The sequence below is a fragment of the Rhinolophus hipposideros genome (genome assembly GCF_964194185.1).
Source record: "Rhinolophus hipposideros genome assembly, chromosome: 6".
Taxonomy (NCBI): Eukaryota; Metazoa; Chordata; class Mammalia; order Chiroptera; family Rhinolophidae; genus Rhinolophus; species Rhinolophus hipposideros.
Window position 1 is genome coordinate 44,579,091 of NC_138052.1, and position 144,179 is coordinate 44,723,269.

The 144,179-nt window shown below is 35.5% G+C and overlaps 2 protein-coding genes and 1 pseudogene across 7 annotated transcripts in view; all 3 read left to right on the top strand.

Moving 5' to 3' along the window:
• Positions 1-7,897: 7,897 nt before the first annotated feature.
• On the top strand, positions 7,898-88,910 carry XIRP2 (xin actin binding repeat containing 2). 2 transcript variants are annotated; one of them, XM_081050913.1, is made up of 9 exons: positions 7,898-8,101; positions 31,075-31,235; positions 39,032-39,169; positions 63,566-63,676; positions 64,059-64,131; positions 65,032-65,162; positions 65,829-75,228; positions 77,338-77,471; positions 83,280-88,774. In XM_081050913.1, the coding sequence occupies exons 2-8, from the start codon at positions 31,179-31,181 to the stop codon at positions 77,430-77,432; spliced, it is 10,005 nt and encodes a 3,334-aa protein (XP_080907039.1). In that variant the 5' UTR covers positions 7,898-8,101; positions 31,075-31,178; the 3' UTR covers positions 77,433-77,471; positions 83,280-88,774. The 2 variants fall into 2 exon arrangements, with proteins under 2 accessions (XP_080907039.1, XP_080907040.1); XM_081050914.1 differs by lacking the exon at positions 65,829-75,228 and having other exon boundaries at positions 83,280-88,910.
• Positions 88,911-115,331: 26,421 nt separating this feature from the next.
• Positions 115,332-144,179, top strand: part of B3GALT1 (beta-1,3-galactosyltransferase 1) — a 531,946-nt gene continuing 503,098 nt past the window's right edge. For 3 of the 4 annotated variants that reach the window (XM_081052855.1, XM_081052854.1, XM_081052857.1), the window contains exon 1: positions 115,333-115,652. The gene's annotated coding sequence lies outside the window, so the exon portion shown is untranslated. Of the gene's footprint in view, positions 115,653-144,179 lie in introns of all 4 variants that reach the window. The other variant, XM_081052858.1, reaches the window with a different exon arrangement.
• Positions 141,887-143,235, top strand: LOC308498940 (tubulin alpha-1B chain-like; annotated as a pseudogene). Its single transcript has one exon. The product of its transcript is annotated as a tubulin alpha-1B chain-like (transcript).

Consider the following 144,179-nt stretch of genomic DNA (forward strand, 5'->3'; position numbering starts at 1 on the left):
TGCCACCGAGTTTATTTTAATCTGTGATAACAGCCCTGAACTATTACATCATTAAGGTAAGATCATGTCATCAATGCTAAAAATGTATTATTGCCCATATACATTTTCTCAAAGTTTTTTGTTTGTTTGCTTGTGGGTTTTGTTTTGTTTTGGTTTGGTTTTTTTTTGCATTTACATTCAATTTTGTAACTACAACTACAATATTTGTTTAATTTTAACTAAAATAAGAAATCATTTTATACAATAAATTTCTCATTCTTCTATTTTTGATTTTGAATCATCTTTTGCACGCTTGCAGATATATTTTAGTTGCTTCTCCAGTGAGGATATAGTAATCATTTTCTTTACCTGAGAAAATTTTTATATATTGAAAAATATGTCTTTATATCCCTTATACATAAATAATAGAAGCTTTTCTATAAAGAGAACCTTCAATCAAATTTATGTCCATCATACAACAAACGAAAACAAAACACCTTGTATACAATATTCCACTCTATCAGAATATAAAATGTTTTAGTGAGGAACTCTGAAGCCAGCTTGTTTTTTTCTTATTTGTTATTTCTTATCTTCAAAATTCAAAAGTGTTATAAGGACATATCCCGCTGTCTTGATGAGCCTTAGGTTTGTTTTCTCAGATCTTTTTTCAGCTAATTTTTTTTTTCTTTTAAATTTAATTATTTATGTCCTTGCTATTTTTCCCTTTATTCTTATGAAATAGTACTGTTTCTCTGATGATATCTATATCCTTCATATCCATTATTATCCAGGTCATCAATTTTTATCTCTGATTTTCCTCCTGCATTACAGGAAAAATTGTCAAATTTTTCCCCATTTGATTGACTGATTTTATTTAAATTATTTCCTGTGTCCTTTTTCTATATCAAATGCAATTTAAATTTTTTTATTGAATTTCGCATTTTCTTGCAACCTATTGTAGCTTTCACTTTTTCCATTCTTTCACTTCATCCTATTTTTTCATTAATAATACCTATTACAGTTTTGTAGAAGTTTCTCCTGAATCTTTTTGAGCATATCAAGAATATAACTTGTAAATTTTTCAGCTATTTTAGAAATAAACTAATTTTAAAAGCTATGTTATCAATTTACCTCACCATATCAATTCCTCTTAACATCTTCCAGCAATGCCTCTTTATGATGTCTTGACTTATTTACTTTAGTTGCATTTTGTTGAGATTGATTCAGGTTTGGCTTTCCCTTCAGATAAGATGGGTCAATTTTTCTTATTGTACAATTACTGAACGCTTGACTCTTATAATTTCTTCCATATGTTTTCCTTTTTCCCTCTGAAATACATCTGAACTTTTTAATTTTTAGTCCTATCCAAATTTGCTGAATAGAGGTTGAAACTTCCCCCATTCCTTGTAATACTAACTTAGATTGTCAGATACAATGTGTAGACTTTCCTTTGTATGATACAAGGTGTGAAAAATTACACAAAATTCCATATGCACTTTCTAAAGTGTTTCCTTAGGAATATAATAACCCATCCCATCTCCTCCCTTCTGTTCTGGGAGATGCGGTGCATGGATAGGTATATACTGAGCAGGGTAGGGGTATAGACAAGTCAGGACTATAGCTCAGGTTGGTCCCGAAGATATTTCACATGGTATTTGGGGGAAGACCTACAATACCTTGGGTCATAGCAACATGAGATTGTGTAATGAATCAATCTTTCTCAGTTATTTGAGAAACTATGCGTCCACTTCTGATTCAGAGGATGCTCTATGCAATTATTCATATTTGTTGTTCTCCATGATAACCACTATTGAAAATTCTGTATAAACCTCAACCTATTCTCTCCTCCTCTTCCTCTCCCTTTTCTTCCTCCTCTCTTGCTCATTTTTGTCTTTGTGTTCTTCTTTGCCTTCTTCTTGCTCACACAAATACACCAACACACAAATAAATACTCTCTGTAATTATTAGCAACGTGTGCTATTTTGTGCTGCCTTTTCTTTTTTCTCTTTTACTATTTTAATTGAAAGTTGATAAGGAGCCTATCAGGAACATCTTGGCTTCTATTATTTTTTAACCAGGTCGCTCCATAATTATAATTTATGTCTTTTTTTAATGGATCTAATTCCATAGATTCCCTAGAGTTATTTTATTCATTCCAGTCTTTCTTACAAGGGACATGTCTAATCCAAATTATATTTAAAGGATAGGGATGATTCACACACCGATGTACCTCGTGAAGAAATTTTTGTGTCTTTATTTTTCATATTGGGAGCCAGGTAATAGAAATCTCCCTGAGTATGGACCACAATGATTAGTCAAGAGGAATCTTCATTTGGCTTATTAGCAGGTGATTACACATCCCTATTTGCATTGGGCTCTCCCAGATTGTTCTGTTGTGCTAGCATAGTTATTAATAGTGCTCTTCCACTCTCAAAACCACCCTGGCTTGCATGATAAATTACATGATCGCCCAATATAAGACTATGAGTTATGATTTAAGTATGAGTCATATATGCCTAAACACCGTATTCATGCTTCCTTAATATCACGATGTAATTCAAATGAAATTAAACTTGAATAGGTGAAAATTAGAGTTATTTAAATTCAGTTGCAATTCAGTTACTAATACCCTAATACTCACATGACAACTGAATGGATCATGCCACCACAATATTCAAAATACATTGCTAAACCTTAATTGGTGAGCTAGTGTTTCGTGTATGCTAGACAAGTAATGTAGAATATGAGCATATATCTACTCAAGTTCTTTTAAATTTAAAAATTTTACAATTTTTGTTCTTTATTCTTAAAAGTCTTAGATGAGCCCCATTGGTCCAGGGATTATATAGTAGATAACTAAAATATAGTTTTTCTGGCCTTAAAGTCCTTGTTTATCTATTCCTCTTATCTCTGGGATGTCCAGGGATAGTTCGCTCCACTGTCATGAACAAAGAGGGCCTTGCCAGAGCCTATCTATTGCAGGCCTACGTGAGGCCTTAACCACAGTATTGATTAATAAGTGAACGAGGTGATCCTTCTCAAAGCATATCATCTAGCATACTTCATAGTGATTGGATAAAACCTTTAGATTAAGGTCAACATAAATAATATATGCAAAATAACCCAAACATATGAACAGAATTGAGTCAACAGAATTGAGTGAACAGAATTGAGTCCAATCCCCACTTTTTGTCTTTGGAGAAGTTACTTAACTTCCCTCATCCTCAGTCTCCTTCTGTGGAATGGTGGTAACACCAAAATCTTTGGGTTTCTGTGAGAATAAGAGAAAATAAATGCAAATGACCTACTAAATCCCTGGTATAGTCCTTTTACAAAGTGTAGATATTATTAAGAAAAAATTAAAGGAAGAAGAAAGATTTACTGTTTTTCCTGGAAACTTTTCATGTTAATGAACAAGAAAAGAAAATGAGACAAATGAATTCCTAGATATGTCTACCTTTTATGATAAGAATAGGCTTCAATCAACAAATGGTAGCACCAGCAAAAGTAGAAAAGGGAATAAATATAAGATGACTGATGACCTAGTTAAGAAGAACATAAACTTTTTAAGTCCCCTAACCAGATACATTTTATTTCAATAATACCTACAAATGTACACTCATAAGTGGACCAAATTCATATTCAGTTTCACCTCAAAGGAGGTCTTTAGCAATAATATGACTTAATATGTCAATGGCTGTTTTGTTAAATATTCTTCATCATAGGCTTAGATAAGACATGGATTTCAACTTGTGAAGAGAACACCTATACTCGATGACAGAAGTAAGCTGAAATAATGGGGTGGCACCTCTGCTATTCACTTAGGTATAAATTGAACAATATAAGGGAATGGAGATGTGGCTCCTCAGTTTCCTATGCAAAAAAGACTTAGAATTTAGTGGACAGTAGCTATCTGATTCAACCGTGTCATATTGCTACAGAAAATTCAGTGAATACTTTTCAATATTTAATATAAAAATTGAGACCAAGGACTTTTATTTAGTATCCACCCATCGTACTGGTTACTAATCTTCTCTTTTGTTGTCTCCAATCCACTGTTAAACCTTTCATTGCATTAATTTCTGATAATTGTATTTTTCAATTCTGGAATGTCTATTTCATGATTGTTTTGTAATTTTAATTTTCTTGTGAAATTCTCCCTATTTTATATATTTTGTTATTTTGTATATTATCATAAATATGTTAATCTTAATTATTTTAGAGTCCTTGTCTGCTAATTTAAATATCTACACCATCTGCTTCTTTTCCTGTTTTTCTTTTCCTTTCTCTTAATTACCAGTGAAGATGTTCTGTCTTTGCAAGCTTCGTTTTTTTTTTTTTTAATTGAAAGTCAACCATTGTGTTTTTGACAATAAAGGTGAAAAGCTCATGATGATGTTACTTTCATCAGAGAGGTTCAGCCTTTTCTCTGCTACGCAGACATAGTGGAGTTGGGAGAGAGGCTGGCCACCTTCATTTAGGTTTTTCATTCAGAATCTGTCAGATCCTTTTCTCCCCAGCACTGAGACTACAGAAATCTCTGCTCTACTTTTCAGCGGTCTTCACCTTGGATATTTAGCCTTCTCCCCTGTGAAGCTTCAGAATTTGGCAAATATATTGAGGGGGAGACTGGCTATGTATGAGTTTACTGAAGTCACCAATTTTTCCACCCCAAGCTTGATCAAGTACCAAAATCTTTGCTGGTTCAACTGTCTCCCATCTGCCGGAGGGCAAGACAGGATCCTTACTCTGCCTCTGGCTAACACTTTACTATCAAGCACCTCCAGGGACAAAGCAGTTGTTGCAGATTATTTTAAAGTCAATTATTCTTTCCTTTAAGGACTTTTAACTGTTACCTGTCCTCCTAGTGGCTCCTTGTCTCCTAAGTATCATGAAAAAAATGAAGACTATTTCACTTTGTGTTTGGGCTTATGATTGTAGTCTGCTATCCTGTGAAATTTTGGAAAAAGGGGAGAAAAACGAATTTGAGGTTCAACTACTCTCCAATTTTGTCACTCTAGTCCCATGTAACTGCAAAAAGTTTTCTGTTTTTCTGTACCCCTGCAGTAGTGCTCTTCCTGGGCTCAGCCCAGATTCTCAGCCCTAGCTGCATCTAGAACTGACAGATAACCTTCAGGGATAGCTTCAAAGCCTCAGATACCATTTGAAATGTTCTTGCATTGCTTGAATTATACTCCCTCTGGTCCTTAGTATTTGGCTGATGTCTGATGCCTTACATACATTATTTTTGTAATTAATCCAGCTTTTCTAATTGTTCTTAGTGGGAGCATTGGTCTGATGCTAATTATTCCTTCTCACTAGAAACAACACTCCTATGTAGGTTTCAGTTGAGTACAAGTTTTAATAGGTAGAGGTATCTAGGCACTGTGAAAATAATTTAAAGTGTGTTTATGGATTGGATAGGGGGGAACATTTTCCATTTAAACTTTCTAAGATTTTAGATACAGGGAATCACCTTGTGTATCTTTCTACGTGTCTATCTATCTATCTACCTACCTATCTATCATCTATCTATCCACCTGTCCATCCTTCTTGCTTTCATAGTAATATCCTAGTCATTGATTAGATTGCCATTACATAAAGAATGAAAATCAGTGTCTGAAACAAATGAAATAACAAATGGTAAGAATATACGGCTAATGTCATTGTCTTCAAAACTAAAATGAATAAATAAATTGTATGATAACTATTAGGCTGATTCAAAAGTAATTGTTGTTTAAAAGGTTAAAAATAATTGCACAAACCGCAATTACTTTTTGCACCAACCTAATAGTTAATTCTATAACTGAATTGTTCTTTGATCTTAGGATAATCAATTTATGCATGCTACTATACATCTCATATTTATTGCTTAATCTATTATCAATTGTTTTATAAAGTTCCATTAAGGTTTCTTTTTCTATCCATTATTTTTTCTTTTACAATGCATAATCATTGAGTCTTTGCCCTATTATAAACATTGAAAAATGAGAACAACATGAAAAAATAATTTATGTATATTTATTAAAATCAAATATATTTCTTTCCTGAAAGGGCAAGAGCAGAAAGTTTGAAGTGACGTTATCTTGAGTGAAACTTAAATGTGAAGAAAGCTATCACTACAATGGAATGAGGAAGCATATGGTTTTCAATAAAGAGAGAAAAATGAAGAAGCTAGAAGTCAGACCTTTGAATCACTATAATAGTTACAAAAAAGAAAACCACCATGAGCATCGTTAGCATCTATAGGCAAACACAAGAGTAAGGCTGACTGTATTTACCTTTAGGATCAATCTTCTCATAACTTCATTTGAACTGGTTCAATTTTCGATCTAGTGCCAATTTCCTAAGTATACAGTCAGGTAAAGTAATAATAATTTTTAAACACGTATTGATCCTTGATTTAGTCTGTATTCATTATTTTATCTGTATTATGTCTTTTAATCTTCACAACAATTGTTTAAAGTAGGTAAAGTTAGTCCTGTTTAGTCACAGGTGAGTAAAATGAAGCTTCGACAACCTATGAAATTTACTACATCACAGGGTTTACTTAGTGTCAAGGCTGAGCTGAAATCCTGTGCTCTAAATCAACATCATCCTATAGAATTTTCTGCAACAATGGAAATGTTCTATATCTGCACCAGTACATAGCCACTAGCCATATGTGGAAATCGAGGTCTTGAAATGTGCCTGGTGCAGCCGAGAAGCTGAATTTTTAATGCATTGAAATTAAAGTAGTCACATGTGTCTGGTACCTACCATACGGGACTAGCACGGCTCTAAAATAATTAGACTATGCTGGCTCCTGATCCTGAACAATCTTGAACAGTCTTGTGGAGTATGCAGGAACACCATTTTAGAAACTTTTTCTTAGAGTTAATCCGCTGGAATATCATTCCTTGACCTACTTGTAATAGAAATCAATATTGTATATGGGGGAAAATATAATGTATATACTGGTCTTTATTCATTAATGATATGGTAAATAGCTCATCTGTAAGCATTTTGTAGGAAATAAACACTATGTAAGTCAGGTGCTTTCCTTAAGTCAGAGGGCAATTTCCTCTTTCTTTGGATTTGTTGTGATACACATTTAACACCAAACTAGGAAAACACTAAAAAAGAGGAAAGACAAGGGAAGCTGGTTGTTTTACATTTACTTAGGATATATTAGATGTTGACATTATGGAGCTAAATGGCAATTCTAGGTGAATTCCTTTATTTCCTGTTAGGTTGGGTTGGTAGGGTGTGCTGAGTAAGTAGAGTGGCAGCAAAGGACATTTAATATGATTCTCTTAGGAGCATGTGAGGTAACTCCTTTCCGCTGCCTGCCCTTCCTCATGCCAAGTGATTTAAACCTAATATTACTGGACAGAAATCACAGGGTAAGTGTGCCCTAGAATGCCTTCTAACCTCTTTTCCCCTCACATTTTTAACCTAAAGAACACTTCCTTTACTCTAGAAACACAACAATAGTGTTTTGCTTTATATATGAAGCCTCAAGAAGCAAACCGTTTTCTATACCTAAGAATGTTTTGTAAATAAAACAATGTATCCTTTTTCTGAGAACCCAAATTCCACCAAAATAAATTGGAACTTTCTCTACATGTTTAATTTTCATATTTTTGACTCTTAAAATACTGAAATTATTAAAACAGATGCAAGTACTTCAAGTACTTTTCCTCATCAATGCTGGTTATTTTTCAGGCTTTGTTCAGAAGTTGAGAGTTGGCGTGATGGCCATGGGTATAGAAGAGAGTTTGATTGACTGCACATGTGTTAGAGCCATGCACACATACATGCCGAGAACACCACGAGGCAGAGTGCCCTCAGAGACACACTTCTGAAAAGAGTGGTGACTCAAGCCCCACCTATACCCAGCTCAGTTCCTAAAAATAGGTACCAATTTGCATCCTTTAGACACAGGGCTAAAATAAATTCAGCCTTCCCATCTACTTGCTTGATAGACCCTTCAGTGGAGCTGGCCTCCACTCCACCGATTGCTTTCAGGGGACTGGGAAATTTGCTGTACACAAAACGAGGAAGGAAACTAGTCTGTGAAGAGCTGTAAAGATATATGACATTTCCACGAACTTGGGGTTAAGTCTGTGTATTACAAAAGGTATGTGTAATATAGGCATTGATATGTGTCTGCTTCCGGGACTGTAAAATGTTCTTACTGATTGCTTAAGATCAATGAAGACCATAGGTCAAATTGTAATTCTTATAAAAGGAAGTATTCAGTCGGATTTTCTTTTTTATGGCAATATTTAGCATTACTTTGTATTATTAAATTTAAGGCTTCATAAATTAATCTATTTGCAAAATTAGCATTTTTTTTTATATTTCATATTGAAGAATAATGAGCCAAAGGTGATAAATAGTCATGAGTGAAAATTATACTCCAACTTACAACTAAAAGGGAAAACTGAAAAATGGTGTATCTTTTATGAGCATAAATTGATAACATAGGCAATGAATATATTTTAAAAATATAAACTGTATATGTATATTTTAGAATTCGGTGAGGGAAAGAAAGAGTTGAAAATTATTTTCATCTGTTGCAGCTTGCTCAAAGAAATGTATGAAAATTATTCCTTCCCCAGCCTTACTTTGATTTTGCACTTCTTGCTCCAGCCACAGTCTGATCTCTTTTGGGAGTATTACTGGAGTAAGGATTAAAGAATCAGGTTCTTACATGTTTTGCAGAATTAAGAAAAGCACTGCCAGTTGGAGCTGCCAGCCCTAATTATAGTAACTGCAAATTTAAAGAGAGAAGACTGAGATTTTACTTTAAAAGTATCATGGCCTACATACTATTTCAAATGGATTTTTTTCTGTCTTCGATTGCTTGTGAACACCTAATTTGGTCCTGTTGTGCTGTAAGTGTTTAGACGTTAGAGACTGAAGTGATTTGGGAGAGACATTGTAACAGAATCTCTTAACACACCAACTAAAAGCAGGGACACTGTAAGATTACATAATACAGAGTATAAATTTAGCCATCTGGTGCGGAACTGAAAAATATTTTATTTTTACCAGGGCTCTATTTGGTCACTGATAAGCTTTAGGGTGTTTCAGTTTTGTGTGTGTGTGTGTGTTTTTTTTTTTAATTATATGTGCAGGTTGTCAAAAGATGAGTAAAATATTTACCTCAGCTACATTCAGAGTCATGCATTTTAACATGAAAGAAACCTGTTTTGAGTTTTAGAAGATATGACTACTGAGTGGCAGAAAATATCGGGTGAGAAATGAGAAAGCCTTAAACTCTAGGCTTAAATGTTTCTCTACTTCTCTGCCTAATATTTGAATATTTTACCTTCTTGCTATCAGCATGTAAATGAAAACTAAATCCATTTTTTAAAGTCAGTCAGCATTTCAGATGCTTGCAGTATGGCAAAGTGCCAAGTGTTTGGGGAGAACATAGTCTGGAGTTTTGAATAAATATTTCTGCTTTCATCCAGTGTTGGGTATCCTTAAGATACAACTTCCCTCAACCACCTGAAAAATAAAAGTAGACATTCTTTAATTATCACTGAGAGCTTGACTTCAGAAAATGGTCGCGCAAAAACATCAGCCTGAGCCTCACGTCTTCTGTGATTACAGAGGAACCAATGATTAGTTGTCTTTCCTCAGATTTACTTTTGAGTAAAAAGCTCACAAAACTCTTGGATCATTTACTGTTGTTTACCATTGATAGCTGTCTGTTATTAGGTAGTGCCAGCTTTCTGCCTCCCACTTACACATACCACAATTGATAAACCTCTACACGTCAGTGTTCTTTTTACTTGTTTGGTTAAACTTTACTTGTGATGAGGCAATTTGGGCTTGGACTCTCCTGGTAACCTTAGTACTAGAAACTGACATTTCCTCTCTTCTCTCCTTGCCTTCCTCTGTCTCTGTCCCCTTCTTTCTCATGCACTCACACAATTCTGGTCAATCAGACACCATTTTGTAAGACCTGTTTGATAGCTAGGAGTCGTGTGTAGATTTTGTAATTTATAGAGCAGGGAAGACACTTCCTAAGTGCCTGGCAGTGTAATTCCAAGATTTTTGATTGAACTACCTGTGGGGGATCAAATTTAATTGACATTACATTGTCCATTTTATTTGCTTCTCATCCCCCTTTTTTGAAAGCATGAAAGTTACACTTCGAAATTTAATTAAACTGTAATTTGTTTTTCCTGCCTCTGAAACAAACCATGCTCATTCAAATTATAGATAATCCCTTACACAGTAGTGGGTAACTTCAGACTTTTCTGATTCAGGAATTCCTCTTTTAGAACACTGATTTATTCCATATAGGTGCATGATTTTTATATGACTCTGTGCTGTTATATTGTGGTGTTTTATTTTTCCTGACACCACTTCTGATGGCAAATGTGTGATTTTTTTCTGACACCAACTGATTCTCCAATTCTCTGACACCAACTAGGTGTACAACAATTCAATTTGATTCAATTCAATTCGATTCGATTCAATTTAGTTCAATTTGATTCCATTCCATTTTCACACTAATGCCCATAGTTAAAGGAGACCTCACAGATTGCCTCCACTACAGCCTACAACTCAGAGTACAATTTAGAAACAGCCAAGATGGGGCGGGGGTGGGGGGCGTGAGGGATAGTAACATAGAGCTTCCATGCCCTCTCTGAGTTTGCCACTCATCAACACATTCACCAATCCGTAAGCTCACCAAACCCTGTTGTTGTTTAGAGGTTTTTATCAAGGTTTCGTTATGTAGGATTATTGTCTAAATCATTGACCACTGGGGACTGAATTCAATCCTTAGCTCTCTCCTCTTAGAGGTAGGAAGTGGGGTTCAATGTTCTAACCCTCTAATCATTTGGTTGGTTTTTCTGGCCACTGGCTCCCATCCTGAAGCTACCTCTACTCTCACCCTGCCCCGCAGGCAGCCAGGAGTAATCATATTAGCATACTACAGACTCTGCCACTCAGGATTCCAAGGGTTTAACAGTTCTGTGCCAAGAACAGGGGCAAAGACCAAATATTTATTTATTATACCACTTATATCCACAATGTCTCTTCTCTTTTGAAATGCTACCTATGAACTCCAGAATAAAAACTATTTATTTTCCTAATCGTTGGAATCCGTCTCTCACAAATTTAACTAACCTGAGTTTTTTGTTTTTTGTTGATTTTTTTTTTCATTTGTACTATATAATCGGTAAAATTACAAAGAATAATGACAAACTGATAGTTATGCAATGAAAAGAGCAAAGGTTTTGTTTTCTTAAAAAAAGTTGACACTCAGTAAATTCAATGAATCATTTGTGTCTCTTTTGACACAACAAATGACAGTGTGGCTATATTTAATGACTCTTAAGACTTTGGGCCTAAATGATGGCATAAAAATAATCCGCCAGTAAGTAGCACAATAGGAATCTAAATTCCTGGTAGAGGAGCTATACTTCTTAAAAGGTCACCAAGGATAAAAGGAATTTATTGCATAGGTAACTATTTTGTTTAACCTCTTTAAGTTTTAGGTAAGAAAACTGAGGCATAGAAACATCAAGTAGTAACTCATAAGAGTTAAGCAGAAAGAACTAGAAACCATCTCCCCTGCCTTATATTTTAACGCTATACATTATTCTGCAAATCTTTGTGCCGTGGTATCAAACTAACCCTACTCCATCCCCATGGAGTAGGGGATCCAATAGCATTTTCCTCCAAAATCTGAATATATCAGTATGTATATTTCTAAATGCGTTAACTTGGTAGTTACCAACACAGAAAAGCTTAAAAAAAGAAAAAGAAAAAATTTGTATCACCATTAATTTTAAAAACAAAGTCGAGCATTTAAATGGTTTCAAAACATGTTCTCAGTGCTGCTAATTTAATGTTCGATAAATGTGCACCAAGTATAAAATAATGTTTGAATAACAATTACATTATTTTATTTTGTAATTCATAGGAACTTAATTTCACTGAAATAAAATGTAGGTAGAGCTCACATAAAGTAGCTTTTTTTAAAGAACTATGCATATTAAATTTTGGTAAATAAAGTTACATTTCCCCCATTGAATTGTATTATAACTTCATGGGTTCTTTATCAATATCTCTACTGTTGGTTATTTTGTTTTTAGTCAGTACTGTCATTATAAGAATTCAGCTTTATACTATCTAATCAGTAAGCCTTTTGTCAAATAAGCAGACGTTTTTAAGTAACTACAGTAAATAAGTGCTCCAAGGAAACAGTGAAAAATCATTTTGTAAAGCTAAGGATTACCTTTTAATTGATCATTCTGTAAGTTAGAATTGTTGACTGTGGGACGCAAGAATCATACTGTCAAGTTGGAATGTTCTGGGAAAGGGACAGGAATAAAGTGAGTCTGTTTCATTTACTAAAAGGTTGTCAGTTCCAGCTACAAGTTTTATTTAAAATTCACTGTCTCTGCTTCCGTTGGATCCTGAGCCATTTTCCTGAGCACTGGGTAGGGGCGCTGGCTGTTTTGTTATGTAGAAAGGTGAAGCCCTGCAACACTTTCTAGTTGGGACACAGGGCCTAGAGCTAGGGGTGCCAAAGGAAAAACAACTGATGGCCATCAGCAGCTTGACCAGCTCCTTCTGCCCTCTGTGCCATCCCAGGTCGTCAGAATGGGAGCAGAACCTCATTACAACCCTGACTTCTTCAGTAGAAATTATATTAGCCTTCGGAGTCCTGAAGGGCTTTAAAACATTTATTTTTAGGATTGTAACTGTATTAGTCTATGTCTGCTTCAGTCACTGACTCATTCTGAAATGGGGATAATTTCAGGAATCATCATCCATCCGTCATCCAGAGCTGGACTGCAGCCACTCCTTTTACACTGTAAAATATCAGAGAAATGAAATTTGAAAAGAAGGCATATGTTTGTATTTAAGTTACCGTCCTTTTTTTCTGAAAAAGATCTAGCCCACTGCTGTAATTCTCAACTCAAAACTACAATTTATAGTTTATAATACTCGTCCTTTAAATAGAAGCAGTAAGTTATCTCAAACTTCAATTTTCACCTCTTTTCATTTACTTCACCCTTTCAATCCAACTGTTCCCAGCTTTTTGATTTTTTTACTGTTATATTATTACCATTTCTTTCATTTATGTTCCATTATTCTAATATATATATATATATATATATATATATATATATATATACTATATACATAGTATATATACACATATATGTGTATATATGTATATATTATTTTCTGTAAATCATGGTGTTACCTGTGCCTCCATATTATTCTATATATATTTTTAATATCCTTAAAGTAATTTGGATGTTCAAAGAAAGATGAGTAGTCTTCAAACAATAACGAATAACCAATAACCACAGTATCATCCATAACAACACCCTTTTTTACCTTTTATGTAGCATTGTATAGTGAGCCTCACACATAATTTTGTAAACATTTGTATTGAGAAAGTGTCAAGCTACATTTTTCAATAATAATATTAGTAATAGTAGTAGTAGGAGTAATCAACCTTTGCTACAGGATTATTCTCTCGTGGATAGATATATAAAAGGAATTCCAGGAGTTGGAATATAAAATTTCATTATTGATACTATCTTTACATTTTGATTAATCTGAAAAGATCTTGAAATGAGAAAGATTTCACAGATGATGTGCTGTGTTCTTTCTTTTTCCCTTTCTCCTTCCTTTTTTTTTTAAAAAAAAACAAACAACAACTTTGTCTCATTTCTATTAAAGACCTCTGAAATATATTCCTTAGTCTTAGAACTGTAACTATCCTTAAGATGTGTGAAATGGACACAGTTTACCAGAATCACAAAAACATCATCTCCTAGGGCCGGAAGTGATTCCAAATAAACTCAACATATTACTTTGCTGGGAAACCAGAAAATGCTGTTAGATAAACCCTAATTATTTGAACACAGACTTTTGAACCAGACTGTCTGGGTTTGAAATCTGGCTCCTACACTTCCCTACTGGGTGACCTTGGGCAAATTATTTATCTCAGTGCCTATTTCCTCATCTGAAAATGGAGATACTAGTAGTATCTATCTTATAGGGTTGTTTTGAGTATTAAATAAATTCATATTTGTAAAGTGATTAAAATAATAGTGTTTGGTATATAGTAAGTACTTTATAGCTTTTGCTATTATTGTCATCATTATTATTATTATTTAACATATGAGGCTAGTGTATAACCATTATCTCTTTTCCAGAGAACATGATAGTAATATAAAGTTTCAAGTTATTATAGACAGTGAACATTCAAAATAACAGCACACTAAAAGATTGTTTAAGAGAGAAAATTGTCTACCTAATTTAATAAGTTTTTCTGTTGTTAAAGGCATCCTTACCTTTCAGGAGGGCACTCTTGAGTTCAAATTAAATTTCTGTCCTTTCTGGAGTAGTAAAAAGCTATTATGTGATCTCTTTTTATTACAATCATTCCGAAACTTGGAACTAATAACCTTTCTGTTTTTCTTGGTAATGTCAACATCACATTACTCCAAGAAACTGAATTCTTCAACCACCTCAACCCTAATGACTATCTCCTTTCCAATGGAACTGCTCAAAGCCACATGTTGGACCTTCTCATTACTTTGACTTACTTCTTGGACTCTCAAAATATTCTCTCAGACCTGACAGTTTTCTTTTTCCCCTTTTCAACTAAAACTGATCTTGACCCTCAACATAATCTCCCCATCCTCAATATGTCCTCCCCATCAGCGCCTCTGCCTTAATTTGCCTCCTCTCTAGTATCCATTCACAGTGTCTTAGTAAAGATGGAAGGAGAGCTCTCGCTTAGGAGGGAGGCACTGAAAGACGTGCCTGTGGGAGGACCAGACTGTTTATCAAGGGAATCTAGAGCAGCAAGGCAAGAAGAATCCAATAGTTGAAGAGAAAGCAAAAAGATCATGAGCCAGTGAAATGGTGCAGGGTGTCAGGTTCAAGGGATGAAAAACTAAACTATAAACAAGAAAGTAAATCACAAGGTCGGAAGTAAGGAGGACTAGAGACAAGATAGAACGAAGCCTGTGGTGGACTAGGTCTTGCGTTTCAAAACTAAGGCCAAGAACAGTTCAGGAGTGTTGGAGGCCTGGTGTTAAGCGTTCCTGACTCCAGTCTTCAGGGATGGGTGTAAGAGCTGAAAGGAACCATGCTACACCTCCTGTTACTCAGCCTGGCCTCCATTGTCAGCTGCCATTGACCCCTGTTTCCTTTGTTCCCACAGTCTCGAGTTAGATCCACCTCACCAAAAGCCAATCAATATTTTTTCCACAAACTGCTATTTTTCTCTCATTCCCAGGCTCCTCCCACTTCCCCACCCCACCCCTCCCAACACATAGAAAGGCCAAAACATGTACACACATTTCAAGAAAGGAAAAAAATGTATTAAAATTGTAATACTCAATATATACCGACAACAAAAGATGAATACAAGTCGTGTATATATTTTGGGGGCACCCTGATATATATAAAGGTTCATGGTTTTGCACATATGCTCATACTCAACAATCATTTTATTCACTTTTAACTGACTCCTTATCACATTTGTCATTATTCCTGAGGAGCTCAGGAATAATGAGCTATTCTAATATACAACTTGAAAATTTGAGAATTGAATACGTTTGTGGGTAACATTAAAGAAAAAAAAGCCATGTTGAATTTTAGAAGGTTTGGCCATATAAGATTAGGGATTAAATACAGAAGATACCAAAAACATGTATACACATTTTAATAAAGGAAAAAACTATATTACAATTGTAATACTCAATATACTAGTATACTGATAACAAAAGAGGAATACAAGTCATGTGTATATATATTTTTGGCACCCCCATAGTTTCTAGAGATATATTTTGTGTGTAATGTAAATGAAGCTGAGAGCTGATGAAGCATGTATGGTAAGACAAAAACAAAGACTGGTGATGGAGCCCTTGAAAAGACTATACATGGTGGGGTATCAGGAATTGTGTGTGTGTGTGTGTGTGTGTGTGTGTGTGTGTGTGTGTGTGTGTAGACTGGTATTGATACACGAGTGGTATTTTTGTGTCTGATCTAAGCCACTCACCAATTCTACGCTCAAGTTTGAGTTTGTGTAAAGAACAATGTGGAAAGTGCTTTACAGCATTAACATTTTGAATTGTTCCTTCTAAGATATTGTCTGTAATCGCAAGTGTCAGGCTTGGTGAAGTTTATGACATATTCCTCAGGCCCTGCACTGCTGGAGAATGGAACCTAGGGCTTTCTGCCACATCTGCTTTCCTTGGTAGGCTTCCAACTCAAGAGTGCACTGGGACATCCTGAAAACCTCCCGAGGTCTTCCTCCTAGATCTTGCAAATTGAGTAGGATACTACTTGTGATTAAATGGTCCTCCAAGGAAAAATGTGTGTGTGTGTGTGTGTGTGTGTGTGTGTGTGTGTGTGTTGGTGTTTGGATGTTCTGTCTAGACTTGACCCACTGGGTTAGAGTGGCTAGTTATTTTCTTTTGGATTGAACTGTCAATGGAGACATGAATATATTTGGAAATTTTTTTTTAACTCTAACACTTTTTTAATTGCTTACTGCAGATATGTAAAAACAGGAGAATTTCTGGCAGAAATTCAATTTGGCAGAGATCCCAAAGTTGACTGGTTTCACTTTCCAAGCAAACATTTTTTGTGCAGTTCTGATTTTCACCTGCTCATGTGGTTTCCTGCTGAGCATTTTTGGTGATGAGCTGAATTTCATTGTGGGAGACTCACAGGTTCACAAGCAAGAAGTTTATTTTTGCTCCCTCCTGGAGCAAAATCCCAAATTTCACATAACTTCTTTGTACTGTTTAAATAACTTCTGTTGCAAATTTTGGAACAGAAGTGTTTTCTACTCTATAAAAAGAAATAGGAGAGAGAAGATAACAAAATCTGTCAGCAGAAACCATAAAAAGATGGGCATTGTCTTCAATATTATTTCAAGACAAATTCATTCAATAAATAATTAATGGTCATCCACTCTGTGTAAGTCATGATGTTAATGTTAAATAACTGTGAAGTTGACCATTTTAATCTCAGTTGTCAGTTTGCTTCTGGGCAATGTAGGAATTTTAGTTCCAGGTAATGATAAAAATTTAATAATCAGTTATGCAAAAATGTTAGGAAAGGCTCTGCCTCTCATTGTTAAAGAAAGCACAAACATACCATTCTTAAAAATGCTTTATGTTTCTCCTAGTCCTACATAGAGGTCTGTAAGGAGTGTTTCTGGATGGCCATCCTTCCATAGTCTCAGTGTATATTTCGTCATTGTGGAAACTGATGAAGCTAAGAGAGTCTTTGACTGAAATCATGGTAAATGATAGTTATGTAAGTTACTAGAAGACTTAAGAGATGGAAACTGATGTCGAGTCCTGGCTTAGTGGTTGATAACTTGTAGTTGTAGTTAACTGCATAAAATTATAAAAAAAAAAAATCTTTAAAGATAAAGAGATTCTTAACTTCTAATTAACTCTCTAATTCTCACCTTTACAATCAGGTGAGTTGTCCTAATGCAGTCACAATAAGTGAAGTGACTTCTCCATCTGTCCAAGGCTTTTGTTGCCTGAAAGGAATAGTCTAGGAAAGCGATTCTATTTTAAAGCTGTGAAAGCCAAGCTTCATATGGAATTTTACAAAGAAACCCAATATATAGATATACGGATATATATCTACATAGAGATATATATGAAAAAAATTGCTCTTTACGTTTTACTCCCCCAAATTTTCTTCCTCTCACCTTCTACTATACTTGAGTTTAAATACCATTGGTTTAGGACAATTTTTGTTTGCAAGTTTTAATTAAATTCTTTGTTGTAAATAGTACTAGCTTAGTTTTCATGGAAAAGAGCAAGTTTCAATCTGAATAACATTTCAAGGCTGATTTTTACATTTTTCCCTCTGAAAACAGGAGTGAAATAAGCAGCATAAACTGAGTTCCTCCATTTATGGTACACTCCAAGGATTAGGTTTTGAATCTGAGGGAAAAGAAACAAATGCCAAGGCCAAATTTTTGAAGATAAGTAACTATAAATAAATCAAGGGATGATGAAACTGACTAACTATGCACTTCGTGTGTATCTTAAGCAGGGGAGACTATTAAATTACTTCCACTCTTTGGACTGTCCCTAGTACCAGTGTATCATTAGGAAGCTGAAGTCATCTCTTTATTTTGAAATTACAGGCTGCATTTGTATGCAGAAGTTATTTAGGGCATGTTAATGGTGACAGGGAGGCTAACCCATCACTTGACTGATTCAAAGTTTTGATACATTAAAATTATGGCAGCTGTAATTTACAAACATCCCTGTTCAAAATGTATATAGCATTAAGACTGTTCAAAATGTATGTAGCATTATCCAGTGTCCTCTACAATTATGGGAACAGTAATCAGAATGCAGTTGTCAAAGTACAAACATTTGAACAAGATGCCAATGACCTTTCATTTCTGAGCACGCTAGAAGAATCATTGGATTTGGTAAGGAAAACAGTATATATTACATGGATTCTTAACATTCTATCCAAGATTAAATGATTGAAGACCACAAAATGTTGAAAGAATTCAATTCTTTAGGTGGAATTTTTCTAAGTACATCACTCTTCTGAAAGAGTGACTTTACTCCCAGAGGAGTCAGTTATCCACCAAACAATATGTTGCATTATTTAAGCATTTTCACTTTTCTCCTTGATTGCTTAGCTTTTCCAAATGATATTCAGTAAAGAAAGAATGTGAAATTAATGTAGTTTTCCTTCTTTGATCAAGATTATCAGCCACTAAGTTTAAAGGAAACTTATCTCAGTATGCTGCTGCTTGTGGAAAAGCATTTTAAAAAACGACTTCCTTAAAGTCATTGAAAAGAGTCTGTAAGTTAAGAGACTGAACTTCTGTAAGACAAAAGGCAGATGGAATTAAATATTCAAAGGAAATGGATGATTAGTAGGAGGAAAGCTGCCACAGTAGTAATTGTCTAAGTCAGGGAGAGTCAGAATTTGATGATTTGGGTGTTGTTTTTTTTTTAATATCCTTTATCAGAATACATTTCAGATGCCAACCTTAACGGAGAGGTGAAAGTTGGAAAGAGGGTGAAGAATCGGGGAATTCCCCAAAACAGATGTAGAAAATCTGCAGCTGTTCAGAATGCAACTGGTACAGAAATGAATTAAGCTAACAGTCAGTAAGTAATGAACTTTCCTACTTCTGCCTCTCCTCAAATAACTTAAAGGTGAGCATGCCAAGGAAGATGTCTTTTAAAGCTGCAGATTATTAAAGGTTCATCTCCATGCCATTCCTATTGCTTATTTTTGATCAGTTAATAGCCAAGAGCATACTTGGAACGAAACAAAACAGTTTGGTAAACATGAACTAGCTTCATACACAGTTTTACAAAGCCTATGAGAAACAAAAGTGGATCGTTTTGGGGAAAGACAAATTCTAAACTACTATGCATGAGTCACCGTAATCTACTCACACATTCCTAGAATGAAATCACTTTCTGTGTTTTGGAGGCCCAACACGGTTTGAAAGGTGCTGGTGGACATTTTAACCAGCCTGCTGCAGCAAGACCTTTCAGAGGCATGCGCGTTTGCTATTAATCACAAACTCAGCTTGAAGACTGTCTCTCTGGCTGAAGGAGTGAGCACTTGTCATTTCTCAAGTGCAGCCTAGAGAAACAGAAAGAAAATGCTATGCTTTTCACAAAGGCACTGCCCACTAGTAACCGAGCCACGCAGGCAGAAGGATTTGGAGAGCTGGGAATCATGGGGAAGTTTGGGGAAAAGGAAAAACAGAAATGAACAAGTAGGAATAAAAAGGGAATATGTTAGGAAATAACAGGTGAGAAAAAGAAATTATGTCAAAGAAGCAGCAACTTAGGGAGGGGTAGAACAATGTAAAATGATATGAATTTGGGGGTTTTCTAGTACAGAGACTTTAGGGAGAAAGGGATGGAAATCAATTTAAATAGAAGGAATATTCAAATTAAATAGAATACTTATATGCAAACTTACCCTAAATATAAAAACACTTCTTTATTTAGGAGTGTTTCTCACAATGTAGTTTTGTAACGCATAGGTACTTAGGAGAGCAACAGTAGAATGGACTGACAATGGATTCCAAAACCTGTCTCTTTGCCTTTGGTAGGGTACAAGAGCAGCGGGGACTTGGGGAGTGACCCAGTATCAACACCTGACTGGTCCAGGACAGAGTCACTGTGCTAAGCCCACAGCGCAGAGGCCCCACAGGGAAGTGAAAATTGTGAATAACTTTGAGTTATGGTTTCATGCTTTTACCTAAAATACATATATAGGGGAAAACATGAAGAACCATTTGGGTAGAAAAAGGAGATGATCTGCCCCTAAAGTGTAATATATTAGGGTAATTTTCATGAACTTTACATTTTCAGAGGACTGCCATGTTGCTGGTGAAAAATTGATGATTCATCAACTAGTACCCAAAACGCAGATAAACCAACACTTTGAATCATATACATTGAGTTGATAATTTCTTCTCTTTTATGTATTTCCTCCATCCCCATGGCCATATGAGCTCATAGGACTATGCCACCTTCTTTGCTCCAATTTTATTGTGCTATTATTTATTCTTTTATAATTTATTGTGTTCTTGGTTCAGGGAACATGATAGAAACTTGGTTTATAAAGATGAATAGAATATTATTAAAGAAGGCAATTGATTTAGATGGAGCTGAATCAAGTCCTATCCTTGCTACTTACTAACTTTGAATTTTGGAAAATTTTCATAACTTGTCTAATTCTCAGAAATTTATCATCTCAGATTATCTGGATGAAAATACCTAGAGTATGTAATAACAGGTAGGGTGACTAGAAGCTAGTGGGCATTTATTGTTTACTATGTACAAGATACTATGTAAAACTCTTACAGAGTTTTATGAGATCACCTTCAGTCCACACAGGCAATCATAGGTTCTGTTATCATTCTCATTATACAGGATAAGAAGGAGGCTTAGAGAGGTTAAGCAATTTGCTAAAAGTCAAAAGTAAGTGTCAGCGATAGAAGCTTGTGTGTCCAGAGGTGATAGTTCATCTCCCTGCAGGTCTGCCTTCTCCAGGATAAAGTGGCCAAGACGTAACTCATGTAAAACAGGTTTACAACATTAGTTTAGCTCGGCTCTGTCTGGGAGGAACTTGCATGTGGGTGGAAGGTGAGAGTAGTGGGGAGGACAGAGGGACCAAAAGATACACTAAAACGTAATACAAGTAGAAGCATACTTCTTAAATGTTGGGAGAACATAGCTGAGGTTGGTACTCACTGACTGGGTGAAGTGGAGACAATCTAAAAAGAAATTGAGTCATTATGAAGCGACATGTAAGAGACTTTTCAACCCAATCAATTTTGGGATTGAAATCGGGCTGTATGCATTTTAATCTAATTACATGTCTATATAAGTAAATGTGGTTTTGGGGGCGGGGGCATGGAGTGTGAGCCGCCAAGTTCCTCCAGATTCCCTACCTGATGCAAGGTTCATTTTGGTGTTTCTTCAAACAAGCCAACTTCCTTACCAGGTCCAGTCGTCTGGCAGCTTGTTTTATTCAGAAGTCAGCAAGTTGAGGGGCAGCCGGATGGCTCAGTTGGTTAGAGCGCAAGCTCTTAATAACAGGGTTGCCGGTTCAAATCCCCCATGGGCCAGTGAGATGTGCCTTCCATAACTAGATTGAAGACAATGAGCTGCTGCTGAGTTGCTGGTGGGGTAGGGGGATGGCTCAGTTGGTTAGAGCGCAAGCTCTCAACAACAAGGTTTCTGGTTCAATTCCCACATGGGATGGTGGGCTGCGCCCCCTGCAACTAGATTGAAAACGGCGACTGAACTTGGAACTGAGCTGCACCCTCCACAGCTAGAATGAAGGACGACTTGACTTGGAGCTGATGGGTCCTGGAAAAAACACACTATTCTCCAATAAAAAAAAATTAAAAGGGAAAAAAAAAAGTCAGCATGTTGAAATGATGCAACCTACTCATATTTTCGTTTTGGGAGATAAGGCCAGATTAACAGTTCTTAGAATACTGTATTTCTTGAGGATCTCTCTGGTGTTTTCTTCTATTTTCAAGTAGAGCAGGACTGAATATAATATTAATTAATTAATGCCCAGCCCTGAGCATCATGCTTGTCCAACACTAGATGTACCACAGACGTTTATGAAATATATGATTAAAACAAAGGTTATCAAATACCCTCATTCTGCCCCTGGGATGCAGATTTAACCAAGACGACACTTTGATGGAAGCCTGACACCACCCCGGGCACCCTGGAGCAGAGCAGATCAGTAGAAAATGAGAGAGAGCAATGGTCCTTGCTTTGTATTTTCTTTCCTTTATATAGTAAAGCTCATTCTTCGTCCTTATCATTTGAATTAATACTTAACCCTGTCTCCAGTTTCATCTCCATTGTGACCAAAAAACTATAACTGAGGAATTTGCTTTGATTTCTAATTTTAAACTCAAGTTTGCAAGGACAAAAAAGGAGCCAAATAAAGCCATAGAAATTCAACTTATTAGTTTCCCTTTGGTTTATCTCTGGATAACTGAAATAAATGCTATGTAGAAAGGATTTGTGTGTAGATGTTTAGGAAGCATAAAGGAGTGTTCATACCTTTAATTAAAAATTTACTTTCTAACAAAATGTTATACTTTAATGAAAATATACTTACATAGGTAACTATGGAGAGTTGAATGGCCTTGTATTCAGAAATACCTGAAGTCAGTTGCAGAATCAGCCACTTACTATATGATTTTTCCTTGGAAATTACTTTCCTTATTAGTAAAATGGAAATAACACCACTTATCAGTATGGTTGTTATAAGAATTAGTGGGATAATGCATGTAAAATGATTAACACATAATTGGCACTCAGTAACAGACAGTTATTATTATAACACAATCTAAGTCTGGTTGTGCGAGGGAAATGTCCAACAAGAGATTTATGCTGTAAAAATATGCGTCATCTACAGGCATTCAACGGTTCTAATTTATTTGACCATTTCAAAGAAATTAAGTCATTTTATTCGATTACTGATTTTTTTAAAACAAATTATTTAACTAAACTAAGTAATTAATTCAAAAAAATTTAATACCAATATGATTAAATTTTCAAATGCCTCAACTAACAATATTAACGTATTAATGATTATTTAATTTCTTACTAAATTCTGTTCATTCTTAACTGCTGTAGTACCGGGAATACTTCTTTTGAAATGATGGACTGCAGATGACAGAAGATAAGTCTATATATTAGTTCGGTACAAAAGTAATTGCAGTTTTTGCAATTATTTTTAACCGTTTAAACCTCAATTACTTTTGCACCAACCTAATAACAAGAAGTTATTACACTTAGAAATGGCAGTTCGGTTACTCAGATTAGAACCTAAATGTACATTCAAATTGAGTCTTATCTATAAGTAGATGGACATTTCTTTTTTAAGGCATGAAGAATAACTTCAAAGATGTTTCCATTACAGAGTGGTTTCTGTATATAAACCTGTGGGATTTGCAGGAGCTAGAATTGAAATATGCATTATAAAGGATCTACTGTGTAATGAGTTCTGACTTGGACAGTTATATGTATGTTTGCAGTGGATGCTTGTATTAGTCTCCTATTGCAGCTATAACAAATTATCACAAATAATAGTAGTTACAACAGCATAAATTTATTATATTACAGTTCTGGAAGTCCAAAATGAGTTTCATTGGGCCAAAATCAAGGTGTTGGATGGGCTATGGTCCTTCCAGAAGCTCAGGGCAGGGGGCAGGGGAAGGGAAAGGGGATCTTTTTCCTTGTCCTTTCCAGCTTCTAGAAACTACCTGCATTTTTTGACCCATGGATTTTCCTCCATTTTGAAAGACAGCAATGTAGAATCTGCATCTCTCTTTCTTTCCCTTCTTCCCTCCTTCCCTCCCTCTTTCTCTCTCTCTCTCTCTCTCTCTCCTTCTGCCTCTGCTTCTGTCATAACTTCTCCTTTCTGACTTTGCCTCTCTCTTTCACTTTTGACAACCCTTGCAATTACATTAAAGCTACCTGGATAATCCAAGATACTCTTCAAATCTCAAGCTCCTTAACTTAACCACATCTGCAAAGTCCCATTTGCTGTGTGCAGTCACATATTACAGAATCTGGGGATAAGAATGTGAACATCTTTGGACAACCAATGTTTTGTCTACCACAGTACTGAATTTTGTCTTTTTCCTCTTGCAGACAACTGGATGTACAGGGTCTCCTCCAGTATCTAGTTACCTAGGAGAATACTGGTTAGGGGAGGGTTACTAAGGAAGTAGGACAATTCCCTCTTATTACCCTCAGAGATCTGTTTTGGTTAATGTATAAAGGGTGATAATCAGATGAATGGATGGATTTGGGGGAAGGTGACAAGTGTACATGAGATAACACAATGCATTTGGGGGAATAGGACAATAGGGAGTATAGTTTTAAAAAGCGGAATATGATTCACGGTGTTTGTATGATGAATGGATGCCAAAACATAGTTTTGTGCTATCACTTCCATTCATTTTACTCTGCCCCTTCCTCTCCATGTTTTTCTAAGAACTGTAAATCAATGCAAGATTGTACTAGATACTTACTCTTTCATTTTATTCTCCATCCATTTCTTGGTTTTATAATATTCAAATGAGGTAAAATGTATAAAACTCAAATTGATTACGAATTTGATTTGGCAGCTACATTCTGAATGTTTAAAAGAGATGAATTTTCTTATTAGCTGAGGGATATGCAAATATTAAGAATTATAGAAGATTTATTCAAGCTAATGGCTCTGAGCCTATGAAATGTCCATTGGTAGGATATCCTGTACACAAATCCAAGCCGGGTTATAGATCATATGTTTAGAGTTCTTAAAATTTAGTTCATCACTCTCCCAATTTAGTTCTAAATCAATTTTCCGAATACTAAGAAGTTGACTTCTTTGTAATGCATCCAGAATATAATAATGAAATTATTGATGTGTCATTGAAAGTGTGCTTACTTTCTTTAGTCAATGTCTGTATTTTTGTCAGTTTTGTGGGATTTCATGGGGCATGCCAGCTCACTCTCTGCTGGTTCTTAGTTCAGATTAAATAAAGCCATCTTAAGTTAATTTTAGAAAATTTCAAAGAAATAAATCACTAAATTCTTGTTTTTCTGCTTAAGAGTTCAAGGTTCTATGAATCCTTAGAATTTCTTTTGAGTCATAATTATACACTGGATTAGCTATCTGGTACTATTATATATATAGCATATAGTATATATAGTATATACAGTATAAATCAGTGCACAACCAAAAAGGCATCCCTTTGTTGTTTGAACTTCCATCTTTTTACTGGGGAAACTGACTGTTTGGGTGTGTTTTTTACTTTTTGGACACCTGTTCTTCTTGAGAAGCAGCATAGAATTGTAGTGCAGTCACAGAACCTGGAGCCAGACTGCCTGGCTTCCCCTTCCAGCTCTGATGTTCACCAGCCACCTGAACTTGAGCAAATTTTATAACCTTTCTGTGTCTCTGTTTCTTTATCTGTAAAATGGAGATAAAAATAAAAATAGCCTCTGCCTCATAGGGTCATTGAGAGCATTAAATGGATTAACGTCTGACAGATAGAAAGCACTTTATACGTATTGCTTTTTTTTTACTGCAATTCATTCTGTTGAGTCATTTATCCATTTTTTAGTAATTATTTTTTCTCACCCCTCAATGTTCTTGACTGAAAACTAATACTTTATTTAGCCAATTCGTTATAATTGTCCCTCTTTGGTTTTCCTTTTGTCTTATAAATTTTGTTTAAAATGTTTCTTTAAAATTTTTATGCTTAGAAAGTCCAACTGAAATCATTTTATGAATTACTTACATTTCTCTAAAGATTTTTCATCACTTTAAAAAACATTTAAGTCTTTAGCCTATCGAATACTCTATTTGCAATATGCAGTGTGGTGAGGAACTCTTAATGTTTCCCTCAAAATTATTACCCAATTTTCTCAATGTAATTTGTTAGTAATACTGCTGTTTCATCCCCTTTCTGCATCTTTCTTTCTCCCACATATTCACATTGGCCAACTCCTTCCTGTTTCAGGGCACATATTCCACTTCTCAGGATGCCTTTCCTGCTGCCTACTCACTGACACACCCAATAGAATATGTCCTCTCCTGTAGAATCCTAACTCACCTGGTGTAAACCCAATAATTTGGGGTTGGAATTGCCTATCTGTCTTTCCAACTAGACTGAAAGCTCTGGAGCATAGTGGACATGTTTATTTTTATTGTAGACAATCAATATGCATTTAATGACAATGAAGATATTAAACATTGATTATATGATTCAAATCATTTATTTTTGAAATTGTATATGGCAAAGATGGAGGAAGATATGTTAATGTCACTCACAGCAATTATATTCCTATACAGTTCTTCTTTTTCTTTTTAGTGATGGTCTTTATGTGTTTCTGTAGTATGCTAGTCAGCATGTAGAGGCGTTCAGTGTTACAGCTTCATAGTGGGATCTTCTATCCATAGAATAGCCCTCTGTTTCATTTCACACTTCTTTGCATGAAAGAATATAGCCATGATGACATTTATTCATTCATATTTACTTGGTAATTTTTTTACCGAATATTTTCTCTTTACATTTTGTGGTTTATTTTAGGTTTGTTCCTTACAGGTGGCATATAGTTGGATTTATTTGTCTTTGTTTTTCAGTGTAAAGTCTGACCTGTGTTTATTTTCATGACTATTGCGTTTAATTTTACTTCTACCTTCTCTTTTAGGTATTATATTTTGAGACCCTTTGTTTTTTTTATAGCTGATTTTTGTTTAGACTGTGTTTGACTTTTGTGGCCTTTTCACATGAGTACCAACTTGGATTCATATAGTCTCTATTTCACAAAACTAAAATTTCAGTAACTAATTCTCTAATTCCTTTTAGTTGTCAGTGTTATAAGGAATATATATGGATGTGTGACTTTCATTACTTTATCACAGAAACTGTTCATGTGTCTGGATAATTGTAGAATTTTTATTTTTCTTTGAACATGAAATTTTTTTACCAGGATTTGCAGATATATTGGTGTTTTAAAATTAATTTTATTCCTGGATTATGGTACTTTTAAACTGTGCCCAAATTGTATCTTCAGTATTTTTGTCTTCTGTTACAGCTTACTTGTTCTTATATCTTACTTGTTCTGCCCACTCCCTACCCTCCCACTGAAATACTGTTATTATCTTATAGTTTGGATTTTCCTCTCTGTCATCTTCTTTTAACGTTGTTGTTAATATGTTAGTGACTTTCTTTTCTGTAGTATATATTATTCTATTTACTGCCTTCAATGTGTGTTTTAATTCTTCTAAAAACTTTACTGCCCCTCATTGTTTTCTAATCTCTGGCAACTTTCTTGTGACTTCACCTCTGCTCTCATTCAGGCACAGCTAATATCATCTTTATAACCCAGATAGTAGCAAGTGGTCTCTTTATGAAATATAAAGGTCAAAGTATTTTATACTTTATTCTATAGACCTTCACATTATCCAAATTGGGTAGGCAAAAGAGAAGAGAAATAAGGTGACTCACATAAAGCTGAACAATATTTGGGTAAGCCAGTTTTAAAGCACCTGGTGTTTAATATCTTTCATCCAATAACATCCTTTGTATTGTTACATGACCATCCTTTCCATAAAACTTTATCTACAACTACAATATGGGAATGCACCTTCCATATTTTGAGAGTAAGAAGAAATCTTTATATTTAGAAAATGCACTGAGATTGAATCTTGCTTTAGGTATAAGATTAAGAGAAAGCATTTATGTGAACCCTGCCACACTGGACATCTTGTGAATAAACATTTTCAGATTTTGGCAGTATTTTTTAATAATACACTGATCCTAACTCTATGTATCAAGCCATTGGCTTTCATTTCCAAATTGTTACTCTATAAAATCTTAGGATCATATTCATAACTTGTTATTTCATATTTGTAGACAATTATTTAGTGGGAAATGAGAATACATTTGTCATTTTTTAAATATTGTAAGAACATTGTTTCTATAAACCATTGAATTCCATATTTGAAACTTCCTTAATGACTAGTTAGAAGAATGGTTCATAACAAATGTAGCAATGACCTTTTTGAAATGTTTCATGATATTAGTCTGTGCATATGTGCCAGAATTATTTCACTGATAATAGAAATTGTGAAATTAGGAAAAAAATCCAGAGTGTATTAATTACACTGGCTATTCCTCATTATTTTATATATCTGACTTCTTAAAGCTATTATTTTAGCACCTCTAAGTAAACATGCAGGGTGACTGCAATCCCTTCTGTGAGTAAAACAAGTGTGTGAATAATTGCTTAAGAAGAGTATTCTGCTTTATAGTGTATTATTTTGCTTATTTAAAAATGTTTTAAATGTAGACTCTCCATAGAAAGTAAAATTTGGGAAGGCATAATGAATTTTTCCACCTGGGCATATTTGACTGATTGATTTAGTCAGTTACTTCATTTTTAACCCCTACAGAAGAAGAAAAGCACATGTTTGCAGATGGAGAAAATAGATCTCTAGTTACACAATCTCTCATAATTTAAGAAAATAAGAAGTAGACAAAAGTAGGATCTATATGTAGTATATAAATGTTTATATTTCAAAAAGTTATAATAAAAATATTTTTCCAAAGAACCTCAGAATTCTCATAAAAGACACTCTTAACCTTGGTATCTAATGGTTTTCATTATAACAGCTTGAATTTTTTAGTGCTTTATTTTCTTTCCAAGTATTTCCCTACATGTTCTTTCTGCTTCATAGGATTTATTCTATTACACAAATAATTAATATTTTGTGTGGATTAGAAATGATTTTCTGATCATCAAGTAAGGGAAAACATTTACTCTTTAGGGTGCAATAGATTCTGTTGTTGTTAGCTGTGGAGACTGGAGAAGTCACTGAAATTCTTTGGATTTTTGTTTATTCATATGCACAATAAATTAGCTCTAGATCTCAGAGACAGGTAACTTCTAGTAAAGTCATTTGGTGATATTAATAATTATAATTCTTTCTAACAGAAATGGTCATGTGAAAATTTTATTTTTCCCGTCCTCTTTTTCATAGGCCATGTTAGCCTTGTAGCATGTTCCTGCTCTGTCTGAGTTGCATACTTACATGTTCCATCATTCCCCATTTTTCCAGGCATTCTATAACAATAGCATCTTTATTTGTTCTTCTACAACTCATTTCACCTTGTTCTCCAATCTCAAGTGCATTCAAGTTTTCTGAAATAGGCAGCCCATGTTCCTATCTCTTCCCCACACATCCTTAAGAAAGGAGCTGTCTTATCAACCTTAAAAATTTACATCCCGTGTCATCAGCATCAAGATAGGAGTGATAGGTTCACTGCATTATAGTAGACTGGGCATGACACATCGCCTTGTTTGTCAGATGAAGAAAATGATAAAATATTGACTTAGGAGGTTAGGAAACAATATGCACACAGCTTGTTAGCTCAAAGTAAGTTTCCTACTCCATGACCCTACCTGAATAGGCAAAGTTACTAATGGAAAAAAGAAAGAAAGATGGACATAGAGAGAGATTAAAATGTGGTATCTTTTCTGTGATCAAAACAAAAGGCCACAAGGCAATGGAATCCAAATCTCTTACATTCAGGCCACTGAATTTCTGAACATTAATCTCGGGCATGTCTCAGTAAGATGAAAAGGATAAAAACTGAATACTTGAAAAGTAAATACTATCTGTAAATTTTAATAAAAATAAATTGTTAAGATTAATAAAAGAATGACGTATTTTATGAATAATATACAAAATGGATTTTATATTTTAAGGTAGAAAATCTTTAGGGGGTTATGTTCAATAAAATCTATAAAATGGTTATGCACAACGAAGTAAAAAGGTATAGTTGAATATAAACTGAACTGACCTGTGCAGATAGATAATCCACAGGGAAAAAATGAAGATATAGTATCATTAGCATGTGAAAGACTTTCGGTGGTTTGTGGGAGTCTCTTTCTATCAGAATAAACTGGAAGCGTGTACTTTTATATGGCAATGGTTTTGGATAACAGGTGAATTTCAAAAAATAACTGACATTTTTTGTCAGCATATCAGTGTTGTACAATCACAGCATTTATACAATACAACTTCTTATTCCTTTATGCTTTATATTTTTGAAAGCATGTTAAATAAAATATATTTGCAATTTTAATTAAAATATATGAAACTGTTTATTTGAATAAGAATAAATGTTTATTTGAATAAGAAGTCCCTATGGAAAACCAAATACTCAGAGAGTCAAAACACAAATGGTTTTTAATTTTTCCTGGGGAACAGTTGTTCTCAACTGCTTTGTGTACATTAACCTTAAAGAAACTAATAGAAAAAGCAAACAAATAAGATGTTTCAATATGAAGACTTGGGGAGGAGGTAGGAGGATCAGGGAAGGGAAAGAGCAGCTTGGCTATGTTACCTGGGGTTCTTCTGACCTTGGTTCACAGTGAGTCAATCAAACCGATCCGAATAGCAAACTACACCAAAGAGCCCTTCTCTCTGAGTCGCACAAACTACCTGTTCTAAGGTGAAAAGCAGGAGGTACATGAATGAATGATATAAATATATGTATATTATACACTGGTCCCGGAAAGAGTCCTCGAAATGGTTTTGAAATTACAATATTCTGTTTAAGAGTGAATAGTAAATGATCAAGCAGAGTGAAAACAGCAAAGAACACTAGGTAAAATATGACAAACTAGTTTTAAAGTCAAGCTCTGGCACATATAACTAAATAACCATGGAGAATCACATAGCCATGGAGAATCCTTATGTTCCTTTCACATAAAAGGAGCTGGTTAGATGAGGTAAGACTATGTGATCTCTTTTCTTTTGATGTTTGTATAAGTATATGGTCCTATATAGGCATTTTGTAGCTTGCTTGAAAACTTGAAGAAAAGAGGGTGACAATGAAACATCTTAAGTATTTGTGAAATGTTGCAGTCTGTTTCAGGAGACCAGATATTTCAAATGTCTTCACTGTTCATAAGGTGATGCTATTTTCTTTGCAAAGCCTGACATATCTGAGCATGCTACATTTCTTTTCAGTGGCTGTTGGCCCTAACAAGACTGTGAGTGGATTTGCAGAAGACAGTGCTGAAGTGGCTGAAGGTGTGTCAGACCTCCAGGAAGTGGTGTCCTTGAAGGAACGGATGGCGAGGTACCAAGCAGCTGTTTCCAAGGGTGACGGCCGAAGCTTCTCGGCCAACGTAAGCTACTCCTGGTGGTTTTGTATTAGGCAGTGTGTTTGTTGTCTGCTCTTCACATACCCTCCTTATATTACAATATAAGAATACTACTGAACAATGGCATAAAGTAGAAAAAGCACAGAACAGTGTGAAAAAAATTTAGAGGATCTGAATTTCAGCTTCAGCTCTGCTGCTTATTAACTGTGTGGATTTGGGCTACTATCTTAACCCCTCTCAGGGCTTCAGTTTCCTTAACCGAAAAATGGGAATAGCCATCTACCTCAGAGAGTCTTAGTGAGGAGACAAATAGATAATTTATGTATCAGCCACAAGGCACTCTGTCATTGTGTTATTGCCATCATTGTCATTTAACCTATAGCTATTCTCCTCAGGAAGTTTGGGAATTAATTTCGAATTTTAACAATGCGGGCCTGAGTGCCTCCCTCTTTGGTCTCATGTATAGTTCATTTAAATTTACTGGCAGAATTTTTTTTCTCTTTTCTTCTTTCTCTGTATGTACTAAATTCATTATGAGTAGCTTAATCAACATAGAAACAAGGGAGATTAGCAATGTAGGCACTCTGCAAAACCGATTATGATTATAGGAAACAGCAGGACTCAGAAAGACCACCAATTTTTAGAGCCAATGCATAATAAAGTCATACTCAAAGAATATGTTGGGTTGCATATTCTGTGACCTGCAGTCCACAGGATTTGATGAGTCATTTTATTAGTAGCAGCTTTATAGTTTAATGGAATATAAGTATATTATTTTATAATTATAGTCTCCAAATTAGCAAAGTTGTTCATTTAACCAAAAGAGAAAGAGAGAGAATAGCCAAAAAGGCTGTATTCTAAAATAGCTACTCTTAACATTCTTCTTTATAAATGATTTAGAGACGAGGCTGACTATGCCAAATTCATTAACAATGTTGCAATTCTAGATGACATTTAAGTTTTTACACAGTCATTAAAATACATTTTACATGCAGCATAGATTTTGAATGAATGTACAGAACTGACATAAGTAGCTAAATCACTTCTAAAACAAATAGTATCACTCCAGCACCTCCTGGCAGTCTTCTTAGATAGCACCCCCTGCTGGATCATTAAGGAACTTTACTTCAAATTAGTGTTCTAAATTGGAGAAATGATTCTTGGGGAAACAAATTGATTTTGAGAATAGCTAATTAAAGATTGGTTATTTAGTAAACCATCTTTTATTTAGAAAGACGTTTATCTTTCCAGGCATAGGAGAATATACCATAAAACCATAAAAATTTCTGTAGGGCATGATTTGTATTTATAATGTGCTAAAAAGGGAATATTTAAATTGGGCACATAAGGAAACTAAATTATCATTATTTAATACAAAAATTTTTAAATGTAATTCTATTCTGGAGATAGTTTACATATAAGAAATTTAAGAATTCTCTTTCCTGCTTATTTACAGACAAAAAAAAAGCTGAGGAAAAGTGATTTATGGAAATTATTGAATTAGCAACAAAGCCATGCTAAATGTCTAGTCTCTTTATTCCAGTATTATTTTGACTATAATTAACTCCCTCCTCTCATACAAGAAAGCATCTTTGGCCCAACAAATGCTCTGCTATTTGATTTGACCCTAAGTAAATATTGTGACAGAAAAACAAGAACACATATTATTATTTCAGAGAATTCCTGATAAATATCTAAAGAAATGTAAAATAACTGCCTATTTGCTCAGTTGTATAAAATGCTTGTTCAACTTAAAAAAAATCATGGAAACTGCTTATGACTACAATTTCAGTCTACACAAATAAACCAAATATTTTGCAGTAAAATCTGGAAGTCAGTAATTTGGCCCCAAACTGAATCAATTATATTTCAATCAAATTGAGATAGATGACAATAATCAATTTCTTGTTGTCCCATACTCAGCCAGATGGCATTTGGTTGAACCTAAATGAACATTATGCCCATGAAAAGGCAACAGACTGCAAAATCCCCATAGAAGACAAAGGGGAAGTAACATTTGTTAAGAAATAAATTTGAATGCCAGATTCTGGTCTGTTCACCTTTATTTCTTTTATCTGTTTTAATACTCACAAGAAATCTGTGAGAAATACATTGGTATTCCAAGTTTACGAAAAGGAAAACTCACGATCAGGAACTCTAGCCCAAGCTTTTAAGTATCAGAACCAGGATTAGAATCACTGTCTGTCTAACTCCCCAAATTATGTTATTTCTGTTATGCCCTAGAACACAAGAATAGTTTTTTTATAAAGGAAATTGGTGATTATGTAATATATTTACCTACGTTAAAGTGTTGGGTATTTCACTTACTAAAGTAACTTAATGTTGAGTAAATTCTGTGTTAGATATTTAACTTAAGACAGCATTGTTATTTGCATATCCGTTAGATTCTAAATCTTACCTCTGAGTCCAAGAACAAGAAAGCTAGAATGAGGATAAACATGAACATGTTCAAAACAAAGCGACCTAAGTTCTGTGGTCATTTACAAGAACATGGATGAGTTGGGATATTTAGTATATGGCGCTGAGCAACACAAAGTCATGGGAACAATTTCCATCTGAGCCAGCTGACGGCTACACACTGCTCCTTGAGTGAATCCTGCCATCTCACATAAGTAAACCTTCATTTACAAGCTGAGCTGAACACCACTACACTCCAGTTAAAAATCTTGCCTCACTTAGATAGGCGAATAGCACCTACAGTGTAACAGCAGTACCAGGGGAGTTAGGGATAGTGGTAGCATTACTAGTAGTAAAAATAATCAGCTGTTTGCACTTTAGTGTAACTTGGTCTGATTCCAGAGCACAATGCTAAAGGAAATGAATGGGTATATCCTTTTTTTAATCCACTTGGTAGATCAAACGCAACCTGTTCAATACAGGAACTGATGTTTTTGAGAAAATGCACTACTATGAAAGTATCCATTCATTAGCATAAATACTGAAGTTTACCAGATTGATTTGCATGGGATTTGGACATTGTTTGTAGTTGTTGGAAAGAATAAGGTTCTTCTTAACTATAGTTACCTTAATTTCTGTAATTTAATATTTATGTATTTTCTATAATGATCAATTGAGAAAGGCCACTTATGTCAATTAAATGGCAAAGGGGTAAACAAAACAAAACAAAATAAAAACAAACAAAAACAAACAAAAACCAATATTGTAGCCTTAATTCACACTTCACCTTTATTATCTTAAATTTCAAAAGAAATGACATACTTTCTTATGACTTTAACATGTATCAGACGGCAGTAATTGACCAGGACTTATATTTGAAGTTTGTTGCAAAATCTGACAAAATATATATGAGGTATGGTCAAAACATACAGTGAATGTTTAAACTAAAAAAAAAAAAAAAAAAAAAAAAAAAAGTTACAGTAAAACACACATTGCCATTAATCCCCCTAAAAATATTCTTCCTTGTTTCAAACACACTTATCCCATCATTCTTGCTACTTTCTGAAGGGGTTCCGGAAATCCTCTCTCATGAGTGTCGTTAGTTGTGCTGTTGTAGCCTCAATGTCCTGAATCATTTTTACTTTGAGAAGAGCCAGAAGTTACATGGTGCCAGATCTGGTGGATAAGGTGGGTGAGAATACACCATCACGTTTTTATTTGACAGAAATTGCCGTATACCAGAAGTGATGTGTGACACGGAGCGTTGTCATGATGGAGGATGATTTAAGACACTTTCAAACACACCTTCTCTCAACCGTAGCTTACATATGACTGACTGCACCGAACAAGTTGAACCTCGTCACACACTGTTACTAAGATTCTTCACACTGCTTTCCGTATTGAAGATCCCTGTCTTTCCATTGGATGGCACTCAGCAGTAGCATTCACCATATTTTGTGACCACAGCGGAAAGCCTTCATGTCACACATTGCTTCTGGTATGGCAATTTCTAGCAAATAAAAACATTGCGGTATGTCCTCATCCACCTTACTACCAGATCTGGTACCATGCAACTTCTGGCTCTTCTCCAAAGTAAAAATGACCATGAAAGGTAAACTTTGTGAATCGATTTAGGACATTGAGGTAGCAATGACAGCGCAACTAAAGACACTCACAAAAGAAGACTTCCAGATTGCTTCAGAAAGTGACAAGAACTATGGGATAAGTGTATTCGAAGCGAGAAAGAGTATTTTGAGGGGGATTAATGGAAATGTGTCTTTTACTGTAATATCTTTTTTTTATATTTAAACATTCACCATATGTTTGATCACACCTAATATCTAGTACATATACTGTATTTCCCTGAAAATATGACCAGGTCTTATATTAATTTTTTGCTCCAAAAGGTGCATTAGGGCTTATTTTCAGGGGACGTCTTATTTTTTTCATGTACAACAATCTACATTTATTCAAGTACAACAATCTACATTTATTCATGTACAAAAATCTACATTTATTCAAATACAGTCATGTCATCTTCTTCTGGAACATTGTCGTAACTCTCCAAACCCCGAATTCCGACTTGAATTTCTTGCGACTCCCATTTCTTATAGAACCATTGGCCCCAATCTCTCATGTCCAGCAATACAGCTCTCCTTAAATGAGGACTTCTTGTGCGTGTAGCCTGCTCGTAGTGCATTGGCAACATGGCTGTCAGTGATTTTATCCCATGAAGTCTTCACCCAAGTCATGACCTCTTGCAGGCTAGGCTTCACAGAGTTTCCACACTGATTTATCTCCATTCTATTTTCAATGTAGTCATTGATTTCCATGCGCAAATGGTCTTTGAATGGCTTATTTATTGCAATATCAAGAGTCTGGAGATAGGCAGCCATTCCTGCGGGAATCATTATTTGATCTATTCTTCTCCCTGCAAGGAAGTTCCTCATGTCTTTAGCGCGGTGAGTGCTGGCTGGATCCCAGACTAGCAGACCTCTTTCGCCACCTCGCAAAACAAGTGGCAGCACTAAATCGACCCACTTCCTTATAACTGCTTGTGTGCAACAGGCTTTTTTGGTTTCAAGAACATAAATGCCTGAAACACGTTCAACCCTATCTTTCTTGCCCTTATTGATGATTAGAGGTGTGGCTTTCCATCCAGACGAATTGCCAAAATACAGGTAACACATGAACTTTTGTAACCAGTGGAGGGAATGTAGACTGACTAGGTACACCTCTGATCAATTGTCATTTGAGATTCTTGGCCCATAAACACTGCAGTTTCATCCATAGCAATCATGTTGGAGAGTTGGTATTTAGAAAAGCCAATGCCATCAACAAAGGAGTTGAATGCAAGTGCATGTTTAATAACTTCAGTATCTTCCAGCTTGAACAGTGTTGTCGATCTTAGAAACAGTTCATATCGCTGAAGGAAGCCATCCAGCCAGTGCTGTGATGCTTTGAATTCTTCCGGGGGTATTTCTAACTGTGGTGCCATTGCAAGGGCAAATGCTTGAACATCACCCCTGCGCATAACCAAAGCCTTTGCTCTTCTGTCAGCAATCCATTCATAGATGATGTCTTCCAGCTCAGGAAATAATGGTTGCCGACCTGATTCACAGGTCGGCAACATTTCCCTTGTCCACCTGTTAACTGAGCTTGTTGTACTCTGCTCATCATTTTCAGACCATTCGGAGATCCAACTTCTTTTCTGTGCAGAAAGCTGTAAGATTCTTGCTCTGGGAGTCCTCCACGATTCCTTTCTTGTACTCGATGAAATAGCTCTTTTTTTTTAGACTCATCTTGTCTAGGGGTCAAAATATTATCCTCTTTAAAATCTACCATTAAATCAAGTGTTACTGACGACTTATGAGACAAGAGTGGCAACAAAAATGATGACAGTTAAGAATGATGATCCACGCAAAAGCTACGAAAAATTGCAGGCACCAAAATTCAGAAAGCGTTTCTTTATTTCACACGAGTGCATTAAGTACATCCGTTACAACACATGATGTATTGAATTATGAAGATTCAGATTAGACATAACCACATCTGATTGTTATCAAGTGCACACGTTATTCGTGCATTGTGTCTGTATTCCTATTGGTCATTCCTGCAATAAGTCTTGAGTTAATCTGTTTACATAGGCGTTTACCTCTCGTCCAAAGGCACCCACTTGGGTATTTACAAATAATTATAATTTACATTATCATTTATTTTAATTATTAATGTCAATAATATTATTTATTTATATTTAATTATATATTAATATTATTATTTTATAATTTGATACATCTGTCATGTGTTGCAAGGGATGTACAAAATGAGTCCATCTGGCTGAAGATCTTAACTGGGACTTATTTTTGGAGTAGGGCTTATATTTATGAGCATCCTGAAAAAATCATGCTAGGGCTTATTTTCCAGTTAGTTCTTATTTTCAGGGAAATATGGTAATTACATAATCTTATCTCTTCTTTCCATGGAGGCAATGTGCATATTCTTAACTATTTAACAGTCCACATAATTGGAAAAGGTTATGGACTTGATGAAGCAACCCCTTGAGTATTAGCTAGTAATTCAGATAACCCTGAATTCAGTCTCCATAGTTGATTTTTAGTATCTGTTTGAGAGAATGCATGTTGGGGAAAAGATTCCAGGACCCCAGGAGTCCACAGTCTGTGGTATGGGAACCTCAGCTCACGGGTATCCAGGACATCCAGTTCCTTTCATGTCTCAAGGCTTCCAAGGTTATGTGAGGAGTCGGCCAGACCTCAAGAGAACTCCTGTGGTTTGAAGTGTTACTGAGTCCCCCCTAGTTTTAAGCAGACCTGAAGGAGGGCACTTTGTCATGGGGCCTCTTTGCTGGAGAGCTGTCATTCCCATCTGGGCTTGAGTGCCTGCTGAGCTGGGGAGTGTGCTGAATTATCAAAACCAAAGCCCTTGAGTTTATAGCCCTTTCCACTAGAGCATAAAATCTGATAAGACTCCTCAGTGTTTTTCGAGTTGCTCCAAATGATGCCTATTGTAATAAACTTTCTCATCTGTAAAATGCTAGTGACAGACTACAATCTTTCTAATCTCAAACCCCTCCTGAAACACCTCTGATTCTCACACACCTATACCAAGAGCTGAGTACTGCAGTCATATAGCTGCTGCTTTTCTGCCTGCCATTTAAGGCTAATAATTTAGTATGAATTCAAATTTCAGCTCCAACACTCACACACTAGCTGTGAAAACTTCACAGGCTGCCTTACTTTCCCAATACTCAATTTCCTCATTTTTAAAATCAGGATAATAATTATGCATATCTCACAGTATACGGAGAAGCATCAAATAACAAAATACATGTAAGTACATAGCAACTCACTGTGCACTATGTATTAAGTAGTTGTTATTATTGCTGATATTAATCTTTTTGTGTAAGAGATACTCAGAGTCTATTTTATTCGTTCTTGATGATTTAAATACATTTTGGAATGAATCAATTGTTTCTTATGTTCTTAATAATGCGTTGCCTATATGTACATTTTGGATTTTATTAACTACTTATTGTGAGTTAAAATTGAATCCATTATTCTAATTTCTACTACTTGTGTATTATTAGAGAAATACATTCTAATAGGTCTAATTTCCAGACATCAAGATCTGAGGTAAGGAGAATTAACTCAATATTTTGAAGATTCTTCTAACTTCTGTCAAAGGACTGATAAATGAGAAAATAACATGGAGAGATTGTTTTTATTAGGATTTTCTGTAAGAGCCTACTGATGTAATTGTGTATATTAATATATTTTTAATATGCCACCCATCAATCATTGTTAGCTATCAAAAAAAAAATAGCTTGAGCATCCTATTCTGAGTAGATATAAAGCTGAAGTTTCCTTTTTCTTAAATTGTCCTAGATGATGGAGGAATCAGAAATGTGCACAGTGCCTGGTGGTTTGGCCAGAGTGAAGAAACAATTTGAGAAAGACAAAACTGATTCTTCCTATAACACCTTTTCTCAGTATCAATACCAGCACCGGAACAGATCTGAGCAGGTAATGCTACTGTAGTTCATGGACAATTCATGTATGGTTGAAATGCTCTCATTTCAGCACCAATGTAGGAACCGCCTCAACTACCTGCTGCCTCTTTGGTGGTATGGTACATGTATTTTCATTCTTCATTAACAAAAATGGTAAATTTTTAAAGTTTTAGAAAACCATTTTTAAATCATTATCAATGTATTGATTTACTTACTTAGAGTATTTGCCACGTTTCTTGGGAACCATGCTGGAATATTTTCCCTCTAGGATCTAATGTTTCAAACATAAATGAAAATTAAATAGGTTAGTCAACAAGAAAAGAGAAATGTTGAAAACACTGAGCCTCTGCTTCTAGATTATAATTCATGGTAACTGTTGCTGCTTGTTGACATATATTAAACTTAAAGCATTATTCAGCTATTTATTGCGGTGAGTTTTCTGTTTTCTTTAAAAATCATCAAAAATTGAGTAGTGGAACCCAGATGTTACGTAAAGCTGTATAATTTAACTTCTAAATGCTATCTTATATAAAAGATTTGTTTTCCCCATTTCCTTATTCCATTATCATATATCATCAAATATTGTCATGGGATATAATGATTTTTGAGTGTGAGACTCTAAGTAATAAAATTAATTAAACTGAGCTTGGCACTTAGAAAAATAGTAATTGCATTGTAAACAGCTGCACTTGGGCTCGTGATTTCCATAAAGAAGAAAACTGGCGTGTTTCTGAAATTTTGTAGTGGGAAATAAAAGTGGGTGTTTTTGTTTGTTTTAGAAAACCCTAGGATATTTAGAGTTGCCTAACTTTTAATAAATAAGGCAATTGTGTATGGTGGGGGACTCTATCAGATAAAATGATTAAAAATCTGATATGTGAAATAGTATTTGTTTTCTTTATCTAGCTTTGTCTGAAAGGTAGAAATGAGCACTACAGGTAGCTTAATAAATTTATGTAAGATTTTAAAAAATTTTACCTAAAGGTAACATAATGTAAATAAGAAATTAAAATTGGATATACTTGTGATCTAATATATAGCTGTTGCAACATAGGAATCTTTAAGTGAGTCATGAGTGTTTGTTTACTTGAAATTAGTCAATAATATGAAACCGTTATCATTAATAATTTGAGTAAATTCTACATAGAAGTGTAGGTAATGTATTTAAAGATCCTGTATTTTGCAGGGAGCCAGTAAAATAGAATGTAAGGGCTATGGGACTTGTAGATCTTGAGTGCAATGCTACGTCTTTCATTAGCTGAGTGTCATAGACGCAGGGCCACCTTCACAGGTGTATGGCCTGGGCAGTTGCTCAGAGCCCCGCTCTTAGAAGAGCGCTGCACTTAGTTTCATGCTCTGCTATCATCACCTCGAAATTCCTAATAATTTTTGAACAAGGGACTCCACATTTTCATTTTGCACTAGGTCTGGCAAATTATGTAGCTGTTACTATATAAACCAAATTCATAGCCAACTCAAGCCTCAGTATCTGATGAGTAAGATGGGAAAATTTTGGGTGATTTGTCTGTCTCATGAGGTTATTGTAGAGATCTAGGATAACAAAGAATAATTTCCATGTGTTGTGCGGGGTCTCCTGTGGGTCTCTGCTCCCCACACAAGAACACAGGACATGGTGAGGCCAAAAAGGAACACACACGGAGCCATAGGTAGGAGAGTCATACCACTATACTCTCGCTGGCGGCTAGGTTAGAGAAACAGGAACCAGGAGCCACACAATTCTCAACCCTCACTCCGCCGCTTGCTGACTCAACCACCATCTCCTTGCTAGCCCCCATTTTCTGCTAGCATAGCCATGGCAGTTATATTAGTGGCCAATGGCTCACTGGTTACAGCTGATGGCCAACCAGCCACAGCTGATGACCAGCCAATCACAGCTGACGGCCATTTACTACCTGAGCCAGCACTTTTCCATGTGAGGCCGAGAGCCTGAAAACTGCTTTCTGAGGCTCTGTCCCCACACCATGAAAATATTTCATTATCTGTGAAACTTGGAATCAGTTAGGACTCTTTAATATTACAAAAGACAAAACGCAACCAAAAGTGGCTTAAACCAAAGGAACATTATAGAGTCACAAAAATGCAGTGTTGTGGAAGGGAGGTTTGGTGTAAGCTCCAGTAGTGTAGGAGAGCAGCTGGCTCATACTAACTCTTCGATTATTCTTTTTTTTAGGAATTTTGGTAACCAGATGATGTTATGTTAATAGCTTACATTCAGCCACAGTTAGAATATTTATGGCAAGGAAGTTGGCAAATGCAACAAATCAAGTGTTCCCTCTCTCCTTCTCTCTTTCTCTCCCTTTTGTTTTTTAGAACTGATTTTTAAGTATGTATTACCTTACCATTGATGTAAGTAAGGGCTCAAACTACGTGCCTAGCTTAGTGGCTAAGCACAGAATCGAGCCAGATCATTTGGGTCCAAGTTCCTGCTCCACTTATTAATTGTGTTTTCTGTGCCTCAGTTTCCTCAGTTGTAAAGTCAAGGTTATAATAATACTCACTTCGTAGGTTTGTTAAGAAGATTAAATTACTTGTATTTGTAAAGTGATTAAAACTGTGTCTCGCCCATTGTAAACACTACACAAGTGTTTGTTTAAAAAATATTAACTATCACCTTGATCATATTTCTTCTTTTTTACCTCTCAGCCTCACTTTCTCTGAACTGGCCACATTTTCGCACAGGATTACCCCAAAGAGCTTTAAAAACAAAAAATGCAGAGAAAGAGTAAGAATCCATTTTCCAGAAGTCCTAGGAAAAGGCCTTTACTACATCTAAAAGGCTCTAAATGAAACAAACATGCTGCTCCTAGCACTAACTGCTATAGCCAGCCGAGGCCTCTGTATTTGTTTAGCTAAATGGAAATTCTCAGCATACGGTTATCAATGGAGAATAAATGGATACTGGGTCAAAACAATACCAACCAAACAAACTACAAGGTGTGATCCAAAAATCCAGTGAATATTTAAATTTAAAAAAGAAATTCGTTACAATAAAAAACACATTGCCATGAATCTCCCTCAAAATACTCCCCCTTCTTTCAAGTGCACTTACCCCATCATTCTTGCCACTTTCTGAAGCAGTTCTGGAAGTCCTTTTTTGTGAGTGTCTTTAGTTGCGCTGTCGTGGCTGCCTCAGTGTCCTCAATCGATTCAAAATGTTTACCTTTCATGGTCATTTGACTTTGGGTTAGAGCCAGAAGTCACATGGTACCAGATCCAGTGAATCAGATGGATGAGGACACACCGTATTGTTTTTATTTGACAAAAATTTCCATACTAGAAGCAATGTGTGACATGAATGAAACTGCCAAGTAGCATCCAACAGAGAAGCAGGGGTTTTCAATACAGGAAGCGGCACATGGAACCTTAGTAACAGTGTGTGACAAGTTTCAACTTGTTTGGTGCCGTCAGGCAGGTGTGAGCTACAGTTGAGAGAAGATGTGTTTCAAAGTAAGTCATCCTCCATCATGACAATGCTCCATGTCACACATCGCTTCTCATATACAGCAATTTCTGTCAAATAAAAACATGATAGTGTGTCCTTATCCACCTTATTCACTGGATCTCGCATTGTGAGACTTCTGGCTCTTCCCCAAAGTCAAAATGATTTAGGACATCGAGGCAACTACAACAGCGCAACTACCATAAAGACACTCATGAAAGAGGACTTCCAGAACTGCTTCAGAAAGTGGCAAGAACGATGGGATAAGTGTGCTCGAAATGAGGGGGAGTGTTTTGAGGGGGAATAATGGCGATGTGTCTTTTACTGTAACACATTTCTTTTTTTAATTTAAACATTTACTGTATTGTTTGATAGCATCATATATATCCCGGAGCTGCCAAAAAAATGTATACAACTGGACACTTTGGTCAACACTGAGCAAGTAGTAGTTTGCCATAATCAGAAGTGTCTGGATGCTGGTGGTAACCACGTTGAGCATCTCTTGTAATTGCAGAAGTCAAACATGATTTGTATTCATCTTTTGTTATTGGTTTATATTGAGTATTATAATTTTAATACAGTTTTCCTTTCTTAAAATATGTATACTTATTTATGGCACCATATATATATATATATATATATATATATATATATGTATATACACACAATAAAATATAGTTGCTGCTCTATGAATATGAAAAACTAATCTGTGTGGGAGTAGTGAAAAACCAACCATTCACTAGAAGTCAGTAATCTGCATGACTGTAGTGACCACTCAGTTTCATTACCTGCTTCTAGACATGCTAATAATATCCGATAATTCCATGAGGAATGACTAAATCTGATTCATAATGCAGAAAACATATATAAGAATAAACTCATAAATACTATTTATTGAAATGTATGCTAAAGTCTAGGAAAATGAAAGAAAAGACTCACCTGCACCTTAAAAAATTAAAACTTTAATTTATAATACTTATTGGAAATTTAAAATACATGTCCAATTTGGTCATAGAGTGGAAAATGTAGAAAAATCATGTCTTAGATATTAACTTAAACTTTTAAACCTATCTATAGGTATTTTAAAAAATCGCTTCTTTCATCAGCAAGGATTGAAAATGAGACATTTACTGGTGGAGACAGTTAATTCTCTTACCTAAGCTGTTTTCAGCTCTAAGAGTGTCTTCAGTCTCTTTGCTTGTAGAAAGTACTTGAGATTTATCTGTCTGCTAAGTCTTCCCCTGGCCAAAAAAATTTATATATTTATTTCGTTAACATATAAAATTGATATTAATTTGGAAATCAAGTTTAATTAGAGTTAAGAGAAAGAACATTTGTTTAAGATTCCTAAAAATATTTAATGCTAAAATTAGTAATAATTTCACAAGGTGTGACAATTAAGTCCAATATGCCTATTTTCTTCATAATGTATTCAAGTCACATGTTTCAGGGTAATCAGCTGGTGATTTGATAACAGTTTGCCTGGGAGATCAGCAAAGGGGCTAAACAAGTTTTGAAAATTGAACTATCTCTGAGGTTAAAGATCCCTTCTATTGGCTGATTGAACAGCCTATTTTATACCAATTGAAAAGGGGGTTCTGAAATAGAAAATAAAATGTGGTACGAGATATAGGAACATTCATTCATGCCAGACATTTTAAACTTGGGAAAATATCCTATTTACATGTTCTAAACTTGTCATGCTTTATGGCTCTGCCTGCTTAACATTTAGCAGTATCACTGGGAGCCTGTGGGGTAGCTTTATGGGGATTAGAAAAAGAGCAACTGTGGACAATAGCAGCCCCTGGTTGTGGGAGGCATGGGGAGAAGGTTCAGCTTCTTAAAAGAATGTGTTGGGAAAACTTTACTAGGTGGCTCTGGTCGGTAATAGTAACCCTTTTTAACATCGCGCATTTAGATTTTGCTTTTCAAAACCATCATTACTGATTCCAGTAGCTATTAATGAAACCCACTCCTCCTAAGGAAGTATAAGCCACTTGTTTCTGTCCTGTTGATATTTAGGATAAATGATCACATCAGCATTGTTTCTGACTTTGCCTTGAGACTGAGTTCTCAGCATTCCATGTCACTGAACATCAGTAGGTTCTTAACGCTAGAATGGAACGGACCTCTTGCAAGGCATGTTTTGAATCCTCTCACTACAACAGGCTCCATTTGAGAAGAACATTCTGAACAATCAATCCCTCATCATTAAAAAGGTGTCTTGAAATATGCCAGAACAGATATTGGATTAAATTATCAGTGTGAAATTGCCATTGTCTCTTTTCTGAGTTCATTTTCACTTGCCCATTTTATGGTTTCAGTTCTGTTGTTATTGTTGTTGCTGCTGCTGTTGTTTTTTAACAGTCTCTTTTTCTTCTCTTTCTTTTTTTAAAATTTAATTTAATTTCATTATTAGTTTCAGGTGTACAAAACAACATAATGATTAGACATTTACACCCCTCCCAAAGTGGTAAACAAAGTCTACGACCCCTGTGACATTGTACATAACTACTACAATACCATTCACTATATTCCGTATGCTCTACTTTATATCCCATGGCCATATATATTACATTCAGTATTATTTTATATTAGTTTCAGTTGTGCAGCACAGTGGTTAGCTATTTATACAATCTATGAAGTGACCCCCCCATAAGTCCAATACCCATCTGACACCCTACATAATCTTTACAACATTATTGATTATATTCCCCATACTGTACTTCACATCTCTGTGACTATTTTATGACTACCAATTTGTACTTTCTAATCCCTTCACCTCCTCACCCATCCCCTTTCATCTAGGAACTATCAGTCAGTTTTTTTCTCTGTATCTATGAATCTATTTCTCTCTTGTTTGCTTGTTTATTCTGGTCTTTAGATTCCACATATAAGTGAGTCTTTCTCCGTCTGACTTATTTCGCTTAGCATAATGCTCTCTAGGTCCATCAATGTTGTTGCAAATGGTAAGATGTCATTCTTTTTTATGGTAGAGTAATACTCCATTGTATGAATGTACCATCATTTCTTTATCTAATCATCTGTTGATGGACATTTCAGTTGTTTCCATATCTTGGCTATCATGAATAGTGCTGCAGTAAACAGGGATGCATATATTTTTTTGAATTAATGTTTTGGATTTCTTTGGATAAATACCCAGGAGTGGAATTGCTGCTCATAACGTAGTCCTATTTTTAATTTTCTGAGGAAATTCCACACTGTTTTCCATAGTGGCTGTACCAGTTTACAATCCCAGCAACAGTGCAGGAGGGTTCCCTTTTCTTCTCATTCTTGCCAGCACTTGTTGTTTGTTGATTTATTGATGATAGCCATTCTGACAGGAGTGAGGTGGTAGGTATCTCATTGCAGTTTTTATTTGAATTTCTCTGATGATGACTGACTTGAACAATTTTTCATACGACTGTTGGCTATTTCATAAGTCGTCTTTGGAGAAATAGCTATTCATGTCCTCTGCCCATTTTTTAACTGGATTATTGTTGAATTGTATGAGTTTGTTCAATATAAATTTTGGATAATAAGCCCTTAGCAGATGTATCATTGGCAAATATCTTCTCCCATTCAGTAGACTGTGTTTTTGGTTTGCTGTGGAAAAAAAAAAAAAACATTTTAGTTTGATGTAGTCCCATTTGTTTATTTTTTCTTTTGTTTCCTTTGCCTGAGGAGATGTATCAGTAAAAATATCACTGAGGGTGATGTCTGAGAGTTTCTTTCCTATATTTTTCTGTAGGAGTTTTGTGGTTTTGGGTCTTACATTTAAGTCTTTAATCCATTTTGAGTATATTCTTGTATATGGTATGAGAAGGTTGTCCAGTTTCATTTTTATATTGCATGTATCTGACCAGTTTTCCCAGTACTATTTATTAAATAGACTGTCTTTATCCCAATGTAAATTCTTGCTTCCTTTGTCATAGATTAAATGCCCATATAGGCATGGATTTATTTATGGGCTCTCTATTCTGTTCCATTGATCTGTGTGTCTGTTTTGTATGCCAGTGCCATGCTGTTTTGATTACTGTGTCCTTGTAATATAATTTGGTATCAGGTAGCATGATATCTCCAGTTGTGTTCTTCTCTCTCAGGATTGTCATGGCTATTCGGGGTCTTTCATGGTTCCATAAAAATTTTAGGATTATTTGTTCTGGTTCTGTGAAAAATTCCATTGGTATTTTGATAGGGATTGTGTTGAATCTATATATTGTTTTGGGTAATATGGACATTTTAATTATATTAATTCTTTATATCCATGAACATGGTATATATTTCCATTTATCTGTGTCTTAAAAATTTCTCTTTTCAATGTCATAATTTTTTGAGTACAGGTCTTTTACTTTCTTGGTTAAACTTATTCCTAAGTATACAGATTTTTGGTACAATTATAAATGGGATTATTTTATTAATTTCTCTTTTTGATAGTTTGTTATTGGTGTATAAAAATGCAACCAATTTCTGAATATTTTCTTTTTTAACATATAATTTGAGACATATTTAACATAATTTTAACATAATTTTATATATAATTTGACATAATTTGCATACCCTAAAATTCACCCATTTTAAGTGTACAATTTAATGACTGTTTAGTATGTTTACAAAATTGTGAAATGTCACCACAATCTAATTTTAGAACATTTCCATGTCCCCCTAGAATAAATCTCAGGCCCATAAGCAGTCTGAGATATTCATTGTTTGTGCAATAGTCTAATACCTAGAGTTTGATTTTCGTCTTTTCATGTGAATTTCTTCTTCTTTTTCTTTCCCCCATATTTATGCAGTACTGAATAGCTCTTTGCTTATTAATTGTGAAGTCCTGGAAGCCTCTTCATTTCTGGAGTTTCTTTTTTTTATTCTTTTTTTTTTAAGTGGCTTAAGTAGGGGAGAGCAGATGGAGCCCCAGAATTTTTGGAAATAATCAGTGCCATACAGAGCTTAGGTATTAATAATTGTTTTCATGTGAAAACCGTTGCATAGAATCCATGTCCAGACTCTGAAGTATTCCTGACCTCCACTCCCTGTTGTAAATCTGATGTGGACCAGAGGAAGGTGCAAGACAGTATGTATCTCTCCACATACATGTACTGTTGCAACAATTCTAATGTCAACATTAGCACTCCATAAGATTATTTGGATTTGGAACGATCCCTGGACAATTTTAGACTGATAGAAATTATTCTTGACAGCTTCTGACAGATATAATCTGACATTTATGTGTTTAGACTCTTTAAAAATGACCCATAATTATTTTCTAGCAAACTAAACATATTTTTATCAGCTAAATGTGCTTTATACCTACTTTTAGCTTTCTGCCAAATACATAATTTTTCAAGGTCATAGATGGTTGTTAATGGCCCCAATCTAAACTAAATCCCCATCAGTATATAAGGTTGTGACCGAAAGTGTGTCTTGTATTGTATTTTAATTGTGTGCACCAATTTTAAATGACTATTACAACTTAAAGTAACATCACTCAAAATGTGGCAGTTTAGAGCAATGATTAGTTTGTCCTACTGCCTCCTGAATCAGATTTATCTCTGGTTATAATCCCTGAGCTAGCCACCTAATCTTGCCTGGAAAATGAGGATGAAGTAACGGGTGTATTTTAAGAATAAAATGAGATGGTTCATGTAAAACTCTTACTATAATGCCTGGCATATATGAATTGTTCAATAAACACTAGTTATTGCATCAGTAATATTGCCACTATAGCCAACAGACTATAATCACATGGTAATTATTCTCCATGTAGAATATGATTCATAAACATTTTATGTATATGTAAAAAGACAAAGAAGGATAGCATTGTTCTGTGCTTTCGTTTTAGTACCTTAGCTTTCTTTTCAGTACTTTGGCCCTGGGAGACAGAATCAATTCTCAGGAGCTCATTAAGTAATTAAAGATTAGTTTAAAATTAACATGCCTGTTTATGCTTTGGACATATGTTGCTCTGGAGTAATCAGTAACGTTAGTGCATATTTAAAAAATTGTACTAGCAGACCTTCTTTGAGGAGAAAGTATTTAACCCTGACTCTAGGAAATGATAAAATGAGGGGGACCTCTTAGAAGGCAGAAGAGGGGAATAGGCAAAACATGCTTTGCACAGGTACGCTGAAGCCGAGATGATGCCATTTTGAATCAAAGTTTGCTTTTTTAAGTGGGAGCAAATGAATAACATAGCATTTGTTTTGGGAGACTGCTTGATTCACACTATTGTGACAAGATGCACTGAGAGGAAAATAATATAATTAATATATGAATTGAGTCAGGCAGGAGAGAAAAGCCTACGCTGCTTGAATAAATGAAGAAAAGAAGAAGAATTGAGGGAGTATTGATTTTTTTTTCCAGTTTCTATGAGTCTTGTAGGTTTTCAGCATGTTTTAGCTGATGTATAGAAGGGAAAGAAAAGTATTTGTGAGGGATAAAAAGTACCTGATGACATTTTCTGGTTTGTGCAGTTGAAACAATGAAGATAAATATATCCCTACAATTGTCTTAATAAAATATAGCAAGTGTTTTTTCAACATACAGTGTTAATATGCATAAATACTGAGAAATACCAGCCTCTCTTTGCCAGAGAACTGTTTCTTTTCCAGGGAGTCATCTTGACCTTTCTCCAGATAGGCTGATGGATCCACATGAATATTACACAGGCTGAGTGATCACAGCAGGGTCACAGTGTGTGCTGGGTGTGAGCTTGGTCACAGGGAAACACAGTCTTTAAGAGGCTCTCAAGAAGGCTAATATGTCAACTAGACCTAACAGTCTTACTCTGTTAAAAATTAAAACTCTAACAACAAATCTTTTACCTATTTTCCCTCCCAAATCCAGACCCTTTAAGGTGTTTATCTTCTACAACTCAGTGCCTGTCCCTGAGTGGCCTTTGGTGATGAAAAGAATACAATGTAAGACTCATTTTGAATGATGTCTCAGAATCAGAATAATAAAACAATAGCCTCAACCAATTAAGGTCTATAATCTACTAGAGGCCAGACCTCCCCAAGCTGGTTTATGCAGAATTCAGTTGACTGGGTTATCTATTGGTCAAAATATCCCAGTTCCTGACTATGCCATACAGCAGACCAGCTTTGCTCTACACTAGTAAGATTTTCTTTCAATTCAGCAAGCAGTGGAAATGCAAACTCTGATTCAGTTGTGGGTTTCTAAATGCATATTTAATGAAGTGTTTTTTTTCCCCTCCACTCTTGCATTCAAATCTAGTTCTGTGATGCTCACAAGTGTCCATTTCATTAGTTTTCACGCCTGTGTGCTGGCTGCTGCTGCCTTGCCACTTTGTACCTGGTGACCTCTTACTGGTACTACTCTATCTCCATCTGTGTCTCCTCTCTTCCTACACATGTCCATCTTCCTATAACTCTGTAAGTAGGCCATGGTGGAATCCCGCACTTTTTTCTACAGAAATCCAATAGTAAAAAGGTATATTTTGTGAAAAATTCCTTGCTCAAGTTGTGAAATAAATAAATTGCTTTTAGCACTGCTTGCCGCAATATGAGAAAACAAAGGCAAAACACAAACTAAACTCCATGACAACTTTTATTTCTAAGGATGAAAGGAAGAGAGACTTTCTCTACAAGCCTCAACAAACTACTAATTCTTCCCCTGCTTGCATTAAGACTTGCATGAACCTGGTCTGTCTAGAAATGCACCCCACACTCCTTATGAAGCCCCTGTTAGGTGCTTTTACCCCAGGCTTCCCCGGGGTTGGGGTACAGGAATGTAGCGGTAGTGGGTTTGTGGACTTGAAGCAGGATATCTTTTCAGAGTCCCAGACATCTCACCTCCTACCTCTTACCTGACTGGATAAGGATTCAGAATCAAATCACTCCTCTTGTTAGGCTGGGACATGGAATCTCAGTGAGAGTTCTGGTCACCTATGTCATCCAAGCCCTCAGTGAAGTGGCCTTGATTCTGACAGTACACACAGCTCCCCAGGTGGCCCAGGTAATGATGATTTCATTGTTGTGCCATATGATCAGGGATCAGGGAACTGTATAGCGCTGCAGGTGAGTCTAATGTGCAGCAATGAACATGACAGTCCAAACCTGAGCCAGGATTTGTTATCTCAGAGATGACCATGCCCCTCTTAGTTTTTCATCTGAGGCTTGTCATCTGCCCACCTCATTCTTTTCCTGATAGCAGGGCCCTTCTATTTACACTGACATTTCTCTTGAGATGCCCATTGCAGTCAAGGAATAGAACAAGGGACTGCAAAGAGTAGAGAAAGCTAGAGATTACTCAAATCATGCTAAATATAATGAATGTCAGTTGTCCAAACAACTAATTTACTAGCACCCCAAACCCAGTTAACGCGCTTGTTAGTAGCAAAAAGTACTAAAATAGTGTTTTTGTATATATACAAAGATATATTTGAACATTAAAAATAAATAATAGATAATATAAATGAACTAAAGAAATATATCAAAACATTAAAAATAAACCAATTAGAATACAAATAAAGTAAAAGTTAATGAAATTTTAGTTTAGGCCACACTACTACACCAATAATTGATTACAACTGAGATTTAATTTATAGATTATTGCAATCATTCATTAGAAAAGCTTTAATTGCATAGGATTATATAATCTATACACCTAATGTCTCAAGTTTGTACCGTTGATACTTCTATACAAACAATATTATTTTCTGAAAGACACAGGACTTAATTATGAAGAGATAAACCTTATTATTAAATAATATTGACATGCTCATAGTCATTCCGCTCTTTACATAACTAAACCAACGTGGGTCTTCCTCCGGGATGCAAGGTATGCCCATAAAGTACAATAAGACTGTTTTCTGTGATCTCCTGACATCAATCACATTATTTTAGAGCCACAGACTATAACTCTCAACCTCTGCTGTTTCTAAATGAAGTTGATGGTGATTGCTAACTGTCTGCTGAGGTGTGACCATAAAGTCTTAGTCACGGTCCCTTCGCAACTTCCAATTTCAGCTTCTTCCTGCAGAATATGTTGGCATATGAGTTCTGCTAACACATATGAGAGATTCATTCATTCTTCCCTCTCCTGTGGCAGCACTGCAGGCCATCCCAGTGTTATCATTATGAAGGGAAACTAATTCCAACCCCACACTGTGAAGACATCCACAAAATGTTTGTCTGGGTCTCTTGTGACAATTCTGTCTCCCTGGTGAAATAGCAGTCCATCCAGTGAATGCATTTAGCTTGGCTTCCTTTACTATGCTGTTTAATAACTAAACAAACTAATCTGCCTGATGACTTGGAGAGGGTTAGAAATGTTACCATATGAGGTGTGCCCTGACCCTGTTCCTCAGGCTGTCAGGGTCTCAGTGGATAGTAGAAATGCCTGTAAGTAAGCCTGAGTTGCAAGTACAGATTCAAGTGCTTTCAAAAACTCCTGAACTGGTTGCTTTTCTTTCTATGGATCACCTTACTCATTCTCCAAAATAGAATGTATAGGAGCAATGTTTACCCCAATTATTGGAGTACCACAAGAAGAGCTTCTCTTCTTAATGATATTGTGGATTTCCTGTTTCTGTAAACCTATGTGTTCTTATAGAACCCACTTTCAATTTCATTGCAGAAGACAAGCACGCTTACAGGTATACCCTTTCTGCCTTTAAAACAAAAACTTTTTAAAAAAGAGTACAATGAATAGGGATTGCATTAGGAAAAATAGGAGTGGTACTGTTCTTATCTCAGGGCCCAGAATTGTTGAGGGAGTATCACCTAGACCCTTCCCCTTCTAACCCCCAACACAAAATTACAGCACAGTTTCATGTTTCATGTTCTCAGTGCTTGAACAGATGATTTCAAAAAGTATTTGATGTTGATAAACATGGAAAACACAGATATTTTGACATAATGGAATTTTATGTCTTCTTTTATGGGAGGGAGTGGACAAGTAGGGCAAGTAGGAATAGAAGAAATACATATGTATAGCCCCTCTTCAACAGGAAGTCTATGTTAGTTTAAAAATATGAATGTGTTCTTCCTATAATTACATTTTAAAAAGTCTCAAATATGTAGACAATATGTTATAATATACTAACTAAATTTATTTTTAAATTGTTATAATAGAAATACAAGCTACAGAATTTTAAGTTCTTGGATTTTGCTAGTTTTTGATGAGCAAGGAAAATTATGATGAAAGAAACCATTGACATTACAGAATGACTATTTTTGGTAGAACTTAGTCACATCTGCGAAATGTTTTTCCACATACTTGCTTATATGAAAATGGGTATTTTCCATAACTACTTAACATAAGAAGTTATTATTAGCTTTCTGTTTCTTTTGAGTCTGGTATTTCTCAAAATAAATTTATCCTCATGGGTCTTTGAAGATAATTAGATTAAGTCAAGCTTGTCTATTCTTTTGGATATTCATTTATTCATTAGTTTGCATAATTACAAATGAATTATCATACTATAAAAAAAAACTGGAAAAACACAAAGCCTGAGAAAAAGAAGAAACATTAAGAGATTCCATCTTTAATACCACGCTATTGCAGAGATATTGTTTGGGGAATTTTTTTGGCTTTTTTCCAGCTTCTATGCAAATCTCAACATCACAGAACATGGAGTAAGATTATATCTTCTATCAGCCTTTTCTTGTGCTTGTTCTTTATCCCTCTCTGTCCTGAGTGACCTATGCAGGCATGGTGAAGAGCAAGTACTGTTCATCTCTGTAGGGACCAGTAGAGGCTACTTCATTTCCAACATTATATGGACAGACCACATTATAGACCCGGACACACCACATTATATACCAGCAACTAGATTGTTACCAAGAGAGGGAGCCAAGACTCAATTGACCTTCCTTATCTTTGGGTAAATACCAGAGCCTTCTAAAGATATCATCCTGCTATGGCATTTGAAATTAATTTATTTTCTTCAGAGGACAAATGGCAATAATCAAATGCTAAAGTTCATCATACTGTACAGTGTTGAGAAACATTTGGGGGAAATTTTGGGGATTTCAATGAAGTCTATCTTAGCCTGGGTTTTTTTGTTGTTGTTGTTGTTTTTTGCCAGTAAGCATTTGTACTACTATTCTAAAAATATCAGCAAAGGTTACCCCCAAATCAAATGTTCTTTGTTGTTTTTTTTTTCTTTTGAAGGATCAGAAAAGGAGTTTTCTTTTGTCCCTCAACTCCTTTCCTTCCCGTCCTTATTTTTTCTAAGCTTTCATTACAACAGAAGGGATTATGATAATGAGAAAGTGCACTATCAATTCTGGGTTCAGAAAATAGAAAAAGAAAAGGAATGATTTGTGGGAAGGATGGAGTGTTAAAATACATGGATGAGAGAATTGTAGACACAGACAGACATATTTTTTCTATATCAGAATCAAACGCAAACATGTTAATTTCCTCCTATAAAAAATATTGGTGAGCAGACAATATCATTTCACACAAAATGTAGGTTAAATTAGTTAAATAAAATGATCATGAGCTCTGTATTTGGTACCTATATTTCTATGTAAAATGAAACTAATCATCTACTTAAAGCAAATAATTTTTTGTCCTTTATTTGTAAGAAACTTTTTCAATTTTGAGACCCCCTGTAACTTCTGATGTTGTTTTCTATTTGTTGAACCTTTGCACTTGATGACTAATATTATGTTGCTAGAAAGATGTTTCACTGACTCACCCATCCTAAAAGATACAAATGTGTAGTTACCTGATACAGTAGTGAAAAGAATGTTATGATGAAAGACCAAGTGATTTTTTTTAAAGAATTAATACACAATAAAAATTACTACATGTGATTATTAATTTTTGGATTCTTTGAAGACATTTCAGAATTGTGCATTTCTTCAGCATATTTAGCTACTTGAGGGTAATGGCTCTCCTTTTTTGTTTCCATTTTATTTTTTAAATTAAATGTATTGAGGTAACATTGGTTATTTAAGCTTAAGGTGTACAATTTTATAATACATTATCTGTATATTCCATTGTCTGCACGCCACCCAAAGTCCACTGTTCTTCCATCACCATATATTTGACCCTCTTTGCCCTCTTTACCCTCCCCCAATCTCCCTCCCACTCTGGTAACCACCATTCTGTTTTCTGTGTCCACAATGGCCAACCCTGGCCAACCAATGTCTCTTTAACAAATTACCTTTCCTGTTTAGATCAGTCCGATGCTGATGCTTGAAATTGAAATAGTAGATTAAATCACTGTGAACTAACTGTTCATTATGTATCAGTTCATGAAAGATGAACCATAGAAAAACTGGATAGGTGTTCACAAAGCCACTTTCTGGTCTTGTCTCCATAGACTATTTCCATGTCCTGGAGACTAAAATGATTTGGAAGAGTCATAGTATGCACGGGCACCGTTTTTGCTTATCTCTCACTGAATAATACCTTCCCCATCCCCAGTCAAATTCACTACTTCGCTGTTGGGGAAAAGAAAAAAAAAAAAAACCTGTATGTATTGCAACGGGCTTCTTTTTCAGTTTCTGGGCTTAATTCCATAATGAAAACTTAATGGTAAAATTCAGTGATATAGCCAGATAATCTACTTTCATTCAATCGTATTCTTTTTCTTTCCTTGTTTAATACCATGTTTCTCCGAAAATAAGACCTGGCCAGACAATCTGTTCTAATGCGTTTTTTTGGAGTAAAAATTAATATAAGACCTGATTTTACTATAACATAAGATTGGGTAATATAATATAATATAATATGTATAATATAATAATGTGTAACATAATTCCAGGTTTTACATTAATTTTTGCTCTAAAAAACACATTAGAGCTGATTGGCCGGCTAGGTTTTATTTTCAGGGAAACAGGGTATATATCCTGAGTTACTGGGAAAATAGCTGACACAAAGAAAGTGTGCGGTGAATATTTGTTAAGTAAAATAGTGATGTAACACTTATGAACCAGGTTTTCACATATATTAACACAATAACCTTCTGATATATTACTATCATTATTACTTTTTTGTACAAGAAATGGACACATGGAAGGTCCAAGTAACTTGCAAAGAAAGTGAGCAAATGTGATCCTTACCAGGGAGGCTGCCTCCAGAGTCTGTGCCTTAATTAATTAATTTATTTATTTATTCAGCTGATAGTCATTAAGCATCCACAATATGCCAAGTACAAAAGATTCAATGATGAGTATATTTTTCCCTCAAGGAGTTCATTCTATCAGAGAGACAGACATACAACAAATAATTGCCACTGCAATGTGATAGATTCTATGATATAAAATATAAATGAGATTTTTGGAGAAACAAGGAGGTTGTAATAAAATTTACTCTCAATAAAGAATTATGAAGGAGGACACCTGAGGGCAAAGAATACTTCACCGAGACTTGAAATAATTTTTCATGAATATGGAATTGCATTATAGGCAAAAGAAACAACTTATGCAAAAGGTAAAAGAGCATGATATATTTGTGAATATAGTGAGGCATAATTGAGACATGGAGCTGGAGCTGTAGGCAAAGGCCAGATAATAGAGGACATTATATGCTATGTTAAAGAATTTGTACTTTATTCTAAGGCAATCAAGAACCATTGAAAAAACTTGCACAGGGAAGTAATATAAATAGACATGTGTTTAAAAAAAGATTTTTTATGACTGTATAGGATTGATATAAAGGGTGTCAAGGTTATACGAATACATGTTAGGAAACTACTGAAATACCAAATTGAACAAATGCGGACTTAAATGGGTCAGAAGTTCAACAGTAAAGAGGGCTTTAACTCAAGAAATAATTAAAGATAGAATTGGCAGGGCTTATAAGTCATCGGTTGAATATTGGTGAGGGAGGGGAATTAATTAAGAGGTATAACAATTCCGTTTATTTTGGTTTGCATTAATTAACAAAAAATATATGTTACCTCTGTTTTTTTCTTTAGAATGTTTTGATTCATTTTGCAAGCTTTTTCTTTGCAATTTCACTGCTCCTAGAGACTAAGTTTTAGCCTCTTGTACCTTTATGTTTATTTATATCCTAGTGTCTCTTTGATTTTAAGAGGCTTTATGTCTGTGTTAGATTGAAATATATATATATATGCTTTATATATATTATATATATAAATAATATATATAATATGTATTATATATATAATGTATATATAATATATATAAAACATACATCTACATAAAACTTCTGGAGGCATCCTTTACTGCAAATTGCATGTTTTTATGTATCCTGCTTTTTTAGTTTGTCAAATAAATAATTTTTATATAGCTAATATGTTTGATGGCCCACTTAAGGGTACATCTTTTATATGTTCTTTTTATGAATCTTAAGCATTTTGGGACACTGGGATATGGCTCTATAAATAGTATTTTTTGGAAAGAAGAGGACAGTCAAAATTCCAGGAGTTAAAGCTGGCAATGCTTATTGAGAAACCTCTTTTTTTGAAGTCAAATATTTCTACTTCTAAATTAATTATTTTTGAAATGATAAGTTTTGCTGTTTATAGCTAAATATGGCCAAAGTATAATTGTTTTGAGTCAAGAAAAAGTTTAAATTAATTGAATAACACTTCACTCAAAGAATTATTCAGTAGACATGTATAAATCATGCATGTACATATATTATGAATCTTACCTCAAGAGAATTTCCAGCTAACTGAGCTTTTTATTCCGTTAAATATATATGTATATATTTTTAATATATTGTGCAGATATAGAAATAGATAGATGATTGATAGGTACATAGATGGATAGATAGATAGAGATTTAACTATAGAAACTTTTACTGTGTTTCCCCGAAATTAAGACCTAGCCAGACCATCAACTCTAATGCGTCTTTTGGAGCAAAAATTGATACAAGACCTGGTATTATATTAAATTACATTATATTATATTAGACCCGGCATTATATTATGTTATATTATTATATTATATTATATTATATTATATTATATTATATTATACTGTATTATATTATATTATATTATATTAGACCAGGTATTATACTATATTATACCCAGTATTATATTATATCATATTACATTACATTATATTATATTATATTATATTATATTATACCTGGTATTATATTACATTAAAATAAGACCGGGTCTTATATTAATTTTTTTCCAAAAGACGCATTAAAACTGATGATCCAGCTAGGTCTTTTTTTCGGAGAAATACGGTATTAAAACAACAAAAACCTACCCTAATATGATGGAGATAGTTGGTGCTCAATAGCTATTGGGTAAATAAATAAATGCATAGGTGAAACTATATATCACTCTTGTTTAGGGATGCAGTGATTTCAAGGGAAAAGTCATTGCTTTAATTCGTTTGTTGTTTTCTGTTTTTGATTTTGTTAATGTTCCTCATCGTTGGTTTCTTGGATCCAACTAGTACACACTCATAGTTTTAGGCAGGACTACAACTGCCCCAAGTAAAGCTGGAGACTTTACTTCTGAATACAATGAGTTAGACAAAGAATTGAATAACCAGCAATTGCCTTGACTCTTCTTTCTCAATGTTATTTTTCCCATTTGTATAAATTAAAAATAAGGATAAAGTAGTGTTTTTCATTGTCATCATAAGTAATCTCAACTTAATTTTTTAATGTCATAGTAATTCTGCCCAATGTATTTTACTGCTGTTTCCACATGATGCTTGACAACAAGTCAGATGTCAGATTTATCAACACAGTGAAAAATAATTCACTAGAAAGAGCGTACAAACTAATTTGTTTAGCACAATGAAGATCTTTTTTATCAAAAGGTTATTTGAAACTATATTTTTCTATTTTGAAGAGTTCTTTACCTGTATGTATGTGTTTGCTGCCTTTGTGTGTATTTTGTTTTCTCAGTACACGTTTCTCCTCCCTCTGGTGATGCCAACTACTCTTTACGGCGTCCCACACTGAGTCCTTGCAGTGTTATCAGGAGGCCTCTTTCTGAGTACACTTTGTACAGTAATTCACATGTTATCGTTATGTGCATTAGCTTAAGAAACTCCACCTACTAATTATGAAATTTTCAGGTTCAAAGATTGTTAGCTGAAATACCAAAAAAGAAAAAAAACAAAACAAAAAAAAAACAAAAATAAATCCTAGGAGTATGTGGAAAATATTTAAAATCACTCTTTTTAAGCTAGATTTTTATAAAAATCAAATTTTTTACACTCCTAGAAAAAAAATGGGACTATTTGCCCGTGTGTTTACACCTCGATGTTTTGAGTGACATCTACTATCCACCAGGAAGTTAAATATTGGGATTTGAGGATGGAAGGGTTCAGTTAAAGGAGAGTTTCATATTATCAACTAATGACTCTGAAATGTGATAGGTAGATAATAGAGGTGTGTGCTGACAATACAGCAATAAATTTTCTTTTTTTTTAACAAAGGAAGAAGAAGCAGCAGGAATTAGCAGCTCTGTCTAGAAAAGTTGGGAAAGTTTTCAAAGAGAAAATAATTTTTGAGCCAGGACTTCCAAAATATATATGTGACTGTGGAAAAGCCTTAACCCGAAACTTAAACATGAGGGATGTCAAATTTCGTGCTGTAAATTTTTAAAGTACATTTTTAAAAAATAAAGAGAGAAAACTCAGGGCAAAAGAAAACATGTTTGAATTTGAATATATCCAAATCTAGACAAACGCAATATATCAACCACTAACTTTTATGCTCATCACTTAAAGGAAAGAACTGAATATTCTTACAAACCTTGAATCCATTGACATTTTTGTTAACATAAATAGCACATTTCTGGTATTGTTTCTGCCTGACAAAGATGCAAATAACATTAATACACCATAACTCTAGTTTTATTAAAAATGAGATTAGTGATGGGTAAAATTGTTTAATTACTGGCATTGAGCATGAGCTGTTTTTTCCACTCTACTGAGGCAGTTATCATTTAGTATTCTGCCAGTCTTTCATCACCTTGTTTTCTATTGGCTATACTTCTAACAGTCACAATAATAGTGAGTCACCATAAAAAAAAAAAAAGACTGTCCTTTTCTTTCCTTACTCATTATGCTAGAATGTGTTTGCATTTTTATTGACATAAATATACAATGTCTTTTCCTATAATGATAGTAACAATGACAAGTTTAGTAGTCAGAATGTGAGCTCTTCTTGTGCTGTAGAAATCTCCTCAGGAGAAGTGTATTATCAAGAATAGATTTTCGTAATATACTTGGCTGATATATGAGCTGACTTCACATTGGTGTGCAAACATCATGATATTATTTTACAATTGTGTCACATTTCCTCCTTTAGATTCCAAAACTAGAGCACATGTATCATCTGTTTTTCTTTCTTTTAGAGGATGAATTGATGAACAAACCAAGTTTAACTGTGATTTAGTGACTTACCCAAGATTATGACATACCTAGTGGAGGAGAAATTAGGACTAATCTGCAATTTCTGATTCCTGGTTAATCCACCTGTGAAAAACACTGTACTTTGTCTCTTGCAGCTTTATCTAAATTTAATTTTAGGGAAACAATTTTATGAATTGTTTTGTGTGAATTGATATATGGTGTTCTTGCCAGAATTCTTTGTTACATTTTATTTGTATAGTTTCATTTTTTCCTGAGCATTATGCTGATCCATCTTTTACCTAATCATACACTCTATAAATATCAGCAGTTGGGAATAATAACAATCAGATTTAAAATCCAAACTAAATTCGTTGTAAAATATGAAAAGGTAAATGATGCAAACAAAACCTTGGACTATATTAACAGACATTATATACATTACACTAACCAGGGGGCAGTAATATTGATGCATTGAAACTAACATGCCAAACTAGTGTAGCAATTACAGCTCTATTTAGTAATCTAAACTAAATTTACATACCTTTGTGCTGTTTATGTTGTGTTATCTCTTACATATTGAGTATAAAATGTTTTTGCTCCAGAAACTACTTTAAAAAATGTATCAAAAATACATTTATTTACTCTTTTTCTACTACAAATATTTTGCATTTGTCTTTCTCAACACACAGATTCACATCGCTAACTTTTTATTTCACTCTGAGTATTAGCAACAAGTATCAGAAACTAAACTTTCTATGGGTTCCAGGCAGGTTTTTTAAAAATGCCAACTTGGTGTTAAATTGAGTGAGTGACGGAAATGGTGATTACTTGAAAAGCACATACTCCAACTAAAAAGGCCAGCTGCTACTTTGTTCGAGCAAGCCACTGCCATGTTGGAATGTGAATCCAGTGTTTGCCAGATCTTCACAGTTTTCACAGGCAGATAGAAATCTTGATTTTTGTATATGTTCATTGACTAATTCAAAACTTTGAAAACATTGAGTGGGCCAAGTAAGCATGTCTCTGGGCCACAGCTTATCACAGGGGCTCTAGGTATAAATATGATTCTGTAGTCATGATCAATAAGATCATTGACCTTCAATAAGAATCTGGTCAGGTTCTGTCTCCTTTGCTCTTCCACTGCCATTCAATCAGTACTTCCTATTGCTCAGTGTAGTATAAAGAAGCCATAGAATATTCTCATTATTTTATTCCCTATAGATGGAAAGACTTGTCACACTTGTAAACAGTTGTCATGCAAAGCATTGATATCTATGCCCATTAATTTCTTCTATCCGCAGTCTTCTGTGATTGTTATGTTCCCTCCAGTCTGATATTATTGGTATCCTTAAGTAAAACTTGTTATGCGAAGATTCTTATTATATGGAATCATGATCCTTTGAATTTAAAGCAAAGAATATGGTTTATTTATTTTCTGTACTTCCTCTTGAGAAAGTAAAGTACATGTTTTGTTCATTGTTCTATCCCCAGTTCCTAAGACATTCTCTGGCAAATAGAAGATTGAATTAATTTATTAACGGGAGTTTGCTATTTTAGTCATTTATTCACTAAGTAAACTTTTCTTTAGCACAAACTGTGTGTCAAGCATGTTGTTAAATATCATGTGATATGTGTGGATAATTTGGCTAGAAAACCATTCTGCTTGGGAAAAAAATTACACTGGTCTTCCTTTATATGAGATATCTACATTTTTTTCAGCTTAATTGAGGTATAACTGACAAAATTTTAAGATATTTAAAATGTATATAATGATGATTTGGTATACATATACACTGTGAAAGAATTCCTCCCATCTACAAGTACTTGCTTAACACATCCAATGAAATATAATCTACATTTTAAAGTGTGAACCTACATTCTGCCTTCAATTCCCTATAGAACTTGTGGGAGGGTATCAACTTTTTGTCTTAATTCTCCTTCCAAGAAAAGTGTAACAAATTAGATCATACCACTGTGTTGTCTCGAAAATAAGACCTAGCCGGACCATCAGTTCTAATGTGTCTTTTGGAGCAAAAATTAATATAAGACCCAGTCTTATTTTATTATAATATAAAACCGGGTCTTATCTAATCAGATAATGTAAGACCAAGTCTTATATTAATTTTTGCTCCAAAAGATGCATTAGAGCTGATGGTCTGGCTAGGTCTTATTTTTGGGGAAACAAGGTACACCTCTCTAAATAAACATCTGACTGATGCTTGGTTAATCAGAACTTCAAGCCTTATACCAAGTACCCTTGTACTTGGAGCCACACACTACAAGCCAAAAAAAAATCACAAGTCAAGATCTCATGAATTAATTTAAAACTTATTCTTGGTTTAAAGGATTAGAATTTGAAAGCTTAAAACTATTTAAACCCGTGTAAAAAAATAAACAAAACTTCAGTGTTCCTATTTGACTAATAGTGATAATGCACTTTTGCTCACTTGATTATTCTCTACTAAGGTAAATTTTTTTAAAAATCAGATCTCAAAAACAGTATATATTAGTTATACAGATATTAAGATAAATGTAAACTTCCAACTTCAAACGAGATCAAATACATGTGTTTTGGGAGAGTCATCTGTCCATATCCTTATTATTTGATGTTAAGATTTTTAGCAGTATGCCAACTGTCTCATCCTATCAATCAATCAATCATATACTTGTGTCAGATCACATTCTGTAGTAACTGTAGGTCTGGATCAATAAAATAAATAGAAGTCACGGTTCCAATTCAGCTGTGCTAACTTACCCACAATCAAAAGTATCCCTATGTGTGAAGAGAAAGAGATACGTACAAGCATAATATGATCTGTTTATATTGCTTATAGTTAATGGTTACATTCTTCAATTGAACACTGGCTGTATCATCAAACTAGATGGCCAACTTGAAGACTGGAATATCTTCCTGTAACATGAAAATTTGACTTAAAAACAACAAAATATGTTTCTTTTTCATCAAGGATTTGCATTTTCTTTTTGAGGTTAATATTTCTCATATTGGCTACAAGACGCATCATTAACATTTATTGCTTACTAAGGGTAGTAGGCAGAATAATGGCTCCCAAAGATATCTATGTCCTAATCCCTAGAATTTGTTAAGATGTTAAATTACATGGCAAAAAATAATTAAGAAAATGAAATTAGGACTGCTAATAACTTGACCTTTTGACAGGGACATAATCCTGGATTATCCAGATTGGTCCAATGTAATTACAAGGTCCTTAAATGTAGAAAAGGAGATCAAAAGAGAATCAGAAAGATAGCAATATGAGAAACTCTCAGCCTGACAGAGGTGGGAGGCCATAAACCAAGGAAAATGGGTAGCCTCTATAACTGCAAAAGGCCAGGAGATGGAGTCTCTCCTAGAAATGCAGAAAGGAATGTGTCCCTTCTGACATCTGCCAACACTGAGTAAGACCCATCCTCGGCTTCTGACCTATATAGAACAGTAAGATATTAAATTTGTGCAGTTTAAGCCACTAAGTTAGAGGTAATTCATTATAGCAGCCAAGCAAACTAATACACTAAGGAACCTTAATTATTTTTTTTCAGAAGCCTCTGTCACTAAAATTGCATTAACATAAAAGTTAAAAATTTTAGACTTTTCTTAAGGTATTGTTTGTTCGTTTGTTCATTCATTTATTCATTCATTCTTTTTCAGGAGATAATCAATAGCAGCCAGGTCAACATTTCAAGAAGCAGCCAGGAAATGGAAAGACATGAGCAAGAAGCTTCCAAAGTGCACAAAATCGATGTTCTTGGAACAGAAATGGTAATTACTTAGAAAAACAACACTTTCCAAATAGTTTTCAGAACTGTGTGGAAATTCTGATCCTTTTGTAAGCAATTGCTTTCTTTGATCTTTATATGTTTAATAGCAGTACATATCAGTGTCTCACTCCCCTTTATGGAGTTGACATTCTTTGAAAAATAAAACAAGCATTCTAAAAATATAAGTGCACTTTAAGTGTCAATTCATATATGTTCTGTGATAGCATGAGCCCTGCATTAAAATATGTGATAGAAATTTAATTATCATCTCTCAGTGTGCACGGAATTCTTGGATGAAAATCACAGTGAAATAAAGAATATATGTGCTAAAATAATTGACTTCTTAAAAACAATTACTTATTTAAAATTGTTTTTAAACACAGGCCTCTCATCTTGAAAAACACACTGAGGAGATAAACCAAGCTTCTCAGCTACATCAATATGTACAAGAAACAGGTAAGAATCTGGTATTATATGACTTCAGTATCTCTTTCTCCTATTTATACGCCTGGGTTTCAGTGGAAGAATTCCAAAGCACAGACCCTCTCACTAAGTAAAGTTAGTAACTATGACTTATGGTCCCAGGAAACAGGTTCTGCCTGTGTTGATAGCTGCAAAAGCTTCTAACCTTGTTCTTTGCCCATCAACCCTATGATGTATTCATCCTAAAAACCTAGAAGGTGATAGGCCAACGACCTCTGAATTGCTTTCGCCTCAGGGAACTAGAATAAAATTTGATGTTTATCAAGCTCCCTGAGAACAGAAATGTTATGTATATTGTAGTACCTTCAATAACAGATTTAAGCACTTTTAAGTCCAGTTCTTCAACCTTCAGATATGAGATTAGACTACAGGCAAATCTGTGCAAGTGTGCGTAAAATGGGTACAATTTGTCTTGCCTATAAAAGGGGAATGAGAAGTTTTGCTCTACTAAAGAGCTAAGCTTATTGTAACTGAAATATTAACCTGACCAAATCTGTATTTTGGTTTTGCTTATGGAAGTCAGTCTTCCTTTTGTGTTCTTCTGCTGTTCTTTTCTTGTTTTATAACGTTTATTATTTTTTTTCCCTGAGCATAAAAGCAAAACGTGTTTGCAGAAAATTTGGAAAATATTTGCAATTAAAATAAACACCAGTTTCATCACTTATGACTTCCCATCCAGAGATAATCACCACCATTTTTATTTCTGTATTTCTTGACATATACTAATTTATATAATGAAATAATGCCACATGTATACATTTGTACCTTGATCCTTTTTACTTAACTTTTAAGTTTCCCATGGCATTATAATTTCTTCTCACACATCATGTTTATTAGTTGCGTAATATCCCTGGTGTTCTTTTCTGTTTCTAGTCATAGATACACCTGAGGATGAAGAAATTCCAAAGGTTTCAACTAAGGTTTTAAGAGAACAGTTTGAAAAGTCTGCCCAGGAAAAGGTCCTTTATTCTGACAAAGAGACAACTCCAGCCAAGCAGATCAAGGTAAGACAATGTCTCTACACAGAAACATATTAAGTGTAAAACCAAACTTAAATACTAACATTTTTCAAATCATGGAATGTTTGAGGTAGTTGTTCAACAACAAAAAGTATGCTGAATGAATAGTTATTCTATTCCACAAGAATATTATTACCCTACATGGAAAATGCGGTAGAGAGAGTTAGAACTTTTCTCACAAGAGAAAATTGGGGAAGAAAAAATGTATGTGTGCTCCAAAGTTTAATAACTCAATTAGATAAAATAATAAAGTCAAGTTTAACAGTCAGATACTTATTCATTTTTGTTTAAAATTCCAAGGAAAACAAAACAACTCTCAAAATTATGTTAAGACTTTTGTTGTTTCCCTCTAGATTACTGGCATGGCAAATTAAGTAAAGAAAAAAAAATAATCAACATTATGTGTAAATGTTAAAATGCTGAGTCGCTGATGTATTCAATAGTGAATATAACTCTAAAAGGGCCAATGGATTATATGAAAAATAGTAACAAACACTGAATATTACTCCTAAGGATAGATCTCTAAGTGGAGTATATCACCTGTTGTTCCCAATGGAGATGTCATAGCAGGTGGACAGGTGAAGGGCAATACCTAGGAAGTCTCTACCATGCCACCCATCTTTATAAGATTTGATTTTCTCTCCCTTAAAGATTGAAAATGAATATGAAGAGATTTCAAAGCCATCATCAGTTGTGGGTACCTCATCCACTTCTTGCACTTCAACCAGCCAGAGGAAGGAAACATCAACCACAAGATGTAGTGACCACAGTGCCACTTCCTCAACTCTGGCACAAGCTCATGCCACTCCATTGGGAAAGACAGAAGAATTTCCTCCTCCCCCGCCTGATATATTTCAAACTCCCATAGATGTAACAGCATTTTCCCAGTCCCCTGAATACCCCAGCCCACCTAGAATACCACCAGTCCCCAAAGAATTATATTCCAAGCAAAGAAATTTGTATGAATTAAACCGTTTATATAAACACATCCATCCTGAGTTAAGAAAAAACTTAGAAAAAGAGTATATCAGTGAGGTTTCTGAGATTGTTTCTAGTCAAGTGAACCCAGGAAGCTCAGTTTCAGCAGATGTGCAACAAGCTCGGTATGTTTTTGAATATACAAATGACAGTTCTCAAAAAGTTCAGAACTCAGAAAGAGAACACTTGGGATGGGATGAAATTCTGAAGGGGGAGGTGCAATCTATGAGATGGATCTTTGAGAATCAGCCTCTAGATTCCATCAACAATGGCTCTCCTGAGGAAGATAACATCTCCAAGGGCATTGCTGATCAAGAAATCATTGCTGGTAGTGATGTGAAGTACACCACATGGATGTTTGAAACTCAGCCCATAGATACACTGGGGGATCATTCTTCTGGCACTGAAGAAAATGCTGAGAAAATTCCAGAGCTAGCCAGAGGAGATGTCCGCACAGCCCGGTGGATGTTTGAAACAAAGCCATTAGACTCCATGAATAAAATGCATCAGAGTCAAGAAGAATCAGCGGTAACTGCCATAAAGGACATAACTGGGGGGGATGTCAAGACTGTGAGATACATGTTTGAAACTCAACATCTGGATCATATTGGACAGCTTCATTCAGTAGATGAGGTTCATCTACTGCAACTGAGGTCTGAGCTCAGAGAAATTAAGGGGAATGTTAAGAGAAGTATAAAATGTTTTGAAACTCAGCCATTATATGTTATCAGAGATGGTTTAGGTCAAATGCTAGAAATTAAAACTGTTCACAGAGAAGATGTTGAAAAGGGGGATGTGAGAACAGCACGCTGGATGTTTGAGACACAGCCCTTGGACACAATTAACAAGGATATCACAGAAATTAAAGTTGTGCGAGGAATATCCATGGAAGAAAATGTCAAAGGTGGGGTGAGTAGGGCAAAGTGGTTATTTGAAACCCAACCTTTGGAGAAAATCAAAGAAGATTCAGAAGAGGTTATTACTGAAATGGAAACAATACTGGGTACAGATGTCTCCAGAAAGTGTTGGATGTTTGAAACACAACCATTAGACATTCTAAAAGAAGTTCCTGAGGCAGATCCTCTAAGATCTGAAGAGATAATAGGAGGAGATGTAAAAACTACTAAGCATCTATTTGAAACACTTCCGATAGAAGCTTTAAAAAATAGCCCAGATGTAGGAAAACTTCAAAAAATTACTGCCTCTGAAGAAGAAAAAGGGGATGTTAGGCACCAGAAATGGATTTTTGAAACCCAACCTCTAGAAGAGATCAGAGAAGATAAAAAAGAGTACATACAAACAGTAAAACTTGAAGAAGTTGACAGAGGAGATGTAAGGAATTACACACATATCTTTGAATCAAACAATTTAATTAAATTTGATGCATCACATAAAATAGAGGTGGAAGGAATTACAAGAGGTGCTGTAGAGTTAAATAAATCACTCTTTGAAACAACACCACTATATGCCATTCAAGATCACCTTGGAAAATATCATCAGGTAAAGACAGTTCAGCAAGAAGAAATCCTAAGAGGTGATGTAAGAAGCTGTAGGTGGCTTTTTGAAACAAGGCCTATTGACCAGTTTGATGAAAGCATTCATAAATTTCAGATAATCAGAGGAATATCTGCTCAAGAAATACAGTCTGGAAATGTGAAATCTGCTAAATGGCTGTTTGAAACCCAACCTCTTGATTCAATTAAATATTTTAGTAATATGGAAGAATTAGAAAGTACCACTGAGCAAGCTACTGACATTGTTAAAGGGGATGTCAAAACCTGTAGATGGCTTTTTGAAACCCAGCCGATGCTGTCTCTTTATGAAAAAGTTTCACTAATGACTGGCAGTGAAGAAATTCATAAGGGAGATGTCAAAGCCTGTACTAGGCTCTTTGAAACTCAGCCACTGGATACCATAAAAGATGACTCTGAAGCAACAGTCCAATCGCAAACTGTAAAACAGGAGGAGATCCAAGGTGGGGATGTTCGTACAGCGTGTTTTCTTTTTGAGACAGAAAATTTGGATAGCATACAAGGAGAAGATGGAAAGGAAATCAAGTCTGTGCAAATGGATATCCAAGCTGGGGATGTCTCCAGCATGCGCCATAGATTTGAAAATCAGTCCTTAGATTCTATAAGTTCCAGTTCAGAGGAAGTTTTGAAAAAGATCAAAACCCTAAAGGCTGAAGATATTCAGAAAGGTGATGTTTTAAATTGTAGGTGGCTTTTCGAAAATCAACCAATTGATATGATTAAAGAAGGCCAAGAAGGTGATGAACTAGTTAAGACAGTGACAGACATACAAGGTGGAGATGTAAGAAAAGGTTGCTTTATTTTTGAGACTTTTTCTTTAGATGAGATTAAAGAAGAATCAGACTATATCAGCACCAAAGAACCAATTACTGAAGAAGAAATAAAGGGCGATGTAAAAAACTACAGAATGCTCTTTGAATCCCAGCCACTCTATGCAATTCAAGACCGAGAAGGGTATTATCATGAAGTGACAACAGTTAAAAAGGAAGAGGTAATTCATGGAGATGTTCGAGGGACTAGGTGGCTTTTTGAAACAAAACCATTAGACTCAATTAATGAATCAGAGACTGTGTATGTAATTAAATCAGTCACACAAGAAGATATTCAGAAAGGAAATGTCAGTTCTGTCAGATACAGATTTGAAACGCAGCCACTGGATCAGATTTCAGGAGAATCACGTGATATTGTGCCCACTGTAGACTATATTCTAGGTGGGGATGTCAAGACAAGTAAACAATTCTTTGAGTCTGAAAATTTTGATACAAATGCATATATAAGAACAGTAAGTGTCAATGAAATACAAAAAGGCAATGTGAAAACATCGACTTGGCTCTTTGAAACCCACACTGTAGATGAGTTGAGAGGAGAAGGGTCAGAATATGAAAGTATCAAAACAGTCACCCAGCAAGATATGCAGAAAGGTGATGTGAAGCAGGCAGTATGGCTTTTTGAAAATCAAACTTTGGATTCTATTAAGGAAGCAGATGAAAGCATCACAAAAATCACCAAGGAAGAAATCCCTCCTTCTGATGTCAAGACAACTACCTGGCTCTTTGAAACTACACCCCTTCATGAATTTAATGGAAATAAGATAGAAAAGGTAGAAATTGTTGGCAAGAGCATTAAAGAAACCTTAGAAGAACTCTACTCTCAAAAAGTTATAGAGGCTCCTGGAATCATCATTGAAGCTGATGAAGTTGGGGATGTTCGAATGGCAAAATATAAGCTAATGAATCAAACATCTCCTGAGATACAGAAAGAAGAAATTATCAGGGCTGATCTCAGAAATATAATGGTGAACCTACTTTCCAAAGGAGACAGTACGAAAAGAGAAATTTGGGTTAGTGAAGAAGAAAAGGGAAATGTTAATCTGACCAAAACTCAATTATTAAACAGATCAGGAGGATTTCATGCTGAAAAAGAAGAGATAGTGAGTGGTGATGTAAAACAAGCAATAAAAAACCTGTTCTCTGAGGAAAGATCTGTAAAGAAAGGCATTTTAATTCAGGAGGACGAAAGAGGAGATATTAACATGACCATCTACTGTCTTCTTCATGAAAATGCTGGTGACACAACTGAACGTGAAGAAGTAATAGGGGGTGATGTAAAACGTACCATTCATAATCTGCTATCTTCCATATCAAATAATAAAATATCTGAAAGGGCAAGAATCGATGCCTCTGAGAGAGGAAATGTGCAGTTTTTCACCACATGCATAGAAACTGGAGCTTTGGATTATCTCAAACAACTCCAGACAGATTCAGATGAAGCACTAACAGCTAGGACACAAGAAAGAGAGGAAGAAATAATTGGTGGTGACGTAGAGGGCACAAAACTGTTACTAAAGGAAAGACGGTCTCGGGTTGAACATACTGTTAATGAAACTGACATCATCCCAGGAGATGTGCAGAATACAGTTAAGGCTTTTACGACAGAGCGGCAGAGTACATCTTGTAAGACACCCAAAGAAGAAATTATAAAAGGTGATTTGAAATCAACCCTAAATTCCCTCAGCCAGGCCATAAATCAGAAAACTTTGGCTAAAACAGAAGAAATTATAAAAGGTGACACGCTGGCCACATTCAAGTCACTTAAGGAATCGAGCCACCAAAGGAAAGAAACTAAGCAGCCCGATGCCATCCCTGGTGATTTTAAGAAAGCTATTGAATGCCTTGAAAAGTCTGCACACACAAGGACAGAGATCTTGAAAAAGGAGCTTATCCGAGATGACCTTGAAACATCATTAAGGCATCTGAAAGAAGCAGAAAGAGCTTTCAAAGACGTGGATAAAAGAGGTGTAATCAAAGAACCTGTGCAAGCTGTGATGGTCGGATCCTCACAAGGTCAGCAGAAAACAGAGATTCATCAGGTGGCTGTCCAGACGGACAAAAAAAGTGTTCTGCAGCCAAGACCAGGACCACTTGAGCCAGCAGCCAGGTGGCAAGGGGGAACAGGCACTCTCAAACAAACTACAGACACATCTTGTCATGGGAATTTAATAGAAGAAAGAACTGAGGTTAATCTTCCAAAAGCCCCTAAAGGCACCGTAAAGATTGTCATAAATCGTGAACAAAACAATGATGCTCTTGAGAAAAGTCTTAGAAGACTGTCTAACTCACACTACAAAGCTATTACAAATGTGTTGGAATCAGGGGACAGAATGGGTGTCTTGACTGATACCACAACAAAGCAGCATCTTCGAGATGAACAAATGAGCGGACAATTGACTTCAACTGTGTCAATGAAGGAAAATCTAAACACAAAAGAATCAGAGACAGTGAGAGAACAGAAGAAGGATGCTGTTTTTAATTCTGCCCAATCTATTGATGAAACTGTTGGAAAGCAACGGACTCAGACTTGCAAACTGAGGAACGAACACCAAAAGACTGAGTCGTTCCCTGTGAAGAATTTAAAAAATACCCAAAACACTCAAATACCAACAGAAATACAAAGCTCTAAGCCCAGTCCAACCCGGGGTCCACTCAACAAGACAGCTGGAGAAACTTGGGAAGTTTCAGGGGACTTTCAGCAACAAACTTTGTCAAAGCAAGAAATGCAATATACTAATAAAGACATAAAGAAAAAGAAAGTGAACCCTCAACCAGTATGGCAGACTCTGCCTGTAGATCAAGACATGTCAAATATAAGAGAAGTGAAAGTCTCCCAAAAAGGCCATGATACCTTTAAGGCAACCAACAGGAAGCAGAAGACTGATGTGTGTTTGAACAGCCAGGACTTTCTAATGAAGACAAATACTTCCACAGACTTAAAAAAGGCAATGGAAATGTCCTTTAATCTAATCAACCTGAACCCTGAAAATAATGTGAAAGAAAGCGACTGCTCTCTTCCACCTCCATCTCCACCTTCTCCTCCACCTTCCAATGCGTCATCTGAAGTAGAATTTCCTCTTCCTCCTCCACCTCCTTTAATGATATTGCCTGAAAAGAATGTGTTTCTGCCCTCACTGTCCACAGAGAAGATAAAAGCTGAATTTGAAAGTTTCCCAGGCCTCCTTCTTCCTCCACCACCAGAAGATGAGAAATCTGAAAGAGAATGTCTGTCAGTGTTTCCTTCCCCTCCCCCTCCTCCAACTCCATCTCTAAAACCAGCAGATCTCCTTTCCTCCTCTGTTCAAGAAAAGCACAGTGGAGCATTCGTACAATATTCTCAAGAAGAAGCCTCAAACTTCTCAAGCTCTCAACAAACTCATTCTCAGGCTAAACTTGTAAAAGGAAAATCAAGAGCACGTCTACCACCTCCCACACTACCCAAGCCCAAACTACCTAAGCATATAGCAGAAAAAATGTATCACGGTTCCCCAAAAGTTGTACTGGAATATTCCCTTGCAGATACAGAATGTGAAATTCCTCCCTCAAAGGATGAGGAAAGAGTAATGGTGGCAACTAGCAGTGAACACACCGAGACGAAGCAGAATATATCTAGAAAATGTACTGGTGAAAGAAAACAAGTGTCTATGGACTCTACAAGGTCTCTCTCACAGACAGTTCCAGAAACTTCAACACCCAAGGAAAAACAAGGAAAAACACCTCTCGTAAAATCTCATTCATTTCCTGTGGGCTCAGGACAACAAAGTCCAAAACCTTATATGAGAAAATTTAAGACACCTTTAATGATTGCTGAAGAAAGGTACAGACAACAAAGAGAAGAGCTTGAAAAACAGAAACAGCAGAGTTCTTGCTATAACATGGTCAAAAAGGAATGTCAAAATCAAAATATATCAGAGTTGGAAAAGGAAGTGCTTTTACAAAAAACAAATGCCGGGGTTCCCCAACCTGAAATAGATTCAGGGGTCACCATAGCCCAACCCAATGCAGACTCTCAAAATCATTCTCAGGCACTAGGACTATGTATGGATAACCAGCTTTCCACAACGCCAGCAGTAACACTTGCTGCCAAGAGGCTTCAACATGTTCTAGCAGCCTCAGAAGACAAAAATACTACGAAAAAGGAAGTTTTACAGAGCTCAAGGAACATGATACAATCTAAATCAGCTTGCGAAATGAAGCAGAGTCGCCAAGAATGTAGTACACAACAAACACAGCAAAAGTATCTGGAGCAGTTGCACTTGCCCCAAAGCAAACCAGTTTCCCCAAGTGTCAAAGTTAGAACCGTCAAGATTCCAACTCTAGATCATGAATTAAATACAACAGACCACAGCTACGAAAGCCATAAAAAGCAATCTGAAGTTGATGTTCAAACCATCACCAAACAACAGTACCAGGAATCCAAGAAAACTGAAGCACGCACTGAATATAGTGATAAGCGATCTGTACCTGAAAAATGTTACCAAGTACCTAAGAAGGAGAAAAGAGTAACACTAAGATTGCCTGTAGAACCTGCAGGGAAAAGCCATGAAAGTAAGCTCGATGGAGTTAATGAGAAGCAGAGAGAATTTAGAGAATCTGAGAGTGGAAAACTTCCAGGAACGGAAGAAACAATTGAGGGTGCACCGATGATTCGTTCAAAAGAAGAGAGACTAATAGTTGAAAGAAAACAAGGACATTTGAATAAATCAGAACAGAAGGTAGTCAAGCAAAAGGTTACTGATACACATCTTGATTCACAGACTGAGGATTTTCAGCAAACACACATACAGGCTTCTGAAAGTCAAGTTGAACAGAAAAAATTGCCGCAGCCGTATAATAATCTTCAGGAAGAAAAATGTCTTGGAGTCAAGGGCATACAACAGAAACAAATCTTTTCTAATACTAAAGATTCAAAGCAAGAGATTACACAGAACAAATATTTATTTTCCTCTGTGAAAGAATCTCAGAAGGATAATGGAAAGTGTGCTATAAATATATTGGAGTTTTTGAGAAAACGTGAAGAACTACAACAGATTTTGTCGAGAGTAAAACAGTTTGAAGCAGAGCCAGATAAAAATGGCCTTCAAACATTTCAGACACTGTTAAATATTATTCCGGTATGGCTATTGAGTGAAGAGAAAAGAGAATATGGAGTTCTCATTGCTATGGAGAATAACATTGAAAAAATTAAAGAAGAAATAATGCATATTAAAACTCAAGTGGAGGATATGCTCGAGTCCTATGAAAATATAATTCAAACAGCCATGATATCCTCCAAAGCAGGAAAGCAGAGAAATAAACCTACTGGTCTTAATGAAGCATTATCTAAAGTATCTAATGTCGATGCCAGCTGTAATAAAAGCACTGAACAGAAAGAAAATATTATCACAGAAAAAACACAGCACCACCAAGAAGCAACTCATCACCAAGCAACTACTCATAATAATGTGAAAACCCATCAGGAAATTAAATTAGGTAATAGTAAGGTTTCTCCTCCCTCTTTAAAAACACGCTCACCATCACCAACTTTTATAACAATCGAGTCTACTGCTCGACGAACAGAAACCTCTACTAAGGATGAATTGTCTCAGACCCCTAAAAAGGACAGTTTTGCTGAACCATCACCAAGGCCTGTGTCACAAACATCTAGAATTCACAGAGCAAATACTTCACCTTCTCCACCCAGGAGTCGCTCTGAACAACTTGTCAAACTCAAAGACACCACTGCAAAGTTATCCAGAGGGGCCATTCCCATTCCGTGTTCACCAGTAAGCCCGGTTCCGATTGTAGAAAAGAGATCTGAGATCATCACGTCTCCTGCAACCCTTCGTCGTCAAATTAAAATAGAAACTCGTGGTACAGACTCTCCCCCTACAATCACAATACCTATAAATGTAAATCATGTTGATAGTGGTTCCTTCAGAGAATCCATGGAAGCGCAAGAGGAAGTTAGGAAAGTAGAGAAAAGGGCGACTTACGTTCACAAAGAGGGGGTGAATTCTACTAAGCACATAGTGCCAGATACTGAAAGTTTTGACTCAGTCGAAATCATCCACCAAGTGGAAGGGCCTCGCCTGTCAGAGCACACGCAGAGATATGAAGCAGCCAACCGAACTGTTCAAATGGCTGAGGATTTCATGAATGACCATGAAAATGAAATAAACAGATGGTTCAGGGAATTTGAAGATGGCCCAGTCTTTGAAGCCAAGTCAAACACAAGAGTTTATGTAAATGGGGAAGCAAACCATAATAGAAAACAAGAAAGTCATGCGTTTTGCAAGGAGGGATTTGGATTAACATCTTTAGAAAACACTAGTTTTACAGGCTTTTCTTGCAATTGTCCTGAAGAGTTGCAAGAAAACACTCCTGCGAAGCAGCCCAGTGTACGCTCTGAAACAAGGTCTCTAAGTGAACATTTCTCAGGCTTGGATGCATTTGAGAATCAAATTGTTGGATCGAAGATGACGGTGTCTTCACATAACTCAGAAGCTGGCAGATCTGGCTTTGACTTCAAGCATGCCCCACCGACCTATGAAGATGTCATCGCTGGCCATATTTTAGATATTTCGGATTCACCTAAAGAGCTCAGGAGTAATTTTCAAAAGACGTGGCAGGAGAGTGAAAGAGTTTTTGGAAGCCTGGGATGTGCAACCTCAGATTCTTCTGCAGCTGAGATGAGAACTGCCTTCCAAGAGGAATCTGCATTTATAAGTGGTAACTAAACTTGCAAAATGTGAAGGGAGATTAACCCATTTAAAGGCATGTGTTCCATAGCGAAGATGTAGTTAAAAGAGTGCGTGGAAGTAACTAAACAATATAACCTAAGACTAACAGCTTTCCCCGGTTGCCGATGTCCTTATGTTTACAATGCTTGCTTTTACCACTTTCCCTTTAAAAAAGCATATAATATAATTCACCTGCACTGTGTGAGAATAACAAATACTATTACATATATAGATTACAGTATTTGTCAAGGTAAATAAGGGTTTGGGTAAAGCCGCAGATAAAATAATTGTTATGATGACAGTATTAATGATTATACACAACTATATATTTATTAATAATTGTACACCCATAGCACATTATTAATATTCCTTATTAAAAGTTATTATTTCATCCGTTTGTTTAAGACAATATTAGATAATATCCCTTGACCTACTATTGACCCATTTTTCACTGCCAGACTAAAGTGGTGGTTGCAGTTGAACTCAATAAAGCCTGGAAATAATCCAAGAAATAATTTACACTCATGATATGTGCTTTAAGGATTTTTATTGATTGGTGTCTCTGACCAAAGTGTAGCTATGGAATTAGACCCTTTGTGTATTTAATTATTGTTATTGAGTTGAATGGAGTTAGCTTTCTTTAATGCCACTGATTTTTTCCTATAACTGATTTTTTTCACCTTTCTTAAATCTTGAATGATAGCTCAGTTCACCTCATTCGCAAATGAACATGGATAGTATATTTTTAAAATTTGATTCTGTTTGGAAGAAGGGAGATTTATAACATGAACTTAGTACATCAACGAACAGCTTATTTATTTATATTTCCTTACATTTTACAATTAATGAGGCTTCACAAAAAAAGGATTTGACATAATTAATGTGTATCATTAGCCTAATCCATTCTTTTAGACAGATTGAAAGAAATAGCAAGCCTAAAAATAAAACTGCTGAAACTAATAACAATGCCTCTATCATATTTGCAACATATGTGTCTAGTTTCTTGGGTTAATATGATTTCTTAATGTGCTTGCTTCTGGCATAATTAAGCAAAGTTGTCTAATTAATTTCAAATGCTCAGTTTCTGTTACAATAGCTACAAACATATAGAAAATACAAAAAAAAAAAACCCACAAAACAAACAAACAAAAAATCACCCTGACGTTATAGAAATATTTCTCCTACTAGAGCCAAATAAACAAAAGTGATCTCTCAATAGCTTAAATTGAGCCTCGAAGCACATATAAGTATATATATTTATTCGTATACAAAACCTTGAGCTTGTATGCTTTTATGAGGTGAATTCTGAGTGAATTCTGGTGAATATACTGAGGTGAATTCTGAACCACTGTTCAAACACGGGTTAGTAATACAACTACTACTAGTCATAGGAGCTAGCATTCACCTGACAGCGGCATGTAAATATAGGTACTTTAAAGCAAGGGAAGAGGTAGGGGGACTATAACAGGCAGACATGCAAATCCAGAAAGCCCTGAAATCCAAAGCCATTTAGACTGAGGAGGACAAAAGGCCCTGAACACGTTAATGTAATCAGGAGTCTCTTTGGATTCAAGTTAAGAATTGGTGTCATAGAGTCAACGCTACATCATCCAGACAAGATTTAAACAAACACAATGTCCTTAGCTGAAAAGACATGTGCGTATTTTAGAAAAATCTCTCCAGAATGCTTTAAACAATAAAAGCTTTGGACCAAGTTAGGTGTAAACCTTTATATACGTGGAAACTTTAGTTATCTAGCTAGAATGATTAGCCGACTCCCCAGGCTGAGTTTCCTATACATTCTTTTTAACGTATGAAAGTTAACAAACATATTTTACTTATATATGTTTCCTTAAATAATAAAAGTCAACTTGTACAGTGTATAAAATAGTAGAGACACTAGAGTAAGGTTGATTGTACCAGAGTCTCAGACCTGTTGGTAGGACAGCTTATTTCCAGAGAAGGAATGTCTGAACAAAATTCTTAGAGCTTTCTACTTGAACTGCATGACTGGTTAATACGTAGCTGATGTTTGTTTTGTTTCTACAGTGTGACTGAAAAGAACACTAAATAAGCTTTTGTACATTTTTATTTTTAGAAATTGCTACTCCAAGACAAAGAAATATGTATACTTTGTCAAAAGACGGTTTACCCAATGGAGTGCCTAACAGCAGACAGGCAGAGTTTTCATAAGTCCTGCTTCCGTTGCCACCATTGCAACAGTAAACTGAGGTAAGTGTTCTGTGGTCTGCAGCACACATATTCAAGAGCCTGCGGTGGACTTACAACATCGTGTCTCTAGGAAGACGTAGATGGTGCCAGATCTTGCTGCCATCAGTTGACCCAAACAAAAAAGAGATGTGGTCATGTTCTGTTATGTTTTGCTCAGGATGGCTGTGAACATTTTCGTTTTGAAATTTTGCTTTCCAAATCAACCCCAGAAGTGTTCCTTTTGTCTAAACATGGAGATCATATAGATACAAAAAAATTAAGAGTTACTGTGCAAGTCAGGATTTTTAAGTTACTGCTTTAGTCTGAAGTCTAGACTCTAGGTCGGGCGTCAGGAAACTTTTTCTGTAAAGGGCCAGGTTAAATATTTGCAACTTTGCAGGCCATGCATTTTTTGTTGTTATGTAAACTTTCCAACAGAGTGGAAAAGCAGCCGCAGATAACTGAACAAATGGGCGTGGCTATAAACTAATAGGCCTAGCTATATTCCAGTAGAACTTCATATACAAAAACAGGTGGTGGGTGCTGGAGTTTACCTATGTTTGGATTATTCCATCTAAAAAACAAATAAACCTTAGAATAATGTCAGTGTCAGTTCAAATAAAATGCTCTGTTATTCTGTAGTGAAACAGAAGCATCTTATCAACACAATAGCAAATGCACGCATTTTCCAAAACTCTTGAAGTAAATGCATTTAAATGAATATGGCATTTGGTATGGCTATGGTCTGCGATGTTGAAATGTAATTATTTTGCTAAATCCGATGTCCATTTCTCAGACTATATCATTCCCGACTTTAGTTGACAATGTCTAACACCCCTTATTGCAACATTCTTTTCCCTTGGTTTCTGTGACACCAGAGTAAAATGGTTTTTCTCCTATCCTTCTCAGATTCCTGTGTGGGTGATGCTTTCTCTATCAATTATAGAGATGTTAGATTCTGTTATGGGCATTTATTTTTCTCACTGTTTATATTCTCTCTGGTTTATTGCATCCATTTACATAACTTTAATCATCATCCACATGGCATTCTGAAATCTATACCACTAGCCCATCTCTCTCCTCTGTGTGTCAGACACTGATATCTCAATGACTAGTATATATCTCCAATTATATTTCTCATAAGTACAGCAAATTCAATATGCCCCGTTATCTACCAAAATTCCTTCCTTGAATTCATGGTCTGTGTGCTACTCTCTCAGGAAATGACATTAACTTTAATTCAATGACTGAAACATAAAATTACCTTTGACTCCTTCCTCTCCTTCTTTCCCTATACCCAGGCAATGACCAAGTTCTGTAATTTCTGTCCCATAAATGCCTCTTGATTTATACACTTCTGTCCATCCCCACAGCTCAGGTACCCTTCAAGCAAGTGTCATCTCTCACCTGTACTAAGGCAACAGCCTTTCTAACTAGTCAGCCTCCCTGCTTCCAGTATCTCTCACCAACATCACCACCGCCACTAACCTGCATCCGTGCCATGCTCTGTAATGTAAAGAGAATAGTCTTTCTAAAATGCAAATATGAGGTCACATCCCTTTAAAACAGAATAGTTTCCTCTATACAAAATTAACATCTTAATATGAATTAAAAGCTAATTCAGGATCTTGCCCCTGTTCCTCTCCCAACACTTCTTCCTCGCATTTTACTTTTCATGAAGACTAAATTTCTTTCAGTTCCACAAAATCACTATTTTTCTCTCTCATATCTATCTTGTCCCAAATGTTATTTCCACTCCTTCCAGGGGTGTTCCTCTGCTTCTCCCCCAGCTCTCCACCAAGCTACTACCCATACATACTTCAGACTTCAGCCTAGACTCACGGTTTGGAAAAAGCCTGCTTGGACCCCCATAGATGGATCAGGTGTCCTTCTCATGTGCTCCCAAAGTATCTCCTGTGCTCTCCCCATTCTTAATACAATCTAATGTAATTGTCCCCGCTGTACGGAATGTGTTAGCGTTTGCTTTGCAGATATCAAATAAAGGCTGATATATAATAAGAACTCAAAAAAGATTATTTAATGACTATTTTTAAAAATCGTTGTATAAACAACCATAAATACAGAAAACCAATCAAAGCAAGATATGGCTCAAAAAATTATTATAAAGTGAATATTTTATAGCCACTAATTAAGGTCAAGAAATACAATATCACCAGCCACTCGAGAAGGTCCTTCCATGTTTCTTACCCAAACACAGCCTGCTCTCTCCTGTGAGTAAATAATATACTTTTCAATAATTGCTTCCTTGGATTTTCATAGTTGCTTTTTTTAATCCAAATGTGCTTTCCTAGGTACTATAATTTTATCCATTTTTTAATACTTTTATATGTCTTTTAAGTTTTTTTTTTTTTTCCATCCATTCCTTTCACATCTTACAATTTATTTGTGAAGAACTCAGGACTTTTTGTTTGTTTGTTTGTTTGTTATTGTTTTTTTTTCTTTTTTTGTTTCTAATCCATTTTATTTTTATTTATTTATTTATTTATTTATTTATTTGTACTTATGGTTGCTTCATTTCACAAATGACATAGCTTTAAAAAAATACATAGACGATAAAGGATACATACTGGATGGAATTACAGTGAAGAGAAATTATGAAAGAAAACAGAAGCCAGGGTTTGAGATGAGTGTCCCTGTAAGGAACCATACAGTCTTGCATTGTTACTAGACAACAGGCCATCATCTTCTCAATAAGTTTCTTAGCTAACAAAGCCAGGCAAGAAACATAAGAACTCAGGACTTTTGACCTGTAGAGTTTTCCCCAGTGTAGACTTGCTGATTGCATACTTACAGTGCAGTTTTCATGCTCCTTTCTCCTCTGACAAATTGTCAGCTGAATCTAGATTCTGGTTTAAACTAAGATTTGATGCCTTTCACAAGAGCATAGGGAATATTGGCAAGAGTATATATAGTAAGCACGTATATCTGCTTCTCTCTCATTTTGTCATCATAGTAGGTATTGAAGCTTAGTGCCTATATCCATTAATTGATGATTGCAAAAAGTTCTTCTGTTCTCTTTTTTCATTATTAGTTAGAATACTTTTACAGGATATGCTTCCCTCCTTCTATTTGGTTACATGGTGGTAGAGTTGGTGGAGGAAAAGCAGAATAAATGTATCATTCTGTCCTTTTCTTTATGAGTTTTGCCAACGCATCAGTTACTTATTTAACAAAATAATGAAATGATGCCTAATCATCCCTTAGAGGTAACCAATTTTAAAATATTTTTAATATCTTTATAAACTCAAATATTTACACAATTGGCTTCAATCAGATGTAATTATTATTATTATTGAAGCTCACATTATTCTATCCTTGGAGAGTAGAAGCCCCTTCAAGCTGTCGTCTGAGTCCTTTTGACAAGACCATAGCAGACTTTGCTAGTTTCCTCATTATCTAATGGGACTAGATGTTCCATACTCATCCTGTACAGTTACTGCCCCAGGCCTGAAATCAGTCATTTCTCCAGGCCCTGGTTCTTTTAGTGAGAAATAACATTTCAAGACAATAATCTTGATGCTCTTTCTACTGGGTTGGTTACGATTTCTAAGTGTTTTAAGTGTTAAGAGCTAGTATTTTAAGTGTTAACAGCTATAAAGGAAAAAATATATTGATTTTGTGGTGATATTACTAAATTGAATTCAAACTACTTTGCTTTTGCTTAGCCTCTTCTCCATGACGTTGGCATCTCCTTTCTTCCAGTTCAGGACTCAAAGACAAAGGAGACGACAGATGTAGAATATCCTATATTCATTTGGTCTTACATGCTGGTAACAATTTGTGTTTTACAATGGAAAGTCAGTTTTACTGAAAATAAAATCCTTGGCTTACACTTTATTTCATTTGAGTACCTTAAATGCATTATTCCATTTCTTTCTGGCATAAAATGTTGGAAATGTCTGATAATAATCTAACTTTCCCTTATAAGCCATAGGCTCCTTTCTTTTTTTTTTTTTTTTCAGACACACAAAAGGATTTTCTTTTTCTTTAAAGTCCAGTAATTTTATGAGTATAGTTCTTGGCATTGGTCATTCTGGGTGAATAGCGTCAGTTACCCAGTGTGCACTTTCAGTTTGTAGCTTCATACTTTTTATATCTGGAAAGTGTCCTTAAATTATAGCCTTTTAGTATTTATCCTGTTTCATTGCTTTCTTATCTTCTTCCAGAACTCTGGTTATCTATGCATGGACATTTTGTGCCTATCTTTATATTTGTATTTCTCTCAAATCCTTATTTCTTTTTTCATATCTGTTTGTAAATTTTTATCTCAATTCTCCTATTTCCTTTCTTAAGACACTTTCTATTGTGTTTATTTGCTCTTTATTTCTTTTCATTTAGTTTTTGATTGCTGACTTTTTTTTCTCTTTTATTCCTGTTTATTTTTTTTTCCTGATTTCCAGAACCTCATTTATGACTTTTTCTAATTCCAATTCATTACCTTCTTTCAGGTCTTTTATCATTTTCTTAATGTCTCCTAGCTCATTTTGAAATAGTTGGTTGCAATTTTGATGTTTTGAGAACATGATTTTCTGGCACATTTTCATTGTCTGCGGGGATATTATGATGTTCCTTACTCTTTTATTTCTTGTAATAACTTTGTGTAATATTTGGCTTTGATTCTTTTCTGTTGCTCATTTGTATGTAGAATTAGTTTTCCCAGATCTTAGAAGGAAGCACAATTCAGGATGGTTTTCATAACTTCACAGAGCTACCCCTTATAGTATTCATATTTTGTTCAAAAAACTATGATGTCTTGACTTCTAGGATTTCCTACCTTGGTTCCTATCACCCATTTTAATGAGAACATACTTTTTTATTTCTGTCATAATTATACAACTCAATTTTGATTCCACTTCCATATATTTTTGGGGGTCTTATTCTGAAAGGGGATCTCCATGGGTCAGTTCTGAGAGTTTGATTCTCCAGCCTCTTAAGGCTTTCCTACCATAAACCCTTGCTTTCACTGGCTGCTGGAGAGGGCAAAATCCCTCCCAATTTCAGCTGCTGTGCTCTGATTGGTATGTGGTACTTTCCAAGAAATATTATCTGGCTGTTTTGTCATCTCTTATTTTCAGGTTCATCAGACACCTTCCTTGCTCTCTCTGTTATCACTCATACAGATGTGATAAATTGTGCTAGTCTTGTAGCTGTTGGTGGTTTGTCCTTAACTTGTATTTGGGGGTTAGTAGGGTACCTTGTCACTTAGTTTTGTTATACATTTTATCCATGGGTTTTAAGTTTTGCTGTCTGTTGATGTATCTGTTTTTATGTGGAGATTCACAGATATTCAAAAATGATGCCATTGCCTTTGACTAAATTCAATTTTAATTTTAACAGGCACTCTATTTGTTGATCACCCCACAGAGGTCAGATAAACAATTGCATAGACAAGCTTTCCAGTTCATTCAAAATCCAGTTAACAAGGAAGTTCAAATAGTTGATTTCTGTGTGTGTGCTATTCAGGATTTATTGCCACGCCTCATATAAGTTACTAAGTTAGCAAAGATTTAGTCCTATCATTTTGCACCATCTATAACTGCATGTGCATTACACTGTAATATCTATTATACCAATACCTGACATATGGCATGAAATCCTACATATCACATGACATGTATCATGTAGGGTATTATGGTTACTATTATCTAACACAAATGTTCAATTATAATAATAAGCACATTCCTATTGCCAGTAAGTTAATTGCACAGAATCTCTGACTCATTCTTGAAATAATTAATTCCCTAATTCCCTATGAATTTGCAGGGCATATGTAGAATGTTCAATTTTTTCTTTTGTTCTCTTTGGCAGTCTGGGAAATTATGCATCACTTCATGGACAAATATATTGTAAACCTCACTTTAAACAACTTTTCAAATCTAAGGGAAATTATGATGAAGGTTTTGGACACAAACAGCATAAAGATCGATGGATTTACAAAAATCAAAGCAGCTCTGTGGACTTTATTCCGAATGAAGACCCAAATACGTATAAAAACAGTGCAGAAAATAACCCCGAACTTGGAGATCTTAATAAACATATAGACACTGGTGACAGTGAAGGGCAAAGGGATGACTTGAGAAAATTTGGGGAAAGGGGAAAATTAAAAATCATTTGGCCCCCTTCCAGGGAGATGCCTAAGAAAACCTTCCCCCTTGAGGAAGAGCTCAAAATGAGTAAACCTAAATGGCCTCCTGAAATAACAACCACTACGCCTGCTGAATTTAAAAGTGAATTACTAATAGAGCACATTAAAACTCTGGAACATAAAGGACAAGAGCTAGATAACATTTCTTTCCTGCAGCCATATCTGCAGTCCATTCATATGTATCAGAAAGAGGCTGTTATAGGAATCATAGCAAAGGATATGTATGAAGCAAGAAAAGATGAGAAGAAGGAAGGAAATAAGAATGTGCACGATAAGCTGAATGATGCTGAAGAGACAACGAACAAGAGGAAAAGTGAAATGGATCTTAGGGACAACAATAACGTGGTTGTGCAGAGTGCTGAGAAAGAGAGAAATGAAAAAATGAATGAGGCTGATGGTGCAGAAGTTTTACAGGTTACTAACACTGAGGATGAGATCGTGCCAGAAAATCATAAAGAGAATTTGAATAAGAATAATAATAACAATTATGTAGCAGTCTCATATTTGAATAATTGCAGCCACAAGACATTTACTTCAGAATTTCCTCATCTATTACCACTGTCGAGTGACGCAAACTACACTGCAAGTGAATATCAAACTGAAAATTTAGAAAATGCGTCTAGAATCTCGGAGTTACTTGGCGTATTTGAATCTGAAAAGACTTATCCAAGGAACGTACTAGCTATGGCTCTCGATCAGCAGACTGACAGAGCTACTGCTGGCAGTCCTGTGCAGTCTGCCCCCAAACCAGGCCTTCATCATGGTGGGTTAATAGTAAAGGCGAAGAGTTCAATAGGCTGTTCTGATACAAACATCTTAAACAACAAAGGAAACCACTCAAATAACAAAAATCTACACTTCTTCTTTTCTAACGCTGTGAAAATAGCTGCGTTTTCCAAGAAGAATGAGAACATTTTTGAACGCAATTTAATAGATTCTGTAGATCAAATAAAAAATATGCCATGTTTGTATTTAAGAGAATTTGGGAAGGACATCAAACATTGTCATGGCGAAACAATAGGCGCCACCCCCATCAATGGAAACACAAGTTTTCATGCTCCGAGCAGTGAATGTGCAGCTAAGCCTGTGTGTCCCACAGTGGAGGTCCGGTCTGAACAACTCACCGTGGAAGAGCAAATTAAGAGGAATAGGTGCTACAGTGACACTGAGTAAAACAACTTTGGCCACTTGCAGTCCACACTCAAGCACTGAGACAGAGTGATGTCCTGAAATAAGACTTTGAGTATTTTGATAACATTTGTTGAATTTGTTGTAAAGGTAATGTTCAGATATCTCCTATCTATCACGGTGGGAGATTCTTTGTATTACACAGTACAATGTTTTCCATAATTGGTTTGAATCTACCTTTATTCTGAATGGAAAGAAGAGATGGTACAATATGGGTATGTTTTCCTGTCAAATGGCACTGAAGTGTATCACTCTGTTTTACAACACGCCAGAAAACATCTTTGGTGAGATTCTATACTGCTGATATTTATCACAATTCTTATACCTCCTCTATAGTTTCTGTTGAAATAAAATTAAATTGCCTGGGGTGTAAACCAAAACATTTCTGTTACTTTTTCCCATATATATGGTCATTCTACGTATATGTTTTCTATGATTTCAGAAGTATTTGTCTTGGAGCAAGTATGTAATATGCGCACGCATGCACCCGCACACACTCACACACAATCTTGGGAAAAATAAAATACTAAACCAAAGCCACAATATTATTAGAAAATATAAAATTGCTTTTTCTTTTTTAAAGACAGAAGGATTATTATGGTTATTTAAATTAGTGTCTATATTAAACTACCATGGAATATGTCTACAAACTTTTAATGAAAAATATCCATTTTCCTCAGAATAATGTGGAGTCCATTCTCAGAAATTAACTGGACTAGAAAGGTTTTGGAAGTTACTTAAATAAATTATGCACATTGCATTTTTCATTACTTATTGTGTGTAATTGATAAATGTATAAACTGTATTGTGTCAGGTTTTTCCCTTCAATTTAATGGGTATTAATTAAGTTTTCCTGTTAGGAAAACATTGTCTTTTGAAAACTTCTGAATTTTCTGCTGATTTTGTCCTTCCTCAAATACATTTGATAATTCTGAGAGGAAAACATAACATGCATATAGATGAGTGGCTTCACATTAATTTGGAGTGTACGTATATGAAAGCAGAGTCCATGTCTTATAGTTTACTACAGAAACACAAACCTTTGACTTTCTATTAAGTATGAAACCAAAATGCAGTGTTGAAACTATTTTATTTTATTTTTTTAGAAAGTATCACAAATTTATTCTTGCAGGTATGTTCTCAACAGATATCTATGACCTACATTATTAGTTTCCGGGAGCTGCCATAAAAAATACCACAGACTGAGTGGCTTAAACAACAGAAACTTATTTTTGCACAGTACTGGAAGCTGAACATCCAAGATCAAGGTGCCAGCAGGATTGATTTCTCCTGAGGTCTCTATCCTTGACTTGCAGTCAGCTGCCTTCTCACTGTGTCCTCACAACGTCTTTCCTCTGTGCGTGCACATTTCTGATGTCTCTTCCTCTTATGTGGACACCAGTCTTATTAGATTAGGGCCCCACACATATGACCTCATTTAACTTAATTACCTCTATAAAGGCCCTATCTCCAAATAGGACTTCAACATATGACTTTTATGGGGACACAACTCAGTTCATGACATACATTTTTACCCAATTTAATTGAATACTCTGAAAGTCTGCCAAAAAAATAGCTAACTATGGAGCTACAATAGCAAAAATTTTATTTAAATTGAATTATTGTACTCTTGCACTGCTCTTTATATATTCTTACTGACACACCATTATTTCTACAATAATTTATGCTAAGATAACACAAATGTTTCCATAGAGAAAGAAATAATTTATGACATTCATGACATAATATTTTAATATATAGTTTCTTAATGTCAGTTGTCCTTTTATAGAAGTGGCTCTTGCTTTACAAAAATTCTTCCTTGGGACTCTGCCCACTTAATCTTGGTAGCCCAGTCCACTGTTCAATTATGTAAAAATTTGGGATTCAAATACACTAAAGTACACATAAGAAAAAGCAGTGTAAAAATATGAATTGTTCTTCTGTTTTTTATTTAATCAACAAAGTATTATTTTAAAATCTTCTTAATTAGAAATAGAATCTTATCATAATTGTTGGCCGCATCACCTTCACTGGATGACATGTAGGAGTTAAAAAGAAATTCAAATATGCTAAAGAAATCCAAATACTGTTTTGATTTAGTAATGGTTATCGCTTCATTCTAATTATGACAAAATTTCCAGCTAAATAAATAGCAATATTTAGGAACTAAAGTATAGCTAAATACACAAATCAAAAATTCAGTAAATTTTCTTATTGTGACAGTGTATTAGTTTGCAAGGGCTGCCATAACAAAGTAACACAGACAGAGAGGCTTAAACAACATACATTTATCTTTTCACAGTTCTGGAGTGTAGAAGTCTGAGATCCAATTGGCAAGCTAGTTTCTTCTTCTGAGTCCTCTCTACTTGGCTTGTAGATGGCCATCTTCTTCTGTCTGTACATGGTCTTCCCTTTGTATGGATCTGTGTCTTGATTTCTTCCTCTTACAAAAACACCAGTCATATTGGATTAGGGCTTACTTTAATGATCTCATTTTACCTTAATTACCTCTGTAAAGACCCTATCTCCAAATATAATCATGTTCTGAGATACTGAGGATTAGGACTTGAACATGTTAATTTTAGGCAGCCACAATTCAGCCCATTACAGCAGTAATCACATTCCACACTTAGATTTTTTTTAAAAAAATATGTATCTATTAATATTATAAAACAACTTTTCAATATTCTTTCACTTGGGATTTATATCACAGAACTATGTTCTATATTGACTTACGCTATGAAAATTAATATTTCCAGAAACATAATTATCTTATAAGAAATCAAGATAGGCCCATGATAGACCATATGTTTTACCAGAGGAGGCAGTGATGGCAGAGCTTGGCATGTAAGGGATTTTGCATTATTTATTCATGAAAGGGCCTTCCAATGAATCTTGCAAAATGTTCTATTCCCCAGAAAATTGTGCTGAGTTGTCTTTTACAGCTCTCACACAATCAATCCTTGTGACAGATTTGGGACTCTGGGCAGCAGTTTCTTTGGATTGAGACAATGGTTTTCCCATAGTGCAAACTGTAGAATGCAAACCTACCACCAACTTACTAGTGTGCAACCAAATGTGCATCTGGCATATTTTCCCCCAAACTAACAATTTTCTGTAAACATCTCTAAAGTAATTACTAAAGGCACATTAATTTTTTTAAAGAACTGAAACAGAGAATAAAGAATACTTTCTCTGCTATGTTTTGATAGTTCCTGATTACTTGTTACTATCCAACTGAGTAGAAAAGTTTTCCCATCGCTGAGAAAATGAACTTATAGGAAGACAATCACAGATGTTGCAGTGAAAGAGAAGTGCAATACATTTTTTGTTGTTGTTGTTTCTCTCTGGAAATGTTATTGAGAACCAAAGGTGATTTCCAAATCTAATGTAAATGTTTGAAATCTACAGGTATTAACGGTAATGTGAAATCTTATTTTGGAAAAATTGAATTTATGTGGAGATCACAAATGAGCCAGGAACATGATACTCAGATTCAAAGTAAGAGCCATGAGAGCATGTGAGAGTTGCTGAAGAGTGCAGAGTCTCAATCCCCTGGATATTAACTCGAATGGAAAACAAAAAATATTTTTGGATAAATGTAATCTAAAAATAATTTAATCTCACTTTTTGTGGAGTCCTTTACAAAAGCTAATTTAAGCTATCTAACAAGGTCTGTTTACCATGAATGTTGTCCCTAAAATATAATGAGAAATTTTAAAACTTGACTATTTGTATGCAAATTAAGTGGTAGAGAGAAAATAATAGAATATCTACAGTGTGATCATTATCTTTCAATATAGGACATTTTTATAGGAAGTAAACTGATCTGGAAAGCCTGACAAATAAACACTGTCAACAGCCATTCCACAATCATTATGGATCCCTTGGTAGGTGTTGGCAGTTATTTTTTTTAAGGATAAATCATATCTTTCAGATAAGTTCTCATGCTAGAAAGAAAGTTGTTCACAAATATAAAAAAATAAAATAAAAATTATAGTTGAGGCTTATGGATGTCGAGGGAACCAACCCAGGAAAATGTATAACCACAAAGAGTTCTCTTAAATTGGAAGACCTTAAGATAACAGTAAATAAACAGATGGAAAATTTTCAAGTTGGAAAGCTAAACTGTCTTATTTTGCCACAGTCATCATTTACTTAGATCTAATTATGTGGTTGAGGATTTTGTGATGCCCAGCCAAGATCCCCCTTCAGGAATGAAGGATTTACTTCTCCAGATGCTGGAACTGCTGCCTACAGAAAGCCCTCAACTTTCAGCCCCTCACAAGGATTGCTTTAGATGAAGAGAACCATTTCCCACAATTTGGAGTTCAATATTCAATAAGAGATCAATGAAAGCATGACTCTGAAGTGTCTGTCACCCTGTTTGGTTGGCTGAGGTCTCCATTGAGACTGCATCACAACTCAACTTCTCTTTCTGTCCAAACCTGCTTCTTCCCCATCCCTTCCCTTCCCTTGATACCAAGAGCACATCCTGATAAACCTCCTCCACGTTAATCTCAGAATCTACTTCTTTGAGAACCTAACCTGGACTAGCTGGTGCTAGGAGTGGTGCTGCAGCAGAATTATTTTATGCCTGTCTGACAGTGGACACAAGATGGCAGTGCAATTGTTAAAATTCACAGCAGTGGTGAACTAAAACGGCTATACTAGTTGAAGCAAATGCATAACTTGTACTATGTACCAAATATTTGAGACATGTAGGAAAAATAGCAATTACAATCAAAATGGAATTGACCAGCCATTGCTAAACTCTATATCTCTGGGGGGAAAAATTAACAAAAAAACTGAAAGTATTAATTAACAATTAAAGTTTGAATCTAATTAAATTATAAATGTTGCTGAGGCCCGTGGAACGTGAAAGGTTTTGCCAAAGTCAAGGACCTGTTTGGAAAGAAATGGGATTCAGAACATGGATGGAGACAAGCTGGCTGATGCAACCAAAAATGTTGAAATGCTAGATTTCTGTGAACCCTCTGAACCTACAGAAGTGGTGCATTGCTCCCCATTAAGAGTCACCACCTGTATGCCTACTCAAAGATGGTGCAGATGTCCCTCTCCAGCTCAACCAGGTGTTTCTGCTCGTCTTGGCTGTCCTCACTCAAACATCAGCAAGTCAGCTTGAAACTACCGTTTAAGGCTGTGCTTGCTTGAGGCACCTTAGTTGGGTCAGCTCTGTACTAGGTGATTTTCATAATCCTCCTGTGACCAGTTACACTGAGCATGCTCTTCCCATGGCAATGGCAAAAGTAAAAGAGAAGAAGGAGAGACACTGGCACCCTGTTACTTCCGCCTCATTCTAATGGCCGAAGCAAGTCCTGTATTCAAAGAGTCAGTGAGAGCACTGCAAGGCTCAATTGGTACAGTGTTTACCTATAACAAGAGAAAAGAGTGCACAAGATCCAGCCACTTGCAAAGCATTGGTCCCCTATGGCTGGTGGATCCACTCCACAACTGACGGGGGCAGTATGGCTGCACGCACCCCACTACTAGCTGCAGTAGAAGGACCCTGACCCTTGCCCTGTGGGGTCTGAAATACAGAAAGTAGGGGCTCTCCCAAGAGCCATTCATGCTGAACAGTTCCAACAAAAGTTTGTGTGTGCAGGTCACAGAGGTGACAGGGATATATGTACTGGTTGTGCTTAAAGCTCTCTGCATGCAATGTGATTTGTGAGCTTGCCAGCATGTCCTTTACCAAACACAAGGTTCTTTTTGGAAACAAAGGGGAGGTGGCTTGTTGTGCTTGGACCCATCCCACATATTACATTTTAACTTCACATCATTTCTGATGAATGAAGATTTAAAAGGTTCAAATAAATAAATGGTAACAACCACTACTGTACCCACCCTCTAATTTACTGCATGTTTTTTAAGATGGTGGCGGATGTTTACTTATTAATTTTTATGGTGTTTCTTTCCTCTCCATTAAACCATTTCCTTTAGAAGGAGGAAAAACCGGTTAAAGGCTATTTCTGCTGAGCACACCTTCCTATATTGTATTTATTTGCCCATATAGGAATTTCCTCAGAAGAATTAGTTAAAAAGCCAATTCCAAAATAATTCACTATTTCCTGAATTCTAACCTAAAATATTTATTGTTCGATAAAAATTTCAATGATTTTGTAACTAAGATGATACATAAAACACAATTAACATTGGCAATATCTCAGAACAAATAATGAAATAAATTTATTAAATTCCATGCCCTATCATTAACTGATCTTTTAAATCTTAATCCCTGAACTTCATACTGTAAGTGTGCATGTTTGTGTGTGTAAATGTGAGTGTATGAGCATTTGTTTAATAGTTAATGTTCAAATTATGAAAAAATCATTATCAGCAGTTTGTAGTGCTATTCAGGGTGTTTGTAGCAAACCAGAATGTTCAATCTTAATGCCATCCAAATCACCAGCTCTGAATACATATTTGTTAAAAGTTAATAGCATTATTTGGATAAATACTGATTATCAAGTGTATAACATCTTTGTTACCAATTGTAATATTCAGATTATTCATTTTACTCCTCTAAATTTTATTAGTACCTGCATTAATTTGTTGTGGTTGATGTAGTTATAGTACTTATAAGGAAATGCACATCCATTAAACATAATTTCTTATAACCATGCTAGAGTTATTCAAAACCTTTTATGAATCTCTTTTACTTCCTCATCTATACTAGTCCCAGCAATGTTATCCATGCCCAAGGCCTTAACTACTTCCTCAATACCAATGAGTCCCAAATGTATATCACCTTCCCTGAGCGCTCGTCTGAATGCTAGAATCATATAGACAACTGCCTACTTGACAGTTTCTCTTGCATGCTTAAATGGCACCTTAAACCCAACATGTCTGAATCAGAGCATCACCCATTTCATCTCCAACCTCAGTGTTGGGCCTCTTTCAACATTTCCTATCTCAGACACTGTTACACATCCAGTTGCTGAAACCAGAAAACTAGGAGTCATATTTCATACCCTGTTTCTTTTATCCATTCCCAATTAAAATCTGACCAAACCCAGTCAAATTTTACTACTTAAATAACTCTCTCATCTTTTCTTTCTAGCTCATATCACATTTTAAATTTTATATATTTTTGTAAATTATTTGATTAGTGCCAATAGAATCTCACTTCCCCCTTGCCCTCCCACCCAGCCATACTAACTGGAAGCTTTACAAAGACAGATGGTTCTGATTTTACTCTCCAGATTCCCCCAATTCCCAGTAAAAAGTTTCATATAGTAGGCATTTCATAAATTTTGTCGAAAGAGTTAATCACCATTTAAATCTAAAACTTGAGCCACTGTGCAGAGTGTTAGAGTAACATATAGAAATTGATGAAGATACCTTCTGAAATGATTTTTGGATTATATGCAAAATATCAACCACAGACCATGTTGATAATGAGTAAAAACTATACTTCCAAGAAAACTGCATTTATACTCCCAGATTGCATATCTGAGTGCCAATCTAGAATAATGGCTAAATAAGTAGATGCACCCATTCTGCCCTGCATTTCATTATTACTAATAGGGCTAAGCAGATTTTACAATAAAATATGTTTATTATCTTAAAGATTGCCAAAATTAATCTAGTACCAGATAGACAAATTCATTTAGGAGTATATAAACACACATGTAATATATATACATGTATTGATATAGATAGATAGATAGATACATATAGATATAGATATAGATAGATATAGATATAGATATAGATACATATATATGTATATAGGTGTTTGAAATGTAGAGGCATAGGTACCTGGCTGTACTCATGGTAATATACGTACAGGTATGTGTGTACAGACACACATATGCACATAGCAACACACACACAAAATGCTATATGTATTTACCTTATACATGTCTTCAGTATAATATGTAAATTTATATAGTCAGATACATTATGATTCATACTTGTAGTTTATGTACGAGGTCTGACGATTAAGTTCGCGAACTTGTGGCAATGATGTTGCTAATATTTTTTATATTAGAGGGATTATTAATTATGAATTTGTACCAATTTAGACAAACAGTTAACCAAGTTTACTATTTGGAAGTGTGAAAAGGCTGTGTGAAAAAGTTAGACAAAAATGAACTGAACTTTTCATCAACAATTCATGGCTCTTGCATCATGACAATGCACCAGCTCACACACACGCTCACACACACACACATATACGTATGTGTGTGTGTGTGTGTGTGTATATATATATATGTATATACATATATATATATACAGTATGTGTGTGTGTATATATATATATATTTATTTATAACAGTAGTCTTAAAGTATACATTTTCCCTTATATTAGAAGTTAACATTTTCTGTACATTAACTTGCATAGAACATTTAAGTTGGATAGTTAAAAGTTAGAATGGTGGTAAGTCTTTGGTTTGATGATTATATTGCAAAACATATACTCACATACAAATAAAATGGTGTTATATATGGAATTTTAAAGGAGGTATTCTTTTAGTTATTCAAAGAACAAGAATTTGAATGGTAATACCTCTATTACTTTTATTAGCTATAGATGTTTGTATAGTTATTTGTAATTTATAAAGCATATTGATTTATCTCACTCAATTTTCACAATAGTCCTGCAATGTATGTAAATCTTTATCTCATTTTACACAGGAGGAAAGGGGCTCAGAGAGGTTAAGTATTTATCTCAAGATAACTCAGTGAGTTAGAAATGGAAGAGATTTTAGTATTCCTGGTTTATACTTGAGAAAAACAAGATTCAGAGCTATGGAGTTGCCCACGATCACATTTCTAAGTACTGTGACACAAAGACATGAAAGAGTTATTGTTTCAAGTTCCATACCCTTTCCTCCTTCCAAGTAGTCTCTGAAATTATTGTAATTTTGTTACCATGCATTTAATTTTTATTCTCTGGCTTTATTTTTTGCTCTTGCATTTATCATTGTATATAATTGTGCTTTATGTATATGTGTATATCTCACTCGTGCATATATGTAGATGTATGTGTTCATGTTCATGTGCATGAGAACACAAATATTCCAGGAACAAATAAGCATCCATTTCCTAATCAATGTTCTACTCATAATTTGGCTAAAATATATCATGATTTATTAGTTTTTACACATGTACATTCATAATTTAAATATATTTAGAAATTTAGCACACGGAACATTTTAATGAACGTAGATAACTTGTGGAGTCTATTGGTCTGAGAAGATTTTTAACATGAATTGAAAAGAAAACATGTTCTGGATTAACCATTATTTAACCTGAAATAGATAGGCAGGAAACCAATTGCTGTTAGAGAATGGCTTTGCATGTCCATACAAAAATCACATAAACTAGTAGAAGGTAGCATTCATCTCTTGCTGTATTCCAAGCTCACAGCAAGGGCAAGCACTGTGGTTCTTGATCTTCACAAATATTCCATTAGTATAGTATGAGAAAATGTTTTATTATTCTTGATGAAGAATCTGTGGATGAGGGATGAAAATCTGTTGTTGATGGAGTTTACCAAGTTTCCAGCTTGTAAGTGCTGAGACATGGACTGAAATTAGTTCCGACAGACTGAAAAAAGTCTGTTAAGTATGGCTTTTACATATCCATCTCTCAACACTTCATCTTGTGTAAAACTATATAGATGAAATGTTCACACCTACATGAGGTTTGACAATTAAGTTCATAAACTCATCCTAGAAAAAGTGTTACGTACCTCATTGCTGAATATCACTATGGCCACCTTCGAAGTACTCCCCTTGGGAAGCTATGCACTGACACCAGCACCTAGTCCACCCTTCAAAGCGATTTTGGAACTCTTTTTCTAGAATGGCCATCAGAGCTGTTGTCATATTACCTTTGGTGTCCTGAATGTCATCAAAATGTCTTCCTTTCAATATTTTATCTTCAGATTAAGAAGGAAGTCACTGGGGGTCAGATCAGGTGAATAGGGAGGGTGTTCCAATACAGTTATTTGTTTAGTGGCCTAAAACTCCCTCACAGACAGTGCTGTGTGAGCTGGTACATTGTCATGATGCAAGAGCCATGAATTGTTGGCGAAAAGTTCAGGTCATTTTTGTCTAATTTTTTCACACAGCCTTTTCACACTTCCAAATAGTAAACTTGGTTAACTGTTTGTCCAAATTGGCACAAATGCATAATGAATAATCCCCCTGATATCAAAAAAAAAGGTTAGCAACATATCATTGCTATAAGTTCACAAAAATTGTCAGACCTCGTAGATGAACTACAAGTATGCATCATAATGTGCCTATGACTATATAAATTTACATATTATACTGAAAACATGTATAAGGTATTATACACATGGCATTTTGTGTGTGTGTTGCTATATGCATATGTGTGTCTGTACACACATACATGTAAGTATATTACCATGAGTACAGCCAGGTACCTATGCCTCTACATTCCAAACACCTTTGTAATGCAAAATAGAGAACCAAAAAATAAGATTACTTACTGAAAATGTCATCAACCTCAGGGAATGGAAGTGAAGGAAATACATACATCCTCGCGCCTACCTTGAAGCCGAGCAGAAAGCAGAACTGCTCTTTTTTAAAATTGATGAAATTAACAAAAGCAATTGAATGTGGCAGAGAAGAGATGTCAGGTAGGAATCAGTACATGTGGGACCTAGAGGTTGTGAATAACTTAGAGAAAGACATCAATGCCTGTGCTGCTAGTGATTACCTCACTCTCTGTGTGGCTGTATAACATGGTAGCAATAGTCCCTGTGCCAGGAAACGTCAGGATGTTAAAGGTTCAGCTCTGGTTATGTGAAACAGGACAGGAACTCTTTGTCCTTAATATGAAACGTTTTAATTTTCAAAGTTCTGAAATATTTAAGCTAGAAATACTTCCAACACTGAAAGATGTTAAAATGGATACTTTATTAAAAAAAAAGAAAGGAAAGGCATGTGTCTATTTTTTAATTCATAAGAAAATTATTAGATCACTAGCATTTCAAAAAGCCCACTTTCAATTACCTATGAAGAGATTGCCTACAGAAAATTTTCAGTTCCATGTTGGCTCTCGAACCTCCCCAAACCACTACCTCCCTTCCACCTTCACCTGTGTCCTCAGGGAATAAGAATGAACATCAATATCAGCAGAAGTAAAACATAATGGCCACATTTACAGAATAATTTCCTATATTTTTATTCCAAAGCAGAAGGAAAGGAGTTATAGGTATAAATGGCATACCCAGGATATCTTCTGCTTCTGCTTTCAATAGCAATATTCTGCAACATCCAGCTAAGGACCTTCCCCATGGTCCTCCTTTTCATCTTTCTTCTACCCTCAGGGTGTGCTGCCACTTAATCCCATACCAGCTTTTCAACTTTTTTAACTAGCTATCATCCTGGCTCTGTGTCTCTTAACACTAGCATATGATGAGTATTCAATGACTATTTGATGAATGAATGAATAATTGAATGAATGAATGAATGAATGTCATAGGTTCCTATGCATAGGAAATGGCAGCACTTTGCAGTAGCACCTTCTATCCTTTGTCCCCAAAACATAGGTAATTGATTGAGGGTGGGGGTAATTGATTGAGGGTGGAAGGAAGAGAGGGAGCTTGTATGGAATGCCTACATTTTGCTATTTCAAGTTTTTCAAAATGAAGATCTGTTAATACCCATTTGATACTTACATTTAAATACAAGGCATATACTTTGACATCATGATATTTTTAATCAAAGTAACTGATGTTTATTTAGTTTTGAGAACATATGTCTGAGATAAGGTATTATTATCTGTATGTAGAGAATTTAAGTCTTGAAGAGATTAAATTCCTTTCCCAAGGTCACACATCTAGAAAATGGCATATCATAGTAAATTGTGAGAGACCAGGGGAAAACTAGCCAAAAATTAGTATACCTGAATTAATATGGGAGATCTTATCTCTAGGAAATAGATGTATGTGGGAAGTAGTAAGAGAGAAAATTATATAAGGAAACAGCTTAAAAGGATGTTTTTTAATTTTTGCTTTTGTTTTTCATTTAAATGAATGTGGTAATGAACAGATGAAGGAAAGTAAACGGTGTAGCTGCATAACTGGAGCTCCATCGGTAAGGACAGGTTAAAAACTGACGGGTTAAAAAAAAAAAACACAAAAAACTGATGGGTTCAAGTTCTATGGCTGAAACCTCAGAAGCAAAGAAGGCACATAGATGTCATGTATATATTATGGTCAGTACCTCCTGATGTATCAGATAAACCCTGAAACCTCAGTGGCTTAAGACAAGAAAATGTTAATTCTTGCTCAAATCACCATGCACTGTGGGTTGGTGAGGAAGTGACTGTGCTCCAGCCCCAAGTCCTTCAGGAACTCAGCCCTTTCGTGTGGTGGCTCTGCCCTCCTCCGAAGCCCTGGAGCCCCCTCTGTTAGCAAGCAGAGAGGGAGAAGAGAATAAGCCTCACCAGCTGGAGGTTTCTAAGTGCCAGGCTTGGAAGTGGGGCACATCGCTTTTGTCTACATTTCATTGCGCCAAACTCAGTGACACGGCTACACCTACCTGTACGGGAGCCTGAGACGTGTAGTCAATGTCAGGCTCAGGAAGAAAATAAAAACATACGTATCATGGATACTCTGCCACAAGGAGATAAAAGGAAGTCCAGACTTTCAGACCTCACCTCACATCTATGTTTCGGTACATTTTTACTGAATACTATTCTTTAATACTTGTATTTGTAGGATTTATAGTTTTCTATTTAAAAGCTTCCGTTGATATTTTTTGTATGTATGAATGAATCTAAGTCGAAGCAGACGTAGGCACCATCTGGGAGGTGGGGCATATGCCAGAAGGCCAGGAGCACGTAGATTCAGGCATCAGCAACAGGCAAAGAGAGACCAGGCGGGCAGGTACTTTACATCGCAGTACTGAAGGCAGGAAGGCTGGGGGATGTCAATCAAACTTGAATCTCTGCAAGACCTGAGTTCAAAGCAGCCCCTAACTGTAAAAGAGTTATGAGGCTTCCCAGGTGGGAAACATGTGGCAGGAGAGAGGCTGCAATAATGACTTAGTTACGACAGCTAAGATGCAAAGCAGAGTATCACTCACTTAGAACAAGGTGAGAGCCCAGGTGAGAGCCTGTGGATATGACTGACTTGGTTACTGGTCTCAGCCTCACCTGCAGAGGTTTTTCAAGACACCCTGCCAGACACGGGGGAAAATTGCTGCTAAACCTACAAGTATGTGGAAAGCAGAACAATGTTAAGAATAGAGATCATGAATAGGTTGGCAAAGATATGGCTCCAGCTTCAAATTCTGAGGGAAAAAGGGACAGTCCAAAGTCGATCATTACTGCTTTTAGATAAATGTGCTGGGGGCAAAGCACTCTAACTCCAAACACAAATGGATATGCCATTGGCATCATCTATTGCTTTGCATGATCTGTGGCCTCCTTTTTTGCTGGAGTAGATTATGGACAATTCCAAATTTTGTAAGGCAGTCACTAGCGTATGACAGACCCATGGAGCCCATAACACATGACTGCAGGTGCCACCAACTACTGTGGCTCTGCCCCCTTCCTTCTGCAGGGATACTTCTTGGTAGTCAGCCATCTAAGACAATTGAATTTAGCTTTGTAGTTTTTGCTCTGTGTTCCCTCATGTTTTTTTTTGCAATCGTTCAATTTGGGTGCCTCTTTAAGCTTATGGATGCAAAAATCTGGGACTACTTTGAACGTATGGTCTTTACTTTAAATACATGTGTGTCAAAAGAAGACTTGTATTCTGCTCTTGTTAAGAGAATAAGAAAGTGGTCTTCTAGGGCCTGGTTGCGTGGAACAGAATATAGATATTAGATACATAAGTGGGTAAGTTATTCTTTTTTCAAGTATCAAAATGCAGCTATATTTATAGAGATATCTGGCTGAGATTCCTAATCAAACACAGGTGTTTTCTAAAGCCTATTTGAATTCTAATTGTTGAAATACACTTCAAACATATTAACTAGTTAATTCAATTCTATGGGCTATAAAATGACTAGCAACTACTATGAGTCGTAGGTTAAAAGAATTTAGTGAAAGCAAAGGTAGAAATTCTGCCTGTGAAAGAGTTGTTTAATTTTCCCCATCAAATAAATGACTTATGATGCATTAAATAGGAATATAATTATTAATAGATTTAGGTGTCACCTTATTATTCATTTGACTTTTTCAATACTGATTTTAAAAATAAATTGTTAAACACTCATACTAAATGAGCTTAGATTTTTGGCAAATGTGTTGCTCTGTATCTACAGGTATAAATGTCTTGTGCTTAATTAAACTCCTCTAAATAGGGCAACCAGGCTCTCCTACTACGCGTTTAAGTTTTACTAAGTTTCGCCATCAGTGTGGACAAAATAGGAGAAATGAAAGTGTCTGGGGTTTTTTTCCCCTCGTATCACAAGTCTCAGAAGCTAAATGTGTCTAAACTTTCCGCCTCTCTTCTGGATTTGATTCTTCTGCCTGTTCAGGACTCCTATTCCATCAATTATGCTTCCTGTCTCCCAAAACTGCTACCTGCCCTTTTTGCATGTTCTGATCGCTTATATTTTAAAGGAAAACAACACTCTAGATTATGCACCCTCCTTTAGCTGTGCTATGTCTCCTCCCTTTCACAATGATGCTGCCTTAAAATGCATTATTTTTAGTTGTACTTGATTCTTCTCCATTGTTCCTATATAGCTCAACCAACTATAAACGGGAATTGCCCAACATTTACTGGTGGGACTCTAGTTAGGGACTCTAATTACTACCTTTCAGTCTGTATGATTCTGGCCCTTCAACACCAATTCAACACCACTCTGTTTCTGGTCTTATTAGTGCTTTTTCCTTGTCCTCCTGACTCAATAACCGTATTTTTATGCACTCTGTTGACCTCCCTGGACCTGGTAATGTTTTTCATTCTTCCCTTGACATTTGGAATCTTTGTGTTTTATGAGGTCTTTGGCTTTCCCTCTTTTCTGTCTTAGAGATTTTTTTCTTTATGTGGGGATCACTGGCCTGGTTCTTAATTTGTGGCAACTCTCCCCAAAGCTGATTACTTGGAAGTAGCTCCTGAAATAGAAGGACTGGTTCAATTCCCTTCAATTCTCGGCAGTATTTGACACTGTTGATTACTACCTCATTGAAACCATCTTCTACCTTAGCTCCTCTGACACACGTCTCCTCTGGTTCTGTTCCAACTCTCTAGCTGTTCACTCTCTATCTTTTCCATGTGCAGCGTCTCCTCTATCTCTCCCTGGAATGCACACTCTCCAGACTTTTCTTTTTCGGCTCTCAATGCTTCTTTCATTATACATCTACTTAGGCAATCTTATTCACATCCATATTCACCTTGTATGGAAAATCCCACCGCTGTGTCTCTAGTTCTAGTTCTTAACACCAGATATTTCTTCTGAGCTCTAGCTCTTGTTTCGAATTATTTGCTCTTCCACAAAGACCTTAAACACAGCAGGTTGAAGTGTTCTCCACAAGCATTGCCCTTTTGTGTATGTATTTGTGTGTCCCATACACGCAAATACATGGTATATTAATTGAGTGGGATAGCCAAAGACAGCACTCAATTTAGCAGGCTGGTGATCAACTTTAATTTCTTTCTTTGTCTCCTCTCAGTCTCGCTTTCTTCCTTATGGTGTCCATTTATTCCTGAAGGCCCTTTCTCTTCCTTTGATTAGGTTCTTCCTTTGATTAGGTTAACTCATATCTCGTATGTCTCTCAAGATCTATTCAAGCATCACTTCATTTTGAGAATATTCTTACCACCTAAGATTGACTTAGTTGCCTCTTGTTTATACATTCTGCTATCTTTGTGCATGGAATTACAGAAAATTGTGAAACATCCTGAGGTTGGAAATGTCTGTGTTTACCATGTCTGTATTCTCAGTCATAGGGAAAAAAGTAAGTCAAGATTAAAAAACCTAAAGACATCACCTTGGAATTCATCCACACAAAATGGATATGGGTCTAGATGAAGTAACCTCGGCTGATGAATTTCAAGGACTGATGAATTGAAAACATCAGATTGTACATGAGCATAGCAATACGTTTAGTTTGCAAAATAAATGATTTAACTTTGTATGTAGTACCTATGAGCTCAGGATGTGAGACAAACAACATTTGATGCTGACAAACTGATAAACATCTACAACCAAATAAAACAGAAGCATGAAAATACATGTTCAAGGAGTAAGATAAGCTGAAAAGAACAAGAGCAACCCAAAGGCTTTTGGAGATGACTACTCTGATTTCACTCTGACAAACTGAGAAACAAGGTTTGATAAACAGTTTGGATAAACCAAGAAGACGATTGGATGAGCTACTAGAGAGGACAAATAATTCCAGGAATGGTATGTTGATTACTAAAATTGGAGTAGGATAGTCAGATAAAGAATAAGTATATTGAAGGAAATGCACCCAATGTATGTAGGACTAGGATTAAGAGAACAGTAATCATATTGCATATGTCATGATCCCTTTCGTTTTTAATGTTTAGACTCTGAATGTCATGAGGATGTATTAGTTTCCTATTGCTGCTGTAAGAAATAACCACACAGTTAGTTGGTTAAAACAGCACACATTTATCATCTTATACTTCTGGAGGTGAGAGTTCCCCAAATCAAGATATCCACAGGATTGTGTTCCTTCCAGTGGATCTGGGTGAGACTCAGTTGTTTTGCTTTTCTCTCCTTCTTAGAGGCCTCTTGGAATCCTTGGCTCATGTGTGCCAGCATGGTAGGATAATCACATCATCTCAATATCTTTAACTTAATCACATCTGCTAAGTCTATTCAGCCATGTAACTAACATATTCACAGTGTCTGGAGGAGAGGATGTGTATATCTTTGGGGGGCTGGCATTATTCTGTCTAACACAGATAGTCAAAAGGATATAAAATTAGGCAAGTATTTGCATTTCATTACTTCATTAACATTTGAGAGTCTATATTCCATTTGAAAACAATCCCTTACATTAAGAGCTTCGTGCTTTTTAAAGCATTATCACACTCATAACTATAATTATTTTCACACTCATAATCACACTCATAAAAAACAACACTGTGAAAGAGATAATGGAGACATTATATCAATTTAATAAATGGGTTTTATATCCATTTTATAGATGAGTTTATGCCTTGTTTATGAGTTTAGTGGCACTAAAGAGTTCACTAGGCCCACAGCTAGTGAATGCCGTATTAAAATACAATACCAAGTGTTCTCACTATAAATCTAGTGTTCCTTCCACTACTATGTAACTTTTCCTTGTGAATAAAAAAAATAAAGAAAAATTCCTAGATTCACTGAATGTTTCATGGCAGAAAGAAACAAACAAAACAGTAATGTAGGTGTTGATCCAGCATTATATCTTTCCTACATATGTTCCTCCTTTTGAATAAAAGTGAGAAAGTGGAACACATTTTTATCCCTTTCAAATTTCGGATTTAGGGCTGAAGCACAGAGTGGTCTAGGAGACCCAGAAACGGATATAGACTTGGTGCCCTGCCTCTTGGCGTCCTACAGAACTGAAAATGTATGTAGGTCTGAGCAGCACACACAAATGCCCTTCGAGTCAAGCAGAGCTTCTAAACCTGGCAGATTGCTTCTAATCTGCTTCTAAGCAGATTGGGTATAGATGCAAACTGAAGCATAAGGAGGAACTATCACTCACATTCTGTGACAAGGAACAAAGGGGATCAGTGGAGCCTGGGACAAACTGAAGTATCCTTAGTTTATCCGAAGGCGGAGCTTATTCTCAGTACCAAACTACTGTTGCTTTAGAGAAATGTGGACACAATGTTGACACACAATCATCTTTCAAAAAGGGATAAGCCAGAAATTTGAATTCTTGTATTAAATCTCCCAAATTTTAAGGGTTGGCATTTTAAATTGTTTAAGCACATTGAATGGACAGAGAAAAAAAGGTTGAAGACCAGAAAGAGTCTACAAAAATTTCCAGTTTATTATTTCTAGCCGAAGGACATAAATAGTACTAGACTTATCTGTCCAAAAAAATGTTTGGAAATAAAAGGATGAGAAGTTGTTGAGAGGTAGCCAAAAAGAGACAGAGTATGGAATATTGTCTTGATGGTCCTTTACACATTCCAAAAATATGTATCTGCTCTTTCATATCTTCTTTTTTCTACTTTATTAATAGAAACTGATGGCAACATTAATAATTAGTTCATCAAAAAACAAACAAAAGAAAGAGTACATAGGTGCAGTAAGAAGACAATTTTTTTCTTCTATACTCGCACAAAAAATGACTGAATCACGGGGGGAAAAAAGATTTCAGTCTTAAAGATGTGAGGACAGATTGACAGATTCTGGAGGAAGAGATCCCCTGGTTGAATTGGGACTGTACTCCAACATTCCAACCCAAAATTCTGCATCATTTTTAAGAGATAAGAGTAAAACAGAAGAAAAATTAATTAAACCCAAACACTGTACGTTAAGGGGACCTTTAGGATAAAATGAGGATCCCCTTTGCCAAAGGCTGCTGGGCAGTCAGAACAGATCAGAGCAGGGAGAAATCCAGAAGCTCAGGTGTCAAAGAAAGCATGGATGACCTTGGCAACAGCTGTTGGCTGCTATGCAGCGAATGCAAGCTGAGAGCCTCATAAGAACTCACTTGTTAGGTAAGGGACAATGGCCTCAGGTGGCAACAGTTGGCAACATGTAGGAGGAAGATCACTTCCTGCTTTGCACTTTTTGAAAATGTGGACAGAAATGAGTGAGGTGTGCAATGGCTCTGAGGCGATTCTGGAAACTCACTGAGTCTGTTGGTCTTCTTGGTGAGGAAGGTGGTAAAGGTGTTGGAATTAAATGTTCATGGGGTTGGGAAAGTCTCTACAAGCCTGAAATTTGGAGTGGTAGAAGTTAGGTAAGCCAAGAAATGCTTCAAGAAAGGCTTGGAATTTGTATAATGGTGCCCATTCCTCCCATTTTTGACATAATGAAAATAACGTTCTTTAAAATGTCAATGTAATTTGATAACCAAAAGATAATCATTGCTGTTTCTGGGAATATGTTTATATACCTTTATCCCTGGAATCCGTTGACTCCCAAACCCTATATATATATTTTTCCTACATATACATACCTATGATAAAGCTTAATTTATAAATTAGGTACATTATGATATTAGCAACAATGACTAATAATAAAATAGAACAATTATAACAATTATACTGTAATAAAATTTATGTGAAATGTGAATGTGGTTTCTCTCTCTCAAAATATCTTATTGCACTATACTCACCCTTCTTCTTCTTGTGAGGATGTAAAATGATATGATGCCTAAGTAATGAGGTAAAGTGAGGTGAATGATGTAAGTATTGTGACAAAGTGTTAGGCCACGATCAGTGTTACTTGAACACAAGCGGGGCAATACTGCAACAGTCGGTCTGAGAACCGAGATGGCTACAAAGTGACTAACGGGCAGGGATATGCACTTGAAAAAGGAATGAATCATGTTCCTGGCAGAAGGGAGCCAGAATGGTGTGAGATTTCAGTACACTACTCAGAACAGCACACAATTTAAAACTTATGAACTGTTTATTTCTGGCATTTTCCGTTTAATATTTTCAGACGGTGGTTGACTACAGGTAACTGAAAGTGTGGGAAGCAAAACAGCAGATAAGGGGGGACTACTGTAGGTTTTGAACACATTCCTTGCTAATAAATATGCACTTATAGTTTCATAATCCAGAAAAATACTGTCAGACAGAGAAAAGAAAGAAGTAGAAAGAAATGTTTTCTAAGTTCATTAAGCATAAAATTAGTGCAAAAACTGGTTTTGGTCTTATGAATGAATTAATGTTTTATTTGAAACACAACTACCATTATATTTTTCTGATGCTCTCTTCTTAACTTCTGTTCTGCTACCACCACTGTTGCATTGTCAAGGTTGATGCTTACAGATAATTAGAATGTTAACATGCCTTTGGTTGTGCTACTTAAGGTAAAAACTAGTTATATAGTTTCATTTTATAGTCATTTAAAATAAAATGCTTTAAAATCTAATAATGGAACTTCAAAGAGGAAAGACTTAGTTGGAAGTGAATTTGAATCATAGACTTACTGACTTTAAAGATGAAATTCATAAGCAAGATCAAGATTATGTGTTGAGTCCCTTGGATCATTTTGACTAATAATAATCAGGACAAGGAGACATTATAAATTAAGAGTTTGCACTTAATATTCCATTCTAAAATTTGTACACAAATTGCCTTTCAATTCTGATAATGTTAATCAAATAAATTAGTGTGTAATATATACCTGGGGGAAAAATTACACCTTACCTTACGCCATTATATCTTTTAAACTTCATAATTTCTTTACAAAGTAGCTATTATTATTCCAGTTTATAACAAATGGAATTTAGTTGTTGAACAGCTTACTAGTGGTAAACCCATTTCCCTTTTCTTCATGACTAGACTGTATTTCTCAACCTACCTTACAGTTAGTCTGGCCATAACTGTATATCACTTCTAGGCCTGGCCCATAAAAATCACCTATATAATCATCCTCTCTTTCTTTTCCTGGGCTTCTATCAGGATAAATGGCTGAGTGTAGTCAGTACCACCTACTCCTTACAGAACTTTATGAGAGCAACGAATAAACTTTCAGTAATTTAAGCCAATACTATTTCTAGATTTATCTCACAGCAGCTAGTATTACCTTGACTCACACATAAATTGGTACCAGAATTTGGATGCTACAAAATAAAAACCTAAAATATGTGACACTGGTTTAGTAATTGGGCAGTAGGCTGCAAGAAAATTAATATTATGAGTTTGAAAGATGTAGAATGATGCTATATCCAGACAAAATATTTGGAAAAAAATTTTGTCAGCAGTAAAATGAATAGTACCAAATATCCCCTGAGCCTTTAGAGCTAGAGGTAGAAGTTTGAATGTGCATTTGTAACATTATGCATTATTTGCTAAAATTCACCAAGGTATTTTTAAAAAAGGAAGACGAAGTCAGTCAAGAATTGATCAGTTTATAAGCAGAAATGAAAGGAAATAGTGAAAAATTGAAAAATTGGGGATTTACAGTGTTGACAAATTTGACTCATGATTGTTCCTTACATATTGGGGACCAGCATCAGTCAAATAAAAAAAAATAAATAAATACATTGAGCAATTGATCCATTAAGGTAGTTTAAAACGTATTCACCGCACCCATTTCTGTTGATTTCAAAAAAGCTTCCATTGGGTTGAAGGGCAGGGTACAGAATGATTCTGGATGTCAATTCCAAGAATCATTTTGAAAGCTATGTGTTAAAGATGAAAGAGCCTGAATGAGCAAATCCCTTTGTTTCTGCTCCACACAAAACCCATGGAACAAGAATGAGGGAGAAATAGATTTCAATTTTGTTAAGTCATTGTTATATTGGGGTTTATCTGTTGTAGGGTAACTATCCTAACAAATACTTTAGAAAAGACTTTTCAGAAAAAAAAAAAGAGACTGACATGGCCCCTGAAATTTACTTGCAATGAAGAAACATAACTGCTTCAGTGGGAAAAGCATGAGCAGAAATTTAAGCCTGGATTGAGCTTTAAAAGAAGGAATGGTAGTGGAGCAATTCAACTATCTCACTTGATGATTACTTCTGCTTTAAGATATTAATAACAATGATAATTATATACATAGCTAAAATATATTGAGCCACTGTCTTCCAGATACTGAACTAAGCACTTAGCATATATTATCTCATTTAAATGTCCAAGTCCCTCTAAGAACTAGATATTACCATTCTCATTTTACACAAGTGAGGAAAATGAGGCACAGAGATATAAGTAACTTGGCTAGATCACACATCTCATATGAGGTAGACCTAGAATTTTAACTCAGGTTGGTCTGTCCCCAGATCGTCATTCTTAGTTACTTCATTCTATTGCTGAAAAAGCAAAACACTTTAAAGCATTCCTGCCATTAGCCATTTGATGTAAATGAAAATGTGCATAGGATGAAGGAGGTTTTGTAGTTGAGTTTTCCAAAATGATTCAAACAATGCTTCTGTTAAATACTTTATCGGTTGATCACTAAAACCAGCACTTATCTTATGATACCGCTATCACTCAGTTAATATCCAGAAAAACCCATAAAGTACAGAGGGTGCCAAAAAATGTATACACCCTTTAAGAAAGGAACAAACTGCATTAAAATTGTACTACTCAATATGTACTGATAACAAAAGATGAATACAAGTCACCTTTGACTTCTGCAATTACAAGAGGTGCTCAAAGTGGTTACCGTCAGCATCCAGACACTTCTGATTACAGTGAACTACTGTTTGAGCAATGCTGACCAAAGTGTCCACTTGTATTGCTGCACATGTTGTTTCAATGTCTTCACATAGTACCATGGGTCTCAAATTTATCACAAATGTGTACAATTGTTAGGCGTGTTGGAGGTTCTGTTGCATACTCATGCCTCTATTGTCATTGTACTTCCACAACGTTCTCGAATGTCAAATACCACTTCAAAATGGTCTTGCGCTCCTCGAATGACAACTGTGTTTCCTCCATTTTCTTTGACTGTCCTGCCTGTCACATGGTGATTCTCGCATTCATTTGATTAATGTCATCTTCTGAGTGCACATCATACTACACATTGCTACCGTAACTCAATTCAACTTCGAAAAGTAACACATCGATGATTATCTCTTAAAATGTGTATACATTTTTTTGGATCCCCTGGTATATATCTCACTTGCATTTATGTCATTGTATACTAGCCACTCCATTCCAGTGAATATAGACATAACACATTAATGACTTAGTAGTTAATTTTCATTGGTTTCTCGTTGAAAATCAAACAAAAAAAGGATACTTACACATTTTTGAGTTTTCTTTTTATTTTCTTCTTTTGGCTGATCTAAAATTGTGCTTCATGCAATTATGTTATTACTCTTCAGAAAATTATGATGTTCTTGCCCCTAGAGGCTAAAGCCTAACAAAGAGGATCTATGGTCTAGTGCCAGTACCAGCTGTTGGAAATTATCTTCCAGCTCAAATTCGATCTGTTGCTTTTAGATTGCAGGGTCTTCTGTTCAATTCTCAGAAATAACAATTTTTTCAAAGACTAAAAGGACACCAGTTAGTTACATTATAGCACTTGATTTAAATGTTCTGTTAAGAAATGTCCAAGTTGTCACAACTTCCTGAGACTATATAACAGATAATCTGCTGTCCTGTTATATTTTTATATACTTGACTGGGAGATGTAACCCTGGGGTGCTGTTAGAAAGGCTGAGATGACCTGTGACTTAGCACTGGATATATTCAGGGCAATTTGCACTAAAGACTTAAAAACCACAGGGAGAGGGCCATGGCTTTATGAGGGTTGAACATGCAGGAGGCACTGGGGAAGAAAGTTAAATACAAGCAAAGTAAAATACATTGTCATTTATATTTCTTAGACATATTAACATTAATTATAATATAACATATTTATAGAATACTTAAGCCTGATAGAGATGTTATAAATATTTCATGTGGAGAATCGGACTTATCTTACCCTATGCAGCCATGTTTTGCAATGTCCTTGTTATAAATGTTTATAATCAATGTCCCAATTGAAAAGTGCTTGATAATAATCAGAATTGCTTTTCTAAGAATGAAGTACTCAAGTCAAGTACTATATAGGTCTAACTTATGAGTATAATTAAGAAAAAAACTGAATGTAGTATATACACCTAAAATCTCAATCAAAACACTCAAGGACACAAAAAATAATAGAAGCCATTATTGTTACAACTTTTTAAGATGAACTGAAATAATGAGGTTTTTAAAAGACATTTACATAAAATGTTAAGAATTCACATCTTTTGGATCGAAAAAAAATCCATAGAGGAAAAGAGTTGTAAGTATTTTAGAAAGGATTGTAAGCCTGGAACATAGAGATCTAGACTATAAGATTTCTGATTTCATATGTTACCTAAGCTAGATTTCAAGAAAATTCTGAAACGTGCAACCAGATTTTCACTTTAGATGAAATGAATGCTAATAAGAAAATTAGGTTTTCCTACCACTCTTTAAAAATTGACTTCCACTTGCTCGCTCTAATCACATCTAAAAATCCTTTCTGCCAGCAGCTAGAGGCAAATGGGCATGACTGTGCAAAGTAACTTACATTCTATGGTGTTAAGCTCATAAACACATGCTCTCAACTCCCTGGTTTATTTTAAAGCCTCAGAAATTCTTGACATAACAAGGGTATAAAATATTTTGTTGGGTATTTTTATTTAAGGCCTTCAACACTGAGATGTGCAAGTCTATTAGATGTTTTTCCTCATGAATGTAAAGTGTTCCACGGTTCTCCTTTGGTCTCTGTGTAGTCAACATGCATTAAAGCAGAAGCAGCAATGGCTTGCGTGCGTCACTTACCACCTAAACAACATAGCTCACCTCCCCGAGGCATTGCCGGGTCAACAGCTAGTATACTAGCAGATTGCAAGCAACATACTGCAATAGGCTTGTGACTTGGTGTTATAGACATGCAGAGAAGTGGATTTAAAGATATAAGTCCTGTACAAAACATCAGGCCACTGTTACATAGACACCAAAGGTTACTGAATATAAGCTATGCACGAGGCCAAGCTCCATAGTAAAGTAACAACAACAAAAAAAGATTGCTAAAGGAAAACACCATAGGTACAAAGACTAAGGCAGGCTTTCGGAACAGAGAATATTTTTAAGGAATAAAAAAGCTTCACAAACTTAATTTTTAGAAAGTAATTATCAAGCTGCATGGTAACATAAAGTCCTATTGATCCAAATGTCTCTTTCTGTATGAACTTCACAGACTTGCATGACTTGGCATCTGTAAAAGCTAATGATGATTCATGCTATTAGCTTCAGCAGCCTCAGTCCCTAGGAACCCAGCTTTGACCTTTTATTAGCACTTTTCTTCCAAGCAGGTAAGATCTTTCTCCAGGCATACTTCCTAATCTCCTTAAATCACCCCGAGAATTAGTTAAAAGCCTGATGGGGTGAGGGCTGGGATGCGAAGGGAAAAATGAAGATTCACTCCAAGGAGAGAACACATCCAATGTGAAATCTGACCAGTAATCCTGGAAATAAAATTACATGCTAGGATTTCATTTATGTAAAGTTAAAATACTCGTAATTACAAGAAGAATGTTAAATGTTATCAGGTGGCTCCAATTTTAGCAGCAGGCTTCTTCTATATACCCACCCAGAATCCCATGCAACATTTATACATTCATGTTTTTCTTCATCAAACATTTATTGCCTCTTAACACTATGTTAGGCACTTAAATAGCATTCTGTTGCGGGAATGCAGAAGTCACTATTTTTTTTAAATTAATTTTTTAGTGTCTTCTGCTTTAAGTGGCTTCTGAAAGAAGTATTGATTAATGAACCCATGGAGAACCACTACACAAATAACTTTAAAACACTGCTCCTCTCCTTACTTTTCCCATCTCTTACTGCTCCTCCCTCACTTGCCTGCCCTGTCCCCAAAGTACACATACATGAACATGTTTCCTTTCCACTTTTATACTTGATGCTGAACCAATGTAATATACAGCTCTTCTTTAATGATTAAGACTAAAGTGGGGGGGAAACCTAATTTTTAAAAGAGTTTGTATTCTCTCATTCAAGCAAAGAACCTAATTCTATGATGAAAAATGATAAAAATTGAAGATGGAATCTATAGGGTAGTTTAAGAAATATAGTTTCGTCAATTTGGTAATGGTTTGATTTCTATAACACAGACACTGATCAAAAGATTGGATATTTTTGCAAATAATTTTGTTTTAATAACAACAATAAAGACTGTCAATAATTTAAGACTTTATGTCAATTAAAGTTCTTTAAACAGTCTTCTGCATAAATCATGACTCCACTTCTATATTAAAATATTGAACTTAAAATGGCATAGCTATTTTCTAATACTATAGAAAAATACACATTTTAGCTATCCTTTCCTCATCCTGTGTGGATCAAATGGTTTCACCCTAATCACCTGCCATAAGTGTCCTTTTAAAAGAAACCAACGATCTCACTTAATCCACCATCTCTAGTCAATACAATCAAGAATTGATAAAATTTACTTTCTAGTCCTTTAGCAACCTTATATTTCCTTGGATTCCACAATACCACATTACTTAGTGTTGTCTTCTTAGATTTCAGATTAAATTTTCTCTTCCCCCCAAAAAAAAACCCACCATGTTTACTTTCTCTTCATTAGGTAAGTGGTCTTCTGGTGTGTTTCTCTGTTTACATTTTGTCGTTGGATATCATTTACATTATCTTAGTTTCAGTGACACCCCCTCTACGGATAATTCCCAAATCTCAGGAGAAATTTATGATGTGGTGGAAAAAGTATAGGACTAGGAGTCTGAACATTTGCTTGTTTTGGAGTCCTGTTTCCTATAAAATTTTGATGTGACCTTATTCTGTTGACACGGGTGTGTGTGTGTGTGTGTGTGTGTGTGTGTGTGTGTGTGTGTTTGGGGGTGGGGGAGAGAGAACACTTGTCCTGGTAGGGAGTATTATTTTTTAAATGCTAGTTATGATGAACCAAATACAATCCAATTCCACTCTGGTGGTTTTTGTTTTTTTCTTGTCTAGATTTGCTTCAACATTTTAACATAAAAGACTTATATAATAATCTTTTAATATGAGTTTGAATAATATCCACTGTTGTAGATGTTTTAGAGTTTTAAATATGAGAGGCTTTATGTGTTTCAAGTTATCAAATTAATTATATTGTTTGGGGAAATAGCTTTGTTCCAGGTGCTTGACATCCAATATTAAACAAAATGAGTTATCCTTCATTTAAATTATGGTGCCAGCATTTAAACTTGTATATTTCAACTATGGAAAAAACAGTATTTCTGGACAACATCAACAAATAGTGTACCTGATGGTCAGTGTATCATAAAATGAGTGTTAGTTTGGTGCGCAAGTAATTGCGGTTTAAAATGTTAAAAAAAAAAAGTGCAAAAACTGTAATTACTTTTGCACCAACTTAGTAAAAGAGCCTCTTTAGAACTTAAATATATGCACTTGTAGAGATGGCATTATGTATTCATAATGAACAGAGTTATTGTGAGAATTAAAGTAAGTCACATTCAAGAAAGGGTAATATTGTCATTACATTTCAGTACTCTAACTTTTTGTAAGGGTTTTTCTGCAAAAAGCTCATTGTGGTTTGCAGTTCCAATTACAAATTAATCCTCACATCTGAGAAAGGCAGGTATAGGTTTGATTTTGTTTATAATCTCTAATTTGCAGATAAGGATAGCTGGGAAAGTTTAAGTGACTGACCTACGATTGCTCACCCAGTCATAACCAGCACCAGAACTAGACTGATTTATTTCCTTTTTATTCAGTTTTTTGCTTCCTAGATATAGCTTTTGTCAGAACTAACTCTGAAGTATTCAGTTTCTATTCTTGATAAATATAGACTTTTTTGCATCAATTAACATGAAATTATTTAATGTATTTTCAAGCTCAGGCAACTGGTTATTGATTTAAGTAGTATCTATGCAAATATCTTCCTCCACTAAGTTGAATGAATTCTTTCATTGCATGGGGAGGCAAATGGTTATATCTAAATAGGCGAAAACAAAATTATTTAATTACATATGATCAGCTCATTAAATAGTCATCTAATTAAATAACACTAGACTTTCTGCCCAATACATTCCATGAAATTCAACAGCAATGCAAAACACCTAACATCATGGTACATATACACAATGGAATGCTACTCAGCAATAAGAAAAAAATGAAATACTGCCATTTGTGATAACATGGATGGATCTTGAGATTATTATGCTAAGCAAAATAAGACAGACAGAAAAAGTCAAGAACCGTATGACTTCACTTATATGTGGGATATAAAACTGAAAGCAACAAAGGAACAAACAAATAAGAAACAAAAATTCATAGATACAGGTAAAGGGGGAGGTAGTAGAACAGGGAAAAAGGGATTAAATATATAATGATAGAAGGAGATATGATTTTGGGTGGTGAACACACAATGCCATATCTAGATGATGTATTATAGGAATGTACACTTGAAACCTATATCATTTTACTAACCAGTGTCACCCCGATAAATTTTAAAAACCTAGCATCAGCATGCAGTCTTTTCGGTTGTTTGTAAAATTTTCCCTTACTTTTCTATCTTCACTGATTTTAAATATTTCATGGTTATTACTGTTAGCAGGATGTTCATTGTGCAAATTTGTTTTGCTCGGAGCTACTTGTGTGTGGCACTAGTCATAAAAAGTGTTGCTGTTATATCTGTATGCATGTTGTTCATTTCCTTTAACATTTTTGCCTCTGTAACATAGTCATTTGATTATCTTAATCACTAAAGAATGTGGTACATAGGACCCATATATTTTTAGGATTATCTGTTGCAAAATACCAGATAACATGAAAAAATAATACGAAATACTGGACAATAGTTTATTTGGCAGGGCATGGAGAACAGGTTAGAAAAATTATGTGGCTATTTTTGTATGCTCATCTCTGAAAGTTTCTCAATAGCGTACAGCATGCTAAAGTCTTATAACATTTTTACATTTAGTGAAGGTTAGTCTTTTGATTGAGATCATTCTAACCTAATCTTTAATCGGAGATATTTCTAAATTGTCATTGCAATTAAATTTCCCAGCTCTGGGATTTAAGTTTAAATACTTCTACTTTTTGTAAATATCAACTCTCTTTCCTCCATGAAGTTTGAATAAAAAACTTATTTTTATCTTTCTCTCCCAGATTTAAACTCCTTTCCTCTACTGATAACCTCATGTAGTTAACGAAGGTGTTGATTTTACGTTACACAATAAAAACAAACAAAAATGATTTTTAAAAACTAAATAAACAGTAACAACAACAAAATATTCTAGATTAAAAATTCAAAGTGACGTGGTACATATCTGTTTTTAGCCTAAAAAAATAAATGTATCATTGTTTGTTTTAGCACTGTTGGTTCCTTAAGAAGCGTTAGTCTAGCTCCCAAACTAGATTGGTCAAATAACTGAAGAGGAAAAGGGCACAAGAAAATTGGAAAGAATGGTGGTGATGTGCATACATTTTTTTATAGTACTAAAAGGTGGCAGTACACAAGTCTACTCTGCAATCAAATTTTCTTTATAGTGCTCATAAAATTTAGGCAGAGTTTATTTTGGGTATCACACGATACCTGGAGTTATCTTAAAAGGAAGATAATTGAAGAGAGGATTGATTATTGCAAAAAAAAAAAAAGAGGGTCACTTAAAATATAATTAGAAGCAGCAGCAGGAGCATAGCTAACATACTGAATTCCAACTGTTTGTCAAGTATGTAGCTAACTTATACACTCGATTTTTGGCTCTCACAGTATCCTTGTAAGATAGCTATGACTATCCCCGTTAGAGAGAGAAGGTCACTTGGGGAAAGACCCAGACCTATTAAAGACTTCGAGTAGAACTTAGCTTGCCTTTTGACTGTGACATGTATCATAGCCTTATTAGAACTCTGGACCATTCAGACACATTCAGGTTGAAGGGACTTAAAATGTTTCACAAGAAAAGTTTATTACAGTGTGTAAAGAAAATAGTGCGGAAAAAAGTTTGCCACTTTCGTTGTCATTTCCTTTCCCTGCTAAATAACATCATTTCTTTGGTGTTTGTGCCACACACACACACACACACACACACACACACACACACACACATAAAACAAGGGGAAAAAAACGTGTTGTATCACTCAAAAGTGATTCATCAAAGAAAAAGAAAAAGCAAAGCAACTAGGTTTCCTGTTTAAGCTATCTTTCTCCATTTGCTTCTTGAGGTGTTCTGTTGGGTGTGTAAGGGTGGGGGCATTTATCATATTTGGAGGGAAGGTAGAGAAGGTCCACTCTACCTATAACTTTGAGGACATTTCTCGATGTGCCTCTTTTATTAGCTCGGGCACACTTCTGTACTGATTACTGTAAGGAGTGGTTCGCAGGCTCAGAAGTACCACTCTTTCCAGCGGCCAAAGCTGCCAAAGGGAGAAGGACGGGGGCGCTGTCTGGTGACTGTTCGCGTGATTCCTTCAAGGCGGCGACCACCTCCAGGGATTCGCTCTCCAGCATCGCCGTTTGTTCTCGCGTCCCACGACCGCTAGGCAGGGATGCCAAATGCTGAACCGCCTGGTCCGGGCTCTGGGGACTGTCATCCCGGGGCGCCGTTTTCTGCCACCCCGCGAGTACCCGGCAGTCCGAAAAGACCCCAGGCCCACTTGGCCGGTGGGCCCGGCTGTGTCGCCGCACCTCAGGTTCGGGAACCAAGAGTCCTCCACCGCGCGCCCCTCCCGCGCCTCCCCCATCCCAAACCCCAGCAGCATCGCCGCCTCTCCCGGAAACAAGCCTGCTGAGCAAAGGCGGAGGAAAATCTTGGGCCTTCCGCTCTGATTGGTCTCCCCCACTCCGCGCGGGGCGAGGCAGCGATTGGCTGCCGGGCGTTGTCAGTCGCGGAGGCCAGAGCCTTCGCCGGGGAAGCGCAGCCCGGCTCCGGTGCTCCGGCTGACGCCGCGGCGGCTGGGGCTGGTGCAGCCGGGCGAGCTCGAGCGGGCGCCCCCGCCCCGCCGCCGCTGCCGCCCACCCCGCCGCCCCGCCGGCGCTGCCCGTCTTGCGTTCGGCCGCCGGGGAGGGGCGGCCGAGAGAACAGGGCACTAGGCAGCGGAGGCGGCGAAGTGATGCTGGCGCCGGGCATCCGGACAGCGGCAGCGGAGCAGCAGCATCTCCGGGACCCCAGCGGCAGCGTCCCTGTGGCCCTCCGGCCAGCCGAGCGGCGGGAGACGGCGCGCCCCGCAGGTAAGGTGCGGCCCGCGGGACCACTGGTGGTAACCTTTGGGGGTAACGAGCCTTGCTGTGCCCGGGGCAGCCTGACAAGGGTCAGGAGCAGGACAGCTAGTCCGGACGCACGGCGGGGCTCACGCCCGCGCCCGTGCCCATGCAGCGCCTGGGCTCTCCCCTCGGCGCTGACGGACTTTGATAGCGCGGGGATGGCATTGTGTGCGTGCGTGCCTGTGTGGGCGCGTGGTTTGGGGCACTTTGCAGGGAGCGCGGTGGGTTCCCTCTCGCGTGAACCGACGTCCTTCAAGGATCCAGGCTGGGATGGAGTGAATAGGATGCTCTTGTCTCGGCGGGAGGGAGAGCGCACGTTACGCCCGGGGAAGTCCACAGTAGCTGGCGACGAGCGGGGCACATTGAACTTTAGTGCCTTAATGAAAACAGGGAGCTGTGTATCCAGCGCGTCAGGGGACAGGCGCATTCACCGAGCCTCCTCCAAGTCCCGCTTGGCGCTGGGGACTTAGGGAGGGCGGGGAGGGGAGGAGAAAGTAACGGTTGGTCCGCCGCTAAGAAGAAGAGAAAGGAGAAGGGGAGTGGAACTAGGCTAGACTTTTTTTTGCGTGTGACGTCCCTTGGTAGGAAGCTCACTGTACTTCTCGGGAGCGCAGATTTGGGGATGGAGAGAGTTCTGCTTTGAGGGGCTGACAGAGACTGATCTTGGCCGGCGCGGGCGTGGGGCGCGGGTATCCGCGGAAGGACAGCGTGGCAGAAGCGGGGCGGGGCTCGTGTGCGAGGCCAGGTGGAGCCACTTCCCGGTGATCCGAATAGGCCTGGCGAGCCGGGGGCAGCTGCGGACTGCCCCGCGGCTCCGCACTCCGACAAAGTTTTGGCGGGCTGGGGTCTGGACAACCCGACCTAGAGTACTTTGACCACCAAGACTAACCAGGTTTACGTACCCAGCTTTCTCCGGTGGCTACGCTGCTTTTATTCTATATTAAATTATTTTATTTTGTAAAGCCACTGGGAGTTCCACCCGCCCTACACATCTTTCTGCAGCAGGTGGATTTTATGGGGGCTGCAAATGGATGGTGTGGCTGGGCTAAGTCCGAATCTCCGTAGCTCCGTGCAGTGGTTTCCAGATCCCTCTTCAGGACGCACAAACTTACTCTTGGCGATTGTTCTGTGTGTGGTCTTTGTCTCCATAGCAGTCTTGGCTTGGGAAAGTTCTTGAAATACCTAGTCACTAAGGAACTGTCCCCAACCTGGCACAGCTGAGAAAGGTTGTGGTCCTTGACCGAGGCGATGGGATTGCAGCGGGGAATGGAAGTGGAAAGGGCAGCTCCCTGCTTGCCAGCTAGAATCTTTGGGAAAATAAAAATTGGCTTAATACAGGGAGCACTTGCCCTGTTGTGTAGCTTCTTAATATCTTTCACTGGAGGAATCTTGACCCAAAACACAACAAAAATCAAACCCAAACCCCAGAAACCACTCCGGTTGGGCTCATTTCTGATTTGGTAAAGCAGAAAAAAATCAAAGTGAGACACATAATAGAAATGCTGTAGAAAAAAAAAAAAAAAAATCAGAAGGGAGCTGTCCAAAATGTCAGCATTTTCAGTCAGTGTTTCTTTAACAGTAAAGGTTTCATTTTCTGCCTGCTTAGTAATGTACATTATTCTGAAACAGATAAATAACTTACTGACAAACTAGCATTGCTGCTAGTTTTGTGTCTAAGGATAGATGCACATTTTTTTTCATTACTTAATTCATGAACTGTAAAATGGAATTTTTAGTATTCTTTTAATTGAATACTATGCATTACATTCGGGTTAGTAGAAAATTAGTATTAAATGTATTCTTAGAAGTCATCACATTTGGTTTAAAAGTCTAGTTTTCTGATAGGATTAGAGTATAGATTGTGCTTGGTACACTCCCATAAAAAATTTACTTGCTGCCATGTGATTATTTTAATGTTGCAATAGTTCAGTTGTTGTAACTTTCAGGACTTTATTAAGATTATTAAACATATTAAGCAGTTGTTTTGGTTTTGTGTTTTCACTTATGCAATGCTATGAGCTGGTAACAACTGTTTTCCCCTATGGGTTGATGTGGAGGTAATAGAATTAAAATGTGTTATGCATTACTAATCAATAATTTTAAAATAAGCTTAAATTAAAATCAAGTTACCAGTAACAGCCAATAATAAAAGTTGAACTTCTGAGGAAAATTTGAACTACTTGGCTAAGAAAGTGTTTTTTTCACATTGCTATCAAGTAACAGCTTGTAAATCCCCTGCATTTATGTATTGAGGTAAGCCACAAGGCTTTAAACAGAAATAGAACCTTTTTACTCGTTTGTAATTTTGTTGTTGTTGTTGTTGTTGTTTAAGGGGACTTTTACTTTGGGAATTTTTTTTCCAGATTATTAAATATATGTTCACAACTACCAGGACAAAATGTGATCAAGTACAGAGAAATGTGTCAATGAGCATAAATATTAGGATAAAGCAGTAGGCTCAACCTTTGACTGAAAGCAGAGATTGTGCAAGGTGTGGTTGGGGGTCGGGAGAAATTATGCAGGCTTTGGGGAGTAATAGTGGTAGCCACTGAGTTTATGCAAGCAATTCAAGTTCTGCCAGTTCTGCAGATTCACTTCAATTTTGACTTGTCTTGCTGCAGGGCAGCCCATGAGCTCTCCGTCTGCCATATTTTCTAGATGGGTTTTAGTAACTCAAGAAAATGTCAACTTGTCAAGACTCTAGGCCACTAAATTTGCTTTTTGACCTATATCAGATTTTAATTTCAATACTGCATAACTTTTATAAAAAGATCATATTTACTATGAATCATAATGCAATAAATACCATTATCTTATTAAATGAAACATTTATTTTGTCAAGTGGTTGTGATTAGAGTTTCTACATCGTTAAGTAAGATAGTGAGATTTATTTTCTTTAATTTAATAGTAATTTGTTTTTATTCAATTAATGATGAAATCATTTTGTGTGCCTGTGTGAAAACTAATACATTTAAGGGAAGTAAAAACCTCATCCAGAAATTCATTCACATTCTCTCTCTTTCTCACTCACACTCTTTCACTGGAAAGCCTCTCAGAAGGAATGCAATTACCCGCATTTGAAACAAATTCATGAACCCATCCTGAGTGATGAATGTACTTCAGAAGGCAAAATTCTCATTTCTTAAATAATCTAATACTTAATAATTGTGGTTTATTCAAGTAAAATAACAAATTTTACTGTGTTCCTACTATGTGCAGGACACTGAAGTAGTTGCTTTGACTATATCAGAGAGTAAATGAGACAAAGACACCTGCCCTCATGAAGCTTATATTTTATTGGGGTAAAATAGATCATAAACAAAAAAATAATAAGTAAATAACTTATATAGAATATTTATCTCATAGTAACCAATTTTTTCTACCCGCCCCCATCCTATGGCCTAGTCTCTTTCCATCTTAATTTTATCTCCAATTAATACACACCTACCCACACACATATACTCAAATTAATCTAAGAATGGAAGGTAATCATGATGGTAATCTAATAAATGTTAGTCCTGAAGCTACGGATCCGAATAACAGCACTGCATACGATCAGGATTAAAGGCAGGAAAGGGATTCAAAGGTGATTAAGCAATTAAATGACAGGATATCTGCTTTTTTTAAAAAAAGTATATATTTAAAATCGAATCATAATATTTTTCAGAGGAATCAAAGTGGAAAATATTTATTCTTTAACATATGTGTCACATTAACAACATTTAAAAAGTCATTTATGATTAACCAAGGTTAAATCTACATAACCTAATTTAAAGAGGGTGAGTGAATTGAAAGTAGTAAGGAAGAATTTAAAAGCATAATTTTAATGAGAAACATTCTGCTTCTTCTATATTCAGAGTGACATATTCATGTACCTCTGTGAAAGCTAATCAAAAACCCTAGGGTCTGAGATCAAAGTTTCCCTAAAGTTTTCATAATGTGATCTTTTGATAAGAAATGCCAAAGTAGTCCCAAAATTTCAAAATAAGTTTGTCTTTAATTCAAAATCAATTTGGTTATCCAGTCAGTCCAATGGCAGATAAAACTGTGTGATATTTTCCCAAGTTCTATTCTCTTATGCATAAAACAGTGTACAATTATGATTCCAGTTTCATTTTCTGTGCTTTCCATTTCATTATTTTCTTTAGGGTCTTTAGCTTACATTTCAAAAGAAATTGCTATTTATTTTTTACCCTCATGTGAATGGAACCTAACTTCACTTTCAAAAATTGGTTTGTGAACTATGTTTTCATATTACAAATCTGAAATTGTCTTCCCAAGAAGCCATACCACATAATGAATTAACACCAACTGACTCGCAAGTTCTCTTATGACAAGATATAAGTTCAGAGTACACAATGCTAACAGTAATTTTTGACTGGATTTCCGTCATTCAAGAAAAAATTTTAAGACTGCACCTATAAAATCCAGTTTTAGGAAATGGGAAGTCTTGTGTATAATGCCATGTCAATATGTTATTTATGTAGATTCAAGAATGTATATACCACCCACTTAAGCCTTAACCTAGCCCCACCCCCCACTCCACCCCCCCCCACCCACCCCCGCCTGTTTCTTTTCCCTTCTGAAAAGCAAAACTCTAGGAAAATAGTGTTTTTAAAAAGCAAGTAAAACAACCGTTACCATATCTAGCACACAAAGTCAACTCTGGATGATTATGAACTCTTAGATGAGAGTTAAGCAGGAATCGGATATTTGGAGCAGGAAGAACCTAAGTCATTATTAGTCTAACTTCCTCTTTGTATAAGGAAGAACTTTATTCCAAGAAGTCGATATTGACTATCCAAAGTCAGTTGAAGGTAGAGCCAGGTCTATAAACATTTTTTGTTAACTAGTAAATGTCAAAGTGAATCCCATGTCAGTTGTCCATGAAATAGCTCTACATTTTGTGAAATAGTAGTTTAGGAAGAAATGACTGTATCTACCAATTTGTGCATGTACCTATTTTAATATCTGACATAATATTGCATTATATTAATATTATGTTGAGATCAAGAAAATGATAAATTGGAATGCATTTAGAGATGTTATCTAAGATTTGTAGGGCTAGAGGTAAGTTTGCATGTAAAATATTTGCACTTAATTCAGTCATTACGTCTATAGAATTTTAAGGAATTATTTACTAGCATCTCTAAAACAGGATTTCTTATTTCCAGAGGTCTGAGGACTTCAGAGTGAGTGATAGCTAGGTGAGTTTTAGGGACTCAAGGTAATACCAAAATTGTTTCAAGCTTTTTCCATTCTCATTTGTTCCAGAGTAAGGAAAAATTGTTTAAAAAGCTTAGCAGCTACAGCTCTAAGTTAGCTTAAAACAGAATCAAAACCAAAACAAACGAAAACCTGCGTGGATAAGGAACATTTTAAAGAACTACTGTCTCTCTCATATCATTCAAGGAAACAAAGCAAAACAAAACAAAAAGTTTTGCTAGATTCCATCAGAAAACAACCCAGAGTGGTTGGAAAAGACACTTCATTGAACTAAAATGTAAATTTGCAACTGAGGAAAAGAGATGGTTTATAACTGATGAACAGCACTTGGTTCTGAGTTGCTGTAGTTAGCATTTTGTTTGGACTTTGACTATGAAATGTTTTCATGACATATATAGATGACATCAGGGCTGAATCAATTACTCACTGGACGACAAAATTTGTGGGTGACTTCCCCAGGGGCCTAGCCCTCAGTCAAAAACAATAGCCAGAGGTAGAGGCTAATTGTATACAATTAGTTGTAAATTTAAATACTTCTAGACAAGAAGAATTGCAATAAGTATACACAAATACACTATGGCTTCATGAAAAGGGCATGTAAACTAATAGATTTCTCCATTCTGTATCTGTCTGTGTGCTGGTGAGTTCCTACCATACCCATCACTACTTTGGTTTCTTTGTCTATAAAATAATGATAGCATCTTTGATTTCTTGAATTCCAATTTTTGAGGAGTTAGATGAATTGATTACAAGAAACACATATTGACTTCTCTGAGTGAACACAGCTATCTAATTACAAACAGGAGAAGTACCATATTTTATATGAAGCAACAATTAGCAAATAAGGGATTGCATTGATAAAGTTATTTTAGTGATAATGTTGGCCTAATTCTCTTCACTTAAAGAGATAAAAAATAACCTTTGGTTTTTAATCTAGCTGACTGAAACACAAAATAGGCCAATCCTGAAATTACTTGAAGGCAGCTAAAAAATATTTTTTTTTTTTACCCTCTTTGTTTGTTCCTTCTCTCTCTGTGTGTCTCTCTTTATCTATTTCACTCTCTCTATGTATACACACATACATACACATATATATATGTGTGTATGTATGTGTATATAGGTATCTATATATATATACATATGTATATATGTATATATATATGTATTTCAACTTTATAATTTAAATGTTATAAGGAGTTATTTCAATGCTGCCTGAAATTTTCTCATTTTGTTATAATAAGCCAAAAGTCAGAGGATGTTACTCAAACCTTTACTAACAAATAGTTACAATAAATGTGAAGAAGTAGAGAAATTTCCAAAATAGAAGCACTGAATGTGTATCTATGTCTATATACACACATATAGACATACATATGTATGAGAATCCAAATTAAATTCCAAAGAGATCACTGTAAAATTTAGAGATTGTAAAGTTCATATGGAATAGCAAATAGATTATAAGAGCAAAATTTTTTAAAATTAAAAAAAAATATTGAGAGGAAGTTGCACTGTCAACCAATTTCAAAGATACTAAAAATGGCAGTAATTAATACAGTATATTAACCTCCAGACAAACGTTCGGAATAAATTAAAAGAGGCTCAAACACAGACTCTAAGACATGTGAAAATAAAACACAATATAGACAATAATCATAAATCTATGGGAAAATTTAAATAAATGATATATATGTGTGTGTATATATATATATATATATATATATATATATATATATATATATATATATATATATGGTGTTGGGAAAATTGACTAATTATTTGTTAAAAAAAAGTACACTTCCTATCTCACGTTGCATTCTGAAATAAATGTCAGATAAAGCAAAGAGTTGATATAAAGAAACTCTAAATCATGTTAGAAGAAATTAGAGGCTATACAAACACAAAATATAAAGATTTGACCTTATAAAAATTAACAATTCAATTTTAAGTCAAAAATGCCATAAGTAAATCAAGGAAATATGTTAAACATGATACTAGTAATAGTTTAATATTCACTCTTGCAAAAACCTTTCACTGTGTTTCCTTCTGTTATAGGATTTATCTCAAAATATTGTGATTCCCAGTTTATATCAATCTCCTTCACTAGACTGAAAACTTCAAGAGAGAAACTCATATTCATCATTAGATCTCTAGCTCCTTGAATATAATTTGGATGCAATAGGCATTATTGTTAGATAATAAAAAATTATAAATACACCAACATAAAAAATAGACAAAGAAATAAATTGATACTATACAAAAACCATAAGTATATAAGGCCAATAAGCAGCTAAAAATTTAACTTAATGATAAAAAGTAAAGGAAAATTTTTAAAAAATGGTAACACTTTTGAGCTGATCAAATTAGCAAAGATTACAAATAAGTCATTTACAAAAGCTGCTGGAGATGATGAAGATGAGGTGAACTGCAGTCTCCTGAAGTGGTAAGGCTTATTATTCATTGGTGTTTACAGAATTCTTCTGTTGCATGCTACAGAAATCGGTTATGACTAACTTAAAGAATAAGGCAAAAAAAAAAAAAAGAATAAGGCACACAGCAAAAAGAAGGTAGGTATTTGTAGTTTACAGAATCAAAAGAAAAGGGGAGGAAACAGAATAGCCATAAGAAAAAAATGATGAAATCTTTGCCAGTTATGGTCAGTAGGCTGAATCAGCATCGGTCCTTTTCTGTCCATGTGTCAATTTGTTCCAGACCCAAATTTCCCAAATGAGATGTGACATAGATAGGTTTCATGCCTATGCTTTAGTCCATGGATCACAAGGGCACCTTCATTGCCACTCCTACCAAAACCATATTCAAAGGAAAATCAAGCAGAAGGGAAAATGGATGCTGGACTGGTAAAAACAACAGATAACCACTGTGTGTGTTAAAAGCCTTGAAAATGTTCCCTTAGTTTCAGTAATACTGCTTCTAGAATTTAGTTCCATATGATTAATCAGAAGTATACACAGTTTTATTGAAATGTGGCCAATAATAGGGGAATAATTACATTATGATATATATGATGTATACCATAAGACCATGATTTTGAAAGGTTGGTGATAACATTGGAAAATGCTGATGAAATAATAGTGAATAAAGCAGAATACAAGATTTAATACGAAGGAGGAATTTACATTCGCAAATACAAAAGGCTTAGATAAAATATTAATGTTTGGGGGGATTATGGGAATTTTATTTTTAAGTATATAAAATAAATTTTGCTAAGAATAAGTACTACTATAACCATACAAAAACCTATACTAAACAAACAAAAGAATAATTGAAAAATGATAGTGCTTTTGGATTCTAGACAACTATATTGGAAGCAAAATATTGAACTGATATACTTAATTTTGGAAGGAAAGGAGCTAATTGCACAATATTCCTTTAGCCACATTAAGTGACTATATATCAAGCAAAATTCGGCCAACAGTTTTTCACTTGAAATACTTGTCAGGAGTCATTTTGGACTTTGTTTTCCAAATCTTTGTCTTGATGTAATAGAATTTAAAATGTATTTGAATTTTATGGTTCAAGTAAAGAATTATTATTGGCATAGCAGCTTAAAAAATAAAAATAATAAATGTATTGATATGTATGTGTATCTCATCAGTTACCCTGCTAATTCTCATTAGCTCAAGCTGAAATTAAGACATTATGAGCTATTCTATCTTAAGATAAACTATAGTCTGACCCAGTTATTTATTAAATGCAATTACAGATTATGTTAAATTTGACTTTAAGTAAAGGAGAAAGTCATGCTTCCTTATATAAATCAGAAAGTAAATATAGCTGAATGTTTTGAACATTTTTGAACATCCTCTTGGTTCATACTTACAGCTCAGGAATTGTAACTGCCTAAGAGCAAAGCGATATAGGAATGGGTGGAATTTTCCTAAAAGCATAAATGCATTGTTATTGTGACATATTTTTGAGTAGCAGTTTCCTCTGGCATATTGGCTGAACTCTGTACAGCATGATTTTTATGATCTCATAAATTATACTTAAACAAATCGTGCAATTATTGGAAAAGAAAGGAGAGGAAAAAGAAAATTGGTTGATTATTTGCTCCCTCTAATAGCCATTGCCTTCTTGTATAGCTCATGGGTATGTTCAATCTGACAGCTAGTCAAAGCACTAAACTTTTTGTTTGTGTGTTTGTTTTCTCAAATTTTTATACAAGTGGTAACATTTTATATACATGTTTTCCTTACTGTTTTTCAAACTCAACAGTCTTGGAGGACTATCAAAGTTGATGCCTAAAGAGTGTCCTCATTCATTTTTACAACTCTATGGCATTGCATTTATTAAAAGTACCATAATTTATTATTTAGCAGTCCCCTCTGATGAACAATTATATTTTTCTAAATCTTTTGGCTAACACAACCAACGCTGTCATGAATATTCTTGTACATATTATTTTACGTATGAAAGAATCTGTAGGTCCTAGAAGTAGAGTTGCTGGATTCCTTTGAAAGTGTATGTACATTTGTTTATTTTCACACGTGAGTATCTTGCTTTCCTTGTCTTCAGTTGCATGACTAATAGTGCTGATTTATATTAGACCAAAGAGTTGGATTCATGACATTTCCTGAGGCTACTGCCCAGGTTTACACTTACCTATCAGCATGTTTTACGTGTATGAGATTTATTGTGAACTCGTTTGGTGATTTTCCAGCATCTACTTAACCACCTTGACCACAAAGATCATTACTAGAATAGGGATTTTTTTGTCAGATTGTTCCTTACTTTCAGATATTCTCCTTTTCCATCCTCTGGTCTCTTAGATTAAAAATGATATGAACAATATAAGGACTTGTTATTTACGAACTAAATGGCAGTATTAAAAATAATCTTGTCCCATGTTGGCAAGGATGCAGTGAATCTGGTACTTTCAGAAACTGTTCGTTGCAATTAAAATTGGCACAGCCCTTTTGAAAAGCAATTTGGCAGTATGTAGGGGGAAAAACTAGGAAAGTATTCATAGTGTCTGATCCATTAATATTCCTTCTGGGAATCTATCCTAAGGAAATAGTACAAAATATGGGAAAGGTTGTATGTTTAAAGATGCTGATGGATGTATTATGTGTAATGAAAACTCAGAAGCAACTGAAATGGCCAATAATACTCTTAGACATGCACATTTGTGGGTAATATGCAACCATTAAAAGTAAATATAAGGATTATAATAAAATAAAAATACATAAGCTATAATGTCTCTTGGGGAAAACGTGGTACAAAGTTATATATGTCCTACTGTAGCTAAATACAACCTACACTTATGAACACTGAAATTATAAATATATTATAAAATAGTGGGAAAATAGGTGATTCCTTTCCTATATTTTTATCTCCAGTTTACAAGCATATTTTGACATTTCAAATTTTAAAAATGATAAAAGCACAACAGATTTTCTCTTTTGTCTTTGGTATTTTGCACTGAATATAAGCAAAACCTTTTGGTGGTTCTAACTTCTTTGCCACTACTCAGTGACGTGAGATTTTTCACCTCTTTTTTTTGTACAGGTGAGTTCATCCTATCGTTTGTAATGCAATGCTTATTGTCTTCAAAAGTGATCTCTCACTCTCTTCTGTATATCAAAACATCTTCATCACTGAACTTTCTTTCACTCTCATTCCTCATGACAGACAGTCTTTCTCTATTGGAAGAACAAATTCTAATATTTTTCATTGTCTTGATCTTGCCTCTTGCCCATTTCTCAGACTTTGTCTCCTAATGCTGTCCCCTTTGCTCACTAAACTCTTGTCATACTTGTCTTGCTCCAGCTAATAAACACTAAGCTCAAACAGCCTGACTCCTAATTCTTTATCAAATTCCAAGTATTTCGTTAAAATATACTCCCAGATAATTAGTAACATGGCAAAAATATCATACATGTAAATATACTTACCCCAGGGAAGAGATAGACATTAGGTAAGATTGCCCATAATAGTTGTTTATCTTTAAAAAAACACAAATAACCAAATGTAATGAGAAAAAAATACCCTTATTGCATATATATGATTTAATTTGTTAACTTGAAGTGCAGAAGGAAGGAACAACGTGAAGTATGTATTTTTCTCCAGTAACTCTGGAAAATGAATTCAATGACATTATCTCTCTTTAGTAAAATACATTTCATATCATTAGACTACCTTGGTATCTTTGTCCAGTGGATTGTCACATTACCTTAAAAATATTAAGCTCAAGTTAATTTCAAAGAGACAGCAATGAGAAGAATAGTGTCATCTCGTCTTTAAAGCACTGTTTTACAGTTCTATCTATTTATCTGTCCTATCAAGTGAACTGATTTAAAATTTCTTCATACTAAAGATGTTATTTTCTGAGGCAGTACACCAGTGATTAGATAGGGTCATTCTGAAGTCACCATGGTGTAGCTGTTTAAAGGACTTGTTTCGGACAGCACCCTCTCCAATGGTCTGCCAAGACTATCATCTGAGACTGGGTCCCATTGTATACAATCCATCTATTTTGCTTATATAGTGTTAAAATTCCTCTTTCTCTCTCCACTGTATGTTTTAGGGATATCATTGCCAAAATCATGCCTCTCCTTGTCTTTTCCTTGTCGAGCTCAGAGATTTTACTCACCTTCTCCAAAGTCCCCACGAACACCAGTTGATAGTTGAAAAAATTGTGGGTATCTTTATTAAAAAGATGTTCAACAGCCTCTCGCACACTGAAAACATATTTATTTAAATTACATTTGTAGTTAAATGTTCGATTCATGATTAGGAGATTCATTATTAGGAGGTTTGACATAACAAAATTTGAAAATGAAGTTAAATATTATTTTATAAATGGGGCAATAGTTCTGATCTCATTAAGCTTTTTATTAAGAATAACAATAACAACAGTAAGTAATTTTTGGACTGTTACTAGGTTAGATATAGAATTGCTAATCACTTTATGAGAATTATATGATTTAATATTTAGCAAAACCTTATGAGGTAGATGTTATTAATATCTCCATTTTATAGACATTGAAACTGAGATTAAGATATATGTAGGTTAGGTAACATTTTCAACGCTCAAAAATGAGCCAAGACTTTTTGATATAGCCAGGACTTCAACTGGCTCAAACAAAAAGTGAACTATTTTTGCTTATTGGCTTTTGGTGTGGAGTAATTGAATTTTCAACTTTCCTTCCTCTGCTGAACATGTTCAACAATGGAGGTGATATTTCAAATATAGTGTGTGTGTGTGTGTGTGTGTGTGTGTGTGTGTGTGTGTGCACGCATGCGCGCATGCACATAGATGTATAATTTGTCTCTGTCTCTATCTCTATCATCTCTCTATCTCTGTTTGCCACTAGAAAGGAGATTTCAAGCGAGTAGGACCAGGATAGTCTAAAAACTGGGAAAACAGCTCATCTTTTTCAATCTTTGGCTATAATTTCTGTCTATATTATTTATATTCTCTGTCATATCATTTACTATGCTGTTTCATTATTTTGTATTTCAATTTAAAATTGGGAAATTAAGTAAGTAGTATTTTTAAAATCAGATTTCAAAAACCCTCTGATAAGATGCCTTCCATGTCGTCTCTTTAAAATGATATTAAGATATTTGGTCGCTAACCAAAGCTCTTTTGGGGGAGGGTGTGGATGGAAATGAAGAGTTGAGTACATTTGTATTATTAAATTTCTTTAAGACTCACTTTAGGTTGATAGTTTATTTTCCTTTTTTAGTTGGTATGGGAACATGATAGCCTGCACTTAATTTTCCCTTATAACTCAGAATGTGAGAGCTATATTATGCCATCAGTGGCATGAAAAATTTTTATGATGGATGGTCTTCTTGATCTATATAAAATTATGAAAAATAATCAAAAATATAGTAAGCAATGATTTCAGTATTCAGAAACTCAATGATTAACTCCTATTGGGACTTGGAATGTAAACCTGAATGAAGCCTTATTTCCTAGTTATTTTTAAATCATAGTCATTGCGATATTTATAATCTACAACTTTGCCAGTTGCAAAAGATTTACCCAGCAAGATCTGGCTTAACATCCAAGGGACCATGGATTATAATCATGGGATTTTTTTTTTTTTTGACTAAATCTATTAGCGTTATATTTCAAGATCGCTTCTCGGCCTTTTGGCTAAGATCAAGTGCATATTTCAAGAAACTGAGTACTTATAGCTTGAGATCGAAAAAGACTGTTAAATGCAACATGGGCTATATTTGGCTCTAGATGCTCCAGAGCAGAAAGGTTAGATTTGGCATTAATCACGTCTTAGTTTCTTTCCTCATGTTTGCTTTGCTTTCTTTTCAGTTACTTTTTATAATATCCAGTGTTAGCTCAAAACTAAATTAATGTACTATAAAATCCCAAATAAATAGCAGGATATCAGAATATATGAGAATGAAGAAAGAGATAATACATGAACACAGGAAAGATGAAAGATAAAACCTTAGTTTATGTACCTTAAAATTATATACCCACTTCTGTATTACTTTATATGCATGAACTATTTTTATATGTGAGTGTGGCAGAATGACTGTTATGTTGGGCACACAATTATATGATTTAGTAGGACTCCATAGCTACATGGACTTCTTAAAAATAATTTAGGCTGTTTCCTAATCTGTCATCTAATGATTTAGAAAATATTTGGCATGTATATTCTCTTATGCCTGTCAAATCACGTTATAATTCCAAGAGCCCAATTCCTTACTGATGAAGGATGAAATGATAAAAATAATTTGTAACAAATTTAAGTTGATAATTTTGTAAAATTTAATTGGCAAAATACAGTGTTTGCAAAGTTAATATTATATTTTCATTTTAATTTTTCAAATAGGTATTCCACAATTATAAAAAAAGTATTTAGAAACTTTTTATTTATATGTTTTATTCAAATTTTATTTTTTAGCAAATGATGTTCAAACCAGGCAAAAACTGCAACTCATCTAAAGTAATAATGAATAGGATAAATGAATATTTGGATATTGTACACATGCAATATATATTGCTTTTAACAGAAATGTCATGTACATACTACAAAAATGACATACAAGAACATATAAAAGATATTCTGGGTAGACATTAAAAACAAACTCAGCAATGTACAATATTGTTTATGATTTAATTTTTTTGAATGGAAAGCATTATTTTCACTGAGGAACTTATATTTTTATTGGTAAACCAGTATTTTCTTTGTATAGTGCTTATTTATTCTTTTTTGGGGGGTAGCTTAAAAAAATTCAAAAATATTTAGCTCAATTACAGTCAACTATATAGTCATATATATATGGTGAACTATAATTTGTTCAGTGTCTGTGATGTATCAGGTACTATTCTAGAGACTGGGAATACAGCAGGGAGTAATATAAAGTCCCTCCTCTCATTGAACTTACATTTTAGTAGGGGTGGAGGTGAAGAGAGAGAGAGAGGGAGAGGGCAAGGAAGACAGAGGAGAAGGGGCAATAGAAAAGGGGGAGGGACAGAAGGAGTGGAGAAGGGGGAGAGAGGCAACAAACAGATAAACAGCATAGCATAACACGTCAGGTAGTGTATCATGAATGTAAACAAAACAGTAGAAGGGCATAAAGACTGGTGGAGGAAGAGTGCTCAGTATGTTTTAGGTAGGGTACTTAAGAACAGTTCTTTAGAAGATGTGATATTCGATGAGAGACCTGAGTTAAATGAAGGAACACCCATGTGACTATCTGGGGAAGAATCCTCCAGTCAGAGGTGCTGCAGAAGGAATGAATCTGGTATGTCAGGCAACCCAAGCACACCAGGCAACACCTAAAGCAACTCAGTGCTACTAGAAAGAATGAGTGAGGAATAGTGGTAGGAAATAAGGTTGGAGAGGTAGCCAGGGCCCACCAATGAGCCCTTTGTAGGTTGTATAAAGGATTACAGAATTTGAAATGTCATGGGTTGAATGGTTTTGATTGAGAAGGTAGGGTGATGTGTTTTCTGGCTGCCGTATGTAGAATTGACAATAGAAAAAAAGAGAGCCTGCTAGGAAATGAGTTAGAGGCTATTTCTAAGAATCAGATGAGAGGTATGGAGGAATGGAATAGAACTCCTCAGCTGTGTTCAACCACTTTTCAAAATGATTATCTTGTTCGCTCATGTCTCACTTTTCATTCTATATTATATAAGGATAATGGAAGAAACCAAGGTTGTGTGGACTCATTTGGGAGCAGTATTATACACTTACCATGTATGTGCATTTTATTTTTCCCGAGGCAACTTATCAATAATAAAAACATGAAAAGATTTGACTACATGAAAATTAAATGTGCTCATTAGCATTTCTATCTTCTCTTTAGATTTACTCCGTGCTACACTATAATCATTTTATATGCTTTCTCCTCCTCATTTGGTTATTGCTTACTGACCTGCATTGAGAGGAGAGACATTCTAGAGTTATACACAGAATTTTATTGTGTACATAGATTGTAAAACTTTTTAATCAGTTCAGACTCTGAGTTATAAGAGACAGAAACCCAATTCAAAATAGCTTAGGAGAATTTATTGGCTTGTATAACCGAGCACTCCAGGGGGGATTTCAGTGATGTCAGGATCAAAGGTTTCAACCAGTGATATGGGGGTATTCTCTATCCTTGCATGTTTGTATTCTGGCTAGCTTCTACAAGGCTTCATTCCCAGGCAATTTCTCTTTCTCTCTTTTTACTATCTCACCCTCCCTCCCTTCCCCCACTCCAAACCAGCAATCTCCAAATTAAAGATGTCAGAACGTGAGTGAGATTCTTTCCTGATAACTCTGGGAAAGGCCACAGTTTGAGTCATATAACCTAATCAATGAGACTAGGAGAAGATGGTGCTGACTCACACATCTGTACATTTCTTTTCTGGAACTCTCTATAAGGGCTGATCGTGACCCAGAGGAAAGTTAATGGGGAATTGAAAAGAAATTATGTCCACTTCAGTTGACTTACTTGAAATAAATTTTAGGCTTTCTTGGAAGCTGCCACTCCATATTTTTGGGTTAAAGTATGTGAGAAGAGGTAATAGAATGTACCTCATTGTTATTTGGATGAATGCAGAAATTTCTCAGTGGCCATTGACTAATGATGAGTGTTCATCTTCTGTTAAACATTGCTTCCAATAATGCTACACACATGATTTTGAACCACCCTTTGCACCAAGAGCAACAAGAGAAGTTGGATGGAATTTGAAGAAAAATAATAAAATTTAAAAGCACTGTAGGTCATGAAGAATTACAGTGCTGAAATATGGGAGAGGACAGACCTCACAGAGGTGATGTGTCCAGCATTTAAGGATATTTTTTATTGTCAGGAAGACATGACTAAGAGGCTGAATTGCACTTTTGGTGGTCTTCTGTATCTGGGTGGAATCTAAGAACATTCATAGAGTTTTCACCATCCTTCGCAGAGGACTGGACTTCTAAAAGCTGCACCTTAGGAGTAAGTTTGTTGAAAGCAAACTAGTCTTTGTGTGGACTTGAAATCCACCTCCATATCATATGGCCAGCCTGGAAAACTGCAAGCTTTGGAACCAAGTTAAGGTGTTTCAGGGTAGCTAGTACCTCGAGTGCCTGGAAGAAGGAAATGAAAAGCCTCTCTGGAGGAAAATGCATCATCCTAGGCTTGAAATGCTTTCACAAATAATTTTTGTATGATACCCAGTATATACATTGTATGATACCCAGTATACATTCAAACCAGACATACAATGACCGAGTGATCAAAATTACCATTGTCAATGAAGGGTAGACAGTCATATGTGCTTCCATATATGATGCCCTGAGAAGAAGACAGTATCATTTATGTAGTGTTATGGTTGAGAAGGTATCATTTGAGTCTAATCATTGGGAAACAACAGATAAACCTTAATGAGGTTATTCTATTTAAAAGAGGAAAAACAATACTAGTATGTTGTTCAAATATGTCAATGTCATAAAAAACAAAGAAAAGATATAGAAATGTTCCAAATTAAAGGAGACAAAAGAGACATGACAACTAAGTGCCATACATGGTCCTAAATTGGATTCTGTATGGGAGGGAAAATATACTAAAAAATAGCATTATTATTTCAATTCACAAAATAGGATATTGAATGGAGAAATACATTAAAGTATTTTTCTTAGTTTGGGATGCTACAACGAAGTACCCTAGACGGGGTGACTTATAAACAATAGAAATGTATTTCTCACTGTTCTGGAGCCTGGGCTTCTGAGATCAGAGTGGCAGCATGGTCAGGGTCTGGTGAGAGCTCTCTTCTAGGTTGTAGACTGACTTTCCACATCATGGAAAGACCTAGCTAGCTCTCTGGCTTCTTTTTATAAGGGTGCTACTCTCATTCATGAGGGCTATACCCTCATAATCTAATTACCTCCCAAAGGCTCCAGTTGCTATCACATTGGGTTTAGGGTTTCAACATATGAATAGACTCAAACATTCAGCCATTGCAGTATTATAACAATGTTAAATTAACTAAAGTTGGTAACTGTCATGTGGTTATATGGGTAATATCTTTATCTTAGAAACTAAATACTAAATATTTTATGAGTAAAGAGTCATATATGCAACTGATTCTGAAATTGGTCAGAGAAAAAGTTTATATTATACATACATAATTACTTCGTATATATATTTACATGGTGATAAACATACACACACACACACACACACACACACACACACACACGGAGCCAAAATATGTATACACATTTTAAGAAAGGAAAACTGTATTAAAATTACTTTGAGCACCTCTTATAATTGCACAAGTCAAATGTGACGTAGTCATCTTTTTTAATCGATGTATATTAAGTATTACAATTTTATTACATATTTTTCCTTTCTTAAAATGTGTGTACATTATTTTGGCACCCTGTGAGTGTGTGTGTGTGTGTGTATGTGAGAGAGAGATTACAAATCAAAGGGGCAAAATTAAAAAATTTTAACAGTATTTGAATTAGGGAAAGCTTGGATGGATGCTCTATGTGCTCCTTTTATTCCTACAAATTACCTTTAATTTTGAAATTATTTCCAAATGAAAAGTTAAAAAGGAAAATTAGGCCCAGCAAGACCTAAGATATTTAAATTATCAAAATTAATACCACTGTAATACCACTAAATTTATGTATATTACATTATATATATGTAATATATATATTTATGATTTTCATTGAGATAGAAAAGCTAAATTTGAAATTTTATATAAAGGTGACATAGCTGATTTGAAAAAGAGTCATATTGAAATTATGAATTGAAAATATAAGAATTGAAACTAAGAATTTTTAAATAAGTTTACAAGTATATTAAACACAAAAGAAGAAGGTTTAGCAAGCTGAAAGATGGGGCAGAAGAAACAATCATGCTTGTAAGATGAAGATGTAAAAGGAGGGTAAGAGAAGAAAAAGAGGGGAAAACATACATGCATCTAATTGGAGTTCTAGAAGGACAGGCAACATAGATGCAGAGTAGTATTTGATGAGATACTGCCTAAAAACTTCCCAGAACTTATTAAAAGTTTTAATCCAAATATTTAAAGAATCCAAGGAGTCCCAAAAAAGTTAATTAATAAATAGGTAAATAAATAAGCAAACAAACCATACTCAGGCACATAACAGAAAGATATGTACCCCCATGAAATTGCAACAACAGAAATACAAGTGGAAAAAGACAGATTTCCTTTAACAGATTAGAACAACATGCAGCACACCAGTGGAAGCCAGAAGACAGTGAAATGTTATATTCAGTGTATTGAATGAAAATAACCTCTTATCTATAAATTTATACTCAGTGGAAATAGTAAAACAAAAAAAAGAATGGAACAAAACTAGTTTTCAGATTTAAAAAATAATGCCAAACAGAAACTGAATTTATCACCAACAAACCTGCATTAAGAGTTATTTGTGTATGAGGCAAATGATCCCACAGGTTCAGGAAACAATAAAGAATAAAGATGATAAATGTGCAAATAAATCAAAATGAAATTTGGCTTTATAAAATATTAATGACATTGAATAAATTGAACTGAAAGAATTAAAATATATAACAAAAAATCATATGAGTTAAGGGGAAATTAAATGAAGTTAAATTGTGGGGGGGGGGGTTGGTCTTTGAATTGTCTGAGGAGAGATATACTGCTTTTTAAGCTGGAGAATCTAAATAAGATGAACTCACAAAAAGTGAAAATAGAATGGTGGTTGCCAAGGGTTTGGGGTATAGGGGAAATGGGAAGATCTTGATCAAAAGGTACAAACTTTCAGTTATAATGTGAAGTTCTGGGGATGTAATGTACAGCATGGTGACTATAGTTAATAATATTTATATAAAATTTATGTAAATTAAAAAAAAATAACCTGTTTACCCATTTCATCCACCCTGCCAACCCCCGGCTCTGGCAACCATTCGTCTGTTCTTATGAGCTTAGCTTTTTTGGTTTTTGTATTTATGAGCTTAGCTTTTTTGTTTTTTGTATTTTACATTACACATACAAGAGCAATTGTATGGTATTTGTCTTTCTCTATTTGACTGATTTAATTTAGCATAATGCCCTTGAGCTCTAGCCATGCAGTTGCAAATGGCAAAATTTCATTTTTTTAATGGCTGAATAATATGAATAATATTCTGTTGTGTAGATAGATGGATGGATGGATAGGTAGATATCACAATTTCTTTATCCATTCATCCACCTATGGATACTTATGTAGCTGGTTTCCATATCTTGGCTATTGTAGGTATTGCTTCAGTGAACATGGGATGCGTATCTTTCTGAGTTAGTATTTTTGTTTTCTTTGGATAAATACCCTAAAGTAGAATTGCTGGATCATATGGTAGTTCTATTTTCATTTTTCTGAGGAACCTCCATACTGGAATCTAGAGTGGCTGCACCAATTTACATTCCCCCCTAATAGTGCACAAGGGTTCCCTTTTCTCCACATCCTCACCAATACTTGTTATTTTTGTTATTTTGGATAATAGCCATTCAAATAGGTGTGAGATGATATCTCATTGTGGTTTTGATTTGCATTTCCCTGATGATTAATGATATTAAGCATCTTTTAATGTACCTGTTGGCCATCTGTATGTCTTCTTTGGGAAAATGTCTATTCAGATCTTTTGTCCATTTTTTAAAATCGGATCGCTCTTTTTTGCTATTGCATTTTATGAGTTATTTATATGTTTTGGATATTAATTCTCAGAAATAATGATTTGCAAGTATTTTCTCCCATTCAGGAGGTTGCCTTTTCGTTTTTTTGTTGATTTCCTTTGCTATGCAGAAGGATTGTTTTCTTTTTAATTAAAGTATAATTGACATACAATATATTATATGTATGAATCTGTTTATTGCTTTGGGTAGTATGGACATTTAAACAATATCATTTCTTCCAATCCATGGCATGAATTTTTTTTTCCATTTATTTGTGTCTTCTTTCAATAATGTCTTACAGTTTTCAATATACAGGTTTTTCACCTTCTTGGTGAAATTTATTCTTAGATATTTTATTATTTTTTTATGTAATTAAAAACGGTGTTTTCTTTTTAAATTTCTCTTTCATAGTTCATTATTAGTGTATAGAAATGCAACAGATTTTTGTGTATTGGTATTGTACCCTGCAACTTTACTGAATTCATTCATTATAATGAATGAGTTCTGGGAATGTAATGTACAGTATAGTGACTATAGTTATCAGTCCTATTTATATACTTGAAAGTTGCTGAGAGAGTATATTTTAATGTTCTCACCATACACATACCAAAAATGATAATTATGTGAGTTGATGGAGGTATTAACTATAACACTAATTATGGTAATTATTTTGCAGTATGTAGATGTGTAAAATCATCTTAAGTTTACACAAGGGTATATGTTAATTATACCCCCAAAAAGCTGGAATAATTTGTTTGTGATAAAACATTAGATTTTATTCACATAATATACCTAAATAGATTAGTTTAAAAATAGTGCAAACAATAGACCTAAAAATGTACCATTTAACTGTAACTACAATTCTACTGTAGTTTTAGTTTGTCTGCGAATTTTATTTTCTTTCTCCCTCACTTCCTCCAAGTATATGCAAATGCATTAAGCAATGTCCCAATATAATGATCTGGTAGAGTAATTAACGTGCTCAACGCTGCAATATCTTGGATTTATCATGGCCTGATTTTCTTCTTCATTCATGGAAAAGCCAGGGCAACATTACTTTTGACATTTCTGTGGCGATCTCACTAAACTAACTCTCCCCTCAGAATAATTTAGAATACATTTTTGCCTACCTGTTTTCTACTTTTTACAGAGAAAGGCATAAGGCATCTCAACCCCTAAACCACCTTTTAGTAAATGACTTACCTTAATTTAAATAATTTTACCTAAAAGATTGACGGACTCTTCCTGACTATGATCAACATGTTAATGGATTTAATTTAACTTTTTAATTTAAACATAAGTAGATGCCTGCATATAGAAAGATTAAGGGTATTTTTAAGATCTGAATCCAGGTTGGATCTTCCAATCCAACAGAACTCTTAAGGACTCTGGTCTTTTGATGACTCTAGTGTAAGAGGCCAGATAAAATTCCCCTCCCATGTTAAGCATTCAGTTTTGTTTGCTCACCTGGTTAAGGCAGAAAGAGAAAACAGTTCTCTGCTTAGCCCATTTGGATTCTGTCATTTGGAATCTTTTGATTTGGGTCTGTCTCTTTGTGGAAGGTGGTTTCTAGTCCTATTTCTGTCAATCAATAATTGAGAAAATAATTGATTTACTGATAATTATCAGATGACAATTGAAATCACTGTGCATCTAATGAATGCACAGAAAGTTAGTCTACCTAGCAAAAAATATCCTTTCTTTGCAGACTTGTCAAAGCCCAGGTCACCTGTAGTCACTTAGACTTTCTTCATCATTATTTCTCTTTGCCAGGGAAAAGTGCCCTTGTGTCTTTCGATTGCATTTCCTAAGACCTGAAGTGTGTTCTCATACACCCATTAAGAGTAACATGGCTTTGTCATTAAGTTCAAGTCCTCAGTGAGATCATTTCCTGTTATGAGTACACTGACTAGGAGATTGGAGGGTCATAATCCTTCACAAAAAATATGTTGTAGACAATATTAGCTAGATGTGATTTTGAACTGAACTTAGCAGTGGACATTTTAAAATACTCCCTACTTATTATATATACATGTTGCTTGGCATTGGTTTCCAGATTTAAAATGTGGAAGAAAAAATCTTATTTGACAAGAAGTTTGGGGAAAATTGGCCTAGATGCTGAGGAATCTAAGAATCTCTTCGGAGGAGAGAGAAAATTGCTCAAACGATGTCTTTGCCCTATAATAATATATCCTGGCTTCCTACCAGCACCAGACTCAGTATGTCACCGTGGCTGAGCAAAAACAATTTTATTTTTAATTGTGTGAACATCATAAGCTAATTGGTATATTGCCAATGTGTTCTTTGATAAGTATGGATGTTCACTGACTCCTTCAATGAAGACAAGATTTGTGCCAAGAGTGGATGTGTCACTTGTGGTTACCAAATTAATTGTTTGTGTGGAATCAAACTATAGATTTACATTGTTGTTTTTTATATGCCAAAATATTTTAATCTAATAGTGATTTACTTGTACTTTTAAATTGTCATTTTTATTAGGAATCCATATTTTGTCTTGGTTTACATGCAAATAGGACACATTTTTATATGGACACGTGTTTTTTTTCTGAGTATGATAATGCTGTTATCTTAGGCTACTGAAATGTTTTGCTACATTTATAATGACTAAATTAATGCTTCTATTTTGTATTTTGTATTTTAAAGCCCTTCAAGATTCTGGACTTCCCTTTTCTCACAAATAAAGGTCATAAGAGATATTTTATATAAATTATATGACTATGTAATCTCGTATCTTAATAAAAGTCTTATATTTGTATAAATAGGTTGTTATTATTGACTGTCCAATTCTAATTAGAGAGCTGTTTCATGACTCAATTCAGTGTGCCCGTTGCATGGCAAAATATCTCCAGGATAGGAATACTTAATAAATTATATCTCTTAAACATTATTAAAATAAATCATGCATATTTAGTAAGAACTGTTATAGTGATGTATATCCATTGATTTCTGAAACTTAATTGAACTATTAGTTGAAGGCTTTACTGTGTTTCCCTGAAAATAAGACCTAGCCGGACCATCAGCTCTAATGCGTCTTTTCGAGCAAAAATTAATATAAGACCGGGAGACCCAGTCTTCAATTATAGTAAAATATGACAGAGTCTTATATTTATTTTTGCTCCAAAAGATGCATTAGAGCTGATGGTCTGGCTAGCTCTTATTTTTGGGAAAAATGCTTGTTCTGTATAATAAAAGCCAGAAATAATAATCCATTATTTTTGTTCCATATGAACCCATATTTAAAATCCCCATTTAATATCATAGAAGTATAAATCCAACTACTATGAAGAGGTTCCTAGAATAATTGCTAATCTAGATACAAAACTAAGTTAGAATTTTTTCTTTGTTATGTTTATATGTCTGCAGGAAACACCAAACTTTTTCAGTCTTGGTGAGATTCTTTCAGAGTGCATTACTCAGTGGCCTATGGCATGATATTTGGTTTTCTGTGACAAAGGGAGAATGAGTAATAGCAGCTACCACTAACTTCATCATCCCCTACCTTCTATTTATTTTTCTTTATGGGCTTGCAGGGAGATCTTGACTGTTTGTCTTATTTTCTACCTGGAAAAATGGAGGGGAAGTAGCACCATACCTAGCTCAGAAAAGTTTTATGAGATTAAAATGAGATTGCTGTATCTTGAAAGCTTACACTGACATCGTACTTTGTGATTACTATGAAATTCAAAATGTTTTTCCTCCCCCCTTTTATCCGTCTGTTGCTAAACATAATCTAATTTTTGTTCAGTAACTTGAGCAGAATTACTTGTCCCTGCAGACCTGATTTCACAGCCTTCCTGTTGACTTCTAAGGCAACAGGTTTGTGCTGAGAGATCTTTTGAAAATGTAATGATAGTTTTGTTTCCACACAGGTAGAGAAGATATACCATTGACTTAACATGATAAAATGTATTTTGATGCTTTTCTATCCATCATATCATATTTAAATATGCTATCTGTTATATCATATTTTAAATATTTTATCTATTAACAAAAAAAATACATGTTTTTCAATACCTAGTCCTTCATATATTTACATAACTCCCCATAGCATGAGAAATATAAAACAATTGACCAGGATGTTCTTTCACATTTAATCAGGCCTTGGAAATAAAAACAATAAAATTCTGCTGAATTTCTAGCACAACTGTGCTTTTACCAAGATTATGAGAACTGACAGAGATAGATGGAAGGGTGGGAGAGCTAGCTATTTAGTCCAAAAGATGCCATACCAACCTCTTTAGAACTTTTTTATTTCCTGGGAGGAAATGGTGGTAAAGAATGCTTTATACACACCTAAAATATGAAAATGCATGTGTAACAAGAATAACAAAAACTAAATGAGGATGGGCATTTTATTCACAAAATCTTTTACCCTAAGATTCTTGTATAGCTCAGTGCTTCCTGACCCATAATAGGCAATGGGAAAATAATTATTGCGTATATAACAGTCCTGCTATTATCACTTACAGTATGACTTAAAATATTTTGGCATCACATTTGCTATGTAAAGAAGAGTAGTATCTGACCTTTATTTTATTTCTGCCTATTAGTCACTCAGCATGACCATACTGGCACGTGTCCTTACTGCAAGTTTTGTCTCTCTCCAACTGATGCTTCCAAATCCCATGCAGGGCAGGTTGGACATGCCCAGAGGTTATTGACCCCAGGAAAACATCCTTGGCTAATAACTTATTAAAGTTGGAGGTAAATATTAATATCTATGCTCGTTGCTCCTTAGGTAGGACAAATCTGAGTTATATTCTATGTTGTCTCCCAGCATTCCCTCGCAAGACAGTTGCCTAAAGCAGTAACCCAGTCAAAGACACACCCTTTATTGGCTTACAGCCTTCTTTATCTCACTTCTGCATTCCCTTATTGGTGCTTTCTGAGTACAGCTGCCAAATAAACTATTTGTTCTCAAAGCCTCCTTACAAGGTCTGATTCTAGGGGAATCCAAATTAACATGAGCACCATCCACAAAATTCTGAGGACACTAATAAAGGAAATATCATAGCACAGATACTAAAGGGATACACTAGTCAGATTTTCTTTTATCGATTTTCATTTGGTGTCAATCCTCTGAGACTTGGTAATGTAACTAGTCCATTTTCCTACACCACAAGGATTGAGTGAGGTGGATATTTTAGGATGAGAGGAATAAACAAATAGAACAGCTCCAATTATTTCACTGTGAAGCGCTATAGACATTTAGAAGGCTACATAAATAGTGTGTGTGTGTGTGTGTGTGTGTGTGAGAAAATGGACTGAAACACCTGGGCTGTTCCATCATTGATCCAAACATAGATGACCATTGCGGACAATGTTACAGTGTCCAGATAATCAGCTCTGCTACCTGGGATGGCAGTCAAACAGACAAAGGAATGGACAAATCAGCTTTAAAGGGAAGGATGTGCTAAATAGGACTCAGCCTGCCTCCACTTTCTCTAGGAGTGAGGGAAAAAGCCAGGGTGATTTGAACTCTTTCAACATGGTACAGTCACATTGTTCCTGGGGGTGATTTGAGAACACATTTAAAAACATGTGAACCTTCTAAGCACCAAACCAAGAGGGTCTGTGCACTTCTTACAACCTTAATTAAGAAGCCTACCCTTGTATTTGAATTTCAAAACAAAGCCTTTTATGTTGTCCTTGAATAACATCATCACAATATTAGGTGTATATATTTCATATTTGCAATCCAGTATGTGTAGGAATTCCTTTAAAACATCAAAAGTCAGAGTGCGTTACTTACCTTGACTCTTAGCTTGTCAGGAAAAGTAACCTGTGTCCGTTGTCTACTTCTGTTACCTGCGCCCGCTAACCCGTAGACATGCGTGAATGCATCTCCATCCACGTTGGCCAGGCTGGTGTCCAGATCAGCAATGCCTGCTGGGAGCTCTACTGCCTGGAACATGGCATCCAGCCCAATGGTTAGATGCCAAGTGGCAAGACCATTGGAGGAGGAGATGACTCCTTCAACACCTTCTTGAGTGAGACAGGCGCTGGCAAGCATGTGCCCAGCTCAGTGTTTGTAGACCTGGAACCGATGGTCATTGATGAAGTTCGCACTGACACCTACCGCCAGCTCTTCTACCCCGAGCAGCTCATCACAGGCAAGGAAGATGCTGCCAATAACTATGCCCGGGGGCACTACACCGTTGGCAAGGAGATCACTGACTTTGTCTTGGACTGAATTCGGAAGCTGGCTGACCAGTGCGTAGGCCTTCAGGGCTTCCTGGTTTTCCACAGCTTTGGTGGGGAAACTGGTTCTGGGTTCACCTCCTTGCTGATGGAATGTCTGTCGATTATGGCAAGAAATCCAAGCTGGAGTTCTCCATTTACCCAGGCCCCAGGTTTCTACAGCTGTAGTTGAGCTTCACAACTCCATCCTTACCACCCACACCACCCTGGAACACTCTGTGCCTTCATGGTTGACAATGAGGCCATCTATGACATCTGTCATAGAAACCTTGATATTGAGTGCCCAACCTACACTAACCTTAACCGCCTTATTAGCCAGATTGTGTCCTCCATCACTCCTTCCCTCAGATTTGATGGAGCCCTGAATGTTGACCTGACCGAATTCCAGATCAACCTGAAATTCGCATCCACTTCCCTCTGGCCACATATGCCCCTGTCATCTCTACTGAGAAAGTTTACCATGAGCAGCTTTCTGTAGCAGAGATCGCCAATGCACGCTTTGAGCCAGCCAACCAGATGGTGAAATGTGACCCTCACCATGGTAAACACATGGCTTGCTGCCTGTTGTATCATCGTGATGTGGTTCCCAACGATGTCAATGCCACCATTGCCACCACCAAGACCAAGCGCAGCATCCCGTTTGTGGACTGGTATCCCACTGGCTTCAAAGTTGACATTAATTACCAACCTCTCATTGTGGTACCTGGTGGAGACCTGGCCAAAATATAGCGAGCTATGTGTGTGCTGAGCAACACAACAGCTATTGATGAGGCCTGGGCATGCTTGGACCACAAGTTTGACCTGATATATGCCAAGCATGCCAAGCGTGCTTTTGTTCACTAATACGTGGGTGAGGGCATGGAAGAAGGAGAGTTTTCTGAAGCCCGTGAGGACATGGCTGCCCTTGAGAAGGATTATAAGGAGGTTGGTGTCGATTCTGTTGAAGGAGAAGGTGAAGAAGAAGGAGAGGAATACTAATTACCATTCCTTTTAGCCCTGCAACAGGTCATACTCGGAACTTCAGCTTCAAGCTGACAGGCGTTAAAGCCTTCTGGATAGATTGTCTTTGCTTTTACCTGTGATCATATCTGTCTTTTTAATGTGTGCCTACTAGATTTTTTCCCCTCATGTCTCAAAGTAAAGGCATTGAGGAAAAAAGAAAGTCAGGTAATTAAGGATAACTTTCGTCACAGCAATTACAGTAAAATGTATCAATGCATCTTATGATGTTTCTGCAAAAGGTTGCTGCTTCTTACACATGAAGAAATGATAGGATTTTTTTTCCCTAAGCAAAGTGCAAGTTAAATCTTGAGATGATTTCATTTGAAAAATGGGAAAATTTATATCAGAATTCCCACAAGATGAGTTTTCACATTGCAAATAGTCTCAATTCCATCATAAAGACCAAAAATTCATTATTGGAAGCAGAATAAAACTGGCTAAAAGTTTTGTGAGCATACTCATCACGAGTTGATTAGTAGTTCTATCTGATACCCAAATTATTATTCTATGTATTTGATTTGTTTGCAACTTTAATATTCCGATACTTACATTAAGAAAAAAATGCAGCTGCAACTCAAATAGTAGGAGACATTTATACAAGTTTCATTCCCTAAGCAAATCTAGATATAAAATAGGATTTTCTTCTTATTGTTTTTGAGACAAATGAATGAGTCATTCACTGTTGGTTCTACTCTCCAAATAGGTCCTTATCCTATTAAGAAATTTGATGTTTAGGAGGGGTGAAAAAAAAAATCCAGCTTATTTTCTGCAGCGATTTTCTATAAAAGATAGGTATTTTTAAAAAATATTCATTAAGATTTCATAATTATTTAAGTTTAATATTTGTTAGTCTTAATTATCCAATTTGGGTTCAGAAATGTAAGCCAACTGTAGTCCTTGGCTAAGGAGAGGAAACAAAT

What these genes read in the sequence shown, in the direction of transcription:
- XIRP2 (XM_081050913.1), top strand. Translation starts at nt 31,179, where the DNA reads ATGGCGAGGTACCAAGCAGCTGTTTCCAAGGGTGACGGCCGAAGCTTC. An exon ending in GCCGAAGCTTCTCGGCCAAC is followed by an intron (nt 31,236 to 39,031) that starts GTAAGCTACTCC and finishes AAATTGTCCTAG; the next exon opens with ATGATGGAGGAATCAGAAAT. An exon ending in CTCCAGCCAAGCAGATCAAG is followed by an intron (nt 65,163 to 65,828) that starts GTAAGACAATGT and finishes TCTCCCTTAAAG; the next exon opens with ATTGAAAATGAATATGAAGA.